Raw genomic sequence first — 144,179 nt, 5'->3', positions numbered from 1 at the left:
TTTTTTTTTTTTCTTTTTTTTATTCAAAGATTGAAATTGAAAGTTACTTTTTTTTCTTTTTTTTCTTTTTTTTTTTTACTGAAAAGTAGAGAAAGTTACTTTTTTAAATCTCAATCTTAAACATTGAATCTTCCTAAAAAAGAATATGAAATTCCAAAAATAAAATAACTTTCATTCTAATATTGGCATGTCTTGGCCAAACACTAAGATACTTAAAGTGATTGAGTTAAATCATGCTTTCTAAAAATATATTTTGCAAGTAGTCTAGTAAATTTCAAAAAATTTTAAAATAAAAAAAATTAATTTTTAGACTTTTTTATATTAAAAGATAGGAAAAAACCATTTAAAACATTTATAAAATAGAAGTAAATAGATGTTGAAAAAAAAAATTAATCGGTCTTTGATTCTTTCCTTAAAAAAAAAAAAAAAAAAAAAAAATCTCTCTATATGTTGTAGTAATGCAATTATTATCACCATAATATATTCATGAATATATTAATATACTTATTTATTCCAATCAATACAAGTTAATCAAAATGGTTGTTTTTTAGTATATTTAATTTGATCATTTATGTTTTGTAATATAATATAATTATAATTTTTAAAAAAATTACAAGCCCATCTAAGACTCATTAAAAAAGTTCATGAATAGCCCATTGACCCAACTCAGCTCTCTGAAAAAAAAAAAAAAAAAAAAGACATTACTCGACGGCGCACGAAACCCAGCCCAGTAGACCCATGGGCCAAGAAAAAAAGATCCGGGCCGGCCCATTTCCGACCCTCAATCAATTATATCTATGTTTTCGAAAACACAGATCATGATTCATGAAAGAATGGTTAGTGCTTACATGGGGCATGAAGAAGGGTGCGGAGAGTGAAGAAACCATGCTCCCTATCTCTTCTTTCAGCCAGTGCTGGGAACTCATGCACACTGAGCCTCCAAGACCCAGATGACATTTCACTTCTCGCTGCCGATTCAACATCTTGTGGCACAAAGTTCTCTCTTCTGCTCTCATGGCTCCCATTCATGCCATTCCCACCCTCTTCCATGATGAGCTCTCTCCCTCTCTCTCTGAGGGATTTTGTTATTGTGTCACAAAAACCTGGGAAAGTTAGTTCAAAACACACACTCAAAGAAGTACAGGACTGAACCCTTCTGTGTAGAGCTTTTGTTAATGACACAAAAAAATGGGAAAGTGTTTCACTTTCATAGATAGCAAGTTTAGTATTTTCTCTGTCCCAATTGAGTCTTCACTCCAAAGATTAAGAATTTGTAAAGAAATGGGCTAGACATGAATCGTAATAAAAGAATAGAATTCCATAAAATATGAAGGAAAGGAATAAGTTAAAGTTATCGATCACATAACAGTTGACGTCTTCGAACTTAAAAAATGATGAGTGTAAAGTAAAAGCAGCTTCCACCGTCATAAATTGTTTCTTTCCTGGGGCTTGCAAAACGTGATAAACATTACTACTATACTTATCATCATTTTTTTTTTTTTTTAAATTTTAAGAAACAAATACATACCACAAGAAAAAAAAAAAAAAAAAAAAAATGAAATTCCAACACAAAGATACACCATAAACTCCACTTAAAAACTATAGATACTTTTATTTTTTTATAGGAAATTGGGAAGACATCATTTCATGTGCTAATTATAGACCCAACCTAAGCACTTGCATCTGAGAATGCATACCAATCTCTATTTTACATCCTTAAAAAACTCATTTTATCTATTTTACTATCTCATTTTACAACTCACCAAATATCACAGTATCTATTTTTACATACAACTTATTAAAATAATATAAATAATTCAATTACCCTAAAAAAAGTGAGAGAGAGAAAAAAAAATTGAATAAATTATATTATTTTGTGTTTACGAACTCATGACCAATGAGTTATAAATATAAGTACCTATTGTTCATGAATGCTAAAAATTTTTAGATATACATATTGGAGCACTTTTTTGGGTTCTCAGTTGCTAAAATAGCAATTTCGAAGATTTTACACTCTCAATGCTAGTGCTCCTGAGAAGCCATCATTGTTAATATGAGATTAACACAAAGACGCAATATAAACTCCAAGTTGAAATATGTCTGAGTCCAGCTCCAGCCGTGCATGCTCACTGCCATCTATATCCTTAAGTTAGTTCGGAGCACATGAGATTAAAGTTCATTACCTTTGAAATGAATTGTCGGCCAGACTCGACCAGATTATTATTTAGCATGCCTTTGGTACAAAGTCATAGTCATTCTTCAACATACATTCAAAATCAATTATATTTACTCCCAAGAGTAGTTTATTTGACACTAGATTGTGTCTATTCGTAGCTTGAGCCTTGATACAAGAAAAAAGCCAATGGTCCCATGCATTTTCTAATATAATTTAACAAACTTTCCCGAAAACCAATGCTATTTGTTCATAAACTCAATAGACCCTGAGCCCAATATATTTCGATAACAAAATGAGAATCCTTTTTTTTTTTTTTTTTTTTTTTTGAGAAGAACAAAATGAGAATCTAAGTGTGCATTTGAGATTAGATTATAAGCCAAAATTTTGCTTCTTCTTTTCTTTTTTCTACAGTTTTGAGGGTCTCACGTGAGTCCCGCAATAAATGAATTTTTTTTTCTCCTTTGTAGGTTATTTTTGCGGGTTCCACCTTATGGTTTTTCCTTAAAATGCCAATTACTTTTTGCTTATTGTGGCTTTGTAGGTATCGCTCTACATTTTTTTTTCTTTAGCCTGCCTTTATCTACGTACTTTTAACAAAAAGCTAAGGGTCCAAATAGATGATCTATGTGCTGCCCAAATTCCGTTTCACAGTTAACATGAATACCTACTGCCAAATCATAAAATGCTTCATGCACTTCAGGCCCAAAAAAAATACCCTTATTTTCTCATTTCTTTGCTCAAAGTACCCTTTTGGTGTGTGCATGTGAGAGTACCATAAGCCATACGTGCTCCATCACTCATTTCCCCAAATACTCATTCTATGTGTAGTTATCTGAATTATGGTTTTACTAAATTTTTGGAATGAATTAACTCAAATAAAGTTATAGCTTTCATAACTTCCTTAAAGAAATTGACAACAATAAAATGAAGGCTTGTTGCATTAGCATGACCAGAATGAAGTTTGTCCTGAACGGTGAATTCATGCTATCCAAATTATTAGCATCTTGCATTAAAGGAAAATGGTTGCATATCAAAGGTCTAGTACAAGATCAACTGTCTAATGAAGCTCCATCTACTAAATAATAAGAGGGATACCTCACGATTAGTGGCATTAAGCCATCAGATGGTAAATTCCATAATCTGGCATTACAATAAAAGTGCATCACATATTAACTAAATTAGCAACTCATTCAAATACCGTTTTGCTCTAGAGAGGCTGAGTTCTGATCATTACTATTGTCATCATCATCATTTTCATCAAACCGCAATGTTATGTTCTGGTCTATGAGAATACTCAAAATCTATATGTACAAAAGCTCGCTCAATTTCTGGGAGTTGCTCGAGTTTCACTTGAAGTGACTCACCGATATTATGAGCTTTGTTCAAATGCATGTCTTGTGGCAAAACTATGTCAACTTCCACTAAATAATTTGTACCGAAAGTGTATGCTCTTACTGTGTCAATGTGCTTGATATTTTCATGGTGGTTCCATATCAGATATGTTAGCTTTGCCAAAAATTCAGGTGGTGCTGTCCTTCCAATTAGTGCCCGGACATTCTCAAGGACTGTCTTCGTCCATATATTCATTGTATATAATGCTATCTGCATCACAGGTTCAACAAATCATTATAAAAAGATAGATTAAGATCCAAGGAGCCAATCACAAATAGTGTCCATTTCACTTTGAAAATGAGAGATATAGAGTGAATACCCATATTTTGTCATGGCTGCAAGTGATTTTGATAATTTTAGGGAAAAAAAAAAAAGGAAATTGATAACTTGTATGGTAGCTGAATTCAATTATCTTTATTATTTTTGGATAAATAAAAACAACAAATGCACCCAATTATCAAAAGTATGGTAGTAAAAAAAAAGGAGCGAAGAAGAGCTGCATATGAACTTACTATAACAGCTCCAGTAGGATCAATCCACCAATAATATCGAATGGCCAGGACGGCTGCTGCCAAACCAATTGAATTAGTAATAACGTCGAAAAAATGATCTTGAGCATAGGCTTTAATAATTTCATTTTTAAATCTTCGACAATAGACCATGAGCATAAACTTCACTATGGTCACACAGACCATTATTCCAATCATCCATTTCTCCTTCTGAGGATCCCTTTCAGGCTGGGTCTGTAATCAGCACAAGAAATGAAATTAATATTAAAGGAATCACTAATACTGTAAACGACTACAGAAAATGAAACTTAGAACAGTCATGTTTAAATGTTACATCCACCAACTCAGAATATTATCTAACAAGGATCTCATACATTTAGGTAGTAGCTCAAAACCTATGTCATCCTTTTCATGAAGTACCAAGAACCAAAGTCACATTGGACCTTAGAGTTCAGACAAGACATAAAGAAGGGAGTTAATTTTCAAACCCTTCTCAAAGCCAACTTTGATTAAAATATGTCTGAGTCTAGCCATGCTCACAGTCATCCACATTCTTAACATAGATCGGAGCATGTGAGATAAAAGTTGCATACCTGTGCAATGAATTGCCGACCAGACTCGAGCAGAATTTGTAATCCAAGAGTTGCCATTACTGAAGCAAAAACAATGATTCCCTGCAATCTCAAGCTAAATTAGTAAAATATTTTTTGCATTAAAGCATAAGTGTTGTAACAAAAAGTTGAAACACAGTCTGACTGAATATGATGTGATTATTAGCAAGCCTTGGGTCTACATCCCTGTAACTCATAATCACTCATCAACCTACACTCAAATTTATGCTCAAAACCAATGCTATTTATTCCCAAGAGTAGATTGTTCAACCACTTTTCCATTTGATCCCTGAAATTTTTATTCCTAAGACTAGATTGTGTATATTCACTGTAGTTCCTAATTAAACAAATTTGCCCAAAACCAATGCTATTTGTTTTTAAACACAGTAATAGACCCCAAGCTCAAAATTTCGGTAACAACATGAGAGCCTAAAGCATGGACCTGAGGAAATATTTAGTCTTGAAATGAATTGTGGCATGACATCATGAAATGTCTATCTATTGCTTTTGCCTCTAGAATTTGTGGAATAAGACATAGCTAAGCCAATAGTACTAATGATGGAATAGCATTTCAGTTTATTTCCATTATTGATTACAGAAAGGTTTGATGAAATCATGACATGGAGAAATAAAAACATAAAATCTTGACTTCTTTGGGGTAAATTTTTTTTAAATAAAGTTTAAGATGCATAATTTTCACTCCACCAACTTCTGAGCAACCAAATGATCTATAGAAGCAACACTAACCAAGTACATGTTGGGAAACTGCCTCAAATTCCAACTGTGACTTGGAAAGTCTATTAGGTTTCCTAGTTGAAGAAGCAAAAATTAATTTGGGTTTCCTTGTTGTAGAAGGAAAGACTATTTCTTGGTGTGGAAGGAAGTCTATTACTTGTTAAAGAGGTAATGTATTCCTAGTTCAAGAGGGAATAGATTTCTTGTTAAAGAGGTAATGTATTTTTAGTTCAAGAAGGAATAGCGAAAGAGTCTTGTAAATAAACAATGCTACAAAGAATTTGATGGCTTTGGCCCAAGGGTCCTCCCTATGGGGAGAGGGAAAATAAAGCGTGAAACCAAGAAAGAGAAAAGGGATTTTCGCTTCGGAGAAATGCAAGAGGAATGAGAGAGTAAGGTACTGCCACCTTCGAGAAGACACAAAGAGAGTATGTGCAAGAGCAAAGAAAGAGGAAGCCACACAAGAAAGAAAAAGAAGAGAGAGTAGCCAAGAGGGAGCCGCTTAGAGAAAAAGAAAACAGCCAAGAGAGAGCTATGCATGGAGAATAAAATAAAAAGAAGAAAGCAAAGTGTTGCCACGTAAAGAAAAACAAAAGAGATTTTTCTTTAGCCGTGAGACATACAAAAAAATTATTGTAATTGATTTGATAATAGTAGAATTATTTAGAGTTTGTCTCGTGGTTTTTTTCCCTTCAAAGAGAGAGTTTTCCATGTAAATTTTGTGTTCTTGTGTGTGATTGCTATTTTGGATTGCTGTTATTGTTGATAATATTATTTGGAGCCTAACAAATGGTATCAGAGCTAAGGTTAGTGTGGAAGCGATGGCCAGAGAAGAAGGTAAGGCTTCAGGAATTGAGAAGTTTGATGGAACAAACTTCGGGTATTGAAAGATGCAGATTGAAGATTATCTATATGGGAAGAAGTTGCATTTGCCTCTTTTGGGGACGAAACCTGAAATTATGAAAGATGAAGACTAGAACCTTCTATTGGGAGTTATTCAATTAACTCTGTCAAAATCAGTTGTGCACAATATTGTGAAAGAAAAGACCAACAGTGGTTGATTTAGTGGATGATTCTTTGTGTGAATTAAGATGGAAGAGAAGGGATTGCTTTGATTAAAGTGGAGCTATTCCAAGAGGAAAAGAGGACTACTTGATTAAGATAGGAGTTATCCCAAGAGGAAAGAAGATAGTTGAGGACAATTGATGGAATTTGAGTTAAGGTGGAGATTGTTGGGAATTTGCCTCAAATTCCAATTGTGACTTAGAAAGTCAATTAAATTTTCTAGTTGAAGAAGCAAAAATTAATTTGGATTTCCTTGTTGTAGAAGGAAAGACTATTTCTTGGTGTAGAAGAAAGTCGATTCCTTGTTAATAAGGTAAAGTATTCCTAGTTCAAGAGGGAATAGCAAAAAAGTCTTATAAACAGACAATGCTACAAAGAATTTGATGGCTTTGGCCCAAGGGTCCTCCCTATGGAGAAAGGGAAAATAGAGCGTGAAACCAAGAGAGAGAAAAGGGATTTTCGCTTGGGAGGAACGTAAGAGGAGGGAGAGAGTAAAATGCTGCCGCCTTCGAGAAGACACAAAGAGAGTATGTGCAAAAGCAAAGAAAGAGGAAGCCGTACAAGAAAGAAAAAGAAGAGAGAGTAGCCAAGAGGGAGCCGCTTAGAGAAAAAGAAGACAACTAAGAGAGAGCTATGCGTGGAGAATAAAATAAAAATGAGAGGGCAAAATGTTGCCGCCTTTGAAAGAGATAAGTAATGAGTGTATAAGAGTAAAAAAAAACAAAACAGATTTTTCTTTAGCCGTGAGACATACACAAGAATTATTGTAATTGATTTGATAATGGTAAAATTATTCGGAGTTTATCCCGTGATTTTTTTCCCTTCAAAGAGAAAGGGTTTTCCACGTAAATGTTGTGTTCTTGTGTGTGATTGCTATTTTGGATTGCTAATATTGTTGATAATATTATTTGGGACCTAACATTACACATGAATGCTCATTATCAGCTTCAACAACCAAAATCCATCAGAATCTGAATTTTCAAAGAATTATTCAATTGGATGACTTACCACTGGCTGCATCCGGTTCTTTCCGATTGGATAACGATACTGGTTTGGATTTCTCATGGCATGGGCCGTGAACCACAATATAAAGCCTGACAAGAGATCTAAAAGTGAATCCAATGTTGAGGCAATAACCGCTAATGATCTGCTCTGAATAGAAACATAGAGTTTTGCTGCAAAGAGCACGACATTAGCCATGTTTGATACATAGATAGCCATCCTCTCATTCTTTGCAAGCTGCTGCAACTCATCCTGAGAATAATAATGTGCAAAAAGATTAACAATGAAAACATATTGGTTTTTCATTTCTAGGAAATAAGAAAGATTTTAGCTGTGATGAGATAGTTTTTTTTTTTTTTTTTTCCTTTTTGGTTTGTGTGTGTTTGGTAGGGGGGGGGGGGGGGGGGTTGTGTGTTGTTGTGTTCACTAGGTGGTATAGATGGAAGATTGAACTTTTCATTAACCATTTCAGATGACCGAAAATGTGTCAGAGAGAAACAGAACATGAACACAAAATAGTAGTCATTTGATATTATCTATGCACCCAAAATCAGAAATTAAAATTATTCTCCCATTTTGTTCCACAAAGTTGTCATTCGAAATCATCAAGTTGAACACAACCAACCTCTGTTAGACTTCCATGCATATAACCATTTTCAGCCATGGTCTCCATCTCCGTATACCCTTCAAGGAGTCTTCCTTGTTTCTTATAATAATCAGCAACCTTGCTTCGTTTCCCTACAGTCAAAAGTACCAAGTTTCACATCATGTTCATTACTAGTCATGAATAAGGAGGTAGCATTCAAAGTCATCAAATATTGATGTTCCATTTTCCAAAATAACCCAACATAAATTATGTTAATGAGTAACAATACATTGAATTATTATGATATTAGTACTCCAAGCATAACACAAAAGGCCATCTGTGAAGTCTATAGTTACTCTCTTTATGTATCATCTCCAAAGAATGTGAAAGGATTTACAGAATTATAGAATGTCCCTTGCTGGTAAATGAAAGTTCCCAAAAAGCATCTAACTAGAACAAAATTCAAGGCCAAAAGATCAATGGTTTATATATTTTTTCTCCATCTATTTATTTTCTTGTGTGGTTGTTGTGGTAACAAAATTGGGATGTCAAAATTCAACAATCAATTCATATGCATCAATAATTTCAGAAAATTTTCCTAGTGAAAGTTTTGGATTTTATGGCAATCATGCTCCACTTCAGCTATTGTGAAAGTCCATAGATTTTTCACCTAAAAGATTTCTTCCCAATATGAAAATTGAATCCTGACCAATCTCTAGAAGGAATGCAAAATTTACCATGGGGTCTATAAACCCAATTGCCCCCTTTTTTTCACTAAACAGAGTTAAGAAACCATTGGATCAGTAACTTGGCCGAGTCAACTCAGTTACCAAGCCAAAAAATCAGATCATCAAACAAAAGGAACATCTTTGAAGTTTGTATTTTGTACAAAAAATTTAGTAACTCGTCTGAGTCAACTCAGTTATCAAGCCAAAAATCAGATTAGGCTGAACCAAGAAACCAGTGACTCGGCTGTGTGAACTCAGATAAGAAGCCCAAAATCAGATTACATATTTTACATTAACAGACAACATCTGGGTCCGGTTTTTTTTTTTTTTTTTTTTTGGTAAATTGTTCATGAATCTTGCTAAGAAAAGAAAGAATATGGAATTTGAAGAAAAATACAAAAAATGTAACTTTCATTCTAGTATTGGCATGTCCTGGTCATTATAAAACTGTTGGTCATTCTAGTATTGGCATGTTCTTTAGGATAATATCATTATATTATACGTACATAAATATATTGATAAAAAAAAGTTTTATCTTCCTTTTTTTTTTCCCAAGTACAATTAAATTCAATTATATGGTTAATCACTCGAAACAACCACACTTTTGAACTCAATTATATGGCTAAAGAATTGCTAATCTGTTCTCTCTCTTATATATATATATATATATATATGTGTGTGTGTGTGTGTGTGTTCATGAAAGAAGACTTACTTGGGACATGAAGAAGGCTGCTGAGAGTGAAGAAACCATGTTCATCACCATCTCTTCTTTCATCCAGTGTAGGAAACTCTGGCACACTGAGCCTCCAAGACCCAGATGACATGTCACTTCTGGTTGCCGATTCAACATCCTGTGGCACAAAATTCTCTCTTCTGCTCTCATGGGTTACCTCCATGTTATTCCCACCCTCTTCCATGATCACCTCCTCTCTCTCTCTCTCTCTCTCTCTCTCTCTCTCTCTCAGACACGAAAGAAAAACAAGACTGCGTGCCCCTCTATGTTTGTTGAGCTCGAGCCTTTTGTTAATGAATCACAAAAACACAAACACACAAAGAAACAGGACAAGACTGCACTGTAGTTACCTTCTATGTTGAGCTTGAACTTTTGTTATTTGATACACAAAAACATGGGGAAGTGTTACATAAATAACAAAGTTTTAGTACTGAGTCTTCACTGCAAAGAATGAGAATTTCTAAAGAAATGGGTTGGATGGATTATAATAAAGGAATAGAATAGTGGCATAAAATAGAAAGCAAAGGAATAAATGAGTTGAAGTTATCGATCACAATTGACATCTTTTTCGAACTTGCAAAGAAATATCCTACCGACTAATAACGATAAGTTAAAGCAACTTACACGTAGTGCGGTATCATAAAGATTGCGTGTATAAAGTGTCGCTTTGGTCGACTTCATATCATGACTCGGATTGGAGGAAATTTAGGCAAGGCATAGCGGGAAAGGTGGGTCAAGCGAAACGTGTATTTTTCAATAAATTTTCTCACACTTATTAAATGAAGGTTTATAATTTTAAGTATGATATCTATATTTTTCAGATAATGTTCGCATTTAAATCGTGAAAGTGATAGTGTGCGTGGATTAATGAATATTTGACAGTTACGGGTAGGGGTGTTTGGAGTATGGTGCGGTGCGATTTTGGGTTATTTTTAACACTGGATTTTGTGGTACGATTTAGCCAAAATTATAACGGCATCTCACTTTATTTTTGTAATCACATGTGTAGAGAATGCAATGCAATTTAGAGTTTAGTCAAAACCATAACCGTACGGCAGTTCATCTCATTTTTGTAGTCACATGTACTGTGCGGTGTATAAAATGTGATTTGAATGGTTTGAAACTAGTATATTTTTCAAATTTTGGGTTTTTCCTGCCCAGCCTAAAACTGATTTTTTTTTTTTTTCCTTTTATTTGGGCTAAGTTTTAAACCATTGAGCTAGTTTTTCTTTATTTTTGGTTGGCTTTCTTTATCAACACTTGCTAGGGTTATTAAACTTTTTTTTTTTTTGGGTAAACTACGGTTATTAAACTATTAATAATATATTTAATATTAAAAAAATAAATATATTAATATATAGAAATGGTGTGGTGCGGTGCAGTGTGGTTTGCGTGGTTTTCTTATTACCAAATCTTAAACTGCACTACACCATGCGGTACAGTGCATTGTTACTTGCGGTGCAATGCGGTTATGCCATTTTGCGGGTAGTTTTGATGCAGTTTTTGTAGTTTGTGTGATTTGGTAAACACCCCTAATTAGAGGTGTCTATTGACCTACCAAACCTAACCCACCCGAGGGATGTCCTACCACACTTGAACTGAAATCAATCCAATTGGTGACTGTAGGTCTCCACATTCAAAATCTGACCATGGTGAGTCAAATGACGGATTTTCTCTTCCAAAATTCAACCCACCCGATTCAACCAATGAACCTAGTCAAATCCAATGGAGATCCACTAAATCCAACAAGATCTTTGCTAGATCTAGTGAGATCTCCACCAGATCTTTACCATTCTAAGTAGTTCTCTACCTTGAAATTCTCAATCCATCTGATTCGTTGTTCCTTATTAGTTGACGGCAAGTTGAGTTTCCCTCCACCTCATCTAATTAGGCCAGGGCGGGTTAAGCACAAACTTGACTTGATTCAACCCGTGGACACCCGTAGTGATCATCATTACTTCTTCTTCTTCTTCTTTTCTTCTTTTTTTTGGTTGTTGTTATTTTGGTTCTAGCTATAGTTAGGCTCCATTTGGTCAAGAGGATGAAAATGGTTGGAAGAATGGAAAAGATTTTAATATTCCATTATATGTGTTTGGTAATAGGATACAAAAGTTTTTTTATTTTTTATTTTTGGAGAAACAAATAAGATAGAAAAGTAAAATGGTGGAAAATAAATATGTTGAAAAATATTATAAGAAGTAATTTTTTAATTATTATATAAGAAAAATATTATTTATCATCAATTAAATTAGTAAAAATGATATCTTACAGAAGTTAATACGACACTATTTTTTTAAATAAACGTTTCTAATAGTTTTAAAAACTGGGCTAGACCGGCCGATCCGACCGGCCTTCAATCCGGTCCAATTATGGCAAAAAACCGAAAATAGCTTAAAAACCTGTAAATAATGCAAACCGACCGATTCAACCTGAGAATCGAACACTGGCGTGGTCGAACCGGTTTTGCTCCTCAAAATAAACTACATCGTTTTTGGCTTTTTGCTCCTCAAAATTAACCCTAAAGACTCACGCCTAACTCCTAAACACTCTTATTTGTCATCTCACTCCTCACTCTCTGAAATCAAGCTCTCTCAAGCTCTCTGCCTCTCTACCTCACTCTCACGGTCTCACCTTTGAAATTTTTTTTTCCCTTCTCATCATTCCTCTCGGTGTCTGAAGCTGTGTTCTGGGTTTTTTTTTTCTTTTTTCCCTTCGCATAATCGGTCTCGCCCTTGCCCTCTTTGCTCTCTGCTTCTCGACGTCTGAAGGTAATATTCTTTTCTTTTGATTACTTCATTTTGATGTTGATTTTCTCGATTCTGTTTCTTTTTCTTTTTTTTCTTTTTTTCATTTCTCTCGGCTTCACCTCAGATTCTCAGCTCATGTTCTCGACTTCATCTCAGGTTCTCCTTCCGTGACTTCACAGATAGAATTCTCAGTTCATGTGAAGTCATTCTTTAATAAGTCACGGGTTTTAATATTCTATAATTTTCATGGGTTTTGCTTGGGTTTTAATAAGTCACAAATAGAATTCTTTAAAAAGACTTGTTTGGTTTGGACTTGTTAACTCTGATATGAGATGGGTTTTGCTTGGTTGTTAATTCTTAATTTGTTTTTGTATTGCTTAAACATATAGTAATCTAGATGACTGGAATATGAGATTATGGATGCAATTCTTTGATTTTGATTTCTGATTTCCTATAAATTTCTTTTCTTTTCTTTTTTGTTGGGGTAAATTTCATTATTATAGTTGATTTTTGAAGTTTTTGACTTTGATATCGGTTGGGTTTTGCTCAATCTAAATCTGGGTTCTATTTGAAAGTTAATTGAGGAATGGAAAATTTTAGTCTGCATAATGGTTTCTTCTGTGCTTAGGTACCTTATTATTTATTGATTTACATACTTTATTTCAATTTGTTCTGCTCTGTTCTAGGCACCGTATTATTTATTTATTTATTTACACCCTGCCTGCATAATTGTGTTTGGATTTTAAAGTTAATCATTAAGTATCATCAATGACTAAAGAACTTATTTATTTGGTTTTGTTGAAAGTTTGTTACGTTAAAGATGATTGTTTTGTAATATTATTATGTTAAATTCTTTAAAGATGTTATATACTTGTATTTTCTTTTTAAGGAAACATATTTATTACTATTAGTTTGTTAGTTTTAGTATATTAAAAAATTATTAATTATTTATATAATTTAAATAAATAATAATTAAGTAACTTGAAACTTGAAAATAAATAACTTGAAAGTAAATAACTTGAAAGTAAGAACAATTATAACGCGATAGAACCAGCCAAGTATATATGAAAATAATTCAAAGTAAATGAAAGCAATTTAGAACCGTCCGTTATGGCAGTAATCCGTCCAAGGTGGCGGTAGCAACAAAAAGAACAATGAACATAAAACTGAAAATACTTGTTATTGAAAGTAGGATAAACACTTACAGTAGTAGTGAATACAAGATCTCAACAATACAAGTTAACAGTTACAAAACTTGAACTAGTCCTAGTTACAAGGTTTGTAGAGTTACAAAGTTTGTAATGAACAAGGATGAACAAGGTAATAGTAGTGTAAGTAGGGTGAATTCTCTCTCTAAGAAGGCTTCCTAAGGGAAGGAGTTCTAAGGGAAGAGAAATCTAAAGTAAACTTAAGTTAAAAAACCCCCAAACTTAAGGGACAATGTCATGAACAGTAACAAGTGAACAGTGTTAGTGAACAGTAATTTGTGAACAATAATCCATGAACGGTAATCTATGAACAGTAAAAGTGAATAGTGTTTTTTCCACTTTTTGACTTAAAAACTTTTGAACTTTTTTGTCTTTTTCTTGGCTCCAACATTGTCAGGAGAAGCATGGCAATAGGAATATCATGCAATCAATGTACGTAGATTCTCTTTTCTTTTTAAAAGACTTCAATATGACCTTTGTTGGCTTTATTGAAACCTTTGTCAGACGCATCACTTCATATCATCTCTTCTCTTCATATATCATCATTTCATGGCTTGTGGCTTTTCAGACGCATTTTGAATATTGTAATAATTTTGGCCGTTGTGCAGGCTAGACAAATAGGGGAGTCAAAATCTTCCGCAGAATCCGGAGTACCAAGAATCAATTCCGGATTTTCCGCAACATATTTGTGAAGGATAATAAAATATTTTGGCTTTTGTGCAAGCCAAACAAATAAAGTAGCATCAATCTTGTAATAGTAGTAACCTCAGGAATAAACTCATCAATCAGTAGAGGGAGCATCAGATGGATAACCATCAAAAGGATCAAAAGGGCCTTGTGGGGAATCACATTCATGCTCATGGTAAATAGCATACTGATTACAGAATCCACAATATAGAATTGGCTCAAACGTTAGAGTTTTCCCTGGGATGAGAAGACTCCTTGGATTACAATGATCAGCAATCCGCAAATGAGCAATGGCATCAGAATATGGTCTGGGACCAAAGACATAAATCCTATCTGTGCTTCCCATGAAATGATAATTTTTCCACAAATTCTGAGCAACATTAATAATTTGGTTATTGAAACAATTTCTCCAACATTCTGCAAAAGCAAAAGGATTATCAAAGGATAATTGAGAATTTCCTTCAAACTATGGCCCTTGGTGGGTGTGACCATTAAGGAGAATGAGATGCTTTGAAGGCTAGACATTCATCCAGTTATCTCTTTCCCATTTTGGCAACGTACTCCGACATCTGATGGACACAAAAGGACTATTAAATTCTTTAATAGCATCCTGAATAATTTGTGGGAGTTGGTTGGCTTGATAATGACTCGTTAATTTTATGGATCTGATAAAGCCATATTCAAACATTTGTGAAAGCTAGTTAGGGTCCCTGTCATCATCATCATCTGAATCATTAGCAACAATTGCACCATCATCATAATTTATCAAGAGGCCAGGAAATGGGTGCTTCTTTTCATATACTCTGAGAGTACTCCCAAAGTGTTCTTCCCAATCAAGCTGAACAAAGACATTATCACCTTCATCTAATTCATCAGGATCAGGTATAGTGGCTGTAACAAGTTTCTTAAAACATTTGAACCATAGGTCGAAAGACCTAAACATAGCCTTACTTCTCAGAATACGGGATTGTATATCTGATGGCAAGTTGGCAAAAGTGCTTCTTATCATAGATTGGGTCTTAAGACTCAATCTAGCATAATCAGTGCCCATTATAGTCACTTTATCCTTTGAATGGATATCCTCTTTGCGAAAGAGTTGACTAATGTAAGAATCAATTGTAATATTTGGATGGTCAACAAGATGGCTTCTAAAAGCCTCATTTTCTGAAATAAAAATATTTCCTGGAACAAGGTTTGAAACAAGGTCATTTTCCAAAGCAAGGATTTTTTTCTGAAATAAGGTTAGCATAGCGGCTTATATAAGCTTCATTCTGAGCAGTAAGATTAACAAGGTGGATTTCGAGAGCTTGGAGGGTTTTTTCAAACAGGGAATGATTGTTTCTAGTAAAAGCAACATAGAGATTATCAAGAATATATTTTGTGGAATTTGGTAATTCACTATAGACTCCATTATGAAATTGTAAGGATCTGGATAAGACTTCCTGTAAAGCAATTATCATGTCACCACTGGAATATGTCATTTTGGCTGGGACATATCCCTGAAGGGATGTTGATCCGCTGGGTTTTACCCCAGAAGATGCGCCTTCATGCATTGCAAAAGGTCCCGTTGGGAGTCTTTTGTTTTGAGAATAGTCCTGTGTAGGAGCTTTTCCCTTGTTTTTCTTTTCCATAATAATCCACTTACTAGTAGTATAAATATGAATATTATTATTATTATCCCACTTATTAGTGGTATTTATCCACGCATCATTGTCCGATTCCTGCAAAGAATTATTGATAATGTTAGAATAATTGATAGTATTTAATATTTTGGTATTATGAAAATTACCTTTAAAATCATCAGTGAAATATTGGCAAGAATTCATCACTAGTTCTTGAATAAGTTCATTCATGGGAGAATTTTTCTTATAAGACAGATTATCAATATTAATTTCAAACTTTGAAGCAAATTTGAATTTTACGTTCTGTCCAAAAGGATCTGTAGTAATTCCATCATGTTCAATAAGAAAAGGATATAAAGCATTTATAAATGACAAACCAAGAATCACTTTATCAGTCATATTTTTCACAAGAACAGAAGGAATCTTGAAACAGACATTATCATGGCAAACATGAGCATTATTCAATTCATATTTGATCTTCATTTGGGAACCATTAGCAGAAACCAATCTTTCAGTGGATTTTTCAAAATATTTTGAAGGAATCAATCCCTCTTGGATATAGTTCATATCCGCACCGGAATCAATCATAGCAATAACAGTGAAATGATAATCAAGAGAAACAACAATTTTAACTTTTGTAAACCATTTTGGAGGAAGTATTTTATTAACAAAAGCAAGTTGAGGATCAGTGAAAGTATCAGGAATACCTTTATCAGAAAGAAGAGCCCATTGACTGGATTCAGCTCCATCACTATGCTCATCTTGTTTATCTTGTTCATTATCAGATTTATTAAGATCTTTATCAATTTCTAACATTATCAATTCTTGTTTGAGATTATTATAATCACTTTTCATGCTTTTTAATTCATGTTGTAATTCATTTATCTCTTGTTTAACAATACTAATTTCATGTTGGAGATCATTAACAGTTAATTCTTTAGTTTTCTTTTTATTGAATCTTTCCAAAGTTTCTTCAAAGCTTATAGTAGATATTGGTTTCTTACCAGTTTCATCTCTTATCAACCTTTTCTTAAACCTATCCAAATATTCTTTTTGCAGTTCAGGGTTCTGAATTTGATTTATTAGTTGAATTATTAATTTTTCATCTTCTTCACTCTTGGTGCGAGCATTAATAGTTTTAATAACATTGCAACAAGAATCTCTACAACCAATTTTAATATTAGGAGAATCAGAAGAATCATCAGCAGATTGATATCAAGAATCAGATGAAGAAGAAAAATCATCTTCCAAAGAATCAGACGAGTTGTTTGATTCAAGGATTCTGAATAATTCTTCTTGCACATTATCATCAATATTTAACATGTTGAACTTGTTTTTTAACTTATCAGGTTTTTCTTTACAGTCTTTACTGAAGTGTCCAGGTTTACCACAATTAAAGCATTTACTTTTACCTGATCTTTGTTTCACATATTTTTTAGAAACATTTTTCTTCTTAACATAGAAATCATTAGGTTTAACAAAGTTATTTCTGTATTTGTATTTTTTATATTTTTTATGGTTTTTATCATGTTTTTTACTTTTTTGCCTAGAATGAGTAGTAGGAGGCAAACCATATTGTTCACAGAAATTTCCCATTTATATTTAGCTTTTCTTTTATTCTTTAATTGGTGTTTTAACAATTTTTTATCATTACACATATTGATACCAAGTTTTTTAATAGTACTGAAAATATCACCATAGGTTAAATTATCATAATCAATAGATTCATTTTTACCCATTAATTCTTGTTTTACCTTATGAGCAAAGATGGGAGGCAGACCGTCAATAAACTTTTCTTTCCAATAAGGTTTACGACAATCTTTCCGAAGCATCACGCTGGAAGTAAAAACATCTTGATACCATCTGTAATCAGACATAGTTGGAGAACTCAAATTATTCAAATAATCAGAAACACGAGATGAAATATTGGATGGAGTACCAACAAAATGTTTGAGAATAGTATAAATCAAGGTATTAACACCATCAGGGATATCACGACCAATACTTTCATCAAAAATAGGCAAACCTTCATCATTCTTTTTAACAGCATGTTTAATAGACTCTCTGGATTCTTCAGTGATATATGAATCCCACCATCCACGAAGAGTACCAGAAAAACCAATAACAAGTAAATTAACAATTTCAGGTTGATCAAGATCATGGTTATTTTGATAAGCAATACCAACCATAGACATATGACTCATTTTATTAATGATTTCTTGTTCAGACAAACCATCAATATTCCATTCATAAATTTTATCAGCAGAAATAGAAAACTGTGTTTGAAAAGATCTCTCTTCAAATTGCATATCAGGAGGAGTGGGTTTTGAATACTAGTTTTTAGTAAAAGACATGGGTTTGGAGTTTCCAACAAATCTTTTAATTTCTGGGAAATCATCATCAAAGATTCTTTTTGCAGAAACAGAAGAAACAGTATCAGAATCTGTATTTTCTTCAGAAACAATTTCTTTTTTAGAAATAATTCGAGCAGCTGAAGTACTTGTAGAAGTACCTTCAGTTTTAACTTTTAAATTAGAAAGCATTTTTTTAACAATTTCAAGAGTCTTGGACTGAGAAGTTTTAAACATAACTTTTTCTCTTTGACTGGGTAAATCAATCAAAGGTTTCTCAGTTTTAACATAAACAGATTTTTCAGAAACAGATTTTTCAACAATTTTTTCTTCAATACAGTCAAGTTGTTGACCAATAATATGCAAAGATTGATTAGTAAAATTGTTTTGTTCAATAAGACTAACAATGGGAGTTTGATCATCAGCAATTTTAAAAGGAGAGGCATTCACTTCCTCTTTTGTCACTTCATCTTTCTTAGTAGTTATCAAAATTGAGTCAAGAGGAGGATGACTAGACCTAATAATGGTTTTATCTATTTTAACAAAATTTGATTTCTTTATCACATTTAAATGTTGTTTTGAAACCTCATCATTTGAAACATAATGGTTTTCAAGAAAATCAAAGAACAAAATATGTGTTTTCCATTGATTCATCTTTTCCAACCATTTTCTCTTAACACGGTCTTTTTCAGACTGAGCAAAATTATTTTGGAAATATTTTCTTTTAGGTTTGTTTTTTGAAAGCATAAACTCATTGTGCAGAGAATCCCAATCAATTTCAAAATCATCGTTTAAAACAATTAAAACTCTTAATTGATTTTTGTAAACAGGAGGATTTTCAATAGAAGGAGAATCAAAATCTGATGGAGTAATAGATATAGAGTCTTCTTCATCATCAACAACAACATTGCCATAAGGAGAGGAAGATTCAGCTTCAGTAGAATAGAAAGGAGTGCTAACTTATGAATTACTACTAGAAACTCCTTTTAGCTTTAAATCAAAGGGTTTTTCTATATTCTTTTTCAAAAAATCAGAGTATTTTTCCAAATTCTTTTTCAAAAAATCATTGATCTCTTGATCTCTTTTTGAAATACTTTCAGATCCAGCAAAGGAATTTCTTCCTTCGTTGATCCTTAATCCAGCAAAGGAATGTCTTCCTTCGTTGATCCTCAAAGGTGGATTGTTTTGAACACTTATTTTAACAGTACCATTAAGATATTGTTGAATATGAGTGAGATCAAGTTCATCAAAAACAGGTTTTGCAGGAGGGCATTCTTGTTCCAACAACCAATCATTAGGAAGTTTAACATCTTGCCATTGAATCATTTTTGGAACTTGAATTTTAGCATCAGGAGTTGAACATTGAACTAACATAGTTTTACCAGAAGATTCTCTAGGAATTTTAGCACATGGGTTGATTTGAGTACCCAATAATCTATAATAAATGCGATAAATCAAAGCGAAAGGCTTACTACCTTCTTCCATGTGATAACCAAATGAAGCAATATTCAATGTCAAAGCTTTAACAATATTAGGATCATCCAAAGCAAGAGTAAGATCAGGATAACAGTTAAAATAAACAGGACCATCATACATAGAAGCAGTAATCATACCAAGAATGCTATCTTTAAAAATCATAAATCTAGCATCTCTTAAACACATGAGAACAAAAGCATTAATACCCTTTCGGGTAAGTGGTTTAATAGCAACTTGAACCATACCAATATGCAAATAACTGAATTTTTTAGCAGCAAGGAAGTCATTAATATTTCTTTTACTGAACAAACAACATTTTTCATGAACTTTTGAAATAGAGAAAATTTGTTCAACAATTCTGGCTTTGTAAGCCGAATGAAAAGCACTTTCAACAAAACTAGTTTTATAAACAGTTTTAGTATCAACTTTAGGAACACTCCAATTACGAAAATCAGGAATCAACTCATTATCATCAATAGTGTGATCTTCTTCATTTACAATATCAGGAGGACAACTAGTCCTGGAGCTGATAGAGGAGTTGGATCTCTACAACCTATCCATACTATCCTAGGTTTAACACTCAGTTATCATGTTTTTCTCACAACTGTTGCATTTCGTAACACATGCCCTAACCAACCTGATACCTCTCATGCCCTACACGCCCTCTCTTGGCTCAAACGAGCCTTACAGTTCGGTTCTATGAATTCACTTTACAACTAGGATGGCGCCAATGACGGTAAGAAGGGAACACAACAACGGAGTATCAAAGTCTCGGGTAGACACGGACAAGACATAAAGACACAACAACACTATCACCGGCCAGAAAAGAGTGGCTCTGATACCATAAAGGGGGAAGGGGACACACAGTTGATGGGAAGAGACGAAAGCACAGTAATATTGTAATGAAAATAATGTAAGTAACTTGAAATAAATAACTTGAAAGTAAGAACAATTATAAGGCAGTAGAACCAGCCAAGTATATATGAAAATAATTCAAAGTAAATGAAAGCAATTTAGAATCGTTCGTTATGGCGGTAATCCGTCCAAGATGGCTGTAACAACAAGTAGAACAATGAACATAAAATTGAAAATACTTGTTATTGAAAGTAGGATAAACACTTACAGTAGTAGTGAATACAAGATCTCAACAGTACAAGTTAACAGTTACAAAGCTTGAACTAGTCCTAGTTACAAGGTTTGTAGAGTTACAAAGTTTGTAGTGAACAAGGTAGTAGTAGTGGAAGTAGGGTGAATTCTCTCTCTAAGAAGGCTTCCTAAGGGAAGGAGTTCTAAGGGAAGAGAAATCTAAACTAAACTTGAGTTCAAAAACCCTTAAGGGACAACCCCCCTTAAATAGGCAAAGTTTCGAGTAAACAGTTCTTGTGAACAGTAAAAGTCAACAGTGAAAAGTAAAAGTTGGTGTGACTAAAAGTCACGTGAAACATGGGGAATCACCTTTTCAGAATAGTAGTGGAATTTCAACAGCAAGTAAACAGTGTAGCATTTGGCCTTTGTACAGGCCAGACAAATAAGCTCAATCTTCTTGAAGGTCTGGAGTGTTATCCTCATCATGTCCGAACAGCTCCTGATCATATGGGAAATAAGGGCTGTGGGCAACAGATTCTTCTAAAGAAGCTTTGGATTCTTCTTGATTAGTAACAGCTTCTTCTGCCCATTTGAGTAAAGCTAGAAGAGCATCAGGATTTTTTCTCAAATTGTCAATAGGGGAGCTCTTGTTCTTTGCTGGAGGCTTAACATTCTTACTGGAAGAAGAAGAGGGAGCATCAGCAGGGGTAGGGGTTTGAACTAGGGAATGATCCTTGGCAATAGGCAAAGCAGCAGCAGATGAAAAACTTCTGAAAATAGTAGCAATAATACGTTGAGTGTGAGGGAATTTGCCCCACCATTTTACATACCAATGCCTAGAGAGAACATTACCTTCTTTCTCATATTGCCATTTTAATATCCAAGGTATTTTATGTTTTTTAACAAAATGAAGCAAAGCAAGGAATTTGGCTCCATAAGCATCACACCTATAACATTTCTTGAAACATTCGAAAGCATCAAGCAATGGCTCAGGAAATATTTCAGCAATAGAACCAAATTGGGTCCACCAACGATTGAACCAAAGAGGCAAATAACCATTGAAAGTTTTGTCAAAGTTAACAAACCAGGAATAAGACATGTTTTCATTCTGGTGCAGCATGAATCTCGACCAAGCAGTAATATAATCATAATATTAATAGGGAATGGGGGAACTTGGCATTGTTCTAGTAGAAGTAAGGGAAGAGCCCCATTTTTCTTCAGAAATAAAATTGACCAAGTAAACACTGTGGTAAATAATTTTGGAGGTATCATCTTTGTCAGATATGGTGTTAATAATGATAGATTTTTCATGGCACAAAAGATCAGAATAATAATTTAAATCCTTTTCTCTGTGCTCAGGAATCCAGTGAAACATTGGAGGGAAATAACTTTTAGCAAGTTTGAGAGGATTAGAAATGGAGACTCTGTTGGGTTTAATATAAAACAGGTGTTGGAAATATTGTTTTTTGATGTATTGAGGGCTATAGGAATTTCTGGGAAAAGTAGTTTTAATAGGCTGGTTAACAGGGGTTATGGCATAAGGGTCATAGGACGAGGCAAGAACAGTAGAGTAATTGGGTCTAGGGATGGTTCCTAGGGTGGTGAAACAATTAGTAATTTCAAGGGGAGAAGCAGGTTCTTTTTTAACAATTTGTTTGGAGGTTTCAGCATGATGATTATCCTTGGGTCTTCTACTTGCCATTATGACACTGCAGAAATTCACGGGTAAGGAAATCAGGGATAGAATTTTGAGATCCTTTAATATATTCAATATCAAAATAAAAAATGCTTAAAATAGCTTGCCATCTAGCAAAAATATGTTTGGAAGCAATATTTTCAACATCTTTTTCAATAACATATTTAGCACTTTTGCAATCAATACGTAACAAAAACTTTTGGTTTAACAAATCACTTTGAAATTTTGAAATACATAGTATTATAGATAAATTTTCTTTTTTAATAGTACTATAATTTAACTGTGCATTATTCCAAATACCGGAATAGAAATGAACAATTTGTTCAGGTGACTCAGGAGAAACTCTTTGTTTTAGAATACCACCATAACCAACGTCAGAGGCATCGGTTTCAACAATTTTAAAAGCACCAACAGTAGGAATACCAAGACAAGGCAATGTCTTAACATGAGATTTGATTTGTTTAACAAGAGAAGTATGAACATCAGACCAATGAGGGGGATTACTTTTTAACCGATCAAACAAAGGTTTGCATTGTTTCCTCATATCCTTGTAAAAATCCGCAACATAGTTTAATGACCCAAGAAATCTTTGGAGCTGTGTTTTGTCAATGATAACATCAGGAAACTTATCAGCAAATTGGATGGCTCTATCTATAGGACGAATCTGTCCTTCAGAGATATCATAGCCAAGAAAATGAACTTTGGTTGGAAACAATTTAACCTTCTTAGCTGAGACAACAAGACCATTTCTTTTAATAGTATCTAGAAACGAATACAAATGTTTCCAGTGTTCGTCAATAGAGCTAGAGTAAACAAGAACATCATCAATATAAACAATGGTAAAATGATTGAAGCAATTAAAAATATCATTCATGATATTTTGAAACTCACTTGGGGCATTTTTAAGTCCAAATGGCATAACATTCCACTCATAGTGCCCAAAAGGAGTGGTAAAAGCAGTTTTGTACCTATCATTCTCCCTAATCTGGATTTGGTAGAACCCAGATTTCATGTCAAACTTGGAGAACACAACGGCTTCACTTAGCCCATGGACCAGGTCATTCTTATTGGGACTAGGATACTGAATCCATTCCAAAACCTTATTCAAGGGTTTGTAGTTAATGACTAATCTTGGGGTTCCTCTTTCAATCTCAGCATTTTTCTGGACATAAAAAGCTGAACAAGACCAGGGGGAATTTCTATTCCTAATCAATTTTTTTTGCAACAAGTCATGGATTTCTTTTTTGCAAAATTCAACAGTTTCAACATTCATTTGGATAGGACGAGCTTTAGTGGGAATATTTTTCTCATCAAAATCTTTAACATATGGCAAATTAACAATATGTTTCTTCTTGTGCCAGAAAGCATTTGGAACATCGAAGCAAACATCATCAATCAACATTTTCTGAAAATTATCAATTTTGGATTGCAACAATTTATCAGAAATTTGTTCAGCAATTTTCTTGTATCTAACCTCTTGCTGGAGGAATTTAAGATGTTTAATTTTAGCATGAATCATGTTTGAAGCAGTATTAGTATCAATATCAAACTTTGAAGCAAATTTGAACTTTACTTTTTGTCCAAAAGGATCAGTAGTAATTCCATCATGTTCAACAAGAAAAGGATACAAAGCATTTATAAAAGACAAACCAAGAATCACTTTATCAGTCATATTTTTAACAAGAACAGAAGGAATCTTGAAACAGACATTAGCATGGCATACATGAGCATTATTCAATTCATACTTAATTTTCATTTGAGAACCATTAGCAGAAACCAATCTTTCCATATATTTTTCAAAGTATTTTGAAGGAATCAGTCCTTCTTGGATACTGTTCATATCCGCACCTGAATCTATCATAGCAATAACAGTGAAATGATAATCAAGAGAAACAACAATTTTAACTTTTCTAAACCATTTTGGAGGAATTATTTTATTAACAAGAGCAAGTTGAGAATTAGTGAAAGCATCAGGAATACCTATATCAGAAAGAAGAGCTTGTTGACTGCATTCATCTCCATCTTTATGCTCATGTCCTTGTTTAAGATTATTTGTATCACTTTTAATATTTTTAAAATCATGTTTTAATTCGCTTATCTCTTGTTTAACAATATTAATTTCATGTTGTAAATCATTAACAGTTAGTTCTTTAGATTTCTTTTTATTAAATTTTTCCAAAGTTTTATCCTCTTTACTCTTGGTGAGAACGTTAATAGTTTTAATAACATTGCAAAAAGAACCTCTACAACCAATTTTAATATTAGGAGAATCAGAAGAATCATCAGCAGATTGATAGCAAGAATCAGATGAAGAAGAAAAATCATCTTCCAAAGAATCAGACAGGTTGTTTGATTCAAAGATTCTAAATAATTCTTCTTGCACATTATCATCAATATTTAACATGTTGAACTTGTTTTTTAACTTACCAGGTTTTTCTTTACAGTCTTTACTGAAGTGTCTAGGTTTACCACAGTTAAAGCATTTACCTTTACCTGATCTTTGTTAACATAATTTTTAGAAACATTTTTCTTCTTAGCATAGAAATCATTAGGTTTAACAAAGTTATTTCTGTATTTGTATTTTTTATATTTTTTATGGCTTTTATCATGTTTTTTACTTTTTTGCCTGGAAGGAGCAATAAGAGGCAAACCATATTGTTCACAGAAATTTCTCATTTCATACTTAGCTTTTTCTTTTATTCTTTAATTGGTGTTTTAACAATTTCTCATCATTACACATATTGATACCAAGTTTTTTAATAGTACTGAAAATATCACCATAGGTTAAATTATCATAATCAATAGATTCATTTTTACCCATTAATTCTTGTTTTACCTTATGAGCAAAGATAGGAGGCAGACCATCAATAAACTTTTCTTTCCAATAAGACTTATGACAATCTTTCCAAAGCATCACTCTGGAAGTAAAAACATCTTGGTACCATCTGTAATCAGACATAGTTGGACAACTCAAATTATTTAAATAATCAGAAACACGAGATGAAATATTGGATGGCGTACCAACAAAATGTTTGAGAATAGTATAGATCAAGGTATTAACACCATCAGGAATACCACGACCAATACTTTCATCAAAAATGAGCAAACCTTCATCATTCTTTTTAACAGCATGTTTAATAGACTCTCTGGATTCTTCAGTGATATATGAATTGCACCATCCACGAAGAGTTCCAGAAAAACCAGTAACAAGTAAATTAACAATTCCAGGTTGATCAAGATCATGGTTATTTTGATAAGCAATACCAACCATAGACATATGACTCATTTTATTAATGATTTCTTGTTCAGAAAAACCATCAATATTCCCTTCATAAAGCTTATCAGCAGAAACAGAAAACTGTGTTTGAAAATATCTCTCTTCAAATTGCATATCAGTAGGAGTGGGTTTTGAATACCAGTCTTTAGTCATCAAAGATTCTTTTTGCAGAGACAAAAGAAACAGTGTCAGAATCTGTATTTTCTTCAGAAACAATTTCTTTTTTGGAAATAGTTCGAGCAACCGGAGTACTCATAGTGGTTCGAGCAGCTAAAGTACTTGTAGAAGTACCTTCAGTTTTAACTTTTAAATCAGAAAGCATTTTTTCAACAATTTCAAGAGTCTGAGACTGAGAAGTTTTAAACATAACTTTTTCTCCTTGACTGGTTAAATCAATCAAAGGTTTCTCAGTTTTAATAGAAACAGATTCTTCAGAAACAGGTTTTTCAACAATTTTTTCTTCAATACGGTCAAGTTGTTGACCAATAATATGAAAAGATTGATTAGTAAAATTGTTTTGTTCAATAAGACTAACAATGGGAGTTTGATCATCAGCAATTTTGAAAGGAGAGGCCTTCACTTCCTCTTTTGTCACTTCATCCTTCTTAGTAAATATCAAAATTGGCTCAAGAGCAGGATGACTAGACCTAATAATGGTTTTATATATCTTAACAAAATTTGATTTTTTTATCACATTTAAATGTTGTTTTGAAACCTCATCCTTTGAAATGTAATGGTTTTCAAGAAAATCAAAAAACAAAATATGTTTTTCCAATTGATTCATCTTTTCCAACCATTTTCTCTTAACACGATCTTTTTCAGACTGAGCAAAATTATTTTGGAAATATTTTCTTTTAAGTCTGTTTTTTGAAAGCATAAATTCATCATACAAAGAAACCAAATCAACTTCAAAGCTTTCATTCAAGATAGTCAAAACTCTTAATTGATTTTGGTAAACAGGGTTTTCAATAGGAGGAAAATCAGAATCAGAAGGACAAAAAGATTTATCAGATTTAGTGTCATCTTCTTCTTCATTAGCAATTCTACTAAATGGAGAGGAAGTTTCAAGTTTAATAGAATAGTAAACAGAGCTAATTTGAGATTTATAACTTGAAATACCTTTTAGCTTTAAATCAGAGGATTTTTCCAAATTCTTTTTCAAAAAATCATTGATCTCTTGATCTCTTTTTGAAATATTTTCAGATCCAGCAAAGGAATGTCTTCCTTCGTTGATCCTCAAAGGTGGATTGTTTTGAAAACTTATTTTGACAGTACCATCAAGATATTGTTGAATATGGGTAAGGTCAAGTTCATCAAAAACAGGTTTAGCAGAAAGGGATTCTTGTTCCAACAACCAATCATTAGGAAGTTTAACATCTTGCCATTGAATCATTTTTGGAACTTGAATTTTAGCATCAGGAATTGAGCATTGAATTAACATGGTTTTACTAGAAGGTTCTCTGGGAATTTTAGCACATGGGTTCATTTGAGTACCCAATAATCTATAATAAATGCAATAAATCAAAGCAAAAGGCTTACTTCCTTCTTCCATGTGATAACCAGATGAAGCAATATTCAATGTTAAAGCTTTAACAATATTAGGATCATCCAAAGCAAGAGTAAGATCAGGATAACAGTTAAAATAAACAGGTTTATCATACATAGAAGCAATAATCATACCAAGAATGCTATCTTTAAAAATCTTAAATCTAGCATCTCTTAAACACATGAAAACAGAAGCATTAATACCCTTTCGGGTAAGTGGTTTAATAGCAACTTGAACCATACCAATATGCAAATAACTGAATTTTTTAGCAACAATGAAGTCATTAATATTCCTTTCAGTGAACAAACAGCATTTTTCATGAACTTTCGAAATATAGAAAATTTGTTCAACAGTTCTGGCTTTGTAAGCAGAATGAAAAGCACTTTCAACAAAACTTGTTTTATAAACAATTTTAGTATCAACTTTAGGAACATTCCAATTACGAAAATCAGGGATCAACTCATTATCATCAATAGTGTGATCTTCTTCATTTACAATATCAGGAGGACAACTAGTCCTGGAGCTGATAGAGGAATTGGATCTCCACAACCTATCCATACTATCCTAGGTTTAACACTCAGTTATCATGTTTTTCTCACAACCGTTGCATTTCGTAACACATACCCTAACCAACCTTATACCTCTCATGCCCTACACGCCCTCTCTTGGCTCAAACGGGCCTTACAGTTCGGTTCTAGGAATTTACTTTACGACTAGGGTGGTGCCAACGACAGTAAGAAGGGAACACAACAATTGAGTATCAAAGTCTCGGGTAGACACGGACAAGACACAAAGACACAACAACACTATCACCGGCCAGAAAAGAGTGGCTCTGATACCATAAAGGGGGAAGGGGACACACAGTTGATAGGAAGAGACGGAAGCACAGTAATATTGTAAATTATATATGACGACACCAATGCAATCATCAGTCGGACCCTAGTCCGACTATAAAACCGGTATTTAGCTCGGGTCCGACTATAAAACTGGTAATTAGCTCCTTTTTCAGTTCTTTCACCGTATTGGATTTTAAAAACATGCGTTTTTTTAAATAAATGTTAATACATCGCATTTCTTATATTTTGTATCCTTCCTTTTATATTTCTTTGGGTTACAATTTTCCATGTAATTCAACAAAAGCATCCTATGGAAACAAATTTCTCAATTTACTGATCCTATGTACTACATAGGAGTCTCTCTTATAAGAAAATTATTGAGCTCCGTTCAGTACTAATACTAATTAGTGCACACTAGTATGTAGTCCCGTGCGGTATATATTATTAATCATGAGTTTATTCATGTTTAAAAGGCTCAGTTAAGTCTAAATTCATATTATTAATTAGAAAATTTCATTAACAAAACTTAGTAGTATATATATTTTACACAGAAAGATGAACCTTGGTGACAATGTTTATCTAAAAGATCCATTCACGCTTTTGAATCTTCAATCTCTATTGGTGATTGAAATTTCTGCAACTTAAAAAATTTTAAATTAAAAAAAAAAAAAAAAAACCCTCAGAGTTGTACTTATTTTGTAGTTTTACGATGGGTCATTTTGTAACATGATGGGCATTTGTGTGAAGAAAAAATCTCTGAAGTTCTATGGCTGATAAAAGAAATTCTCTCCAATCTCTTTTTATAGAGAGAGGGGTTTATGCGTGTTTTTATACATCCTTCATAGTTGTATTATCATGAAGCAGGTCCAATGGATTTAGATTGGTACTACTGATTCCCAAAGCTTGAGTGTTTAATGTGTTATTAAATTTCATCTCATTGGCTTCTGCACATGACAGCAAAATTAAAAATAATTAGATTGTACACGTGTATAGTAAAATTGGACTCTAATTTCAGATTCTAATTGAACTATTGGAATGATAATATATGATAGTAACAACAATAGGAAAATTCAAATAAAATTTCGAATTAAATTGTAACAATCTGAATAAAAAATTCCAGTAGAAAGACAGGGTGGAGTGATCCACTCCAAGAAGGCGACCAAACTTGCGTAAATATAGAATAATAAATCTCTTTCCGGAAAATTTTCATTGTTCATAACCTTTACCTTCACTGAACATTTTAAAAACATAGTGATTCACATCTGCCATCCAGACATCTATAGGCAGGTCCTCTCTAATTCGCGTGAGATTCCATTGATCACTAAGTTCCTTTGCAGCCCGCAATCATCCATCTGTCCACAGCAGTGCTTTCTTCATTGTTATAGGTGCCAAACCTGAACAAAAAGCCAAATATAAGGATAGTGAATTTTAGGCATAATGTGCATCTAATCACATATTAGCAATTTATAACAAATGTAAAGATGCAAACTTTGTAAGTGAATAGTAAACAAAACTCAGTGTCAAAACCAAGAAGAAAGCACTTTAATTCGAAACTCAGTGCAAATGTAAATATGCAAACATTGTAAGCAATTTATAACAAAGATGCAAACTCTGGCTTTGCTATCTTTTTGGAAATTATGCAATGCACCCAAACCAAGTTCTTATCACCGATATTAATCTCTTTCGTTTTCACGTTTGACTACAAAATCAAGAAAAAACTTAATTAGCACAATAACTCACTTAACCCGATGCATAGAAGTGGTTTTAATGAGAATGAGCCCACATACATTTAGCAACATAATGCAAAATTCAACTTTAATTTCAGATTCTAGACACATGGCACAAAATTAGAGTTCTAATTTAGAATTCAATTTCACTCTCTCTCTGCTTCACCTATTATTTTATATATGGATTCAACTTTAATTTCAGATTCTAGACTCATGGCACAAAATTAGAGTTCTAATTTGGAATTCAATTTCATACTCTCTCTGCTTCACCTATTATTTTATATATGGATTACCCATCAAAAAAAAAAAAAAAAATTAGTACACATTAAAATAAAATAAAATACTAATTAGTATTAAAAAAAAATACTAATTCCAAGAGTCAAAATAATTGCTGGCCCCACCCAGCTGCTTTCTTTCTTTTCTTTTTTTTCTTTTCTTTTTAACACAGATAAGTAGTTGGCAAATGACAATAAAGTGGAAGGATATTTAAGTAATTTGACCTAGAAAGACCATTTTTCATCCTCTACTCTTTTTTTTTCTTTTTCTTTTTTAGGTGGGACCAACTCATCCATTTTCTTCCCAATTTTTCCTTGTGAACCAAACAGAGGAAAACCTACGTGTTCTCTCCGTATTTTTTTAAGTTTTTCATCCATCTACTTTTCAACCCCAATAATGTAAGCTATTTAATTAGGATTGGTTAATTTATTGAGACAAAAGAAAGTTAGGACTCAGATTATCTACCATCTTTATCTCCAAAACGTGGATAGAAAAGGACCCCAATAGTCCAATACCCACAAGAGAATACTTTTAGTTTTTTTTTTTTTTTTTTCTATTGATTTTATTTAAAAAACAAAATTTAGCTATAAAATTAGTTGTAGTTTTTGGCTACAACCTTAATTAATATCTTTTTCTTTGAGGTGAATTTTGACAAACTCACCATTAGATTACTTCTTCTTATTTCCTTCATGTTTACAAAATTTTTAGAAAATTGAAGATCAATAATAATGTAATCAATAAATTTTTTAAATTGCAAGTTTTTGTAATTTAAAATTATGCATATAATATAAGTTTATAGATCATATAATAAATAATATCTGATTGACACAAAATTTGACATTTGCATTAAGAACGTAAAAAATATGCAATTCAATAGTTAAATTTTTAACATATATAGTAATGTTTATTTTATTGAGTAAGATTGTAACTTTAGACTACAACCAATTTTATCGCAAAATTTTGTTCTTATTTTATTTTTTAAAAAGTTTACAAAATGATATGATATTGGCACGAGAGAATAAATCTAGCATCAATTTTATTAGAAAAAGTCTATAAGTTGATATTATCAATTGTTGGGATGTGCAGGAACCAACTGCAACCGATATAGTCAGTCTCAACTGACCGACGATAGAATATATACTCAAGACGTGGTTGATGTCAATCGTTAGTGGAAAAGCCAAATTATACTGCGTTTTATATAGAGTGACTAAGGGTCCGTTTGGATACAGCTGAAAACTGAAAACTGAAACTGAAAACTGAAAGAGTGCGTTTGGGAAGCGCGTTTTGCGCTTCCCAAACGCACGTTTGCGTTTCAAGATTTTTTTTTTTTTTTTTTTCAGCGAATGAATAGTAAAAGTACTGTTTATGTACTGTGCGGGAGACAAATTTTACTGTGCATATACTGTTTGTACACTGTTCATGGGACCCACAATTACTTTATTCAGAAAAAAAATATTAAAAATGGGTCCCGCGGTACTATTTACACATTTAAAAATTATTTTACTACAGTGTTTTTTAGTTTTCAGTTTCAGTTTTCAGTTTTCAGCTGTATCCAAACGGACCCTAAGTCAATCTATGCCCAAATTGGCCAAACCCAAAAGAATAGTCGAGCTGAGCTGATATCACCGACCATGGCTCGAGAATGCATTGCAGTGCAGCTTGGGAAGCAGAGAATCGAAAAATGGACCATGTTGGCTCCGCAGGAACAACCGAACAACATACTGCACACCTCTAATTGTTGGGATGAATGCCACGTCAATAATAACATATATACAATTTTTTTTAAGTTATTTTTTATTTTGTATTTAAAAGTCAATTCAATAGGGCATTTGTTAATAAACTTTTTAAAGGAAATTTTGATAACAATTTTATGAGAAATAAAAAAAATTGTCAAAAAACTAGTTACTTCTATATTTTCTTATAAAAATTTTCTAAAAATATTTTTTAAATCAATAGGTATTCGTTAACTTTTCCAGTATAAAGGTTATGTACGAAAATTTTATGTATTTTATCTAAAATAAAATAAAAAAATTAGTTAACATGTATTTTATGTCAAATAAAAACTAGTTTGTTGTGACAATATGTATATGAGAATACTAAAATTTAAAATTTTGATTTTGGAAGAAATGTAGTTTGTTGTGACAAAATGTATTCTATTGTTGCCTAATATGATTTTGTGGTTTACCACTCATCTTGTAACAATAAGATAGATTGATTAATTTAGATGGATAAGACTTCAAATGTTGTTGTACGAATAATTGTTCTTTATCATTAGAACAAGACAACAATTAGTCCCCTACTCTACAAGTTATTTTACCAGTTGAACTTGAGCTAACTCAAACCCAGAAGATTGTTTGGATTCAAATTCTATTAAATGTGCATTAACAAAAAAAAATATATATATATATCTACCCAGAGCATGCAAAGTTGTACAAGGACGATTTTCCTTTCTTGAAAAATAATTAAACCAACTACTCATCAAAGGTAATAAATATTGTTGAAATAATACTCCTAAGCACCAAACTTTCTGTACCATGATGTCTAGTGGTACATGTTGCTGCCAACAGGGATGTTGGGCGTAACACTAACACCCTATAATTTTATTATTAATTTATTTCATATGCATGTATTAAAGAGGAGGCCCACGGTTAAATGAATTTATTTGATTTGGGTCTAATATATTTAAGTAAGATAATTATTATGGTATAAGAGGCCCAAGAGAGATGGCATAAGTAAATAGATGGGCATTGATAAGCTTAAAAACTCTAGCCTTTTATTCTTAAACTTTATGTATATATAAATAAGCGTATGTTTGGATAGTGGCAAGCATCCCACGTTTTGCGCATCTAGCATTATTTAGTGGGTAAACTTTAAAATTAAGTCTCACGATACTATTCACATATTTAAAAATTATTTTGCTGTAGTGTTTTCAGTTTTCAGTTTTCAACAATAAGCGATATCCAAACAGACACTAAGAGATTTCCCCTCTTTTAGTGGCACCACACAATTTTCTTGATTATCTTCTCTGCAGCTGTGCGTGTGAGAATTAGGCTAGCCCTCCCCTCCTCATTACTTGGGTTCTTTTATTTGTGTGACACCCATCAAGTTTCTATATGGTTTAAGGGTTAGTGATATCTCCCACATCTAGGAAAGAGAATGTTTATGTATATTTAGAGCTTGTTTGGACACTCACAAAACTGAGTGATATCATCCTATTTTCATAACTCATGATCCAAAACTGGTGGGACCCACGGAAAAGCAGTTGTTTGGATTCCATGACTCATATTCCATGACTCAATTTTCATGATTCTGTGACTCAAAAAACTGAGTGATAGTAAGGGAAAATGAAAACTCAATTCTGCTATTTTCAAAACTCAAAACCGGTCACTCAGGGAAAGTTTCTAAATTAGCTGAGATTGTGGGCCCCTTCGCCAATGCATTGTCACATCCATCTCAGGCTGGTTATGACCGTTGGAGCTTCCCCTGTTCCACTTCATTTTTCCCCAAATTTTTTGCTGAATTTTTTCCCCCTTCTCACTTCTCTCTCTCAGCCTCTTCTCATTTTCACTTCCCTCTCCATCCCCAGCGAACTAGCTCCATTGCACCACAATCCGTGTTCGAAGAACAAAAGAAGAACACTGCATGATTGAACACTGAACCAGGCTTGAATCTTCACTGGCGAATCTACCTCTCTGTCACCATGTCCATACCTCTCTCTCCCTCTCCATTTTCCATTTCTATGGTCTGGTTTGGGTTTTTTGTTGGATGTGAAAGGGCGTTTTTTATTTAAAGTACTGATGTTGGTTGTGGCTTGTGAGACAGCATTCCTCTGTAATCTTTTGAAATATTAAGTTCTATTGGGTGCATTGATATATTAAAGTACTGATGTTGGTTTGGGTCTTTATGAATTTCTTAAGTTCTATCTTCGTTTTGAACCCGAAGAGTTAAATCCTTCTTTGAAACATTTTATGCTAGTGATCAATCCATTGCCGACTGATTTTGCTTTCAAATCCAGCCACTTCAAGTTGAATAGAGCTGGGTCGGACAGTTTTCTACAGGTCACAGTTTATTGCAGAAGCAAGTTTGTGTGTTGATAAATGAAAATGAATATTGTAAGGGATGGGTTTGAGCGCTCCTTCTATTGGACGAAAGGTCTTAAGCCCAACTGGCCCAATACAATGAATTTTTAAAGAATGGGCTTAAGTGTTAGTTTGAACCACAATCGCTAAGCACGGTTAAATGCAGACAGACCAATAAGGAAATGGGTTCAGGCATGAAATGTTGTCCCCAGGTATTTCGTCCGAGGAACTTGGTATTCTTCTTCTTCTGCTTTCAGTACTAGGTTACCGTGGCTTCCAAGACCATGCAGACTGCTGCAGGTTTCTCCTTTTTCTCTCTTCTTGCTCTTTTTCCGTGATCCCCCCTCCTTGGAGGGTCTTTCACATTATATACTTCTTTCCAGTCTATCTTGACCCTCCATCTGTTGATTGTACAGGTCATACTCGAGTGCTCATCCTATCAGCCACCTTCTCAAACCCTCTATGAGTTGCGGCAACAAAGACCACACTGTTCAAGAGTTCTTTCCTCATTAATATGGCCAGGATGTTAGTTGGGCACATTAAATGTGGAGGTGACAGTTTTTCCTTGAACTGCTCCTACACCATACCCCCGTGTGCGTCCTACTGTACTCGCCCTTTCTTCGGGGAGCGCTCTGGGAGGCTACCTTTGATGGCGTGCCGTTCTTTCCTTCTGGATTCTGGAATGCCGAGGATAAAATCGTCCTTGGCAACATCTCTAAGCCATTTGGACTTTCATCATATGTCCTCGGACATTTTTCTCTCCTCGGCGCGGGCCCTGGGCCTAGTATAAAGTGGGTCGGGGTCGCTAAGTTCTCTGGCCCCATAATAGCCCCTCAAAATCCTGCTCTCTAAATCCTCAGACGGAGAGGAGGGTTTTGGTAACATCAGGCCTCTGTCATGGCTTGTCAAGTCCTGTCCTCTATTAATGCTAGAGTCTCTTCGTATGCCCGAGACACGTTCCTGGCACTTTGGTATATGAAGCATGTCTTCATTAAATGCTGGCGGCTCTATGCTCCCCACGTTCAATGGTGTGATGGTGATTTGATGATGGAGATTTCCTCACCTTTATGGGCGGGAAAACCAGCACAGTTATTTTTAATAGGGAGTATAAATACCCATTTGAACGGACCTGTCTCTTTACCTTTGCACTTAAGAGTTCTTGCGCATATATCCTAAGCTCAGTCAAACTTCCAGCCAAACTCAAGTCTCTTTCCAACATAAAAAGCCTGTCCGACGAGCTTTTCCTCATTTCTGTAATTTTTCTTCTCTCTTCAACTTGTGTTTTCCCTCTTCTAAGTTTATCTTTCTCTTGCTCCTCTCCTTCTTTCGTCATCCCCTAAGTCTCGGCGGTTTCTAGAGATGGGTAAATTTAAAAAGTTGGTTGAGACCGTAGAGGCGATAGAAAAATTCATCGCCGATTATAGGATACCCCCCAATGTGGGTCTGAGGTACTGTGAGGAAGGGGAATGGCACTTTAGGAGAAAAAGGGGCGAGGTGGTGATCCCCATACTCGCCTTTATAGAAGGGAGCGTGAGAATCCCAATGGGGCCAGTGATGAGAGATTATCTTAGGCATTTCCGATTAGCCCCCACCCAGTATGTTGCTAATGTGTTTAGGATCCTGGGTTGTGTGGATGCCTTAAACGAGAAAATGGGGCTAAGGTTAACCCACCACGACGTAAACTTGTGCTACAACCTCTAACTCCTGAAAGGCAAGTCCTACTATTTGAAGATGAGGGATGACAAGGTTCGGCTTATTCAGTGTCTCCCCGAGTCTAGCAAAGGGTTAAACAAGGACTTCCTCATCGTGTCTGGGGAATGACACGATGGCCTTCCCTGCCCACGGTGGAGGGGGAGCCAGGTCGGGTATCTAGAGTGGGAGAGGGATAACCCTTTCTTTTTTTCTTTTTTTTTTGCCATCATGATTTGCACGGTTTGGTTACTGATATAAATATGCCTTCTTTTTGCAGATCCACACGCCTTTCGACGGCACTTCCATCTGACCCACAAGGAAGATTTGGAGACTATTCTCAAGGCGGCGGTTTTTGTAAACAAGGCGGACAACCAAGTCAGGGCCGCTCACAAGATCTTGGGGTACAATCCTATCAAGAGGTCATTCGCCAACCCGAAGTACGTGATTAGAGCTAACGATCCCTGACTTCAGAGAATCACTGTAGTTGAGCACGGGTTTCTGATTCCCGAGGAGTCTCTTGTTCCAGAGGGCATCCCATTGGCCGACTCTTCTTCATCCCACTAAGCAGCGGAAGCCGAGAGTGATTCTGGTTTGCCCGAAGAAGGATTCGGTGTGTTTGACCGGGCTAGTCCGTCTGCAGATCCCGCTGGTGACTTGGGTGACCCAAACCTTTCCGAGGTGGATCTCTTGTTAGCGGGGACATCCTCTCGGGCAGAGATGAGTCTTAAAAGGAAGCCCCAGACAAGCCTGTTCGACCTAATTAAGGGCCAGCCAGGGAAGGAGGCACCAGGAAAGTCACAATCCAAACCTCCCCCTCCTCCGCCACAGCCTCAACCTGTTCAAACCAGGTCTTCCTCTGCCCATTCGCGGACACCATCTCCTCGGTCCAAACTTCCTGCTTCCCCCCAATCGACTTTACCTCCTCGGCTTGAGCCCATCAACTCAAAGAGGGAGAGGAGTTCTAAGGGTAAAGAGCCAATGGATGAGGGAAAGTCTCGCACGCCTCAAGAGGAGGGCAAAGCCCCACAAGCTCAGAAACAGCTAAAAATTGGGCCTCAAGGTCAAGGCAAGTGTAGAGAGGGAAAATTCCCAACCTATCACAAGCTGACACGTCACATTCCCAAGTCCACAAAATACAGCCAATTACAAAGCACCACGTATTGCTGCTAGGTTTTGCTATCACTATTCAGAAACCAACAGAAATTCGCCAGGTGTCATGTAAAAAAAACAATCACACATCAGTGCGTGTAAGCGATGACACAAGCAATCCAACTCGTGTAAGCGATGGCACAAACAGTCCAGCACGTGTAAGCGATGACATAAGCGGACCAATCAGGCTATGACATGTGTCACCAATCAAACTCCACCACGTGTCGCTCACCCACCCCCAAACTCCTATAAATAGAAGCCTTCCTAAGAAATTTAAGAGGACCAAGATTCAGAAGTGAAAAATCTCTGCAAGAATCAAGCCTCAAAGCCTTCACAAACTTCAACCCCAAAATCGGAGAATATTCAAAGTAGATCATCCAAACAATCTGCCTAGATCCTAAGGTTTGTGGGAATCAAGCTCAAAGTGTCCGAAAACATCAACAAATCATAAATTAGTGAAGCTCTACGGATCCAAGCTTCTAAAAGCCCCGAACAACTTCCACCACAAACCTTAGAAGACGAAGAACACACGAAGAACGTGAAAAACAAAGGATTTCTAACAAGCTCATAGCCAGAGATTCATTGTAATTCCGTTTTAGCAATCTTCGATCCATCCCTCAACCAAATGGAAGGATATTTTGTGTTCAAGTCAAAATCACATTACCAGAAATCCAATCAATAAGTCTTGCAAGGAGATCGAATCAGAGGATCACTCTTTTGTAATTTCAAAGAATTGTACCACACAATCATCAATACAAATTCGCATTTGTGAAACTATTTTACTTGTTTGATTTATTTCAAACTAGAAATTTAGTCATTTACAGCAAGGAGGTCGATGCTCAATCTACACCCGAGGCTTGGCTTCCTGCCCCAATGCTCCACGGGGAGCCATTGATGGAAAATGCCTCCCTGAGGGACTTTCGAGGCGGCGAAGGCACTTATGTGGCCGACGCGTTGGAGAGGACCCTGCTCCTCCTCATTGACATGAAAGAGTTAAAGAATACGAGGAGGCAGGAGGTCTTCCTCAGCATGAAGAAGTACTTGGCCATGGTAAGGCTTCTGGTATTTATGACTTCGTCGATTTTTGCCCCTCAATTTCCCATTCATAGTGTGTTTGTTCCAATTGGCAGGCCGTCCAAGCCACTTATAGGCTGGAGGATGAGGCTAAGGAGTAGAGCAAGACCTTAGAGACTGAACGTAATAAGCGCCTGGACACTGTTCAGACCCTTAAGGACTCCGAGGCCAACCTCAATAAGGCCAAGGAAGATCTGAAGGAGATGACCAGGCTCAGGGACATCGCTGAAGCGGGCCTGCCTGGTGCCCAAAAACAAGCCGAGACCCAGACAAAGCGCTTACTTGAAACTGAAGATCAGCTGGGAATTGTTAAGGAGCAGATTGATGATCTTAAGAAGAGGCTAGTTGAGGCGGAGAGGGTCAAAAACGTCGCGGAATGGGCTAAGGATAAAGCTCTAAGGGCTAAAACGGAGGCTAAATTTTCCAAGACGGAGGTTGAGACCTACAAGGACAAAGTTGAGGAGAAGGCCTATGACGCGGGGGTGGCTGATACCCAGGCCATCCTTAAGGCTCAAATCCCTGGGGTATGCCGGCTTTACTGCTCCCAGTTCTGGAATGAAGCCCTCAAACAAGCTAGGGTGGAGGCTTCATCTGATCTGTGGAAGATGGAGAAGGTGTACTATCCTCCGACCATCCATGAGACTAACTCCGAGATGGTGAGTTCTTCGGAGGAAGCTGAGGTTGCCCAGCCTGAGGCTGCCCTGACCGTGTCCCCCGCTAACGAGCCATTCGGAGGGGGGGGAGCTTCTTAAGGTGACAAAAATAAGTGGGAGTTCTAACCCTGAAGCGCCCTAGGAGGTTGCCGGATCTATAGTCAATGCTCAGGACTCTCACGCCGAGGAGCCACCTTTCTTGGTTCAGCTCCTTCAGTCCATTTCCCAGGATGACGTCACTCAGGGCTCCAAGGCCAATCCTGCTCAGCTTCCCAAGGAGGGGGACGTCTCCCAGGATCCTGAGGTCAATCCTGTTCAGCCTCCCAAGGAAGGGACCAGAATAAAGTTGAAGAAGTAGGGGTCCCGGCCGACTTTTTTTTTTTTTTTTTTTTTTAGTTTAGTTTTTAGTTGGTTTGCTTCTGTTTTAAGAACCTTGGAATTTATTTGTAACCGAATTTTTCAACTATATGTATGAAATTCCATTCTTCCTTTCTCTTTTGAATCATGCGTTTATTACTGTTACCGATATTACTATTACTGCAAATCTCGTGATTTGTGAATCAATCATCCTAATAGGTGTGAATGGTTGTGCGCATAATATATTTGAAGTTAAATCCCTGAATACTAACTTTCCGACATCAAAGGGACGCTTGGTTTGCGTTTACCCATATTTCGAGGGGGCTAAGTGTATAATCCAAGGTGTCGAGCGTGCGCTTAGGTCGTATCCACAGGTTTTACAAATCTCGAAGTAGCTAGTTTCCCCACAGGTTTGAGTCCGAGGACCATGCAAGACCTTGATTCTATCTAGCACTTAGGTTTTCTTGGAGTGACTAGTTTCCCCATAGGTTTGAGTCCGAGGACCATGCAAGACCTTAGTTCTGTCTAGCACTTAGATTTTCTTGAAGTGACTAGTTTCTCCATAGGTTTGAGTCCGAGGACCATGCAAGACCTTGGTTCTGTCTAGCACTTAGATTTTCTTGGAGTGACTAGTTTCCCCATAGGTTTGAGTCCGAAGACCATGCAAGACCTTGGTTCTGTCTAGCACTTAGATGATTGCCAGAATGCGAGACATGTAATCAAGATGGACTTAAGATCTGAACTAGACAAATGCTTTTATTAATAGTAATACCTTCTTAGGTTATTTACATTCCACGGACGGGGTACAGCTTTTTCATCTAAGTCTTCTAGGTACTATGCTCCTATCCCCGCAACTAAAGTAATCCGGTATGGTCCTTCCTAGTTGGGTCCAAGCTTTCTCGATGATATGTTTTTGGCAGCACCCACAACTTTCCTGAGCACTAAGTCCCCTGGTCCTAGCGATCTAAGTTTCATGTTGGCATCATATCCCTGTTTGAGCTTCTAATGGTAATAGGCCAATTGGACCATTGCCTTTTCTCTTCGTTCATCGATCAGGTCTAGGTTCTTCCCCAGTAGTTCGTCGTTACTATCCGAGGTGAACAAACTTGTCCTCAGCGTTGGGAAGTTTGCCTCTAGAGGGATAACGGCCTCGGCCCCATAGGTCATGGCAAAAGGCATTTCCCCTGTCGACCGCTGCGGCGTAGTCCGATAGGTCCATAGGACGTGTGGCAGCTCTTCCACCCATCTTCCCTTGGCATCATCTAGTCTCTTCTTAAGTCCGTTGACTATGACCTTGTTAACAGCCTCGGCTTGCCCATTTCCCTAAGGATAGGCTGGGGTTGAGTACCTATTAGTGATCCCCAACTTGCAGCAGTATCTTCTGAAGGCCTTGCTATTAAACTGGAGTCCATTATCCGAGATGAGGGTGCGAGGGACCCCGAATTGTGTAAGAATGTTTCTCCAGATGAATTTCTTAGCATCCACATCCCTGATGTTGGCTAGAGGCTTAGTTTCGACCCATTTGGTGAAGTAATTTGTGCCGACCAGTAGTTATCTCTTATTTCCTACTACCTTTGGGAAAGGTCCTATAATGTCTAGGCCCCACTGGGCAAATGGCCACGGACTGAACAGAGGGTTGAGGGCCCCACCTGGCTGATGAATATTCGGGACGAACCTTTGGCATTGGTCGCACTTTTTAACATACTCCAGGGCTTCCTTTTGCATCCCCGGCCACTAGTATCCTTGGGTAATAGCTCAATACGACAGAGATCTTCCTCCTATGTGACTCCCGCAGATACCTTCCTGTAGTTCTTCAAGCAGCAGTTCTGATGCCTCCGGGTGGACACACAGTAAATATGGCCCGGAATATGAGCGTTTGTACAATTTGTGGTCCTCGAATAACCAGAACCGAGGAGCTTTTCTTCGTATTTTCTCCGCCTCCAACTTTTCCTCGAGTAAGATGTTGTCTTTGAGGAACCTCATGATAGGGTCCATCCAGCTAGGGCCCACTTTGACTTCATTAAGATGAACCATGCCTTTGACTACTTCATTTGCTCTGTCCAGGTGCTCGACGAGAATAATTCAAGGTAAATCCCCTGCCGAGGAGGTGGCAAACGTGGCCAGCGAATCCGCATGAGTGTTTTTGCTTCTGGGGACATGCGACAAGTTGAAAAAGTCGAAGCCCGACTGTAAGCGTTTAACCCGGCTTAAGTGCTCTTGCATCCTTGCATCTCTGGCCTCTAATTCTCCCTTTACCTGGCCCACTAACAGTCTCGAGTTCGAGAACATCTCCACTGCCTTTCCCCCCATTTTCTGTACCATGGCAATTCCTTGTAGCAGGGCCTCATACTCAGCTTCGTTGTTCGTGGCTGAGAACCCAAGCCTCAGGGACTTCTCTATGATGGCTTCCTCGGGAGATATTAGGACTAGCCCCACTCCAAATCCCCTTTGATTCACTGCACCATCAACGTACACCTTCCAACATGGGGGTCCTGGTGTAGAGATCACTCTAACCGATTTTCCATCCATGTTCTACTCCTCTGCCAATATTTCTATTGGGGGTTCAGCAAATTCGGCTACTAAGTCAACTAGGACCTGGCCCTTGATAGAGGTCTGAGACATGTATTTGATGTCAAAAGCTCTTAGAATTGTGCTCCATATGGCAATCCTTCCAGTGTAGTCAGCGGTTCGTAGTACAGACTTCAAGGGTAGTTGGGTTAGAACAACCACTATGTGAGCGTGGAAATAATGGGGAAGCTTTCGCGTAGCGTGGACCACAGCCAATATGGCTTTCTCCAAGGGTAGGTATCTGACCTCGGCTTCATGCAACGACTTACTCACGTAATAGACCGGTTTTTGGATGTCGTTGTCGTCTCGTACAAGCACCAAGCTCACAACATGGGGGCTATAGCAATGTATGCGTACAGAACTTCATCGGCCTTTGGACTGGACATGATAGATGGCCAGGATAGGTAATCCTTGAGTTGTTGGAAGGCCACCACATAATCTCCAGACCACTAAAACTCGTTCCACTTGTTGATCAAGAGATAGAATGGCCTACATCTATCCGCCAACCTGGAAATGAATCGATTGAGGGCTGCGATCATCCCAGTAAGCTTTTGGACCTCCTTTGCATTTTGTGGCGGTTTCAGGTCGTTTATGGCCTTGATCTAGTCGGGGTTAACCTCGATTCCCCTATGTGTAACCATGTAGCCTAAAAACTTGCCTGACCGCACACCAAATGAGCACTTGGAAGCATTTAGGAGTAGCTTATCTTTCCTCAAGACGCCAAAGGTGCTGCCGAGGTCCCCTAAATGCTCGGACACCACTCTACTCTACACCACCATGTCATTGACGTAGATTTCGATGTTCTTGCCCAGCTGAGGTTCGAACATTCTTGTCATCATCCTCTAGTAAGTGGATCCCGCATTCTTCAAACCAAATGGCATTACCTTGTAGTGGTAATTCCCGATTGGTGTCACGAAGGCCGTTTTCTCCTGATCCCTCAGCACTAGTGGTATTTGGTGGTAGTCTTGAAAGGCGTCTAGAAAGCTCATCCGAGGATGGCCCGCTGTTGCATCCACCAGCTGGTCTATCCGAGGTATTGGGAACGGGTCCTTAGGGCACGCCTTATTTAGGTCTGTGAAGTCCACGCAAACCCGTCATTTCCCACTTTTCTTCTTGACCACCACCGTGTTGGCTAGCCATTTGGGGTAAAAGACTTCTTTAATAGCCCCAGCACCTTAAGCTTCGCCACTTCGTCTCTAATCGCATCAGCATGCTCTTTTGACGGGTGACGGGGTGGTTGCTTCTTGGGAATGATGGCCGGGTTGACATTAAGGTGATGGCAGATGAAGGCTGGGTCGATTCCGAGGGCATCGTAGGCATCCCGTGAAAATATGTCAATATTCCTTTTAAGGAACTCAATCAGCTCCTCCTTCTCCTGAAGAGGCAGCTGAGCCCCTACTTAGAAGAATTTCTCTGGGTCGTCGTCAATAACCACCTCTTCCATGTCTTCGCATTTCACCTCCCGGGCAGTTGTGTCAGGTGGCAAAACCGAGGTCTTTAGTTGCTATAAATTCTCTTCAGTGGAGGTCGAGGACTCCGTGTCGAGCCGATGTGAGATGGCCGCTACCACGCATTGCCTCGCTGTGGGTTGGCAACCACAGATTTCAAGGACTTGGTCTCCTGACGGGAATTTCACCTTCTGGTGTAACGAGGAAGCAACAGCCCCTAAGGTATGGATCCAGGGCCTACCAACAATGGCTGTATAGGAAGAGTAAGTGTCCACCACGATGAAGTTCACCTCCACTATTTCCAAGCCGGTCTGGATGGGTAGCCAAATCATTCCCATTGGGATGACAAGCTTCCCGTCGAAGCTCATCAAAGGGGAGTTGTAGGGCATCAAGTCCTCTAGTTTTAACCCCAGCCCCTTGTATAGGTCAGGGTACATAACCTCAGTCGCGCTGCCGCCATCCACCATCACTCTTTTCACATTGTAGTCCCTGATTCGGAGGGTGATTAGTAGTGCATCGTCGTGGGGCTAGATGGTCTCGATCTTGTCTTCCTCTAAAAAACTCAAAACAGGACGAAAGCTCATTCTGGCCCTCTTCGGCCCTGGTTGGGACTACTTGGTAGGCAGTTGAGCCACCGATAACACTCATGCAAGGCGTGTGCCTGTTCTCCCTGGCGCGGCCACGATTACGTTGATCGTTCCTACGGGTGGCCTCAGGGCAGCATCCCTCCTGGCCTCTTGATGGCCTTGATGACCACTGGAATAATGCAAAAGGTGCTTCAGCTTTCCTTTCCGGACTAGCTGGTTCAGATGGTTCCAAAGGTTCTTGCAGTTCTCCATAGTATGGCCATGGTCTTGGTGGTATTGGCAATAAAGGTTATGATCGCGCTTCGAGGGTTCTCCCGCCATTTTATTCGGCCACCTAAAGTATGGCTCGTTCTTGATTTTCTCCAAAACTCGATGTATTGGTTCTCGGAATACGGCGTTGACAGTCTGTGCATTGGTTGTTTCGGGTTGCCCTACAAAGTCCCTCCTTGGGAGGTTGCTGCTATACCGGTCCGACCTGAAATCCCTCCTCTCCTGAGGGATAACCTTCTCTTTTCCTCTTCCCTGCAACTGGTCTTCCTCCACACGTTTGTACTTGTCAATCCGATCCATCAGTTGACACATACTGGTGGCGGGTTTACCAATCAGAGACTTCCGCAGGCCGTGATCTACTGGGAGACTATTTTTGAAAGTGATGATGGTGACGTCGTCAAAGATGTCTTCCATTTCATTGTACGTCTCCCAATATCTGTCCGAGTAGGCCTTTAAGGTTTCTCCATCATGCATGGATTATGACAACAAAGCACTCAAAGGCCAAAGGGCTCTGCAATTCGTAACAAAGCAGGAGCCAAAAGCTTGGGTCAGCTGCCTATAGGAGTCTATGGAGTTCGTCTTCAGACCATTAAACCACCTCATCGCTACTGGTCCCAAGCTGGACGGGAAAACCTTGCACATCAGCACCTCGTTCCTCAAATGGACAGCCATCCTTTGGTTGAACTAGCTCACATGCTCCACCAGGTCTGTTCTACCATTGTAAACGGCAAAGGTTGGTTGCTGGAACCATAGAGGAAGTATGGCCCCTTCTATGTGATGCGTGAAAGGCGACTTGGAGAGTTGATCTAGTGCCCTGCTCATGGCATCGTTTCCCAAGCCCCTAGGAGATGGGCTTCTAAGCCTACGCCTCTGGTAGTGCTCTTCTTCGTGAAAGAAGGTCTCACTTGGGGGAGTCCTCGATCTTCATCTATAGTCGTCGTCACTTTCATCGTCGGAAGGCGCATCAAGTCTGGAACGAGATTGCCTCTACTGTGCATGGTGCAGCTTTCTTTTTAAATCGTCTATCTCTTGCTGCATGGACCGCCTATCATCCTGTTTCTGAGACATATGGCTCCTAACTTCTTCCTGTTGTGGGGCCCAGTTGTTATTTCGTCTCTGAAGTGCATGGCTACCCACGCGAGAGTGGCTCCTGCTAGTTTGGGTGGTGTTTACGCTTCCCTCTCGAAACCTTCCATTCTCTTCGTTTCGGTCGCGCTCGAGGTTAGGGAAGTTACCCTGTTGTTGGGATTTGGCTAGTTCGAGCTGATGGGGGCCTATTTGATGAGGGTCTGATCCTACCATGCCGAATCGTTGTCCTTACTAACACACAAGTTCTTCCCACAAACGGCGCCAATTGTAAGGGATGGGTTTGAGCGCTCCTTCTATTGGACGAAAGATCTTAAGCCCAACTGGCCCAATACAATAAATTTTTAGAGAATGGGCTTAAGAACTAGATGTTAGTCTAAACCACAATCGCTAAGCACGGTTAAATGCAGACAAACCAATAAGGAAATGGGTTCAGGCATGAAATGTTGTCCCCGGGTATTTCATCCGAGGAACTTGGTATTCTTCTTCTTCTGCTTTCAGTACTAGGTTACCGTGGTTTCCAAGACCATGCAGACTGCTGCAGTTTTCTCCTTTTTCTCTCTTCCTGCTCTTTTTCCGCGATCCCCCCTTCTTGGAGGGTCTCTCACATTATATACTTCTTTCCAGTCGATCTTGACCCTCCATCTGTTGATTGTGCAGGTCATTACTCGAGTGCTCGTCCCATCAGCCACCTTCTCAAACCCTCTGTGAGTTGCGACAACCAAGACCACACTATTCAGGGGTCCTTTCCTCATTAATGCGGCTAGGACGTTAGTTAGGCGCATTAAATGTGGAGGTGACAGCTTTTCCTTGAACTGCTCCTACACCATACCCCTGTATGCGTCCTACTGTACTCGTCCTTTCTTCGGGGAGCGCTTTGGGAGGCTGCCTTTGATGGCGTGCCGTTCTTTCCTTCTGAATTCTGGAATGCCGAGGATGGAATCGTCCTCGGGAACATCTCTAGGCCATTTGGACTTTCATCATATGTCCTTGGACATTTTTCTCTCCTCGGCACGGGCCCTGGGCCCAGTACAAAGTGGGCCGGGGTCGCTAAGTTCTCTAGCCCCACAAATATGAATATGAATATGAATGTGATGACAAAGATCAATGACATTTTTTCAGCAAATAGGCCAGTTCCATAGCATGTTTATTCAGAAAAGTTATTGTAGTACTTATCAAAAACAAAAGGGAAAAAACAGAAAAAGAAAAAGAAATTTAATCTATTACTTGGTGATAAAAATTAGAGAATAAGAACTCAAAACAAATGCAAATGGAACTGCAAGTACATAGTTCAGAAAACTACAGAACAAAATAGTAAACAAAATAGCAAAAGCTTTATTTATATTTATTTATGATCCCAACATCAACTGGCTCCATTGAGGTAATGGGTATAAACAAAAGGATCAAAGCCCAAGAGAGAGGGGGTAGGGGGGTTAAAGAAAAAAGGGGGACAAATGGCCCAAGTTTAAGAGAAACAGTAGAGAATACAATTATAATTTTGGGTTCTTTATGCAGTTAAAGGGGGTAGGATCATTCCCTTTTGGGTTCTTTAGTCTCTATGCCCATAGATCATAGGTTGGTAGGCGTGAACTCAGGCAATTTAATTTTGTCACCATGCTAATGGGAAAAATGTTCTTTATGGTTACTATATAACTAGTCGTTAACCCGTGCGATGCACGGGATAATTAAACAAAATGTATACACATTCACTTTTATTGGTACAATCATTTGAAAACAATTCTAACTAATACCCAAATGTAAGAGACACATTGATTTACTATTTAAAATAGCCTTCTGAAGAATTTACACATATTGTGCAACTGAGCCTTAATTTCTCATCAATGGTTATAAATATAAACTGCAAATATATAAATAAAGACCATGACTTGAGAAGGACGCATTAAACTTCAAATTAGAGTAGTAATATTACTTTCTCAATCTTTGCTTAGTTGTAATAATAATATAGAGGAAATTCAAAACATGGAAAGAAAATAAAAATTACAACAATTAATTCCATTATCTTTCGTGCTATACTTTGTAATTGTACAGAATTAAGTCAACTCAATTTAAGTAGTTGTAATAAAATTGGCTTCTCCTATTCTCTACTCTATAGAGATATGAACATGTTGGATTTCTCAAATAATTACCAGTATTGCAATAAAATGATTTATTATTGAGAATAAGAAACAATTAAGCTCATCCCTTAAAGATTTACCTCTTTTACTTGGTAATTTCCATTCAAACTTTAAAATAGATTATTTGCCTTACCTAGATGTTTTCCTTGTGGTGAGAACAAATAAAATGAGACAGGTGTTGCATGACCTTCAAAGCAAAAAAGTTTTCTTCTAGTCAAAAACAAAACTCGTCAAGAGGAGTAAGAGAGAAAGAAATTACTCAATGAAAAACCATGGTGAATGGAGAAAAGATTTTTGAACTTCCAAAGATCCACACAAATTTTAGCCATAGGTGCAAAATGCCAAGTTAAGAAATATAAATATTGATCTACAGGTGTAATTTTTAAATAGAAAATAGCAATTTCATGAACAAAAACCCTAGCAACCAAATAGAAAAACTATAACCTTGATTTGATTTCTCATTTATCAATGATGGTGACTGGAGAATAAGTTGATTTAGTCCATAAGAGTGGCCCTGAGTAATTGCCGATGGCAAGTGCCAAAGATAGTAAGTAAATCAAATCAAAGAAGGGGAGAGTATAAATTATTTTACGAAATCAAAGATCTCTTTACATCCCATAAAATTTAAAAAAAAAAAGAAGAAAATCTCTCTATAGCTTAAGAAACACAACATAATAAAATTAAAGAGAGAAAATTTCAAAGGACAAAATATTTTATAGATAATTTAAAAGAATTTTGGTTTAATTCCTGAACTCCGCAACTCCATAAAATTCATACTAATAATAATATTTTATGATTACACAGACTATTTTTTTAGAGTGTTTGATCTCAACATTGGCGTGCATTTAATCTGTCACTAAAAGCAAAGGGAAGTAGATCATGTGCATACATCTTTATGAGAAATTTTTGGCAGTCAGGCATAACAAACGTGTAACCATTTTGTCCTATTCCTACCATCTAAGAACATATCCTCTCTTATAAGTTGATGATGCCAAGTTTAACGTATCCTCTCCTTTTTTTTTTTTTTCTTTTTTTTTTCCCCAAAGAAATAAAAGGAATTTAAAAACATGTTCAATTTGTTAAAATGCAAGTGCTTCAAGCCATAGAACATTTAATGAAAATTGCAACTCCATGAATTGAATTTGCAAATGGTATTAACTATTGGCTATTAATGCGATTATTAAGCCGTATCACATTGAACATGTTTCTCTATCAAAATATATAAACAAACTAACCTTACAAAAGCTGAACTTTATAAGCTAAAATCTATACCATGCGTTGTAGATCTTGAATGCTATACCATGCGTTTAGGGCTTCCTACATCTGGAAAGAGAGAGTTTGCAGAAACCAAAGAAAATCTCTCTATAGTTTAAGAAACACAATATACTAAAATTAAAGAGAGAAAATTTTCGGAGGACAAAATATTATAGATAATTTAAAAGAATTTTGGTTTAATTCCTAAACACTGCAACTCCATTAAATTCATACTAATAATAATATTTTATGATAGTGCAGTTAGAATTTTGGTTTAATTCTTGAACACTGAATTGGAAATTGATTATATGAGTATTCAATGGTGAACAAAAATTAAGTTAAAATTTGATCATTGTAACAACTTCTTCACATAGTATTCTACAGGTAGCAACGAATTTAATTTGATTGTGTTACTATATAATCCGAACTTATTAATATATCAGGACTTTGAATTAACTCAATAAAACTATCAAAGCCTTTCCACTACAAGAACATGTGAAGATTCTGTTAATTTGAGCAAACTTAAACCCCTCCATCCACTTAAATTTTAGGAACAAATTATACACTTAAAAGGGTTAGTAATTTATAACACTTACCCCCCACTATTAGTATATGACACCAAGTGCGGTCGTCGTAACCCTTTGAAAGAACCTTTCCCAATTGGACCCTATCAAAAAAAAAAAAAAAAAAAAAAACACCCAATTAACAAAATTGATCCAAAAGGGTCTAAAAAGCACACAAAATCAATTCAAAAAACAAAAATATGAGACAAAGTAATTACTTTCTGCTGCCAATGAAATCGTCTTCTGTATTGCTGTTCCAAACTGCAACACTTATCTCTCTAAGGCCTTCAATTAACGAAAACACAAACTTCTCTTGGAATACCGAAGTATTATGACCATCTATACACACACACACACAAAACAAAATCAACATAACTCACTATAACTCTATAAAAGCCTCAAAAATATAAAGAGAAATTAGAGGGGTTGAATTTGATATTTACGTTTGGAGAGAGAGAGTTTGCAGAAACTGTGGCTTTATATTTCTTAACTTGAGAGAGGGGTAAGGTTGCTAGAGTTTTGAGGAGTTATAATGTTTTTATTTTTTAAATATTATGATTTCTTAACTTGAGAAAGGGGTAAGGTTGCTAGGGTTTTGAGGAGTTATAATGTTTTTATTATTTATTTTTTAAATATTGTGCTGACGTGAAAAATTGTGGTGCTAGCAGAGGCTTCGGTTTTATATATATATATATATATATATATATATATATATAATATACTTATCTAAGTCAGTTCACAACCAATTTATCATCTACGCACATATCATTGTTCAAATATTTTGTCCAGACTTTATCATTTATGTTTTGCGGCATCAAGGGAATAATAGACTATGTGATGGCTAGACGCCTAGACCTATAATGACAAAATATTGTTTCATTTTTTATATTCATTTCTATGATCATAGAGGAGCCCCTTTACCATTCTGTATAAATAGGCTATTCTATTTGTACCAATATGGTATAGGGGTGTACTCAATCCTTCTTTGTCCATTAGTTCCCAATCCCTCTCTTCGTTGCGGGGTAGAGTTCCCTAGAGTTGCAGTACATTCATGCCGATTAATAGATAGTGAAAATCTATGGAACAAGCTGATCAAAGGTGAAAGTGAATTGGATAATTAAGTAAGTAAAGGGAAAATTTTGGAAATATTTGTGTAGTACAAAATTATACTGTTAAGCATGAAAATAGATTTTTAAATGGGAAATTTGTGTAAATTGATGGACCTATATTTTGTACGAAAATTTTTTGTATTTCATCTAAAATCGAAACAATTTTAGTTACCATGTATTTTATGTCAAATTAAAACTAGTTTGTTGTGACAATATGTATATGAGAATACTAAAATTTTAAATTTTGATTTTGGGAGGAATATAGTTTGTTGTGCCAATATGTATTCTATTGTTGCCTAACAAGATTAATTTTGTGATTTGTCAGCCTTATATGATAATTATAGCAAATGGTGTGGAAAATGGTATGATCCTAGAATTTGTGAGATAAATATGATAGTTTTCCATCTTGTAACAATAAGATAGATTTAAGATAGATTGATTAATTTAGATGAATAAGACTTAAAATGTTGTTCTACAAATAATTATTCTTTATCATTAGGACAAAACAACAATTAATCCCCCTAATCTACAAGAAATTTTATCAGTTGGACTTGGGCTGACTCAAACTCTCGAGATTGCTTGGATTCAAAATCTATTAGATGTATACTAAAAAACAAAAATCTACCATAACCATGCAAAGTTGTACACAGACAATTTTTCTTTCTTGAAAAATAATAAAACCAATTTCTCAACTAAAAAATAATAATAAAACCAACTACTTATCAAAGGTAATAATAATTGTTGAAAATAATACTCCTAAGCACCAAACTTTCTTGAACCATGATGTCTGGTGGTATATGTTGCTGCCACCAAAGTCAAAGGATTTTTTTTTTTTTTTTGGTTAACAAAGTCAAAAGTTGTGTTAGAATCATTTTCTCCCTTCCTTGTGCGTGTCTTTGTTTCTGTTAGTGTATAGCTTAGACTAGTTTAGCCCATTGGGCTTAGCCCAATATACTGTACTTGTAATTTACTCATTTTACTTGTACTGCACACATACCTAGCCTATATAAGGCTCTCTATTGTACATTATTATATATACATCAATACACAGACTATTCAGTCTTTCTCTTTCACTTTACATTGTTAACATGGTATCAGAGCAATTCCTCTGACTTTCTGGTTCCTGGGGACATCTCCGGCGTTCTTTCGCTGCCTTCACCTTCATCCAGTAGTCACTGCAGAAGCGAGTCACCGCCGTCACACCCACAGTCCCTGCAACTCTCGGATATCATCATTCTGCTCATCCAACTGCCAAAGCAAAGGCATAGAGTGACAGAACAGCCAATCCCGAGCAAAACCAACCAAGAACAGCCAGAAACTACATCACACGTGCCTCCATGCGCCGGCTGAAGTTTCGGCCTCACGAGCACGCGCTCCACGCGCCTCCACGTGCCGTCACGCCCCGTCAGTGTCTCTCACGCGCCTCACGCGCCAGCCATACGAGCCACACGTGCTCCCACGCGCCACACGCGCCTCACGCGCCAGCCATACGAGCCACACGTGCTCCCACGCGCCACACGCGCCTGCTCCGCTTCACGTGCTGCCACGTCAGCCCTAGGGTGATGTCACACTGCCACGTCAGCCTTTGACTTCTTGACCGTTGACTTTGACTGTTGACTTTGACCAAAGTCAAAAAATTTCAACAGAACCTGTCTTGCTCAGTTTTTCGCATAGATTCCGATTTTGAACTCTGTTTCTGCATTTGAGGTCTCTAAATCTCATTTTTTGGTCATTTTCTTCATTATGGCTCAACAAAATGAACGAGATATCATACGTCCTATAACTATTATGTTGGATAGTCCTACTAGTTATCATGCGTGGTCTTAGAATATGACTGTCTTTCTCAAGGGTCGTAAACTGTGGAGATATGTGACTGGTTCAATTTCTAAGCCAGTACCAAACCCTAAGTCCAAAGCCACAGCTGCTGAAGTGTCTTCCAAGACTGCTGTTACAACAGATGATTATGAAGAACGTCTAGAGGAATGGGAGAGTATTCAGAGTAAGATCTTGTCTTGGTTTATCAATACCTCTATTCCCTCCATTCATAATCTTCTTCCTCGTCTTGAAACTGCTGAGGCTGCTTGGAAATTTTTGGCCGATCGCTATAATTGTACTAATGATTCAAGCTTGGAGTTCCACATTGAATCAAAACTCTATCAAATGCGCCAAGAGACAAATCAGTCTATTTCTGATTTTTATTCTCAAACTTCTACTATGTGGGAACAACTCTCTGCTGCAGATCCTCCACTAGTGTGTTCTAAGGACATTGAGCTCTTTGTCAAATATCGGGATCGCCGTAAATTTATGCAGTTCATGATGGGTTTACATAAGGATTTTGAGCCTACTAGGGCTTCTCTACTTAGCCGGTCTCCTACTCCTTCTCTTGATGTTGCAGTCAAGGAGCTCATTTCTGAGGAGAATCATCAGCCTACTTATCACATGTCATCATCTGATCATGTATTGGCTACACCCTCTCCACAGCCTCCCATTGCTGCATTCACTTCTCCTCCACGAATAAACTCTAGGCATCCCAATTCTCAGTCTTCCAAAGGTACTCGCTGCAAGTTTTGCTGTACCAAAGGCCATGGCATCTCTGTTTGTCACAAACCACAGAAATTTATGCAAGAGCATAATAAAGCTTCTCTTCCTCGGGCAACTACTGTATGTCCTTCAGATCCATCGGTTCCCACAGGTCCATCTTTGGCTTCCTCACTTTCTACGGCTGATATTGAGGCAGTTGTTCAACAAGTTTTATCTCGCACTTCCACTGCCCTTTCTGTCACCTCAGGTAAACAACTTGGTTTTTTGATATTGCATGTTGTAACCATATGACTCCTGATGAATCCCAATTTTCTAATAAGGCACCTTAGAATATCCAATCACCATTTACACTGCTGATGGAACTCCTATGCCTGTTAGTCATAAAGGAACAATCTCTTCTCCTTGTTTATCCCTTAGTGATACTTTTTATATTCCAAAGTTATCTCTCAATTTGCTTTTTGTTGGTCAACTTTGTGAATTAAGAGTAGATCTTTTGTTTACTAATCATGGTGTGGATGTGCAGGATCCCCAGACGGATCAAGTTCTTGGGATAGGCCGTAAAGTTGGTCGCATGTTTGAGGTTCATGACTTGAAGATTCCTTCACAAGTTGTTTCTACAACTGCTACCACTGCCACCTCCTCACCTGATCTATGACATACTTGTCTTGGTCATCCATCCTTATCTTGTCTTCAGTTGTTAGCTTCTCAAGGTCATTTAGGTTCAATTCAGTTTCAAAATTTTGATTGTACTTCCTGTCATTTTGGCAAACAAACAAAATTGCCATTTAATAAAAGTGACTCCTTTTCTTCTGCCCCTTTTGATCTTATACATTCTGATATTTGAGGTCCTGCACCTGTTCCCACTGAAGGAGGATCTAAATATTTTGTCATATTTGTGGATGATTTTTCTCGATATACTTGGATTTATCTGCTTCACCATAGGTCTAAACTTGTGTCTATTTACCAAACATTTCATAAAATGATTGAAACACAGTTCAATCGCACTGTCAAAGTCTTTCGATCAGATAATGCCCAAGAATATAATGATAAATCTTTCTTATCCTTTTTAGACAGTCATGGTACTCTTCCTCAGCAGTCTTGTCCTTACACCTCTAAACAAAATGGTCGTGCAGAACAAAAACATCGTCACATTCTTGATGTTGTCCGCACCCTTCTCATTTCTGCCTCTCTTCCTGAGCGCTTTTGGGGTGAGGCCGCACTCACTGCTGTGTACACCATTAATCGTATTCCTTCACCAACTACACACAACAAATCACCATTTGAGCTTCTCTATGGTCAAACTCCTGACTACTCCTCTCTTCCGGTTTTTGGTTGTGCTTGCTTTGTCTCTCTTCCTCTTCATGAACGAACAAAGCTCCAGTCTCTTACTCGTCTCTGTTGTTTCCTTGGTTATGGTGTGTCCCAAAAGGGGTTTTGCTACTAGGATCCCATTTCTCGTCGCCTTCGTGTCTCCCGTCATGTTAAGTTTTAGGAACATCGTCCTTTCAAGAGTCTTCAGCAGTTTCCTGCATCTTCTTCCTCAGAGTCTCCCATTTTTACTAATATTTTCCTCCCTCTCTATCCTAAACTTGTGGAGGATTCTTCAACATCGGCTACCTCTCCAGACGACTCATCTCCAGTTCTATCTCCGGCATATGACCCGCCTGTCTTGGATCCTGTGGCACCACCCCTTCCTGAATCTCCTGTTGGTCCTGAACTTCGTCGTTCCACTCGGGTAAGCATTCCTCCCCCTTATCTCACTAATTATCCCTGCTCTTTTGCTCTTGCCACCCTCTATGAACCTCACACCTATCGTGAGGCCCATACTGACCCTCTTTGGCTGCAAGCTATGAACGAAGAACTAAATGCCCTTCATAAGAATCACACTTGAGATATGGTTGATTTGCCTCCTGGTCAGTCTATAGTAGGTTGTAGGTGGGTTTACAAGATCAAGACTAAGGCTGATGGATCTGTTGAACGATACAAGGCTCACCTAGTTGCCAAGGGCTTTACTCAGGAGTATAGTATTGACTATGAGAAAACATTTGCTCCTGTTGCTCGCCTTACATATGTCAAATGTCTCATTGTTGTGGCTGCTGTTCGCCGTTGGCCTCTTTATCAAATAGATGTGAAGAATGCTTTCCTCAATGGAGACCTTCATGAAAAAGTGTACATGCAACCACCCCCTGGCTATCCACACTCAGGCAGTCAAGTTTGCCGCCTTCACCGTGCTCTTTATGGCCTCAAGCAGGCTCCTCGAGCTTGGTTTGAAAAGTTTAGCTCAGTTGTTGCTCAGCAGGGTTTCACTTCGAGTCCTCATGACACTGCTCTGTTTGTCTGAAGATCCTTTGCCGGTATCACTCTTATTCTTCTTTATGTTGATGATATGATTATTATTGGAGATGATTCTGCAGGTATACGCTCTCTTCAACACTTCCTTAGTTAGCATTTTGAGATGAAAGATCTGGGCACTCTCAACTATTCTCTTGGGCTTGAGGTTACCTCATCCTCTGATGGATACTATCTTTCCCAGGCTAAAAACGCTTCTGATCTTCTCTCCAAAGCCGGTATCACTGACAACAAGACTGTTTCCACTCCTTTAGAATACAATGCAAAGCTCACACCTTTGGATGGTGAACCTATATCCGATGCTACTCGCTATCATCAGTTAGTTGGCAGTTTGATCTATCTCACTGTTATTCGTCCGAATATTTCACATGCCGTGGGTATGGTTAGTAAGTTCATGGATGCACCTTGTTCTGTCCACTATGCTGCTGTTCTTCGGATTCTCTGATATGTCAAAGGCACACTTTATCATGGTCTGCATTAATCCTCTCAATCTTCTCTCGAGCTTCATGCTTATTCAGATGTTGACTGGGCAAGTGATCCGACTGATTGATGCTCTATCACAGGTTTCTGTTTCCTATTAGGTACTTCTCTTGTTTCATGGCGCAGCAAGAAGCAGGATGTGGTTTCCCATTCCAGTACTGAGGCTGAGTATCGTGCCCTTGCCGACACCACTTGCAAGCTTGTTTGGCTTCGCTGGCTCTTGGCTGACATGGATGCTCCACAGCCCACTGCCACTCCTTTTTATTGTGACAATCGTAGTGCTATCTAAATTACTCATAATGACGTCTTCCACGAACGCACCAAGCATATTGAGATCGACTGCCACATCACTCGCCAGCATCTCAAGAAAGGAAATCTCAAGTTGTTCTCCATCTCCTCTGCTAACCAGCCTGCTGATATCTTTACCAAGACTCACCTGCCTGGTCGTCTTCGAGATCTTATATCCAAACTCCAGTTAGCTTCCTCCTTGCACCTCGAGTTTGAAGGGGATGTTAGTGTATAGCTTAGACTAGTTTAGCCCATTGGACTTAGCCCAATATACTGTACTTGTAATTTACTCCTTTTACTTGTATTGCACACATACCTAGCCTATATAAGGCTCTCTATTGTACATTTTTATATATACATCAATACACAGACTATTCAGTCTTTCTCTTTCACTTTACATTGTTAACAGTTTCTAATAAAAAAAATAAGAAGGTCAAACGTTGGATGGCATGATACGAGTGCACAACTATCATTTAATTATCTTAGATTTATTCCTTCAAAAAAAAAAATATTCCTTGGACTTAAAAAGGCCAATTTTTGTATGTTTTGAATCATATAAATTTATAGGAGCAGATATATAAAAGTTAAAACTATAGAAAAAATCTAAGATAAAATTAATTTTACGAACTCCAACAAAAGGTATTTGTATATCTGTGCTGGAACAAAATCGTCAACCAAACCGAATATAGTAGGTCATGGATTCTTGACTTTGAAACCGAATATATTATGCTTCTTTGTATGACCATTGGAACTTTAAGGTGACGATAAGATCTGCACCATTTGTAAAGGAATTAGGAATTTTTGGCTTGGTGGTGACTACTGGTGAGGACTTTGCTTGGTATCTCGGTTATTTTTGGCCCCACCTGATAACGAATGGTGGCCATTTGGACCTTGTCGACAATGGTGATGGAGATATTTCAACTTTCTGGACGTATATATCTTGGTAAAGATATTTAGACCATTTTCAAGATTGTTATTAAGCCCTCTGTACAACTTCTTCAATATGTCAGAAGTTGTTACTTTAGTCTTGCATATGTTTTAAAGTATCTTCTTCAATCCTATAAAAAAAATAAAAAGTTTCTTTCTTCAAATTTTTTTTTTTTTTTTTAAGTTATAAAGTAAGGCCCTTTAAATAAATAAAAAAATAAAAAAAATAAAATCGGTCTTCCGTGTGGATTCATCAATCCTATATCAGGTGACTATAAGGATAATATCATGTATACAACTGGACCTTAATAAGATTATCATTATGAGTACAACACATTCGTTGAAGCGTTACTATTCGAACTTCTCAACTCATGCAAGTATCATAAGAAGTGGTACAAGAATTCCTACCACTCAAGCCACACCCTGAAATGGTGAGCTGGTCATGCCTTGGGTATGCTCCCCAGAAGTCATGCATTTCACATTTTCACTCCTCATAGCTATCACTTTCTATGTGGGTATGGGACATCTCACATGAACCATTAGAAGATCATAGCTTAACCAATTTTTTTTTCTTTAAACTATCTTTAAAATCTATAACCACAACTTTTTGGACCTCTAATTTGGTAGGTTATAAGTGATGGAGAAAAATAAGTGGATTCATGTAAAATTAACAAATAACCGGTCACAATCTATCATATAAGATAAGTGTAAAAATATGTGTGGTAAAAAGTGTGGATCTAGAATTACTCTAAACCTTCACATTCCCTTTTATAATAGAAGGCTAAAATTGTGCCACTTCATCACTCCACCAATGTTCCTATCACCTTGAGTAGTGTTAGTTACTACAAGTTTTACTACATTAAACTTACAAACTGATATGTCACCCATCGTAAAGAGACAATTCAAATTCAAATATTCATTTTTTTTAAATGGTTGAAACTCACTAATTACATTCATTGCTACATCAATTTGTAAATTTTATTTAGTACTACTTGTAGTATTTTTAGCATTTTTCTTTCACCTTAATTAATCCCGTTAAACTTCCATTTTTCTTTCACTTTAATTAATCCAGTTAAATTGCTACATCAATTTGATGTGTCTCCACTTCCATAGTATGTTCTCTATCCCTCTTTCTCTCTCCATTTTTATCTTCTCCATCATCATTTTCAAACTTTCTCACTTCCTTATTCTCATCTTAACATTCTCAGTTCTCACTTTATCTCTTATCAGTCCCTTTTTGCTTTTTTATTTTGTTAGTAGAAGAAAATTGTAAAATTTCATGTATTTGCCCTTTTTTTTGTGATGCTAATATATTCAAGACTTCAAGTTCTCTTTTATTATATTTTGTACAATTTAGGTTTCTTAATAACTGACCTAGAAAAAATTCAGTTTGATTTTTTTTTTTCTTTAAAAAGAATTTTTTTATGATTATGCAAGAAGGTGAAGATTTAAAGAACTAGAATTCCCAAAAAAAAAAAAAAAAAACTCTAGAAGATCTCTAGATATTAAAACACATCGAGCAAATAATAGGATTTAACAAACGAATTGTAGCAATAGGTGCACACACAAAGGCACTTACTGCTTCTTTCTTGCCTCTACTTTTGATGGCACAAACCATAATTTCGTCTCACATTTGAAGTGGAGAGAAAACCTAGCCTTAATATATATAAGTAAACCAATGTAAGAAAGACCCTTCAATCTAACCTCATATCAAAGTAGGATATAGACCCAATTAACAAAGGTGAACCGAGGCTTGCTCTTGAATACACAAAAAGACATTTCTGACAAAACAAAGCTTAAAGAGCCAACATCTTGAACCTTACTAATATGGCCATAGAATAATTTAGCAGCAGTTACATTGCAGCCTAAACGGCTGTTGCAATACTGACTAATTGGAAGAAGATTTAACACACCTGAGAATAGAAAGTCGTACACACTCATTTCGAGTCATGTGGCAGAACAACAATTTTAGCAGCCACAAAATGGAGAATCAATAGTGTGGCAGTACTAAAGAAGTTCCCAAGTAAAATTGAAGGTCAATGCTTCCATAGCTCCCATATAATTAAATCGACAAAAACAATAAAATGAGGGCTTGCAGCTCAAGTTTATCTTATAAAATATCCAACTTTTATCACCTTACATAAAAAGGAAAATGGTTGGGTATTAAGGATTAGCAGAAGATCAACGGTCTAATGATACTAGACCGTAAGATGTTAAAATTCTATTCAGTCTGTTTGGCAAAATACATAAAATTGAGCCACATATTAACTGAATCAGCACCTCTTTTGAAAGCCCTTGTGCATTGGAAAGGCCGAGGTCTGACCATACTACTGCCATCATTGTCATCAAGCCATGGTCTTGTGTTCAGGCCTGTGAGTATACTCAAAATCTATATGCACAAAAGCTCTCTCAACTTCAGGGAGTTGCTCCAGCTTCTCTTGCAATGTCTCGCCAATATTATGTGCTTTGTTCAGAACCATGTCATGTGGCAAAACTACATCAACCTCCACAAAATAATGAGTACCAATAGTGTATGCTCGTACTGTATCAATGTGCTTGATATCTTCATGGTGGTTCCATATCAGATATGTTAGCTTTGCCAAATATTCAGGTGGTGCTGTCCTTCCAATTAGTGCATATACATTCTCAAAGACAGTCTTTGTCCATGTATTCATTGTATATAATGCTATCTGCAAAACAGGTTCAAGAAATTATCATAATTAGATATAGTAATGTTCAACTCCAAGAAGCCTACAAAAATTCCATCCAAATGCCACTTGTACCTGTTTTGAAAACAGCACTTTTTCAAAAAATTTCTTTTTAAAAGCTCTCCTTTTTGTAGGTATATCTTTTTCAAACACCCCATTTTCAAAATGCAGAAAAAGGAGATTTACCAAAAAGGAATTCTACCATGTCAAGGCAAAGAGTGGCATTTTACCCCCCCCCCCCCCTTTTTTTTTTAAATGAGAGACATAATAGACAAAAAAAAATCAATATTTTGTTATGAAAAACATGGTTGCTCGTAATTATGATAATTTTATGAAAAGAAAAGAAAATTAAAAACTTGAAGAGTAGCTGAACCCAATTATATAACATACAGTAAAAAAGGGGAAAGGGAAAAGGGAAAAAAAATCAGTTGCATATGAACTCACTATAACAGCTCCAGTAGGATCAATCCACCAATAATATCGAATGGCCAGGACAGCTGCTGCCAAACCGACTGAATTAGTAATAACATCAAAGAAATGATCTTGTGCGTAGGCTCTAACAATTTTATTTTCAAATCTTCGACAATAGACCATGAGCACAAACTTCACTATAGTTACGGAGCACATTATTCCAATCATCCATCTCTCCTTCACAGGATCCTTTTCAGGCTCAGACTGTAATCAGCATATGAAATGAAGAATATATTAATCACTGATATTGTAAAAGATTACAAAACTAGAACTGTAGAACAACCATGCACAAGTGTTGCAGCCACCAACTAAGACTGTGATCTAACTAGGATCTCATACATTTGGATAGTACCTCAAAACCTATGTCATCCGAAAGCACTAATAATTAAGGAAGCCTTGGAGCTCTGAGTTCTGACTAGACATCAAGAAGGGTGCTAATCTACAAACCCTTCTCAAATCCAACTTTGGTTAACATGTGTACGAGCCCAACTGTGCTCACCACCATATATGCCCTTAAGTTGAAGAAAATAGTATTAAAGTTGCATACCTTATTAACGAATTGTCGACCAGACTCAAGCAGTATTTGTAATCCAAGAGTTGCCATTACTGATGCAAAAACAATGATTCCCTGCATGCTCAATATAAATTAGTAAAATATTTGTTGTGTTATAGCGTTAAGTGTTGTAACAAAAAATTCAAACACAGTCTGGGCATATCTGATGTGATTATTAGCATGCCTTGGGTCCACATCCCCATAAGTCATAGTCACCCATGAACCTACATTCAAAAACTATGCGCAAAATCAATGCCATTTATTCCCCTTAGAGTAGATTGTTTGACTGCTTTTCCATTTTATCCCAAAAAAAAAAAAAAAAGCTTCTATTCTAGAGTATCTTTTCATTTTGCCTGATATGCAGAAGCAAAAAGCCTAGGGTCACTTGCATTTTCTCATTAAAAACAAAGTAGCAAACTCTGTCAAAAACCACTTCTTTTTTTGGCAAACACACTAAGCTCAATATTTCAATAACATAATGAGATTCTAAAGCATGACCTAATGAAATCTCTGGACGTCTATTACATTAATTTCAAGCTTCTAGTAATAGAATAAAACTAGCCTAAATGCCTAACACCATTAGGGGTTTCTTCTCCCTCCAGCATTTGTGGAATAAGATATAGCTGAGGCAACACCAGTAATGATGGGAAAAGCATTGCAGTCTATTTCCCTCATTCATCAGAAGAAATATTGGCGAAATGGAAAAAAGAAAAGTATATAACCTTGAATTATTTGGGGCTAACTTGTTAATCAGTTTAAGATGCGAAATTTCTCTACAACAAATTCTGAGCAACCAAATGAGGCAAAGGGTGCAACACTAACCCAATTACAGATGACTTCTCATTACCAGCTTTAACAACTTAAATCTATCAGAATATTCATTTTAATAGAATATGAAATACAAAAACATTAAAGCAGCTAAAACAGTAGCCTTTTCTGTTGTACTCAGTTGAAGTTATCATAATGGCCTGACAGAAAAGAGAAGATTATTTTTTTATTGTGGCAGTAAAACTTATTAAACTGATTGCAGGAAGGGAGAGTATAAAGTTTAAATATGCATTATGGTATTTCCAAATGCACCCTCACAATTGTTGGATTAGATGACTTACCACTGGCTGCATCCGTTTCTTTCCAATTGGATAATGATACTGGTTTGGGTTTCGCATGGCATGAGCTGTAAACCACAATATGAAACCCGACAAGAGATCTAAGAGTGAATCCAAGGTTGAGGCAATAACCGACAATGATCTGCTCTCAATAGAAGCAAAGATCTTCGCTGCAAAGAGCACAACATTAGATATGTTTGATATATGGATGGCCATCCTTTCACTCTTTGCAAGCAGCTTCATCTCATCCTGAGAAAGTGTAAGTAGATCAACAAAGAAAATCAATTTCTGTTTCCCAGGACACTAGACAGATTTAGTTGAGAAGATCTTTTTTTTTTGGGGGGGGGGGGGGTGGGGTGGTGTTGTGGAGGTGAGTGGGGGAAGGAGCTTGAAACTTTTATTACACAAGGTGATAATATGTGTCATAGAGAAGGAAAACATGAACACAAATTGTAGTCATTGATTTCCGCAATCAAACTGAGAAATTTCCTTCCTGTTTTGTTCCACAAGTTACCATTTAACACCACTAAAATGGACATGCATTTGAAAAATAATTTAAAAAAGGGGAAAAAAAACAAAAACAAAAGAAAAAAGTTGGGCATGGCCTCCATCTTGGATGAAACTTGTGAATATGTCCTCTAAACTTGATGATGTTTGACTTTAGAAACAAGCATTAAAAGAATGTTTATCAATAAAATCTTTTTGATAAAAATATTCCCTCTCCCCTTTTCATTTCAATAAAAGCTTGTTGCAAATACCCAAAAAAAAAAAAAAAAACATTAAAGAGCTCTCAAATCCCATAAAATATCACAAGAAATAGATGAAAGTTTTTTGCAGAACAACCAACCTCTGTTAGACTTCCAGGAGCAAAACCTATTTCACTCATAGCCTCCATCTCAGTATACTCTTCAAGGAGCCTTTCTTGTTTCTTGTAATAGTCAGCAACCTTGCTTTGTTTTCCTGCAGTCAAGAGTACAACGTTCACATTACATTCATCACTAATATGAACAACGGGGAAAATTAAAGCATCCAAATTCATCAAATTTTTATGTTTCATTTTTCAAAAGAACTAAACATCACATATGTTAAATATTAAGAAAACGTTTTTTTTTTTTATAAGTGTTTTGTTAAAGATTAAGAAAACATTGATTGATTATGATTATAACCTAGGAAGCACAGACACTTCATTTAGGATGTCGTATCAGTGTCATACCGGCTGTGCTATGTAATAATTTTTCAGAAATTGCTAGTGTCGCTATGTCATACTAGTGTCTGTACCCATGCTTCCTAGATTATAATCCTAAGCATAACAACTGAAAACAAAAGGCAATATGTGAAGTGCCTTATCATAACTCCAATAGGAAGTTCAAAGCTGTCAGGTTATCCATAATTACTCCTGCTCAAAATCATCTCTAAAGAATGTGAAAGAGGTTATTCCCAAAATTGTTCCAACTCCACCGTTCAGAAATTTTAAGTGCAGGAAGTAAGGAATGTCCTTGCTGTGAAATTGAAGATCCAAAGATCCCAATATATATCTAACAAGAATAAAATATCTTCAAATTGCAAACACAAAAATTTCAATGGTTTTATGTTTTTTCCAATTTATTTATTCAAGTGTAGTTGTTATCATAACTAAGTCAGGATAGTCCAACATTGAGTAAACATTTCAAATATCAATTTATTAGATTCAATAGTTTCAGGATCATATTTGCACGAAATTCCCTAGTTAAGTTTTGGATTTGATGCTCCATATCAGCTATTTTGAAGGACAACATCACAAAGTTACTTTATCAAAGACTAGTATATTTTCAGCAAATATGGGACATCATGACAACCACAGACTATTTTCTGCTTTTAGAACAGCTGGAGAACATAAATGAAAAATTCCATATAAATGCTTGTTTGCGACATATGGATGCCTAAGCAAGATTCGATGCCTTCAGCATAAGGACCATTAAATTTCTTTGCTACAAACAGCTTACATTTGACGATCTAAAATCATGATGGGAGGTATAAATTACACCAATTTTTACTCAAAACTGGAAAAACCAGCCCATTAATGAAAACTGATTAAAGGACTAAGAAACACCAATTTTGAACCAATTCAAGTCATCCACAGATGACTGAGGGATTCTAATCATTTTTTAAAATGAAAAAAATAAAATAAAATCATACAGCAATCAACAAGGTCAACCTCCCTATAAGAGTCATCACTAACTATAGCAATAGGACGGTGCTTTGTTTTTTTTTAATTGGTAATTTACTCATGCACTGGATGGTCCTGAACCCAAAACCTCACTCTCCACCTAAGCTTATAAAGGGAGAAGGTGTCAGTTAAGCTAGAGCTCATTGGCAGCCAGTGGTTTTTTTAAAAAAACTTTCTGAATATTCTTTCACTGAACAAAACCAAATCAAGTAGAATTGCACATGTTCTATCTAGCGTGTTCTGCTTGTCTTTTCTAGGTTAGGTTAGGACAGTAGATTACAACTAATGAAGAGACAACTTCTCACTTTAGTACATGAGTTGTTGCCTTTAACATTTCAAATTTTTAGGAACAGATAGAGTAACGTTGGCATGACAATGTAGATAAGAAAGAGTTTCTTTTGTTGAATGGGCCTTTGTCTTTTCAAAGAGTTTCTTTTGTTGAATGGGCCTTTGTCTTTTATGTGTTCAACCTTTTGTAATGTTATGTTAGCAGTTTAGATAAGGAAGTTAAGAAAGCATATCTTTTTTTTGATAAGTAGAAGTTAAGAAAGCATATCTCTTTGGCATTCTATATAAAACTTCACCACCGAATGCAAAGGTCAAAGTGTGGAAGAGAAAGAGCGGTGAGTTTTCTTAAATGAGAGCAAAGTGTGTGTGATTATTCCAAGTACCAATAAAAAAATTCTCTCTTTCCCCAGAACTCCTTTGTTTGCTTGTGCTGAAACCAATTGCAATATATTTGTGAAGATATTCTCAACCTGAGTGTGAAATTTATTATTGTGACAAAACATCTTCAGTGCAAAACTCAACACAACCAACCATACTTAGGCATAATTTATATAACAAACTAAAACAATCACCATTTATTTTTTCTTTTTATTGGTAAGTTACACATGCACTCAATGGGTCTTGAACCCATGGCCATACCTTCCACCTAGAACTTATAAGGTGAGGGGGTTTTACTTGAGCTAAAACCGTTGCCAAATTCTGATAGAATAGGACAAAAAACTTATTCTAAGGTTTAATTTTTTTTCCCCCTAAATTGAATGAATAAAAATGCCTTTCTATTTTCCTTCCAATAATATTGAGTTAAATATTAATATACTTTTTTTGCTTCTTCTTTTTTACAACTATTTTATGCAGTTTGCCAATTCATAAACCAGAGTCATACTTCTTAAGAATTCCTAAGTGATTCCAAATTTTTTTCAAGATGTTGTAACAACCTTAATTAACCATCTTACATCTTTTAAAACCTTTTGCCAATAATTTATAAATGAATAACATATATCAATCAATAACTGAACAAACAAAACACATGGCTTAAAAGTGTATTAGGCTTTAATGACATCTAATAGGGACCATTACCTGATTATAGACCCGGGGAATTTTTCTTAATGTGTAAAGAGAGCATTAGTTTCCCGTCAATACTTTCTGCTCGACTAATTATTCTAAATTCCTAAGCTATTGGGAAAGAGTGAATGCATCACATATGTGATACCTACACGCATCATGAATCTTATAAATACATAGTGCATGAATTACTATCTTTATAAAGCTACAGATAGAAGAATGCGTCACATGCATAGATGAAGCCCTTTTTATAGAATGCTTTGATATAACAAACAAATATATTATGTAGTACCTGTGTGCATGTATCTTGTTTTTTATTAGCAATCCTCGTCATAGTATTCCATTTCACAAATGGGTTCCATGTCATAATTAATTTTTCCAAAGGTATTCAATACTATACATGCATATATTGTGTTTGAAGAAAATTGTGCCACACAATGAGCCCAAAACTCAAGCTACAGAAACTTCCACATAATTAAAAAAAAAAAAAATACAAACACATTCATTTGGTACAGAGATTACCATATCCTCACCTAAGTCCATACACTGGGCACCTAAAAGATCCCTCTCCCAAAATGAATGACACTCAGAATGTGAAGCCTGACCACTCCCTTGAAGGATTAAAGAGTGTGCCATTTGGCCCCTAGGCCAGTGGCAGAAAAACACAACCATGAAAAAGAAATGTCCAAGTAATACGGATCGGTGACTTGGCTGAGCCAACTCAGTTCTAAGCCAAAGGTAAAATTAATAGTGAATAGTTCCTTCAGTTCTTCTAGGTCCACTGAAATTCCTACAACAATTTGCAACAACTTGGTGACATATGCAACTATGATAGTGAATTATCACATTCACATGGACCCACTACTTTTTCTCCATTACTCTATGTCAAAGACTCTCTATAGTTCATTAGCTCTATATTCTCTATAGTCTGCCTTTTTTTTTAGTAGCAATTTTCAAAGTACAACTTTTTTAACCAACACTATTTCAAAAAAGTTGAAAAATGGGTACTAGCTGGTGCCGTATATTAAGTTCACCAATTAAATTGATTCTATATTCTAACTTCCCTAATTAAATTCAAACATGTGGTTGTATACAAGTACTATATAGCACAAAGTGTTAACTTTCAATAGACAATCAATTTGGTTCATTGTTCAATGCATTGAAGAAAATGTATCCCCAAATACAATTAACCATGCGGTTCATTGTTATAATGCATCTAGGTAATTGCATCTAAGTTGGGCCCTAAAGCCAAAAATTAGATAAGATTCATCAAAGAAATCCATAACTCGGCTGAGTCAACTCAGTTTAAAAACCCAAATACCAGCTTTCATTGGACAAAGAACATCTCTTTTTTCTTATATATATATATATATATATATATATATATATAAAGGGTCTTTAATCTTTCCCAGAAAGAAGCCAAAAAAGAGAATAAAGAGCACAACTTTCATTCTATATTGACATGGGCCACATGGTCTGGCTAATGGCTATTATAAAACTCTCTTGGTGCCAGACTTTCTGAACAAATAAAATCTTTGAGAAAAAATAAATTCTGGGTCTTGAATCTTTACCACTAAGAATCAAAATAAAAAGTATAAAAAACACAGCTTTCCCTTCATTCTATATTGATATGCCACGACCGTTAAAACTCGCAAACAAAACAAGAAAAGCAAATACCTTATTGCACATAACATCAATAATACCATACATACATAAAGATTTGTGAAGATGGTTTACTTGGGGTTCGAAGAAGGCGGCGCAGATTAAAGGAGCTATGATCACCATCCTTTCTTGGAGGCAGTGCAGGAAAGTCTAGCACATTGAGCCTCCATGTAGTAGACGACATGTCGTCTCTCTCCACCTCCTGTGGCAATAGAGGCTCCGTTTTGCTCTTAATGTTCGCCTCAGCTATGGCTTTCGTTCCATCTTCCATGACCACGACTCTCTCTCTCTCCCTCTGTCTCTTTCACAAACACAGAGAAAAAACAACAACAAGGCTGTTGGGGTTGTTGTTCTATGCTTTTATGTAGAGCTTTCGGTTTCGGTTTAGGTTTCAATGAGGATCACGAAAACATAAAAGTTTCCCAAGTTTTATTTATAGCAAGTCTCCTGGATTGCTGCACAAGCGTACAACTGTGTTGAGAATACATGGTCGGTTTATATTTTATAATTTATTTTTGGTAAATATATTTATTAGTATTTAGAAATATTTATTGCTTTTAGATATATCTACTTGAATACTTAGATTAAATTTAAGTAAAATTTCTATTTTGTATAAAAATAAAAAATTAAAATTAAAATATATTTTGACTTAATTTGTCTAGGACTCTATATTTTCAAAGAAAAAAAAAATTATTGTGATGTTCACAATATTTTCATAACAAATCATAAGTGGTTAATTATTATTGGTTCTAATTTAAGCTTACTACTAAAATTATTTTTTTGTTCCATCAATAACAACCTATCACTTAAAATTTATTGTAAAAATATTGTGGATATAATATTTCTCTTAATGTAAGAGATTTTTTTTTTTTTTAATTTTTAATTACTAGTTGATTTATTAGTATCAAGATTTTTTTTCTTCTCAAAAATAATATTTATTTTTTACTAAAATAAATTATGTCTACATCTTTTTTATTTATTTACTAATTGGGTTATTTAGTATCAAAGAGATATATATATATATATATATTTCTTTTCTTTTCTTTTTTTTTTCTAATAAAAAGATATTTATTTTTATTAAACTAGTCGCTAACCCGTGCAATGCACGGAAAAATTTTGCATAAATGTAAAATGTATCATGTATAAGATTCAAAGCTGAAATTATTAAAGCATAATAAAAATATTTAATCACACAACAGAGAAATATAAAAGAAAGATGTGGCTATCGTCAAAAGACTAATCCATCGCTATATAGTTGACAAATTCAGTTATAGCAAAAAATAAACCCAAAAATTCAAATGTTAAAATGTTCAAAAAGCCAAAAAAAAAAAAAAAAAATTAAAGAATCTGAATATTCTGAGCATAAAAATTATTGAAACAAAACAAAACACATATATGTCTATGTGATTACACAACAAATAAATATAGAGAAAGATGAGTTACCTTCAAAAGAATAATTTGTGGATATAGTTGTTGAAATCTGTTAGACAATTTTAGATCTTGCAAAAAAAAAAAAAAGTGAGAAATCAAAGGATCAAATGTTAAAATTTCCAAAAGTCCAAAAATAATAATAATAAATTAGATGATTTAGAGCCTAGAAATTATTGAAATAAAACAAAAGAATATATAACTTCACAACAGAGAAATATAACAAAAAGATTGGTTACCCCCGGTGAAAATAGCTATAGCAATAGTGGAGCCAATGTATTGTGGCAGCGAGAGAACAATATCGAAAATGTGTTTGTTTTCTTGGTTGTTTAGAATCTTTTGCTTCATGTAGGATTTGAAGTCTAAAAAAAAAGAACATTGTTATAATAGAAATTTTTTTCTCCTAAAGCCAAAACTTATCAACAATAATCAATGAAACCTGGCTATAATGCAATATCAGCTACATGACTTCTTTTTTTTTTTTTTTTTCAAATCTTTAATTCACAAATGCCAAGAAGAGGAACAAACATAAGTTAAATCATCAAACTAAAGCTAGCCCAAAGCATGCATACATACAGTCACATATACTTATCATCAACTGCAATGTGAGAATCTACAATTCTAAATTAGATTAAACCCTAAAAAGAACTTTTTTTTTTCAAATACAGTAAAAAAATATTTGCCAAGCAGGAAAAAATTCTAACCAAAAAACAAAAATCGACAATCCAAACCCAAGAAATTGGAAAATTTTAATTGTAAATTAGCATACCTTTAACTTTGATTCAATTTATTTTTGGCAGAAGGCCCAATCTCTAGAACAAAAATCGAGAAGATTAAATCTAAACAAAACTGAATGGAAGAATAAAAATTAAGAATAGAACCTTCAATGTTGCAAGGAAGGATTAACACAAATACGGGAGGGAGAAGGAATTGTAGCCATTACAACTTTAACTCAATATCAAAAGTAAATCAACAAACCAAATTTAAACACCTTAGTACTCTTCCATCCACGCCTCGAAGCATAAAAAATGCAGCCATGGAGTGTAGGATTGTGTCCACAAACCCTAAAGTGTAGGATTTTTGAGGGCTTTCTTGAAACGATAGTCTAGAAGATTTAGAATCAGCCTTCATCATTAGTTGTAGAACTTCGAAAAAACACTATTGTCTGCGTACAACAAAATTATGTGTTAAAGAACAGAATTTCAAACCTCTTGTGATACTATGAAAAATCTTCCATGTCAAACAATATTAGATATTTGTTAGAAAAACAGAAAAGAAAATAGAGATATTACGTGGTAGCTCTCAGTCTATCACAAAACCTAAAATTTTCTCTAGAACAAAGTACGACTCATAAGTTAAAACCTTCAATATACTTTCTAGATTAGTAGTGTTTTAGTAGGATAGGTAAGAGAGTTGCAAAGAGGTTTAAACGTGTGATTAGTAGTGTTTTAGTAGGTTAAGTAATTTTTTTTTACTGATTTTTTGTTTTTTATTTTTTTATTTAAATAATGCTGATGTGGAAAATTGTGGAGTGGTAAGAGGCTTCGGTTATATATATATATATATATATATATATATATATAGATAAGTTATGTGATATGTCCACATTTATAATCTATAATTTATGCTAACCTCATCACACATGTGTCTAGAGACTTTTTATTAATATTATAATTATTTTATTTCACAATTTTTCATTCATCCAAATTTAAGATTTTTTTTAATAGAATTTTAACTTATAATGTTCATTTCTGATGATTGTTTTCTTTATTTTCAAACTAAGACATCAATCGGTTTTTAGTATAAGCAAAGATTGAACCCTTTATTCATCCAAATTTGAGATTTAATTTACATTCGTGAAACACATAAAATCTCATCATATTAATATATATATATATATATATATATTTGTTTATTTATTTAAAACCAAAAACTAAGAGAAAATCAAAATTAGATTTCAAATTGAATTTCAATTGTGGGCTAATGTCATGACATGTGTCCCAAAAATTTTCTTAATTTTTTTTTTTTTTGAGAAATTTTTTCTTAATTTTGGTGCAACACATTAATTACATAGCTTCAATCTCAATTTAATATTTACTACTCAAATATTCTTGAAATAAGAGCCCCCTACATCTCATTCATTGTTCATATGAACGAAAGTCAATGATCTCCATTAACAAAAAAGCACATGCTCCCAAGAAAAGGTGAGTAAATTTTTTCCTTTCTTTTTGAGAAAATTTTGTTCTTGAATTATATATATATATATATATATATGATTAATGTTGCATTTTTATTTTTTGTTTGATAAGTGTTTATGGATCAATTTGATTGATATTGTCAGTAATTTTGTTCGAAAAATGGGGTTTATGGTGCATTATATGTTTTTTTTTTTTTTAATAGAAAAACCAATCTATATCTATCTTTATATATATCTTCTTTCTTTTCTTTTCTTTTTTATAAATCTATTATATATAAAATATATATATAAATATATATATATATTTATATCTAAAAACTGAAACATTACATTTATTGTTACTATACTTCTGTTAATCTACATCAGTGACCACATCATCCACCTATTTTTCAACATCTATATCTATATCTATATCTATATCTATATATATCTAAAAGTTGAAATGTAATATTTATTGTTGTTATGCTTCTATTGAGTCACATTAACGACCATATCATTCACCTATTTTCCAACAACTTTTTTTTTTTTTTTTTTTTGGATGGGAAGACTGCAACTTTCATTAAGAAAATCAAATAAAGTGTATATAATGGAGAAGAGCTTGCTCTAGGAAGCAAGGGGTCTCTTCCATCCAAGTCAAATAATCTGCAACGCCTAAAGCATGCTTTGCTAACAAGTGTGCAGGTCTATTACCTTGCCTTTTCACATAGGAAAAATCAATTCTATCTAAAGGCCCACAAGACATCAAAATACCCCGTATCACAGGTGCTATCATAGATGGTGGTGTAGAGGAACCACAAAGTGCGTTGTAAACGACCAAAGAATCCCCCTTCAAGAATGAAGTCATGGACACCCACATCTCGTGCATGGACACCCACATCTCGTGCAAACTCCAACCCCACTTCAAACGCCTTAGCCTCCACTTCTAGAGCACCCAAAGGAGAGTTCAACTTCCTACATAGAGAAGCAATAACTTGCCCATTTGAATCTCTGATCATCACTCCCACACTAGCACATTTTTGGGCCGAGAATACCGCGCTGTTGACGTTAACTTTATATCTCGCAATTGGAGGAGGAGACCACCCAACAACTATATCTATATCTATATATATATATATATATATATATCTAAAAATTGAAGTATAACATTTATTATTGTTACGCTTCTGTTGAGCCACATCAGCTACCACATCATCCACTTATTTTCCAACATTCTCTCTCTCTCTCTCTCTCTCTCTCTCTCTCTCTCTCTCTCTCTCTCTTGTAACTATTTTTTTTTCTTATTAATGATCCATCTTACAATTACATTTCCCCCTCACTTTTACCTTTTTATCTTCCCACTACTCTATACATTAACATTATAATTCTTCTATCTCTTCATTTTCGTTTTATTTTGACTTTTCTTCTCCCCATTTTTATTTACTATAAAAATTTGTTACACTCTATTTCATTCAATCCACATTTTTCCCACACAAAAATGTGACTCTCTCTCTCTCTCTCTCTCTCTCTCTGCACGTGCGTTGGGACAAGAAATCCAAAAAGAAAGAATAAAAAAAGAAGAAAGAAATAATTAAAATGAATATTTAAATAAAGTGATAAAAGAATAGAAGACGTGATGTACGGTGTATTGTAAAATAATATATTAAAATAGATAAAATAACGTTTTGATGTGTCAAAATAGCAATTTTTTATTTTTTAGAATACTAGGATGCTAGTGGTCTAAAGCACCCATATATCAATTTTATCACAAATGTTTTTCTTTTTAAAGGAGAACTTTATTCAATTAATAAACATCAATTACAAAGTTTGTAAAACCCACAAAGGCCACGGCAGAAAGAGACACACCTATAGAAAAAGAGGCCAATATCTTGAAATTAATACATGCGACTCCAAATAGATATTCGGACAAACACTTGATAGACTTCTCATAAATATCGCCAAAGTTGATATGGTGGGCTGAATCTTTAGTTTCCCTGCTTAAGCACAACATCAAGAGCACGTCATATACGATACTATATAGACAAATTAGGCCGTGGCTTAAGGTGACTAAACCAGTAGGCAAACGCCGCAAACCCCAAATGGAAGAAGGTTCCTCTATTAATTAAGAAAATATATTATATTCATTTTTCCTACACAATGGCATTTTAATTAAGGCCCCTTCACCTAGAAAAAAAAAAAATTTAAGGTCCCATCTATCAGCCAATAGAATGCAGTTTCTTAATTTTTAAAATATCAAGAGAACCCAAAATGCAAAAGATGAAGAGACAAACTTAAAATACAAATCCAAGGTTCCTATCAAAATTAAAAATCTGAATTAATAGTTCTACAAACAAATTTATTGATAAAATCAAACGTTCAAGACTTGAAAAATTTGCCAAGAGATCAAGCTTAAGAGACAGTGTTTATCTCACGGGCTAGTTACAATTTACCCATAGTTTTGGCTGAAATTTAAGTTGTCTACCCATAATTTGAAATTTGGCACTTTACCCACCTAAGATTATCTCAGTTAGGGTTCCGTTACCCACCTCTGTCTGTTAAAAATTTGGCTAAATATGTATTTTTGCTCACTTTTATGTCTCTCTCCTCGCAAAACATTTAAAAAAAAAAACAAGTTAAAAAAGAGAGGGTTTTGTAAAAATTATGAACAAACATTTCCACCACCATAGAAGCTTATGTCAAGAATCATCTCTAGGAAAATGAATTCCTTCATCCATTTCTAAGCAACCAATGAAGCTATAGCATCTAAAGCTTAAATCAAACCAAAAAATACCCCCACCCCACCCCCCCCCCACAAAAAAAAAATAATAATAATAATAATAATCAAACTTCAAATTTGTTATAACTCCATAACTGATCTAAGAAGAAAGGCTGGGTTTGTTCTTAGAGAGATAGTATTCAACATAGTCCATGATAAATTATAATAGGTAACAACATTATCATCATCATCATGAATTAAAAAGCCATAACAAACCCCTTTAAGCTTTAATGCTGGAGTGACGTAAGGAGATGATTCGATCTTCTAAGATTAATAGTGCATGTTTGCGGCGTTTGGTTTGATGATTATAGCTTGATTCTTCTTCGTCTTCTTCTTCAGAATTATTGGGATTTGAATATTCATAGTTGTTGTCTCTTGAAGTTGGGCTTCTTCCTTCCCTATAGATAGTAGAATCATAACCCTCTTCCATTATCTTCTCAACTGTCAGTAGTGAATAGTGTGATACTCGTACCTTCTATTCTTCTTTAAAATATACAAGCAAGGGGTTCGTTCTATTAATTAGTGAATAGTCTGGGTATTTTTTGGTTTGATTTAAGCTTTAAATGTTATGGCTTCGTTGATTGCTTAGAAATGGATGAAGGAATTCGTTTTTGCTAAAGATGATTCTTGGCATAAGCTTCTATGGTGGTGGTAATGTTTGTTCATAATTTTTACAAAACCCTCACTTTTGATCTTGTTTTCTCTTGTTCTGTTATGTTTTTTTATGTTTTGAGAGGAGAGAGAGACATAAAAAAGAGCAAAAATACATATTTAACCTCAATTTTAACAAATGTGGGTAACAGAACCCTAACTGAGATAACCTCAGATGGGTAAAGTGCCAAATTATAAACCACGGGTAAGCAACTTAAATTTCAGCCAAATCACAGGTAGGTAAGTTGTAATTTTAACCCTTATCTCAAATAAAAAAAAAGGAGAAATTATAAAATAATAATAATAATAACAAAAGGAAAAAAAAATTCACTCTCTCCATCTTTTCTCAAGAAATCAATCCCCAAATTTTTTGTTTCTACTCATTGATCACCTTGTTACTTTAAATCTTGATTTTTTTTTTTTTTTAAATGCTTTCTTTGTACTTAATTAATGGACTGCTCTATCTCCTTTGTTCCAATTTTCATGTTGGCTTCTATCTACTCCCCTTTCCTTTTGTTCTTCAACTTTTTTTTGTTATAATCTTGCACTCTTCATTTATTGTTGGTTTTCTAGTCTATTTTGTAAAAAATTAAATTCTATAAAGATATGGTGTAATACTCAAGTTTTACACCCTCTAATCTTAATATGTCTTATCATCATATCACATATTAAAAAGTAAGCACGTATAACCACAATTAATCAATTCTAATATTCATTTGAAAATTCAACCCAAGTGGGAGTTTATTGAAATATTATTAAATGTGGTATGATGTATAGAGTTTTAAATAAATAGTTGATATGCAATCTTTAATTGAATGATGTACTTTATGTGCAAACTTGACTAGTTTGGAAGTGAAGGAGGGGCTCTGGAGTCTCAAGCCTTTCAAAGCCCCTGAGCCTGATGGGATTCACGCTAGATTTTTCTAGGCTTACTGGCAGCAAGTTGGTAACTCGGTGATAAATGAAGTGTTCAAGGTGTTTCATAGCTCAACCATGCCCCCTCACCTAAATGAGACCTTTATTACCCTCATCCCAAAGCATCTGGGGGCTGATTGCCTGGCTTCCTTTAGATTTATAAGCCTATGTAACACAATTTACAAAGTGGTCACTAAGATTATAGTCAAGAGACTCCGACCTTTGTTGCATCTCATATCACCCCTTCAAACTGCCTTTGTTCCAAGAAGAATGGGGTTGGATAACATGATCATTGCCCAAGAGCTTATTCACACAATGACACTCAAAAAAGGAAAGACGTGGTTTATGGCCATCAAAATAGATTTGGAGAAAGCCTATGATAGGCTTGAATGGCATTTTATTATGGATGTTCTTGAGCTTTACAAGCTGCCTCCTTCTCTAATCAAGCTCATTATGAGCTGTGTGTCTAGCTCTTCGATCTCAGTTCTCCTAAATGGAGGGAAACTTGAGCCTTTTCATCCGTCTAGGGGTATTAGACAAGGGGACCCACTCTCCCCATATTTATTCATCATGTGCATGGAAGTGTTTGGTTTCCTTATTTCACGAAGATGTGAGGAAAATCTGTGGGATCCGGTCCAGGCTTCCAGAGGTGGGCAAGCTTTTTCCCATCTTTTCTTTGCCGACGACTTTGTCCTTTTTGCAAAAGCTGATTTGAAGAATTGTATCAGTGTGAGAGAGACTCTAGATACCTTTTATGAGTTGTCGGGGCAAAAAGTCAGCCTGCATAAGTCTAAGGTGTATTTTTCCCCAAATACTTGTCCTGAAACTAGAGAGGAGTTATGTGAGGTGCTGGGCATTCATTCGACACCGAATCTTGGTAAGTATTTGGGCTTCCCGATCAAGCATCCGGGATCTACATCTCAAGATTTAATTTCATGGTGGAAAGGGTGCAAAATAAGCTACAAGGTTGGAAAGCTAACTTATTATCGATGGCGGGAAGGGTAGTCATTGCCCAATCAGTTCTCTCGGCTATTCCTACCTATGTTATGCAGGGGTGCATGCTGCCTACCCGAGTTCTTAACAATCTTGATAAGGTTAATAGGAATTTTGTGTGGGGATCGACGGAAGAGCATAAAAAACTGCATATGATTGGCTGGAAGAAAGTCACCAAACCAAAGTGTCGTGGAGGCTTGGGCATTCAGGAAGCTAGGGGAAGAAATTTAACCTTAGCTACAAAATTATGTTGGCGGATGGAGAACTCCAAGAGTGGGGGATGGGCTGATGTGTTGAGGAAAAAGTACATGGTTGGGCATACTAGAAAGGCCAAGGCTCATACTAGACCGTGGAATGCAGTGAAGATAGGAAGAAGCATTTGTGAAAAGGGCTCTAAGTGGACAGTGGGCTGCAATAGCCAGTTGAGTTTCTGGAATGATAAGTGGCTGAACATTGGCACAATTAGGTCCCTTATTGAGGGTCCTTTAAATCAAGGGGAGAGTGAGGTGTCCATTTCGGATGTTGTTATGAATAATGGCTGGGATTTAGCAAATATCTCTTTTGTCTTCCCTAGGAACATCTTAATGGCAGTTAGAGCTACCCCTCTTAGGAGATATGCTATGAGGGAGGACCATAGGAGCTAGATATCTAGCTTAAATGGGGACTTTGACCCAAGAAATGCTTATTTATTGGCAATAGATGAGAACCTAGAGGAACCGGATTTTCAAGGCAAATGGATTTGGAAACTCCAGATTTTGCCAAAAATTAAAATTTTCCTTTGGAAGTGCTTACATATGAGCTTACCTGTTAAAGCCATCTTGTCCCATCGTGGTTTTGGCGATTTGGGTGGCTATGATAGTTGTTCAGATGTGGAGAAAAGCATTTCCCATGTTCTGAGGGACTGCCCGACAGCTAAAAGCTTTTGGGAGCATTCTTGCTGCCCTGTTAGTCTCAAACAATCATTCATGGACGACCTTAAGTCATGGATCAAAAAGAATGCTTTAGATTCCTCTAAGGCACCTAATAAGGATTTTAATTGGAGAGATTTTTTTCTACTTGGTTTGTGGAATCTGTGGCTCCAGCGGAATAGATTGGCCTTCAAGCAGCAACCAAATAACCCAAATTTGGTTCAAGTGGTAGAAATGCAAGCTCGTGAGTTTTTGTACTGTGTGCTGGAGCCTACTATGGGGAAGGATAGGCAAGTGCGACAGGTGAAATGGCTGAAGCCAGCAGAGGGTTGGCTTAAACTTAATACTGATGGTGCAGTAGACACTTCTAGTGGAAAGGTAGGGTGTGGTGGTTTGCTTAGAGATAGCGCCGGTCAGTTGATAGTGGGTTTTGCAAAAACCATTAGTGCTAGCTCAAGTATAGCCGCGAAGTTGTGGCCTTGAGGGAAGGATTGAGGTTGTGTGTTGAGAGGGACTGCCATGCTATGGAAATAGAGCTTGATGCAACCGCAGCAATCTCCTTAGTTTCTAGCAATGTCAATACTAATGGAGACTTGTCTGGTCTTGTTGATGATTGTAGGGTGTTGTTGTTGCACCTGCCTCAAGCTAAATTGTCTCATTGCTTCAGGGAAGCAAATTTTTGTGCCGATGCCTTAGCTAAATGGGGATCGGCTTCTAATGTGCTGTCTTTTGTTTTTGATTCCCCTCCCCCTGCTGTATTATGATAAGATGGGCATTTACCGTCCCAGACTCTGTAATGTTGCTGTTGTTGGCAGTGTTTCTTAGTTAATGTTAATTCCTTTGTTCACCGAAAAAAAAATATGAGTTTTACTCTCATGACTCATTTATAACAGCCGAATGAGAAACTATCTTTAGAGTCTCCAAGACTAGTTTCATGGCTGAATGAGAAACTCTCTTAAGCTGAACGGTAGAAAACAATAGCCTTAAAAGTGTTTTGTAGTCATACAATTCTTTTACAACTGAACGGTAATATATCATACATATTTAATTCTTCAAAACAACAAATTAGAGAAAAAAAAAAAAAAAAGAAGATTACAACGTAGGATGAGATAGCACAAGAGGAGGCTTACAAATCAATTGCAAGGCTTCCATTATTTTACATATAACATTATAGATATTGCATCACATATAAACTAAATCAGCAACTCATTTGAAGGTCCTAGTGCTCTAGAGAGGCTGAGCTCTGTTCATTTCTACTATCATCATTGTCATCAAACCTTTCTCTTGTGTTCAGGTTTATGAGTACACTCGAAATCTGTATGTACAAAAGCTCGCTCAACTTCTGGGAGTTGCTCAAGTTTTATTTGCAGTGACTCACCAATATTATGAGCTTTGTTCAGAAGCATTTCTTTTGGCAAAACTATGTCAACCTCCACAAAATAATGAGAACAAAAAGTGTATGCTCTTACTGTGTCAATGTGCTTGATACCTTTATGGTGGTTCCATATGAGATAGGTTAGCTTTGCCAAGAATTCAGGTGGTGCCGTCCTCCCAATTAGTGACCAGACATTCCCAATGACTGTCTTTGTCCATGTATTCATTGTATATAATGCTATCTGCATCACAGGTTCAAAAACATCAATATAGAAAGCTAGATTAAGAATTAACTCCAAGGAGCCAACGAATATTTTATCCTCACGCTACAAATAGTGGGCATTTCACTTAAAATATGAGACATTACAGTGAAAACCATTAGTTTTTTCATGCAAAACATAGCAGCTGGTAGAGGTATGCAGCCAACTCACCAACTTGCAAAAACTGACCTAATCCAATTCAACCCATCGGGTTGAGTCAGTTTTTAAGGGTTTATAGGTTGGGTTAAGTTGTGAATTTTTTTTTTTTTTTTTTTAATTTACAGTGGGTCAAGTTAGGTTTAGGTCATAAAATTTACAAATCCTTCTAACCCGACCCGATCCACTTATATTTAATATATATTTAAATTAAAATATATATATTTAAAAATATATTATTCAATTTTGTTATTTACTTTTTTTTGCCCATTTTCCTAAATAAAACTCAAACCTTAAGTTTTACTTATGATGTTTGTATTGGTTAGTGTTATACTCAAAGATTATTTAGTTATAAATTTGCTTTTATTTGTAATAGTGTTGTTCTAATTCTTAATCTAATAATAATAAAAGTAATTAAAAAAAAAAAAGTATAACACATGGATCCTACCAGATTCACGTGGATTGGGTTGGATTCCTGTGATGAGTTGGGTTAGGTTGGATTGGATTTTTTTAACCTACTAGTCATAATGAATTGAGTTGAAAAAACCTACAACCTGGCCCAACCTATGCACACCGCTATCTACTAGTAATTGTGATAGTTTTAGGAAGTTGACAATAAAGCTTTTTTTTTTTTTTTAGAGTAAAACCTTAATTGAATAAATTTGAAATTTACAAAACTGAAATGAATGAAAATAAAATCAAACGACTGAAATAAATTATGGTAAAACTTAGAGAATGTGTTTTGTATACTATTAAAGTACAAATAAACCCAATTATCAGAAGTGCATTAAAGCTGAAAGATAGGGAAAAAAATAGTCACTTATGAACTCACTATAATAGCTCCAATAGGATCAATCCACCAATAATATCGAATGGCCAGAACAGCTGCTACCAAACCAACTGAATTTGTAATAACGTCGAAAAAATGATCTTGAGCATAGGCTCTAACAATTTCATTTTTAAAATTTCGACAAAAGACCATGAGCAAAAACTTCACTATGGTTACAGAGACCATTATCCCAATCATCCATTTCTCCTTCCCTGAATCAGTTTTATGATGGGTCTGAAATAACACATGAAATGAAAATTAATTACTACAAAAATTAGAAATTTAGAATAGTCATGTTCAAATGTTTCTAAATATAATGTTTAGCGATGAAAATTTCATCACCTATCATTTTTTATATTAAACAAATTTAAATATGTTAGTGACAAAAATTTTCATTACCAAGATGACCGCCAATATTATGTGACAAATGATGTTTCGTTACCATATGTCTTATACAACGAAATAAGAACATATCGTGACGAAAAGTTTCGTCACCATAGTCCATTTTTGTTGCATTCACCAACTTAGAATGTGATCTAAGTAGGATCTTATACATTTCGGTAGTACCTCAAAACTTATGTCATCCTTAAGGTACCAATAATCAAGGTCACATAAGGGAGCTAATTTTCAAACCCTTCTCAAACCCCTGTTCACAGCCATCTATATCCTTAACATATATAGGTCAGAGCACAAAGTTGCATACCTTTGAAATGAATTCTCGACCAGACTCAAGCAGAACTTGTAATCCAAGAGTTGCCATTATTGCTGCAAAAACCATGATTCCCTGCAAGCTCAAGCTAAATTTGCAAATTATTTGTTAGTTTAAAACATTGTCATTTTTATAGATGTGATTATTTGCATGCCTTGGGTCCACATCCCCAAAAGTCAGTCATTTTTTAACCTACTTTCAAAACATATAATCTTGGCATCTTTGGGGTTAACTCTAATTTCATTAGTTGAAGATGCATAATTTTCACTCCACCAACTTCTGAGTAAACCATATGAGCCATAGATGCAACGGTATCTAAGGCTGTGTTTGTTTCATGTAAAATATTTTCTGAAAAATACTTATTTTCCGGAAATGCTATTTTCAGGAAAGGAAAATATTTTTAAGTGTTTGGTTGCATTTCAGAAAATGTTGTGAAAAATATTTTCTGGTGTTTGGTTATGTTGTTGAAAATACCATAGAAAACACAATAGAAAACACATTTTCTACTTATTGCTCACATTTTCTCAGCTGCCAAATAAATATATAATTTCATTCCTCAATCCAGAAACACAAATAAAACCCAGAAAAAAAAAATCATAATCCGGTCAAATTGAGAGAAGAAGGAAGAGAGAGAGGCGACTGGGTTCGACGAGAGGCGAGATCGCGCAGCAGAGGCGAAGGTGAGATCGCGCGGCGCGGTGCTGCGATCGCGATCGGAGCGAAGGCGAGATCGTGATCGGGGACGACAAATTTGGGTCGAGGATGATCGGTTTTGGGGTGCGACGAGAACGATTGGTTTTGGGTGGATTGGTGCTGGGGTGCGATGATCTCACCGATGGTGCGATCGACGCGATGAGGGTCTGAGATGGTGTGATCGAATGGGTTTTCTGGGTTTGACAAATGGATTTGGGCATTGCTCGACGAACGAGCTCGGTCTTGGGTTTTCTGGGTTCCTCGGAGTCGGTTTTTGGGTTCGTCGGAGTAAGTTTCTGGGTTCAGTCTCTTCTTCCTCTCTCTCTCTCTCTCTCTCTCTCTCTCTCTCTCTCTCTCTCTCTCTCTCTCTCTCTCTCTCTCTCTCTCTCTCTCTCTCTCTCTCTCTCTCTCTCTCTCTCTCTCTCTCTCTCTCTCTCTCTCTCTGCGCGTAGGCGCAATCTCCCTCTCACTCAGCTCTTTCTCTGTTTTCCGGAAAATGATATTTGAAGGTAAAATAAAAACGGAAATCAATTTACACCCCAACACAGGTCAACTGAAAAGCATTTCCGGAAGATGCATTTTCCATGCGCAACCAAACACCCATAAATACGGAAAAACATTTCCTGGAGTGATTTTCACCTAAAACAAACACAGCCTAAGTACACATGAAAACTCATTATTTATCAGTCTCAAGTTTCAACAACTTAAATGATTGGATTGGATGACTCACCACTGGCTGCATCCGGTTCTTTCCAATTGCATAACGATCCTGGTTTTTTTTTTCTCATGGCATTGGCTGTAAACCACAATATAAACCCTGACAAGAGATCTAAGAGTGAATCCAAGGTTGAGGCAATAACAGCCAACGATCTGCTCTCAATGGAAACATATAGTTTTGCCACAAAGAGGACGACGTTAGCCATGTTTGATACATAGATCGCCATCCTCTCACCCTTTGCAAGCTGCTGCATCTCATTCTGAGAATAACAATGAAAAAATATTGGTTTCTGATTTTTAGCTGCTGTATCTCATCCTAAGGAGGGGGTGAATTTTTCATTAACCATTTCATTTGGTCAAAATTTTGTCATAGTCATAAAGAAGCAAAACATGAACACAAATAGTCATTCAATATTGTTATTTATGCAACGAAACTCAGAAATTAGCTTCATTATCAAGGTGAACACGACCAACCTCTGTTAGACTTCCAGGCATACAACCTGTTTCAGTGACGGTCTCCATCTCAACAAACCCTTCAAGGAGCCTCTCTTGTTTCTCGTAATAATCAGCAACCTTGTTTCTTTTCCCTGCAGTCAAGAGTACGAGTATCACATTATGTTCAATGTTCATCACTAGTAAATGGATAAGGAGGTGAATGAACGCATCCTAAAGTTCTCAAATATTGATGTTTCTTTTTCCAAAAGAACCAAACATCAAGTTTGGTAAAGAATACTAAGAAAACATAAAATGATTTTGATATTACAACTCCATGCATAACACCTTAACGCAACAAGCCATATGTGGAGTGCCTTGATAAAACTATACATGCAGAGACACACGCACACATATAAAACAGTGATTGTTGCACGTCAGTGCGTACGTACACACAGTTTTTCAGCAACTGAAATCGTGAGATGATGGTACATGATTTCAGTTGTTGCACACCTGTATGTCCGTACACTGGCGTAGAACAAGTATTTTCCATATATATAGAGAGAGAGAGAGAGAGTCATGAAGAAGGCTTTGGAGTGTGAAGAAACCACCCTCACGAACTCTACTTTCAGCTATTGCAGGGAACTCCCGCACACTGAGCCTCCAAGCAGACGGAGACGACATGTCAGTCCTTGGTGCTGATGCAACATCTTGTGGCAAGAAATTCACCCTTGCGCTCTCATATCTCCAAGACTCAGATGACATGTCAGTCCTTGGTGGTGATTCAACATCTTGTGGCGCAACATTCACCCTTAAGCTCTCATGCCTCAAAGACTCAGTCCTTGGTGGCGATTCAACATCTTGTGGAACAACTTTCACCCTTCCACTCTTGAGCCTCCAAGACGCAGATGACATGTCAGGCCTTGGTGCTGATTCAACATCTTGTGGCATAACTCTCACCCTTCCGCTCTCATGGGTCACTTCCATGATGACCTTCTCTTTCCCTCTCTCTAATAACAAGACTCTACCCTTCTATGTTGAGGTTGAGCTTTTGTTATTTGATAGACAAAAACATGTGAACGTCTTCCATATATATAGAGCGAGTCTAGTATTGCTTGGCCTTCACTCCAAAGACCAAGACTCTCTATGTTGAGGTTGAGCTTTGTTATTTTTTAAACAAATATTCTAGGACTACAACGAATCTTATATTTATTTTCATAACAAACCATTGCATGATTGACTGTGAGTGGTGGATTTATGCAATAGTGGAGACAATATTTCAATTCAAATGACAAGATTATATTAAAAGAAAACATTAAAAGTAAAATTAATCTAAAAATTATTAATTAATAAGTATAATAAAATAAATGAAAAATTATAGGCCAAAGTGATACAATCTAATAAATGTGATAGATTTTTTGTTATTATTATATGGACCGGTTATTTTTTCCATTGAGCTGCCATGAGTAGGGTGAAAGTCCATGGGAATGAAATTTTAGAGCAGAACCCATTAGTTAGTGAGTAATACTACAATTACAAATTATTTTACAAAATTGTTGATATGTCATATTCTTATTATTTGTACTCATCTAAGCCCACAACTAGTAACCTTTTTTAACATATCAATGATAACTCACTACATCAGCAATTTATAAAAAATCTTATGAAAAAAATTGTAGCTTTAACATTTTCCTTAGCTAACTTTTTTTTTTTTTTTAATAAGAAAAAGATGATAAGTACTGAATTTTTTTTCTTAATATATGAGATGTTCTAAATCAGCTAAAAGACCTTCTTCATAAATATGATATTACCAAGAGTCAATTTTTGCAAAGTTCAGGAGAGGCAATTGCCCCTTCTCACTCCCTAGCTCTGTTGTTGGATTCATGTGAAGACAAGCAACTAATTACAGTCTGTAACATTGGATAATTGTGAAAATAAGTGTAAAATTAGTTGTGGTCCTAAAAGAACTCTCGTTTTCATTTCATTTATTTATTTATAAATAGGATAGTATTTCAAATCTATGGTGTCCACTTTACGATTATTGCTCTTTATTATCAGGTCAAAACACCAATTAGTTTTTAGTGTAGACTAGGGATCCATATTTCTTATTTGATGAGAAAAAATTTTATCAGTTGAACTAACTGGAACTCACAAAGCCTATGTTATTTGATACAAAAAATACTTTTTGCTTTTTGTCTCATATTTTTTTAATAGATAATCTTTATATATATATATATATATATATATATAGAAATAAGCTAGTTTTTAAATTATTATTTTTTTGTCACACAATAATATAAAAATTACAAAAAATTATATCTTTTTGTTAAATACTATATAAATAAATGACCAAAAATTATGGGTGCCTAAAAATAAGGCTTGATGTGGATCATAAAAAAAGATTTTTTTTTTTTTTTTTTTTCATAATTCAATAGTTATAACAAAAAATAAAAATGAATTTGAACTCTAAATATCTCAGAAATGCTGGAACAGTTGAATTACAAGACTCTTAGCCATAGTATGCACAATAATACAACAAGCATTGTAATGCATGGTATTGTCTAGTCTTCAATCCAAAAATGGAGACTTTCTACATTTTTTTTCATAAACTAGAGACTTTCTCCACACACACATATATCCTTTTTGTCTCAATTTTTTCTATAAATAATCTAACCCTCTTTTTCCAAATAAACTAACTTTTATTTTTTTATACACTTAATATAAAGGTTATAAAAATTATATTTTTTAATAAGAAAAAAGACTTGTTACACACACTTGTGTGGATGCAATAATGATTCTAAGTCACTATTTTAAATTTGAAAACATGACTTAAAGTCATGATTTCAATACATTTACATACTTGTGAATGCACTCAAGTGTGTAATAGACATTAATTTTTGGATACTCTAAACGAATTAGTTTAGGAAATTTTTTTAGAAACTTTTTATGGGAAAATAAAATGTAACTAATTTTTATAACTTTTTATATTTCCTATAAAACTAATATTAAAACTTTTTAAAAATAGTTTATTAACAAATATGCTATGACCACCTTGTTAACCCGACCCAAATTTAATAAATACCATGCAAATAAACTTTCGAAAACTGCCGTACTGACACCCAAAAAATGACTAGATGGATCATAATAAAAAATTAAAGTAGAAGAAAATAGAAAGGAAGGAACATCACAGTTGACATCTTCCACCTATAATAATTCATGCAAACTAAGAGCAACTTCCACGTAGCATTATAAAGATTACGTGCAGAAAGTGCCTGTTCGTTCGAGTTCATATCTGACTCGGATATTCATATTACTCCTGTGTTTCCTATGGGCGAGCAAAACCAGTTTTATTATAAAAAGTTTACAAATTGAGTTAGTAACTATCATTGTTGGGTTGTGTAGGATTAAACACTTTACTTTATAATAATTAATTTATTATATATATATATATATATATATATATATTATACATGCAAACCTGGTTGAATGGTATACTAATTTAAATATTTTATTCTGCATAAAGTATCGACTATTAAATCCACTCTATGGGCTCGACTTGGTGGTTTTTCTTAAAAAAACAATCGACGTATACCAAATCGATCGTCACATATTAATTTAAATATGTTATATATGTTTATAATAAAAATAAGGTAAAATGTATCATAACTCCCTAAGATATGCCTAGTATGCGCCTTTGGTTCATAAAATTTCAAAAGTGAGAATTATTAATTTCTGAAATTTATAAAATAAGTGTAATTAGTTTCTCTGTTAACTTCCATCGCTTCTCTTGCCTGTATGTGTGTTTGGGATCTAAGTTTCAGCTCGTGTTTTGCTGAATTTGTTTACACAGGTCTCGAACAAAAGAAAATTGGATCCCATGTGTGTTTGCAAAAAGCAACTTTTAAGATTTGCTTTAGCTTTATTTTTGCAACTACAAAAATATTATTAGTAGGTCCCACACAACTAGAAATTGGGTCTCATGTGAGCCGTGACGGCTCCAAAAATTTTGTTTAGGGAGTCATTAAGAAATTTAAATTATAAAAATTTTAATAAAAGAGAACTTGGATATATTAAGTTATCGACTAAAAATAAATGAATTTTTACAATTTTCTTCTATAAGTTTTCAAATTTTGAATTGTTACATGATAATTCATTATGAGTATTTATTGCCAACGTGAGTAACTATGGCCATTTTATTTTGTTAAGTTTGTCTAAATTTTTATTTTTATGCAGTTATTATTATATATTTGTTATTGTTTTTATAAAAATATTTTAAACTAAATGACTAAACTCAACTTATTGGCTTTATATTAATTATTGATGCACACAACCACACTCATTCGTACATAAAATAATTCACTACATGTTTACTTAACCAATCAAATGCTTGAAAAATCACTAACTTTGCAATTTTTTTCTTGAATTTTTCTAACTTTATGATAAAAAGTTATCATAACATGATAACTATACACACTCATGTCACAAACACTCTCTATTTCCTAATTATTAAATTATATAAAGTTATATTATATTTATATTGTACACACACAAACATTTACACACGTCATTATTCATACAAATAACATTATAACAAAAAGTATTGCACACAATCAATATTAGACAAACTCATACACATATAATATAAATTTATAATAAAAAGTGACACCCACAATTCACAAACACCTACTCTTAAAGTCGGAAACACTTGTAATAAGGATGTATAATATTTAAGCCAGGGTGTGCAAAAATATTTTTAAGAAAAAATTAATGTATTAAACTAACAAAAAAAATGATTAAATATATATATATATATATATATATATATATATATATCTTTTTTTTCTTTTTTTGAAGTCAGGGGGTTCATTTGAACCCTTGAACAAAGTGCCCTGCATATAGGTCTGCAAAAAGCAACTTATAAGATTTATGTTTAGACCGAAGAAGATAAGAGAGCTTAAGAGAGAAATGGATGAGGGTGAACTGCCTATGGTGGCGACAACCAACTAAAGGCGGAGCAAGGAGGCTCAAGTTAGAGAGAGAATCAGAAAGTGAGAGAGAGCTTGACATTAGAAAGAGAAGGAAGGTGGTGTTAAGAATTTTTTTTGTTCGTTTAGGTTCCCGGAAAATGTTGCAAAACGAGAAAAAAAAAATTGAATTATTGTATTTTTTTTTTCAGTTTTAGTTGTTATTTTAATTATTCAAAATATGTTTTTATTTTAATTATTTTAGGTTTTTATCTGACCTAGAATATTAATACATGTGTCACAATTTAATTGGATCGAATAGCACACGTCATAAGCTTATGTGGCACTTAACGGACACATCAGCATAAAACTAATAGAAGTGCTGACAATCAAAATGGTATGAAACTTCAGGGTGTAAAATCCAAATTTTGAAACTTTTGGATGTAAAATCAAAAAATTCTCAAGTGACAAGGTGTGTTTTGCATTTTAACTTATTAATAATGTTTGTGAGTTACACATTCAATATATTTCTATTTCACTTTTAGTTTTTTTCTAGTGTATTTTCAACAACAACAAAAATAAACTTATTTTGTTTTGCTTTTAACTTTTATTTGTAGTACTTTTAACAAATAATTAAAAAAAGTTGTTCTCAATAACAGGGGGGAAAATTTCACTTTACCACCTTAAACTATATCCCAGATTACATTTTGCACCTTTAACTTTTCGAATGCACAATTTGCACCATAAACTATAACCTTTGTTACACTTTATACTTCAAAATTAAGTTTGCTGTTAACTTGGATGGAAATCCAAAGTTTAAGGTGCAAAATATAATCGAAAGTATAGTTTAGGGTGGTATAGGATAATTTCTCCTTTGTTTTTAAGAGATTAAGAAGACGGGCAATTGAGTATTTTTACATGATGTCATATTTTTCCATCTATGTTAACAGCAAACTTAACATCAGGGTGCAAAGTGTAACAAGAGTTATAATTTACGGTACAAAACATATATTCAAAAAGTTTAGGCGAAAAACTCATTTTCGTCCCTACATTTTCATGCGATTCTCACTTTGGTCCCTAACTTTTAGTTTTACCGCTTTTAGTCCCTATCCTAAAAAACGCATCTCGTTTTTTTCTCTGCTGTTACATCAGAGACGAAAAATGCACACATGTCAAACTTAGTGCACTGTTGACACACAAAAAGCTAACGTGGCCATTAAAATAATAAAAAAAAAATGTTATTTGGCATTAAAAAATACCACGTCAGCATTTAAATTAAAAAAAATTAATTTATTAATTTTAACTAAATAAAAAAAATTAAAAACAGAATTAAAAACTAAAAATCATATGAATTGAGATTTGAGTGTGTCTTGAACAAGAACAACAAGAACACAAACCCAGATCCAAGAACACAAACCCAGAAATTTAAAAAAAAAAAAACCATTTAACACCGAATTCTCCAACAAATCACTAATCCACATGATTTTCACAAAGTCCATAATTGAGTAACTAATCAGCCATACAAAACCGAATTCTCCAGCAAATCAAACCCATAAACCCAGTAAACAATCCAATCTCCAATAAACCCATAAACCTATATTTTCTTAGGAAACAAACACAAAATAAACCCAAAAAATTGAGCTCAAATACAAATTCATAAATCGCCCCCATTTTCTCAAACCCAACAAAATCATCAAAGACCCGTAACCATAACAAGCCACACCCAAAATCTGGGTTTGTTTTCACTCACTCTCTCTCTAGCAGTTGTGAGTGAGAGAAGTTTTGGTGGGATTTTTTTTTTTTTTTTTTTTTTTTTTGTTCTAGGTTAGAACGGAGGAGGGATGGTGATGGCGGAGAATGATCAGGAAGCGAGTGGTACCAAGTCAAAGTCGAAGTCTACATGGAAGACTCCGACGGCGGTGGCAATGAATGGCGACGATGCTCCTCCTCCTTCTCCTGTAATTATTGGTGCCTCGCCTGATTCTTGGCCAGCTCTTTCCGATGCGGCCACAGTGGCAGCGACAGGAGGAGCAACCTCAAAGCCTTGAGGTAGAGGTTGGAGAGCGAGCCAATGGCGTCGCAATAGGCGGTCGAAGAGTTTCAAGAGAGAAGTTGGGATTTTTTGCTTCACCTCTACCATTGCTAGGTGGGTTGATATGGAGGGAGATCTTGTGTTTTGCTTTGTGGCTTTTGGATTGGATTTGGGTTCTTGGCTTCTTGCTGTTGCTTTTGCTATTGTAATGATGACATTTTTTAGAGGAGAGAGAGAGAGGTGTTGTTGGTGTTGTTACATTTGAGATCTAGGTGTTGCTTTTTTGAGTGAGTTTGAGTGAAGGAAAGAAAGTGTGTATGTGGGTGTTTTTTTCTTTCTTTGTTCTTAGATCTGGAATTCTGTTGTTCTTGTTCAAGACACACTTAGATCTCAGGGTTTGGTTATTATTTTTTTTTAATTTCTGGGTTTGTGTTCTTGGATCTGAGTTTGTGTTCTTGTTGTTCTTGTTTGAGATACACTTAGATCTCAATTCATATGATTTTTAGTTTTTAATTCTGTTTTTAATTTTTTTTATTTAGTTAAAATTAATAAATTAATTTTTTTTAATTTAAATGCTAATGTGGCATTTTTTTTAATGCCAAATAACATTTTTTATTATTATTTTAATGGCCACGTTAGCTTTTAGTGTGCCACCAGTGCACTCCGTTTGCCACGTGTGCATTTTTCGTCTCTGATGTAACGGTAAGGACAAAAACGAGAGGTGTTTTTCAGGATAGAGACTAAAAGCGGTGAAAATAAAAATTAGGGACCAAAGTGGGAATCATATAAAAATGTAGGGACGAAAATAGGTTTTTTGCCAAAAGTTTATGGTACAAAGTGTAATCAAGGGTATAATTTAAGGTGGTAAAATATATTTTTTCCCCCAATAATAGACACTCCAACCAGTGTTACAATCTTACTCAAACCTTCACAAAAATAAAATAAAAAGTAAAATAAAATAAAAAAGGCATTAAAAAAAAATTACCAAGAAAAGAACTTTAACTATAAGCTCTCTTTGGGCCTGTTTGGTTAGTTATCTCTAACCAACATTTTCACATTTTAAACGATTTTACATACTTTTCAACACATTTTTTCATCCACACGTATATCAAAAACACTCAAACAACATTATTCAAACTAACTTACCAAACAGGCCCGTCTCTGTCACAGATTGTCTTTGAAAAAAAATTTAGATTTGTATAGAAAATGACAAATTTGATGCATGTGTAGGAAATTTAGTTTCTACATGCTGGTTTAGACTCCAATGTGAGGGAATGACCTTTGCAAAGATGGAGAACATATTCGTAACCTTTTTTTCATAGTGTTTGCACTTTGCAGAACATTTTTTTTTTTTTAATAATCTTTAAAGATAACCCATTTTTCAACCTACATCCAACCTCACTTAGAGCGCAAAAGGGTGACTTCACAACCTAAGGGTAGCATCTTAATTCTGACCATTTGATCCTCAGTCAATCCACTAAAACAAGTCTTGATGTCATAACAATCAAAACAAGTGGTCACAAACCTCAATCAAACCATCAAATTGAAAGATATCGAAGAATCAAGTTTCAACGGTAAAGATGCACTCATATTGTCAAGCCTAATCATATATGATTATGAATAATTGGTTTTGATTGGTCTCATTTAGGATCAATTCAAATAAATGACATGTCATGGTCCTATTGGTTCAAGGCTAACACTAAAGGTAAGCCACACACACATAATTAGTCCTACCATTATTCATATATGAACCCTTAATTTTAGTCAAAATTGATCATTAAAATTAGTGTAAATTGCAACTTACTTACCTGTGATTTAGCCGAAATTTAAGTTGCTTACTCGTAGTTTGAAATTTGGCACTTTACCAAGAGTCCAAATCTTCTGTCTCATCTTTCTTGCTCCACTCCATGCTCCACTAATAAATATTTGCCATATGTACACCTATTTAAGTCAAATTTAATTTTCAGGTTTTTATTATTTAGTTTCCTAAAATAAATCAAAAAACTCAAACCCTCCCCACAGCCACCATTACTATTCCTCCTCCTCCACCACCACCACCACCAACAAGCTTCGTTGGCACCACCAAGAGGAGATCTGACATCATCAACGGCCTACCACCCCCGCCAACCACCCACCCACCACCACCGGTTGTCAGTTACCAAAAATGAATTTAAAAAAAAAAAAAAAAAATCAACACATCCCCCATCAATCACCACCGATCCACCACTCTTATTCAGCGCCTCTAGGAAGAGATGGCGACGCCATCAAAGCCGCCATGTCTGGGTACTAGCCATGGATTTGAAGAAGAATGGCGGTCATGGATACCCACCAACAAGATGTCATAAAACTAATATTAGACATGTTTTTTGAAGACAAGGAGTGGTGGTGGATAGCCATTGATGTCACCAGTGATCTTCTCAAAGTAGCGCCGGCGAAGTTGGTGGTGGTGGTGGTGGCTGGTGGGGATTATTTGAGTTTTTGTTTTTTACTTTTTGGGTTTTTTATTTATATTAGGAAACTGAAACAATGAAAGGCTAAAAATTATATTTGACTTAAATAGGTATACATATGGCAAATATTTATTGGTGGAGCATGGGGAGCAGGAAAAATGAGACACAAGATTTGGACTCCTCAATTAGGCTTCCATAACCCACCTCTATTTAAAATTGAGTTAAATGTGTATTTTTGCTCTCTTTTATGTCTCTCTCCTCCAAAAACAAGAAAAAAACATAGAAAAACATGAGAAAATAAATCAAAAAGGAAGGGTTTTGTAAAAATTAAGAACAAAACATTACTACTACCATAGAGGCTTCTGTTAAGAATCATCAGATCTAGCAAAAACAAATTCTTTCATCCATTTCTAAGCAACCAACGAAGCCATAGCATCTAAAGCTTAAATCAAACCCAAAAAATTCGGACTTCAAATTTGTTGCAACTCCATGGCTGATCTAAGAAGAAGGCTGGGGTTTGTGTTGAGTTTGGTTTCTGGGGTTCGTTAATGGTGGATTAGGATTAGGAGTTTTGACTGAAGGAAGGCTTCAACGTAGATGTTTTGGTTTCGATTAAGTTGTTAAATTAGTTTGGGGTTTGTTAATGGTGGGTTTGGGTTTGGGGCCATGAATTTGTTAAGATTAGGTGTGATATTCTGGTTTGGTTTTGCGATGGAGGAGGGCTTAGTGGAGGATTTATTTTTCTTATGTTAGAATCATACGACTAGTGGGAGTAATTTTCTTTGACCTCTTAATTTTCATTAAATTTTTCTCTTCCTTCTGTTGTTCAGTTTGGTCCTACAGCTAATTCCTTTTCAGTTTCACATTTACATCCTTGGATGATTTTAATTTGTGGGCATCACTAGCTATCGTTTTTCCCTTGAGTGATCTTCCACTATTAGGATTCTTGGCATCCTGCTCTATTGAATCCTTTACTGATCTATAATCACCTCTAGATTTTCTTTTTCTTAGACTTCTTTTTGCCCATATGTTCATCTGGTGTGTTGTGACATCAAAACTTTGAATATGTCATCATTTGTTTAGTGATGTCTCTCCGTCTTAATTATTTTATAAAACAATTAAATTGCAAAAGAAAAGTAACCATAACCATACCCTTGGATCAGTTGCTAATCCAAACTCTGTATGTGAGAAAACTCAAACGTAAAGAACTATGTTCCTCCTAACTCTTTGTATGGGTATTTGTTGGAATCTGTCAATTTGATGCAATTAGTGTAAATGTAAGATTGAAATGCTAAAATGTTGAATAAAATTTTTTACCAACAACTTTTTTTATCTTATTTTCTCTTGTTTTTCTATGTTTTCTCTTGTTTTTAGAGGAGAGAGACATAGAAGGAAGCAAAAATACATATTTAACCCCATTTTTAATAAAGGTGGGTTATAAAACCATAACTGAGCTAACCTCAGTGGGTAAAGTGTTAAATTTCAAACCACAGGTAGACAACTTAAATTTTAGTCAAACCACTGGTGAGTAAGTTATAATTAGCCCTTAAAATTAATTAATTTGATAACAATTGAGGTTTTATCATGTCTGGTTAGGATTAATTAGGTGCAATATCGGAAAAAAAAATCGAAACATCAATTACAAATTGAAGCTAAAAAGGAAGCTAATGGTTGTCACTACTCACTAGGTCCAAATATCAACCGGCACTTGGACTAATCATCAATTTGCGAATTGGAACTTAAAGAAAATTGACCCCAATTTCTTTCCTTTCCAGTTTTTCCTAGCTAATTACTCCAATGAACCCCAACTTTAATGCCCTCAACCCTCTAGAACCTTCCCCCTACCACTATAAACAGAGGAGAATTCCTCATTTCAAAGCACTGATCCACTCCCTTAAACCTCTAAAGAGAGTAAGAGTACTTGTCATACCTTGGCCTACCTGCAATTCGAGGTATTGAGAAAGTGTCTAATCTCTACTTCCCCTCTAGACCTTTGGAGTAATTCCCCTAAGATCTTAGAAGATGTAAAGAAATAGCATTATGAATATGGTCTTCCTAAGTCTTGGAGTGCAATTTTGTTTCAATGTTCTATTTGTAGGATTTGATAAGGAATCCCTCATTCTTAGTGGCAAATCCAGGATTTTTTTTTAGAGTGGTTATTAAAAAATTTAAATTATACAAAATTTAATAAAAAGATAACTTGAATAAATTTGCATTACCAAAAAAAAAAAAAAAAAAAACACATGAATACAAATACATGAAGTTTTACAATTTATTTCTACTAATAAAATGAAAAGGCAAAAAGGGGACTAATGAGAGATAAAGGGAGAGCCAAGGATGCTAAAATGAGAGTAAAAAATTATATGATAATTACCTTCTATTTTAACCCTTTTTTTAGAGACAAAAAAACACATACACAAAGGAGAGGAAATTAATGAGATTCTAATACAAATTCACACTACAAACTCCACCCAAAAATCATAGCAACTTTTAAGGGAGGTTGTAACAAGTAATATAATACATAACACACTCTCTTAAGCAACGTGGGACAATTAACTTTGTTTTTGTTGTTGTTGTTATTTTTTTAAGAAACAAACACAAGGGAAAGAAAATGAGATTCTAACACAAGTTTTCTACGACTCCACTTAAAAGCCGTGATATATTTTTCTTTATTTGTTTTTGTTTGACATTTTCTGTTTGTTGTTATGGCTATTTTTGCTGTTATTATTTAAATTTTTTAACTTTTTTTGTTTAAGAGGTAAGGATTATCTTTGTAGGGTCAATATTATTTTTGTTGAAACCAAATTTTTGAGATTCTCGAGTTAGGGTGTTTAATATTACTTTTAGGGTAGTCAAGATAGCTTAGTTTTAAAAAAATCATGTATGTATGTATATCTATATATATATATATATATATATATATATATATATATTTTTTTTTTTTTTCTTTTTCTTTTTCTTTTTCTTTTTTTGCGCGTCAGGGTGTTCAGTTGAACACCCTAAACTCAATGTGCAGTTGCCCCTACTCCTTGTTCTTATTTTTATTATTTCTAGATTTTTATGTAGTTTAGTTTATTTATGTTTTAGCCTTAGAAAATCATGTTGGTTGCTTGAATATGTTTTGAATGTTCTTCACTTGTTTGTATGATGTTCTTCACATGCTCGTGCATACAACCCAGCCAGATCCTAGGATGTTATGGATTCCAACCTAAGACATGTTTGTTATTTTATTTTTTCACTATGCACAAACAATCACATGTAACTATTTCAATTCCAATCAAGATCACATGCAATTGATAGTGATGTTGTTTGCATGGATGAATATGCAATTGATAGTGATGCCATGTTGTTTTTATGGATGATGTACCCACCACAATCTCTAATTTAAATTTTTGTATGTTAATAATTTAGTAAAATTATTGTGACATTTTATTGTCTCCCTGGTATTACTCATAAAAATAATCTTGGTCCCCAAATATAAGCCTTAACCCCTTAAAAAAAATAAAAAACCCAAATAAGAACAATAAAAATTAGTCCAAATAACTCAAACAACAAATGAATAAATATTAAAAAAATCTATTCTATAAAAAAAAAAATGAAAACTCTTAATTATTCAAATTTTTAACTCATTCAACCCATTACATAAAAATAATCCTTAATTTCATTTTTTTTCCCCTAAAAATTGGTACCAAGGGAGATACTGTTGCCGTGAGTTCTCCTTAATGACACCAGTAGTTCTACCCTCCTCGGCTTTGTAGTCACAGTAGATATCATCTCTCTCTCTCTCTCTCTCTCTCTCTCTCATACTTTCATCTCAATGTTCTTATTTCGCACTTTATCTCTCATTAGTCCCTTTTTTCTTTTTCTTTTTGTTAGTAGAAAAAAATGGTAAAACTTAAATTATTTGCATTTTTTTTGTCTATATATTCAAGTTTTTTGATTGGTGTCTCATGATTACAAGTCCAAATTAGTTGGGTTCTTATACGCACCAGAGCAACAATGAGGTTCAATTTACCTTGTTTGCAGTCCAAACAACAAAATATGAAAGTTTCTTCAATGAACTCTTGGGGTTGCCCTCGTCATCTCCTTAACCCACCTCTTTCACAATATCTTGCACGCAATAGGCAACACCGTGCATGATTAGGTGTTTTGTTCAAGTGCCCACATTTTAGGTTTTTTTTTTTTTTTTTTTTTTCCTAAAGGTCATGCTAATGGATGCCCTTAGAATAATGATTAATAATTTATTTTAGAAAAATTTTAACATTACTTTTATGAGAAATGGAAAAAAATTGTTAAAATATTAATTGTTTTTTTTTTTTCTCATAAAAATTTTTTTTAAGTGAATTGTTAACTATTACCCTAAGGGCATCCGTTAGTATTTTCTTTTTTCTAATACTAACGTAGCCCAACTACAGAGTATGGTAACAAGGAGAGGGAATTCCAAGATTTGTTTGCCGATTCAATTATTGTGACATAAATTATGTCATCATGGATTATAAAGAAAAAAACCAATCGCATGTCAGCCCGTCATGCAGTGGCCATATCATATGCCAGATCATCTAACTTCCAACCATTGTTATTTCCCCCCTGATAGGCCACTTTCTCATTTTGTTTTTTGCACATATTCTATTGTTAGGATCTATCCCAAAATCACTTAATTGACCTATTTGGGTCTTGTATACACGAAACTTGTCAACCCACTTCTACGTGCTCATCACAATGTCCTTCAACGGTCTCTTCAGGCCATCAGAGTAGCCATTCTCTAGCCCTTGTTGCCGTGCTTAGGCCAAAGCGGCCTTCCTCGGCCATTGATGAAACCATTCTTAGGCCAATGCAGCCATCTTCCGGCAGTATTCTAACATTGACAATTTGCATGTGTCTTCCTCCGTTGTGCCCAATCCATTCACTTTCAAGGTCATTTTCTAGGCATCATTCAAAGACATTTTCAAGGGATCTCCTCAAGATTATTCCAAACTCAAGGCTCTATTGAGTTACCACCTTAAGTTTAAGGGGGAAAGTTGAGAAGAATGAAAATATGTCAAGCCCCCGCCAACTGAGGAAGACCAAACTCATCGCATGTATTCCAACTCCATCGGCAAACAATCAGGAGAATCAAATATACAAGGAAAGTAATGACTATTTACTTAAAAGCAAATTGCATAATGTTAGAGATGTTGTCTGTAATATTTGTGTATATAAAAAAACTCATGTATCAAAAGAATACACAAATCTAATGTCAAATATGTAGTCATCTAGAGCTTTACACGATGGACATAGGTCATTAGATCAAACCACATAATTCTCATTGTGTTCTTGTTTCTTTTCTCTTTCTCCTTTCTTTTGCTTCTGCTTAATTTTAACTACAATATTTTTTCATTTTATTTTAATTTTAACATAATATCAGAGCCACCTTTAGTATATATAGTTGCTTCGATCATTTGTTAAAAAAAGTAATGTGTTTTATTTCCAATAATGTTCCTGATAATAAGTCTTTAAATGATGATCATTGTTTAATTTTCTCTTTAGTTAATCAAACCAGACTTAGTTTTCCTTGCACTTCAATTTTATCCATCCAAGCTTTTGAATTATTGCATACTGACAAGGGTACCTCTATTTGTGGGGCTCATTATTTTGTAATCATTGTTGATGATTACTAATGATGTATGGGTTTGTCTAATAAAATATATAAATCAGATACTCGTTCACTTTTACAATCATTTGTACAACTTATTGAAACTCAATTCTCTACCACTAAGAAAATCATTTGAACTGATGATAGACTTGAATTTGACATTCCCTCCTATTATTCGACCATAGGCATAGTCTATCAAATCAAACCTGTTGTGTCTCCACTCCTTAGTAGAATCAATAAATATATATATATATATATATATATATATATGCAGAGACCTCATGTGGGAGTGTATGAGCTCCAGTCATGTGGCACTCTAATATTAAATTTAGCATTTTTAACATCTTCTTATTAAGTTGTTTTTACTATTACCCAATAAATCATGTTAACTTCTTTTTACTATTATCTAAAAGATGGGTTGTTATTAAAAATTAAACCAAACCTTATAAAAAGCCCAAAACCACTTATTCCTTACATATTATGACCTAAACAAGATCTTTTCCCATGTGTAGATGAAAGTCCAGACCCTAACCCACTTGAAAATTATCTTTCTCCTCCCTCATGCATAGATGAAACTTGAAAGCCAAGACCCTGACTCACTTAGAAACTCTCTTCCTCCGTACAAGCTTCCCTTCAACTACACACACTCTTCAACTTCTTTACAAACAACGGTTTGTAGTTCGGATTCACTAATCTTATCTGACCAAACCAACTTTTCTAATCATTTTTCAAGTCTTAATTCAACCATTATGTGTAAACAAATGGAGATGTATGGTCAAGAAAGATATACAATTACTCCAAAAAATAATAATAATAAGGAAATGTACAATTTAACCACAACAATCTCACCACTCTCTCTCTCTCTCTCTCTCTCTCTCTCTCTCTCTCTCATATTTTGAGTGCTATATTAGGATTCCCCAAATTGAAAATAGTATTCAATCTTACCAATGAGTTACACATTGGAAGGATTGTCCACTAAGATAATGAGTGTTTCTCTTGCTGTGTCACAGGAGTAATTCTTAAGTAATCCCAAAGAACGGTGAATAGTGCTATCTTATCTCACATTTATGGTAAGGTCCACTCATTAAATTTATAGTGAGGTCCATCATGAATGTAAAAGGAGGGAGTTCCATTTTACTATACTCCGAGAGCACCTAAAACTTTTTCGTGTTAAAGAAAAAGTCAAATGCTATGTGATATGGCATAGTCACTAATAGTCATATTGCATTCAATTATATTCGTATTAAATTTTAAGTTGTCTATGATGCTATGATAATAGGTTTGAAAACCAATTTGTTAACGACTTTTAATATGCTCCTACAACCGATTTAGAAATTTAAAAGTTGGATCAAATTGTTTGTGTGCCTTCAAATTGCAGGTTTTTTTTTTTTTTTTTTTAACACAAATGCATGAAAGTGGTAGACTGGTAGGTCCATCATAAGCATAAAAATGTTCATAAGTTCAAATATTGACAAACAATTGAGATACTACGGTAATAGATTCTAATAGCATTTATCTTTTTTGAAAATCTAAATAATTTATAGGATTCTAGTCACAAATATTTGGCATAAAATCAATGTTGCAAAAATAATTTTGGTATCTCACAGTAGAAACTAGAGAGGACTACAGAAACTTTTAGTTAGATGCACACCAAAATGTTTTTGTTTTAAGTCTTCCTGTAGTATTTATTGTTTCATTTTGAGACCAATATAATTTAATTATACTTTTTATGGAAAACTTGAGATTAACATACTTTTAGGCAAAGTTTTCTTGTGCAACACACGGGTTTCCGACTAGTTGTGCTTAATTATATGGACAAAGTTTCTTCTCAAGTATATTTGGAGAGAAACTCTTCACACTCCTTTTATATCTTTTTATTAGATGTGAATTTTAACAAATCTACTGTTAGATTGCATTTTCTTATTATATCCTTCATGCTTGCAAAATTTAAGAAGAAGCAAAAGAAAATGAAAAGTTTTGAGTCTTCCTTTGGGATCTTTTAAGGGAATTAGTGGGATATAACAAACATTTCGCCAGCTTACAATGGCTTGAGGTCCCTAGCTTAGAGAAATTAGTAGGCCAATCTGTTAAGGGACAATGAGAGATGGGATGCTCCGGTAATTTTTTTGGGTGATTGCACAGTACACAATTTAAATCAAATGACAGTTTCTTGCCTCGTAAAAATGAGATGGGTAGCTTTTTTATTTTTCATAAATACAATAGGGTTTGAACTTGTGGCATCTCAATTTGCTCCATGATAATTATTCTCTTTTTTTTTTTAATTTATGGGATGATAATTATTCTTTATTATATAACAAAAACACTAACTAATATTCAACAACAAAGGATTTTAGCAACTAAACTAACTGGAACCCACTAGATTGATTGAATTCAAAATTCTTTAGATTTGTATTATACTTTGTTGTACCCAAAAAAAAAAAAAAAAAAAACCTTAATAATAATATAATGCCTTTCGACAACTTACACATACTGTGGATGATTTTTCTTTCTAAACTTCTAAAAATAACTGCTACCTTTATCAAAGGTAATAAATATTGTTTAAATAATACTCCAGTGGAGGTTGTTGATGTCCCAAGTGACAACAAAGTCAAACATTGGATGACAATGCTGTGCTTAACAAACTTTTTTTATTTTTTTATTTTTTTAGAGAAAAAACAGCCTTTAATTATGTACTGGCAAATTTCTTTTATATATATCGTTTTTGTTTTTGATTCTGCTTCTTTTTAACTGATGTGTGCAAATAATCCTCATAAATTTAGGTTTTTATATCCTAATAAATATAGGTTTTTATTAACGGGCATACACTTGTTAAAGAGAAATCTAATAAATAAAAGATTTTGTTAACGCATATTTTAAGGGCATTTATTTAAAAAATATTTTTAGAAACTTTTTATTAAAAAAAAAAAGTAATTTTTTTTTTTGAAAATTTTTTTATATTTTTCATAAAAGTGATATTAAAACCTTCTTAAAATAGTTTATTGACAAACGTTTTAAGGACACCTGTTAATTAAACCCATAAACAAATACCCATTTAATTCAAAGTGACTTGACTCTCTAAAAAAACTCACTCAACCTTTTTTTTTTTTGAGAAATAATTACAACATGCTGCTAACTCCACAATTCGAACATTTTCCCTCCTAAACCCCCAAGCACTTTGTACATGAGGAGGTGCCAATTTAACTACAAAACCTTTGGCAAAAAACTCACTCAACTGCAATAAAGAAACTCAATCTTTACCAATGCAATTCTTAACAGACCCATAATATATAAAGAGAAACCTAAGATAACATTCATTTTACAAAGCAAAATGTGTTTGTATATCTTTGCTGAAATGTTAAATATGTTGCACACAACTTTTTTTACACAGTTTTACACTCTTAAATGTAATTGAAATCGTGATTTTTGAAACAATTTTGGTTACTCCAAACCCCAATACATTAGGTCAATGGTTTTTGACTTTGAATATTTACAATCTTCTTGTTTCGACCATTTAAACCGAAGCATCTTATTTTCTCCTCTCTGTAGGAGTGCTTCCTCTCGTACTGAATGAGGTCTCCCTCCCTAGGCTAGACCTTAGGGTATTATTTTATTTTCTTTTCTTATCCATTGGGCCCTGTTGGATGTCCGTTAGTAACAATGGCAGACGAAGTAGTTTCGGAGTTGGAAAAAATGAGGTTGAATGCTGAAGAAGAAGAGACCATTACGATATCTGATGAAGGAAGATGTGTGGAGATTGAGAGTTGTAAGCTAAGCCTAATTGGCAGGTTTCTCACATGCAAGCCTTTCAACAAGCGGGCGGAAAAAAATACTTTAAAGAAAGCTTGGGGACTGGAAAATGAGGTGCAGATAGTGGAGGTTGGAGCAAATCTGTTCCAATTCAAGTTTAATACGGAATTTGACTTGGAAAGGATTTTCAACGGTGGACCATGATCTTTTGACAACCAACTGCTATTGCTTACAAAGTGGCGGAAGGGAATGAAAGCTGATAACGTTAGACTCAACCATGCCTCCTTATGGATCCAGATATGGGGGGCTCCTTTCGACTTAATCTCCAGACAGGTGGCCACGGAGGTAGGCAGCAAATTGGGAGAGGTGGTAGAGGTAGAACAACGGCGAAAGCACGAGGAGAGCAATCATTTTATGAGGGTTAAGGTGGCACTACCGGTCTCAAAACCACTACGTCGAGGTGGTTTCATCGCAGGATCCGAAGGGGAACGGTCATGGGTAACGTTCAGGTATGAGAGACTCCCCATGCTGTGCCATTTTTGTGGGATACTGGGGCATGACTTGCACCACTGTGCTAGCCATTTCTCGGCAACCAAGAATGGACGGGTGGTGGAGTACCAATACGGAGATTGGTTAAAAGCCACAGGTGGAAGTCAGCGGTCTACGCCAAAACGAAACACGGAGCAAGTTCATGAGCCTTCACCGGAAGGAGGAGGCAGAGGAGATAATGAGAATAGTCCCAGGCCATCTGATCAAGTCAAAGATACGGCGGCAACGGGATGTACCTTGGGAAACCCTAGAGTAAATGATCACGGAAATCCCGGAGAAGTTACGGATTGGTAGTTACAAAATCCCGCGATTAATGCAATTATAAGGCCGGATAAGGAAGGAAGCGATGATTATGGAATTAAAGAGAGTAACATAAAATCCAGTGCAAACACTGAAGGTACTTTAGAGTCATCCCATGCTAATCACGTGGACACCCGCATGCAAAATGGGCCTACTAATTAAAAGCCCAAGCCCTCTTGGGTTAGGCTACGTCGGATGGATTGTGGACCGAAGGAAGTAGAGAAGGCTGGAACTTATATTCCATTGGGGAAACGAGTGGCTACGCAGATGATGGACAACGACAGTAATAGCGATAGAGAGGAACATATGGGGAAGAGGGGGAAGACAGAAGTTCATGATGAAAATATTGAGGAGATATCGGCGAGGGTGGACAGTCACCCTTGCCGGGAGCAATGAAAATATTAAGCTGGAACTGCCAAGGGCTTGGGAACCCTTGGACAGTTCAAAGCCTTCGCAGCCTCGTGAGGGATCAAGCTCCCATGGTTTGTTTCTTGATGGAAACTAGACTAAACAAGGAAGGTTTTGAGGAAAAGTGTGGTGACTTACCGTTTGCTAATAAAATAGTTGTGAAGTATCCCAACTTAGGAGGCGGGATAGCATTACTGTGGAAGGAATGTGTTAAGTTGGATGTCATCAACTACACAGCCAACCATATACTAGCCAAGGTGGTAGATAAAGATGGCTTTTGGTGGTATCTAACTGGATTTTACGGATGGCCTGAGAACAGTCAGAAAGCTAAGTCATGGGAGCTTTTACGACATCTTCGCACGTTGGTGGACGGACCGTGGGTGTGCATTGGAGATTATAATGCTGCTCTAAACTCAACAGAGAAACTAAGTAAGAGACCGGTTCAAAGCAACCAAATGGAAGCATTTCGTGAGACGTTGGAGCATTGTCACCTTGAAGACTTGGGCTTTAGGGGATACAAATATACATGGAATAACAAACGGCCTGGAGATGCAAACACAAGAGTGAGATTAGACAGGGCCACAACCACTGCAGAGTGGAGGGAGAAATTTCCGCTAAGCACAGTAAACCATTTATCGTCTCACGCCTCAGACCACTTACCCATCATGCTGCATGTTCAAAGCTCTAGAAGGTTACGGTACAAGGGCCAGAGGGGGTTCAAGTTCGAGGAAACATGGTTATTGGCAGAAGAGTGTAACGAGGTGGTTAATGCCGCTTGGAGGAAGGGTGGGGCAGAAGCAACGGGGTTAGAAGAAGCTAGACAGAAGATAGTGGACTGTGCAGCGGAATTACAAGCATGGGGAGTTGCAAGGTCCCATACCGACTCGGAGGAAATTAAAGTGCTTCAGAAACGGGTTGAAGTGTTGAACTCGGCGGAACTCACAGAGGAGAGCAAAGCAGATTTCTTGGCAACTAGCAAGAAGCTGGATGAGTTACTCCTCAAACAAGAGATTTACTGGGCTCAAAGATCGCGGGTATCGTGGCTGAAGCATGGAGATAAAAACATGAAATTCTTTCATTCAAAGGCTTCCCAACGGAGAAGAAGAAACTGGATTCAGGGAATTAAAAACTCAAACGAAGAGTGGGTGGAGGAGGGGGAGGATATTGCAAGGGTGGCTTTGGATTACTTTGACAACTTATTTCAAGCAGAAGCATGTGACAAGGTTGATGAGTGCCTAAGGGCTGGAACTCCAAAGGTGACTCCAAATATGCAGCAATTTTTGTTAACTAGCTTTAGTGCGGAAGAGATTAAGACAGCATTGTTTCAGATGGGATCTGCAAAAGCACCTGGACCCGACGGTATGAACGCTTTATTTTACCAAAAATTTTGGCATATTGTGGGTGATACGGTTGTTAATGCTGTGTTGGATTATTTAAATGGTGGTCTTAGGGTGCCTGAAATAAACTATACTCATATTGTTTTAATACCCAAAATAAAATCTCCCCAAAAAATTTCTGATTTTCGACCTATCAGGTTGTGTAATGTTATTTACAAAGTCATCTCTAAAGTGTTAGCTAACAAATTGAAGCAAATCCTTCCCCATGTTATATCCCCAACATAAAGTGCTTTTGTACCAGGTCGCCTAATCATTGATAATGTTTTAGTAGCATATGAGACACTACATACTATGCATGGGAGGAAAAAGGGGAAGAAGGGTTCACTTGCTCTAAAACTAGATATCAATAAGGCGTATGACCGGGTAGAATGGGATTTTCTACGTGGAATCATGGAGAAATTGGGATTTCCAGAGACATGGGTGGATAGAGTGATGGGTTGTGTGACTACTGCTTCCTTTTCTGTTCTCATTAATGGTACTCCTTATGGAACTATTACTCCATCTAAGGGTCTCCGGTAGGGAGATCCCCTCTCACCTTATCTGTTTCTGTTATGTACAGAGAGTTTTACTTCTTTATTACAGGAAGCAGATATGGAGAGTCGAATCAAGGGTGTCTCTATATGCAGAAGGGCGCCACGTATTTCTAACTTACTCTTTGCAAATGATTCTTTATTATTCTGCCAAGCCAATAAGAAAGAAGTGAAGGAGATAAAAGAAATTTTGCAGGTGTATGCTAGTGCTTCGGGACAATCCATTAACTTGGAAAAGTCTTCGGTGTATTTTAGTAGCAATACACCCGTGGAACAAAAAAATTGGATAAAAGACGTGATGGGCGTTAAGGAAGTGGAGCGATTTGAAACTTACTTGGGCTTGCCTACATTGGTGGGTACTGTAAAATGTGCTCCCCCCTAGATCGAGGGTTTTACATGGAGTCGCCACTTATTTAATTTAAAAAGGAAAAACAAGAAAACCTTTAATGAAAAATACTTCTGTTGTATTAATGTGTATGACAATTTACATCGAATTTTGTAACACAAATTTACAATGCTTTTTGTCCTAGGTACAATCTAAGAAAAGTAAATTACATTGCTTTATTTCCTAGTTACATTCTAAAAAAGGTAAAATTGTATATACAAGAACATTGTCTAGAACCCTTGATCTTGGTTCGGAGGCTAATTTACGAGATGGGAAGGAATTAAGCACCCATCTCGCCCGATAAAACCGGTCTCCTAGGTTAAGGTGGTCAATGTCATGTCATGTCAAACAAATACAAAGAATATGTCATATAAACATGTGATTTGCAGGAAGTGTAAATAAATATATGTTAGGGGAATTTGACATAAAGAGAAAAAATAAATAAATAAATAAAATTTGTTAGATACCAAAAAATGAAGGTAATGGCATGTTCATCCAAGAGATCAATATAAATAAAGAATTCCTAGCCTAGACATGTTCATCTAAGCATGTGAGGGAAAACAAAATTGTCATGTTATTTGTCATCAACATAATTGCAAAGAGAAGCAAATAAAAATAAAACCTTTAAGCATATTTGATCATCCAAGCAATTATGAAGAGAAGTAAAAGAAAAACCCTAGACATGTTTATCTAGACAAAATCAAAATACTTTGACATGTTTGTTCAAGCATTTAAAAATGTAAAACAACTACCTAGACATGTTCATCTAGGTATTAAAGAGAAATTTGTGTTTTAGCCTAGAAGTGCTCATCTAAGCATTCAAAAGAAAATTGTGTATAGGCCTAGAAATGTTCATCTAAGCATGTAAGAGAAAACCAATAAGACATAGGCATGTTCATCCAAGCATAGCAAAAAAGAAGTGAATAATGATTTGTAAGCATTTATTCTAGCATGTATAAAGAATAAAAAAAAGTTAACTACTTACCAGCATAAATTAAAAGGGGAAATGATCACCTAAAGGGCTAGGGAGAAAGTAAGGAAGTACTCAACTACAACCAAAGTAAGAACAATGGTTGCTCAATAGCTTTTTTTTCTGCTTTCTCACTAGTTCTCTAGAGGGAATTCGAGGTCCAGAAAATGGAAGAAGTCTTCCCTATTTATATAGGGGAAGGGATGGCTTAGCTTTAAAACTAAGTTATTAGCTTTCTTCTGAAGCTAAGGGAGGAGATAATCTGTTTAAATGAGCTGGGGACGGATTTGGTGTTGATCTCCATTCAAATTTTGAAATGATGCTGCACCTGCTTCGTATTTTGGCTCTAATTTTCCATTCAAAATTCCAATTGATTCAAGATGGGTGTTTTTTGAAAGGAAATTCAATTATCTACAACTTTTTCAGAAATAGAGAAAGCCAAATTTCAACGTTATCCATGCCAAAAATGTGTTTCAAATTGCTGCTGAAAATAGTAACGTATTTTGAGCATTTTTGAATTTTTTCATAGGCTGTATCTGTTTCTTTACCCAATTTATTTTTCAAAAATATTTCTTCTGAAGCAAAGGGAAAGGATAAGTCTATTAGATAGGCTTGAACAGATTTGACGTTGAACTCATTTGGAATTTTGAGAGAAAATTGAAGATAATGCTGAATTTATGTTGTCTTCTGCACCTGTTTCGTATTTTGGCCATAACTTGCTGCTCAAAATTCCAATTGATTCGGGATTGATGTTTTTTGAAAGGAAATTTAATTCTCTACAACTTTTATAGAAATAGAGAAATCCAAATTTCAACGTTTTTCTGACCAAAAATGTGATTCAAGTTACAGCTGAAGATAATGACGTTTTTTGAGAATTTTTTCTTTTCTTTTTTTTTTTTGAATTTTTCATGGATCATATCTCTGGAATTTTTTCAAAAGAGCAGATAAGATGCCATAAAAAAAAACATTTTTTATTATTTTCTTAAAAAAAATGAAAAAAAAAATCCAATCAAAAATCACACTTGATTAATTTTAAATTAATTCTTGTGAGAATCAATCAAAATTAAGTGTTTAGAATAGGACGCAATCAGGCCCATCATGTAGGCAAGCCATGATCATTGAAAATTGTTTGTATGATAACTTTTGATCAGGTGGTCCGATCAACACCCATGACATACCATTATGATCGTTAGAACATCAAGATTTGTTTTGTATCACAAATCTGAAGATCCACCGGTTAGTTAAATGCAAGTTGTAAAATGGGGTGTCTACAGGTAGAGCAAAATACCACACATTCTCATATCTCAAAGATCGGTTGTGGAAAAAGCTACAAGGATGGAAGGGTAAGATGCTATCTAAAGCGGGGAAGGAAGTGTTAATAAAAGCAATGGCTCAGTCTATTCCCACTTATTCCATGGGGGTATTCTAACTACCAAAAAAATTATGTGCAGAACTTGATGCAATGTGTGCTAGGTTTTGGTGGGGGCAGGTGGGGAATGAGAGGAAAATTCATTGGAGGAGTTGGAGCAAGCTCACTGAACCAAAGAGAATGGCAGGAATGGGATTTCAAGACCTACACTCATTCAACCTTGCAATGCTAGCAAAGCAAGGGTGGAGGCTTATACAAGAACAGGAATCACTACTGTACCAACATTTTAAAGCTAGATATTTCCCGAGAAGCCAATTCATGGATGCCTCGGACTCACCAAATAGCTCTTATGTGTGGAAGAGTATCATGGCAGCCAAACCGATCCTAGACAGGGGATGCTATTGGAGGGTCGGTGATGGGGCTGACATTAAGGTGCTTTCTGATAAGTGGATTCCAAACTACCCAACAAATGGAGTGATTCACCCACCAAGCGAGGTAGGAAGAGATTGGTACGTCTCTGATCTTATTGACCCGGACTTGAAATGGTGGAGAAGGGATTTTATTGGTACAAATTTCCACAAGGAGGATGCGGATGCCATTCTACGAATATCGTTGAGTCATAGCCACACATCAGATGCCATAGTTTGGTCACAAAACAAAAGAGGAGTTTACTCTGTAAAATCAGGATATTATGTAGCAAGACAAAATCTCAAAAATGAAAACTGGGCGGAGTGTTCCTCGAGTCCAAAAGGAAGGCAAGTATGGTCAAAACTATGGAAACTAAGGGTGCCAAATAAGATTAAGGTATTTGGGTGGAGAGCCTGCCACAATATACTCCCCACCCGTGATAATTTGGTAAGGAGGAAAATATTAGAGGATGACGGGTGTATGCTCTGTTCAAGGATGGCCGAAACAGGGGTCCATGCGCTGTGGGAATGTGCAGTGGCGAAAGATGTTTGGTCGAGCAACATGATTAGACTTCAAAAGTGTGGTCAAGATCAGCAGGATGTACTCCAACTATTCCAAGAATTGATGGAGAGATTATCTACAGCTAAGTTTGAAGCTTTTTTGGTTCAATCTTGGCTTATCTGGAACCAAAGGAACACGGTGATGCATGGAGGTAAGTTGAAAGACCCAAGCTGGCTGAATAAGAGGGCGAAGGACTACCTGGAGGATTTCCACCAAGCACAGGGGCAGTTGCAGATTCCTGTAACATCTTCAAGTGGTCATGACACATGGTTTCCGCCGCCTGAACCAATCTACAAGTTGAACTTTGATGCAGCAATTTTTTCGAAGTTGGGGTGCTCAGGAGTTGGGGCGGTGATACGGAATGTGCACGACGAAGTTATGGCAGCAATGTCAGCACGAGGTCCTCCCGTTATTGACAATTCAGAGGCTGAAATTTTAGCATGCAGAAAGGCGCTCGAATTTGCTGTGGATGCTGGGTTCACGGACTTGGTCATCGAAGGGGATAATGAAAATGTCATGAGATCAGTCTCGGCTTCAGGAGCAGACTTGTCACGGCTTGGTCACATCATTCAAGACATCAAATGGCTTGCACATGGACTTCGTTGGGTATCCTTCAGTAGTATTAAGCGAGGGGCCAACTCTGTGGCACACTCCATAGCTAGATATGCAAAAACTGTGGATGAAGAATTGTACTGGGTGGAGGATATCCCCCCCCCCCTGCGATAGAGGCTCTGTATTATTATTCTCTGCATTTACATGAATGAAAGTTCAATCCGTTTTCAAAAAAAAAAAAACCAAAGCATCTTGAAAATGGACTGTAGCTCACGAGTAGATTTGCCCGATTTGTAAAGCAATTCCTAACTATTTTTTTAGATTATCATACCTCATCAGCATCACAGGCATGATGCGTCTATAATCATTTTTTCCATTAATCCTAAGACAGTTCCCAATTTCCCATTATAAAAGTGAATTGAATTAAAATATTTTAATGGATCTAGTTATCGTGTACTCTTAAAGTATTTGTTAATAAATAATGTAAGGACTCAATTTGTAACGACCCCAAGTTGGTGTGTTGGGTTCGAACGTTAAATGCCCAAATAATAAATTTGTAGAGAGTGGGCTGAAAAGCTAGGCCTTGGTTACCGGACGGTGGTTAGTCATGGTTTTCATGGTGGACGCACGGAGGTGAACTAAGTTTATCCATGGACCTTGTCCATTGAGCTTCATGTTCTTATCCTTCCTTTCACTTTCTGGGTGCCCCCCCCCCCTTTGGCGTATGAATCCTTACATTATATAGCCCTTCTCGGTTGATCCTGACCTTCCATCTGTCGACCAGGCAGATAACTACTCGAGTGCCTGTCCCATCAGCCGCCTCCCCCTATTTTCTGTTAGTTGCAATAACCGAAGCCACATTGTTCAGGGGTCTTTTCCCATCAATGTGGCCAGGATGTTTGTTGGTGCATTCAATGCGGAGGTGACGTCTTTTCCTTGAACCACTTCCACACTATACCCCCGTGCGAGTCCCATTCTACTCGCCTTTTCCTCTGGGAGCGCTTTGGAAACTGCCTTTAATGACGTGTCGTTCTTCCCTTTTAGGCCTCGGGATGCCGAGAACAGGGTCATCCTCGGCTACACCTCTAGGCCATTTGGATGTTCGCTGCTTGTCCTCGGCAACTATTCTCCTCGGCGCGGGCCTTAGGCCCTAATAGAAAGTGGGCTGGGACCACAAATTCTCTGGCCCCACAATAGCCCCTCAAAACCCTGTTGTCCGGATCCTCGGACGGAGAGAAGGGTTTTGATGACATCAGGCCTCTTTCAAAACTTGTCAATCCTTGTCATCTATCAGTTCCAGAGACTTTTCGTCTGCCCGAGACACGTTCTTGGAGCCTTGGAAGGTGAAACGTGTCCTCATTAAATGCGGGTGGCTTTGTGCTTCCCACGTTCAACGGCGCGATGGTGATCTAACGGTGGAGATTTCCTTACCTTTATGGGCGGGAAAATTCGTGCAGTTACTTTCGATGGGAGGTATAAATAATTTTTGGAACTGATTTGTCTCTTTACTTTTACACTTAAGAGTTCTAGCACACATATCCTGGGTTCAATCAAATTTTCATCCAAATTCAAGTCTATCTCCAGCACAAAAATCCTGTCCGAGGAACCTTTCCTCTTTTCTGTAAGTTCTCTGCCTTCGATAACTTCTTTTTCTCTTGTTCCTCTCCTTCTCCCGTCACCCTCTGAGTTTGTTTAGTGGTTCCTAGAAATGGTTAAATTGAAAAAGTTGGTTGAGACCGAAGAGGCGATGGAAAAGTTCATCACCGACTATAGGATTCCCCCCAACGTAAATTTGAGGCACTGCAAGGAGGGGGAATGGCATCTTAAGAGAAGGACGGGCGAGGTGGTAATTCCCCTTCTCGCCTTCGTAGAGGGGGGTATAAGAATCCCCATAGGGCCGATAATGAGGAGTTACCTTAGGCATTTCCGATTAGCTCCCACCCAGTGCGCTGCCAATATGTTTAGGATTCTGGGTTGTGTGAATGCCTTAAACGAAAAAATGGGGTTAAGACTAACCCATCATGACGTAAATTGGTGTTACAATCTCCAAAATTTGAAGGGCAAATCCTACTACATGAAGACGAGAGACAATAGGGTTCGGCTAATCCAGTGCCTCCCCAAGTCCAACAAAGGATTGAATAAGGACTTTCTTATTGTATCTGGGGAGTGGCACGATGGCCTTCCTTGCCCAATAGTGGAGAGAGAACCAGGTGAGGTGTAGAGAGTAGGAGGGCGCCAATATTTTACATCGTCTTAATTTTGTGTAGTTCGGTTACTAACTACGAACATGCCTCTTTGTTTTTTACAGATCCGCACGCCTTTCATCGACACTTTCATTTGGTCAACCGAGTGGATTTGGAAACTGTTCTCTAGGCGGCGGTTTTTGTAAATGACGAGGATGGTCAAGTCAGAGCCATTCATAAAATCTTAGGGTATGATCCCATCCAGAAGTCATTTGCCGACCCAAAGCACGTGATCAGAGCTAACGATCCTCGGCTTCAGAAAATCACTGTAGTCGAGTCCGGGTTTTTGATCACTGAAAGATCTCCTATCCCAAAGGGCATCCCGTCGGTGGGCTCTTCCTTGTCTCACCAAGCAGTAGAGGACAAAGGTGATTTGGGTCTGTCCGAGGAGGAATTCGGGGTATTTAACCAAGCTGACCCATCCGAGGACCCTTCCAGTGATCTGGGTGACCCAAACTTGTCCGAAGCAAAACTGTTGTCAGTGGGAACATCTTCTCGGGCAAAGATGGGTCTTAAAAGAAAGCCCCCGACCAGCTTATTCGACCTCATCGAGGGTCAGCCGGGGAAGGCTGCGCAGGGAAAGCTGCAATCTAGTGTTCCAACTCCCCCACCCCAGCCCCAGCCTGTCTAGACCAGGTCCTCTTCTTCCAAGTCGCAGCAACAATCTCCTCGCCCCAAACTTCCTGCTCCTCCCCAATTAGCACTGCCTCCTCGGCCCGAGCCCATCGGCCCAAAGAGAAAGAGGAGTCCCAAGGGTAAAGAGCCAATGGATGGGGGGAAATCTCAATCCCCTCGAGAGGAGGACGAAGCCCTACCAGCTCAAAAACAGTTAAAGATCGGGCATCAAAGCCAGGGGAAAAGGATCGATGCCCAATCCGCACCGAGCACTTGGCTTCCTACCTCAATGCTCCACGGGGAGCCATTGATGGAAGATGCATCTCTGAGGAACCTTGGGGATGGCGAAGGCGCTTATGTGGCCGATGCGTTAAAGAGGGCCCTACTGCTTCCTACTGATATGGAGGAGTTGAAAAATATGAGGATGCAGGAGGTTTTCCTCAGCGCGAAAAGGTACCTGGGTATGATAAGGCTCTTGAAACCACCAAAGACTCTGTTGATTCTTGCTCCCAGATTTTCATTCATAATGTGTTTGTCTCAATTGGCAGGCTATCCAGGCCACCTACAGGATGGAGGAAGAAGTTAAGGGGCAGAGTAAGACCGTAGAGCTTGAGCGCAATAAACGTATAGATGCTGCGTGAACCCTCAAAAAGTCCGAGGCTAACCTCGCGAAGGCTAGGGAGGATTTAAAGGAGGCAACTAGAGTCAGGGATAGTGCCGAGGCAGGTTTGACTGGTGCCCAAAAACAGGCCGAGGAACAGACTAGGCACCTACTTGCTGTCGAGGAGCAATTGGAGATTGCCAAGGAACAGATCAGTGATTTAAAGAAGAAACTGATCGAGGCAGACAATGCTAAGGGCGTGGCGGAATTTTTCAGGGATAAAGCCGTGAGGGCCAAGACAGAGGCTGAGTTTGCCAGGACTGAGGCCGAAACTACTAAGGACAAGGCCGAGGAGGAGGGTTACGAGGCGAGGGTGGCTGAAACCCAAGCCCACCTTAAAGCTCAAATCCCTAGTGTATGCAGGCTATACTGCTCCCAGGTTTGGAACGAGGCCCTCAAACGAGCTGGGATGGAGGCTTCGTCCGATTTGTAGAAGGCGGAGAGCATATTTTATCCTCTAGCCATTCGTGAGACCGCCTCCGCTAGCTCTGAGGCTGTGAGTTTTCCAAAGGAGGCCGAGGCTACTCAGTCAGAAGCTGCTCAACCCATTGTCATTCCTGACGAGTTGACTAAGGGAGGAGAGACTCATAAGGCGACAGAAACACCTGGAGGTTTGGATCCTGAGATGTCTTAGGAGGTTGCCCAGTCTACAGTCAGTGCTTAGATCTCCGGTGCCGAGGAGCCGGCTCTCTTTGTTCAGCCTCTTCAGGCTATTCGCCTTATTGATGTGTCCAAGGGCACCGAGGCTAATCCTGCTCAGCCTTCCCAAGAAGGAGATGTCTCTCTGGGCTCCAAGGCTAATCTTGTTCAGCCTGCCCAGGAAGTGGCCAAAATGCAATTGAAGAAGTAGAAACCCTGGCCAACTTTTGTATTTGTTTCTAGTTTAACTATTAATTAGTATCTCTTTTGTTTTGAGGACTTTAGAGTTTACTTGTAATTAAACTCATTGACAACATGTATGAAATTCTTTTCTTCCCTTTTTCCTTTAAATCACATTTTCATTGCCCTTACCGATATTCACTACTGTTGCGAATCTCATGATTTTTGAACTAGTTATCTTAACGTGTATGAATGGTTGTGCATATGATATATTTGGGATCACATCCCAGAATTTTAACTTACCCGTGCCCATGGGGCGTTGAACTTGTATCTAAACATGCTTCTGGGGAACTAAAGGCATCATCCGAGGTGCCGCATGTGTTGTTAGGCTTGGTACTTAGATTTTCTTTAGGTAGTTGGTTTCCCCATAGGTTTGAGTCCGAAAACCATGCAAGACCTTGGTTCTGTCCAAAACTTAGATCTTTTTTAAGTAGTTGGTTTCCCCATAGGTTTGAGTCCGAGGACCATGCAAGACCTTGGTTCTGTCCAAAACTTAGATTTTCTTTAAGTAGTTGGTTTCTCCATAGGTTTGAGTCCAAGGACCATGCAATACCTTGGTTCTGTCCAAAACTTAGATTTTCTTTAAGTAGTTGGTTTCCCCATAGGTTTGAGTCCGAGGACCATGCAATACCTTGTTTCTGTCCAAAACTTAGATTTTCTTTAAGTAGTTGGTTTCCCCATAGGTTTGAGTCCGAGGACCATACAATACATTTGTTCTGTCCAAAACTTAGATCTTCTTTAAGTAGTTGGTTTCCCCATAGGTTTGAGTCCGAGGACAATGCAATACCTTGGTTCTGTCCAAAACTTAGATCTTCTTTAAGTAGTTAGTTTCTCCATAGGTTTGAGTCCGAAGACCATACAATACCTTGGTTCTGTCCAAAACTTAGATTTTCTTTAAGTAGTTGGTTTCCTCATAGGTTTGAGTCCGAGGACCATACAATACCTTAGTTCTATCCAAAACTTAGATCTTCTTTAAGTAGTTTCGAGAATTAGCCCCTCGACCAAGGTGTGGGGAGTTAACATGATGTTGGAAGCCCCTAGAACTGCCCGTGCCACTGACGCTTCGAAGCGTAGCCCCTAGTGGAACTTTATACTAGGGCAACAACAGCGAGCTGCTGGAAATGATGGAGGGGCTTTCGCAGACCCCTGTTAGACAGGGACTTGATCCTACCACCGCCTGTGCCAACGCACAAGCCTTCCCACAGACGGCGTCAATTGTAAGGACTCAATTTGTAACGACCCCAAGTTGGTGTGTTGGGTTTGAATGTTAAAGGCCCAAACAATAAATTTGTAGAGAGTAGGCTGAAAGGCTAGGCCTTGGTCACCGGACAGTGGTTAGTCATGGTTTTCATGGTGGACGCACGGAGGTGAACTAAGTTTATCCATGGACCTTGTCCATTGAGCTTCATGTTCTTATCCTTCCTTTCACTTTCTGGGTGCCCCCCCCCTGGCACATGAATCCTTATATTATATAGCCCTTCTCGGTTGATTCTGACCTTCCATCTATCAACCAGGCAGGTAACTACTCGAGTGCCTGTCCCATCAGCCGCCTCCCCCCATTTTCTGTTAGTTGCAATAACCGAGATCACACTGTTCAGGGGTCTTTTCCCATCAATGTGGCCAAGATGTTTGTTGGCGCATTCAATGCGGAGGTGACGTCTTTTCCTTGAACCACTTCCACACTGTACCCCGTGCGAGTCCCAGTCTACTCGCCTTTTCCTCTGGGAGCGCTTTGGAGGCTGCCTTTGATGACGTGTCGTTCTTCCCTTTTAGGCCTCGGGATACCGAGAACAGGGTCATCCTCGGCTGCACCTCTAGGCCATTTGGATGTTCGCTGCTTGTCCTCGGCAACTATTCTCCTCGACGCGGGCCTTGGGCCCTAATGGAAAGTGGGCCGGGACTACAAATTCTCTGGCCCCATAAATAATTTTAAGAAAATGTTAATATTACTTTCATAAAAATATAAAAAATTAATTATTTTTTCTTTTCCCATAAAAATTTCTTAAATATTTTCTAAACCTATACCCTTTAAATATCTTAACTTTTCCCTACTTTAATTTTAAGATTCCCAATTACACGATTACAGCAAAAAGTTGAAAGTGGTATGCGGCCCAATTTAATGGCTCGAGCCATGACATATATTTATGTCTGAGCGTGGACTCCTGGGAGGCTTTAGTCTTATCTGGAACAGTGTTACATTGTCTTTCGAGGAAAGAAAGATTGTTTTTTCAGTGTGTAGACAACAAACCAATTAATTATCAAATTAGTATGTATACTATGTAGACACCAAACCAGATAATTAGCAAATTAAGTGGGTTCTTTGGTTATTTAGAGCTTGTTTGGATGTAGTGAGTTTTGAGTGATATCACTCAGTTTTCTGTTTTCATCATCCAAATCATATGGGTCTCACAAAAGAGCACCTGTTTGGATGAGTTTTGGATTATTGTTTCCATCACTCAATTCTCTGATTTTTTATTGATGAGTTATAGAAATTGAAAACACATTTTAGGTGTTTTCAGTTTCCATAATTCTATTTTCAATGACATTTTCGTAATTAAACATATATTGAGGGACCCACTAGTAAAGTCAACCATAACTTTTGACTCTTTTTTTTATCCTCACTGGGTTCGGTGAGGTTTTTTTTTTTTTTTTTTTTTCTCAGTAAGTTCGGTGAGTTTGGGTATTGGGAATTGAAGGGAAAAAAATAAATAAATAAAAGCTGCATCAAGTGATAGGTATGGGGCTCACAAATAGTTGAAAAATATTGAGTGATGACAAGTGAGTGATGGTGCCAAACGGGTGGGGTGTAAGGAGTTGGAGTATTTTAAGGGATGAGTGACGAGTGGCGAGTGATGAGTGATGAGTGATGAGTGATAAAAATTAAGTGATGAGTGACCATTTTTTTTAACCAAACAAGCCCTTAGTTTGTGGGTTTTAGTTTGCGAGGACCATGTTGCAAGGGGAGGAGGATGGTGCAAGTTTAGGGCTCGAACATTCTCTCTCTCTCTCTCTTCAATATAGGAATTTTATTCCATCTGGTTTTGATTTGGGGAAGGCTTGTTAGAAACAGGTTTGGTTACAGTCCTCCACTATTGAAACTAGTCATGTGTGTTTTTTATGTGTAAATACTAATTTGTGATATTTTTTTAATATTAAAAATATTGTTGCCAAGAGACGAGAGTTTTGTAGTTCAACTAGTTAACAATATTTTCAATAAAGACATCTCAAATTCAAATCTTTCATCTTACAACTATTGAATTATCAAAAAGAAAAAATGTTAGCATGTTCCTATTATATCCGCTTCATGAAAATTGTTTTTTATTATGGAACAAAGATACCAATTCATGATATGTTAGATTTCATAATTCATTAGATATGTATTAAAATGCAAATACTCTTAGATGAAAAGAAAGATGGTCACCAAAAAACAAAAACAAAACCAAAAAAAAAAAAAAGTACCCATCAAAGGTAATAAATATTGTACGGCACCAACCTTTCTCGAACTATGATGGCCGGTGGGAGTTGTTTTTCCAAACAAATGACATCAAGTGCTCAACACCCTTTAATTATTTACGCATATACTCAGCAAATTTGTGACAAAAATCATAATAAAATGTATAAAAGAATATATTTAGAGAAACGTAAGATAATGTTTTTGAAAAAAAAAAATTAATTTGATAATAGTAAGGAGAGGGAATTGAAATATGAATATCTTCTTTAAAAATACCAAGAGATACTAGTTAAGTTATATAAAGTTCTTATCAAAATGTTGTCTATGACACTTTTTTCCCAATTAAGTACTGTCAAAATACTCATTACAAAAAATAAATAGGTGAATCCCAAACGCATGGACAAAGTCCATCAATATTTTATTGGATATCAAAGATTCGAGTTGTGGTTTGGAGGGCATAAAAGAGTATTTTGACAACTAGTGCATTGATAATAGGCTTGGAATGCTTGCAAACCCGTGAGAGGTATAGCACACGTTTAAGTTACACGGAGAATCACATTGACTTATAGAATAAAATTATTTTTCTAACCTATCTAGTTATGTGATTATCAAAAAAATCAAGTTATGTAAAATCCTACAAATGGGTTTGTACAAGTTGCTCGAACCCATAAGCCCATGAAAAACAGATTGTGTCGACTACTTTGATCAGCCAACCTCTGGCGGTGCCTCCAAGTAGCAACGACGCTGGCTTGAACAGAGTCATCGCCATCAAATCTATTGCCTCAGTCATCTTCCTATTTAAATGAAGTTGCTTTTATGAATCTACTTTGTGCTTGCTTTGTATGAAAGTAATGGGATTTGAATGATTTTTTGTTTCTAGTTATTAATGGAGCAGAGTAATGGAATTTGAATGATTTGTTTCTAGTTATTATTTATTAATGGAGGAGAGACAGAAGAGGTTTAGTGGCTAAAATAAGAGGTGATATAACATGCATCTGATTCATGATTGATTTTCTTCTCTAGAGAGAAAGAGAGAAGGGGGTGGAGAACTAAAGTCTATACTATATTAATGTTTAAGTTAAATTAGTTAGGTGAGATGCACGTGACCAAGACACTTATATCAGTTTAGGCGTTTAGTTTGATTTTGGCTAAATTAAAATTACACCCGTTAAATTTTTCTAAGATTTAATTTAGTCCTTTAACTTTTCTTTCATTTAATTCAGTCTTCTAACTTTTAACTTTGTTCAATTTTGTCCCCCCATTAGTCTCGATTAAAATTGCATCATTAACTTTCAACTCTATTTAATACAAAACTACATCATTTTGAGGAGTCTTTAACAACTCAATTTTGATGCAGACTAACATGAGAACTGAATTGAACAAGATTGAAAATTATAAGACTAAATTAAATGAAAGTATATTTATATTATTCAATTTTAGGTAAAGTTAGAGGGTACAATTTGAAATTTAGCCTTTGATTTTTTATTACTCAAGCAAAGGGCTTTGTTTGCTCTTTTTTGCCACATCATCAAATCCATTGACATCCAAGGTTGTGATTTCCGTTTTTTCACGTTTTTCCTATGTCATCTTTTAAGATTATGTTAGTAGATTGATGATTTGACATAATCTTTACCCTTTTATTATAAGAAGTTAAGGATTTAAAGAACACTATATAGTAGAGTTTTCTAGCTAAGAACTCTAGAAGATCTTGATGCAAATACTAAACACAACCGAGCAAAAATAGGGTTTAAGCATGCTGCAAAGAAATTTGCTTTGACACTGCAACACAACAGAAAGACAAAAATAAAATGGGGGAAAATCATTCATTCAAAAAAATTTAAAAAAAAAAAATCCAAAGCTTTTGAAATGTTGACACTGAAACTACCGAACTCAGTGTGTCTGAGTGAATGATTGTGAAGTGTAATAAAAACCCAATTGAATTGAGGCTAATAAAAGCAGTGCCACTAAGAACAATTCAAAAAAGGACCCCAAAAAAATTTGGGTGCGAGTGAACACACAAGCATTTACGTGCTGCTTTCTTGAATCCTTACAAGACTTCTTTTCATAGGACAAACCATGGTTTCATCTTACGTTTGAGGTGTAGAGAAGACCTAGCCTGAATATATTAAGGAACCGAGTTAAGAAAAACACTTCACTCTACCTCATATCAGATTAGGATATACACCCAATTAATCAAGGTGCACAGAGGCTTGCTGTTGAATATATAATAAATATTTCCCACACACACACACACACACACACACACACACACACACACACAAAAAAGGCTTAAAAGAGCCAAGTAGCCAACATCTTGAACACAATGAGTCTATGATAGCCACAGAAGAATTTAGCTGACAATAAGAAGTTTTGAACACCCATTTCAAGTCATGTGGCACTACAACAGTTTGGGCTTTTAGCAGATACAAAATGGACAATCAATGGTTGTAAATACTAAAGAATTCCTCGACAAGTAAAATTAGAGGTTAATGCTTCAATAACTTCCACGATTAAATTTGACAAGAACAATAAAATGAATGCTTGCAGCATAAGATTGTATCATGAAATGTCCAAATTTTTATCATCTTACATTAAAAAAAAAAGTGCTTGCATCTCAAGGATTAGCGATGTTTAAATCCTATTCAGTCTGTTTGGGAGAACAATAAAACTGCATCACATACTAAGTGAATCAGAAACTCGTTTGAAAGCCCTTGTGATTTTGGAAAGGCTGAGATCTGACAATTACTACCATTGTCATCAAACTGTGGTCTTGTGCTCAGGCTTGTGAGTATACTCAAAGTCTATATGCACAAAAGCTCTCTCAATTTCAGGGAGTTGCTCCAGCTTCTCTTGCAGTGTCTCACCAATATTATGTGCTTTGTTCAGAAGCATGTCTTGTGGCAAAACTATGTCAACCTCCACAAAATAATGACAACCAAAAGTGTATGCTCTTACTGTGTCAATGTGCTTGATATCTTCATGGTGGTTCCATATCAGATATGTTAACTTTGCCAAAAATTCAGGTGGTGCTGTCCTTCCAATTAGTGCAAATACATTCTCAAAGACCGTCTTTGTCCATGTATTCATTGTATATAAAGCTATCTGCATCACAGGTTAAAAGATATCATCATGATAAGATAGAGTAAGATTCAACTCCAAGAACCCAAAAATTCCGTCTTGAGGCCACTTGGTGCCCATTTGGTATCCCAATTTGAAGTGGAATTTAATATGTACAGGTTTTTTAAACGTCAATTTTTTCCAGATACAGCTCTTTCTAAAAGCTGAAACAAGAAGCTGTACCAAACAGGAATTCTACCATGTCAAGGCATGGAGTGGCATTTTACTTTATTATTTTTTTTTTTTTTGGTTTAATTGAGTCATAAGAGTGGAAAAACCAATATTTTGTTATATTTAAAATTGGTTGCTGGTAATTGAGGAACTAAAAACTTATAGAGTAGCTGAACCCTATTATATACAGTACAGTAAAAAGGGGAAAAAAGGGGAAAAAAGGGAAGGGGGGGAGGGGGGGTATCAGTTGCATATGAACTTACTATAATAGCTCCAGTAGGGTCAATCCACCATTTATATCGAATGGCCAGGACAGCTGCTGCCAAACCAATTGAATTAGTAATAACATCGAAGAAATGATCTTGTGCATAGGCTCTAACAATTTCATTTTTAAATCTTCGACAATAGACCATGAGCGCAAACTTCACTACAGTTACGAAGCACATTATTCCAATCATCCATTTCTCCTTCTGAGGATCCTTTTCAGGCTCAGTCTGTAATCAGCACATGAAATGATGATTATATTAATCACTGATAATTGTAAAAGAATACCAAAACTAGAACTTTAGAATAACCATGCACAAGTGTTGCATTCACCAACTAAGACTGTGATCTAACTAGGATCTCATGCATTTGGGTAGTACCTCAAAACCTATGTCATCCTAAAGCACTAATAACTAAGGAAACCTTGGAGATCTGAGCTCTGACAAAACATCAAGAAGGGTGCTAATCTACAAACCCTTCTCAAATCCAACTTTGGTTAACATGTGTACAAGTCCAACTGTGCTCACCGACTCACCGCCATATATACCCTTAAATTAAGTCAAAGCAAATATGATTAAAGTTGCATACCTTATTAACGAATTGTCGACCAGACTCGAGCAGTATTTGTAATCCTAGAGTTGCCATTACTGATGCAAAAACAATGATTCCCTGCAAGCTCAATATAAATTAGTAAAATATTTGTTGTGTTATAGTATAAATGTTGTAACAAAAAGTTCAAGCAGAGTCTTGGCATATGTGATGTGATTATTAGCGTGTCTTGGGTCCGCATCCCTATAAGTCATAGTCACCCTTGAACCTAACCTACATTCAAAAACTATTCCCAAAAACCAATGCTATTTAATTTTATTCCCAAAAGAAGATTGTTTGACTGCTTTTCCATTTTATAAAAAAAAAAGTTATTATTATTCTAGAGTTTCTTTTCATTGCTTGATATGCAGAAGGAAAAAGCCAATGGTCCCTTCATTTTCTCATTTAACAAACTCTGTAAAATAAACCACTATTTTTTCCTTTGGCAAACTCAATATGACATGCTCAATATTTTGATAACATAATGAGTGTCTAAAGCATGACCTGATGAAATCTTTAGATGTGTAGTAAATTAATTTTAAACTTCTTGGAATGGAATAAATCTGTAGCCTAAACACCTAACACCATTACATTTCTCTTTATTGCTTTTCTGCTTTTCCTTCAAGCATTTGTGGATTATGATCTAGTTGAGGCACCAGCAGTAATGGTGGAAATAGCACTGCAGTATATTTCCCTCATTTATCACAACAATGCCAACGATTGGCAAAATGGAAAAAAGAAAAGCACATTCCTTGACTTCTTTGGGGCTAACTTGTTAATTAGTTTAAGATGCACAATTTCTCTCCACCAACTTCTGAGCAACCAAATGAGGCAAAGGTGCAACACTAACCAAGTACAATTGAATTCTCATTATCAGCCTTAACAACTTAAATCTATCAGAATCTGCATTTTAAAATTATCTGAAATACAAAAGATTAAGGAAACTAAAACAGTAGTCTTTTCTGCTTTACTCAGTTGGAGTTACGGTAATGGCCTGACAGAAAAGAGAAGACTATTTTTTATTATGGCAGTAAAACTTATTAAAGTAATTGCAGGAAGGTTGAGTCTAAAATTCAAATATACATTAAGTTATTTCCAAATGCACCCTCACAATTGTTGGATTAAATGACTTACCACTGGCTGCATCCTTTTTTTTCCAATTGGATAATGATACTGGTTTGGGTTTCGCATGGCATGAGAAGTGAACCACAATATAAACCCCGACAAGAGATCTAAGAGTGAATCCAAGGTAGAGGCAATAACTGCCAATGATCTGCTCTCAATAGAAGCAAAAACCTTGGCCGCAAAGAGCACAACGTTAGCTAAATTTGATATCCGGATAGCCAATCTCTCACTCTTTGCAAGCTGCTTCATCTCATCCTGAGAAAGTGTAAATGGATCAACAAAAGAAATCAGTTTCTGTTTTTCCAGGAAATGAGACAGATTTAGTTGAAAGGATATAGTTTTTTTTATTTTTTGGGCCAGGGGGGGTGGGGGCAGAGCTTGAAACCTCTGTTTGTACTCAGGAATTGGGCATGGCCTCCAGCATTTTAAGAATGTTTATGAATAAAAAATCTTATTCATAAAGAACTTCCAGTGTACTCAGGCTTCGCCCTTTTTCTTTTCAATAAAATCTTCTTACTATACAACCAAAAAAATCATTAAAGCAACCTTGCGGAACAACCAACCTCAGTTAGATTTCCAGGAGCAAAACCTGATGCAGTCATAGCCTCCATCTCAGTAAACCCTTCAAGGAGCCTTTCTTGTTTCTTGTAGTAATCAGCAACCTTGCATCGTTTCCCTGCAGTCAAGAGTACAAGTTTTACATTACATTCATCACTAATACTTGACAACAAGATGAATTAAAGCATCCAAATTCATCAAATTTTTATTTTTCATTTTCCAAAAGAACTAAACATCACACTCTTTTTTTTAAGTAAACATCACACATGTTAAGATTAAGAAAACATTTTTTTGTATGTTAAAGATTAAGAAAACATTGATTGATTATGATTATAACTATAAGCATAACGACTGAAAACAAAGGCAATATGTGAAGTGCCTTGCCAAAGCTCCAATAGGAAGTTCAAAGCTGTCAGGTTATCTATAGTTACTCTCTTTCGGTATCATCTCTTAAGAATGTGAAAGGGGTTATTCAGAAATTTAAAGCAAAAGAAATATGGAACGCCCTTGCTGTTAAATGGAAGAACCAACTACACAAGAAATTCAATCATTTAAGATATTTTTTCAATTTATTTATCCAAGTACGGTTTTTTTTTTTAATAACATATGGAACCTTTCTAAAGAAGAGCTTTTTGAACTTGCCTTTAGTCAAAAAAAAACCTACGGGCAATTGACCCCACTTGCCAAAACCAATTATTGGCTAATCCAGGGGCATTCACCCCTAAAGGGCTAAGCAATTGTAATCATAATAAAGTCGGAATAGCGGGTCAACATTCAAAAATCAATTCATTTGCATAATTTCATCTTATTTGTACAAGATTCCCTGGTAAAGGTTTTGGATTTGATGGCAATCATGCATGTCAGCTATTTTGAAGGCCAAAATCAGAAAGTTGCTTTACCAAACTAAGCTAACTAGTATATTTTCAGCAGATATGGGAAACCACACCAACCACATACTATTTCCTGATTTTAGAACAGCTGAAGAGTATAGCTAACAGATTCCATCTAAATGCTTCTTTGCACATATGAATGCCAAAGCAATATTCAATGCATCAGCAGGACCATTAAATTTCTTTGCAGCAAACTGCTGTCATACTTGAAGATCTAAAAAACACAATGGAAGGAATAAGTTGTAGCAATTTTTAACCAAAACTGATAAAACCACCCGGTTAATTAGAACTGATATGTGGAATAAGATGCGCCAATTTTTAACCAGTTCAAGTCATCAACAGAAGCTTGAGGGTTCTAATAATTTTTTAAAATGACAACAAAACAGCAATAAACAAGATCAAACTCCCTATAAGAATCATCACTGACTCGAGCAATAGACTGGTGCTTTGTTCTTAAAAACATTTTGTATGTGTTACCCCAAACAAAGCCAAATCAAGTAGAATTGCATGTGTTATATCTGGCGTGTTTTGCTTGTCTTTGCTAGCTTAGAGCACTCAAATCAGTAGGCGTATGGTAGACAAATGTGTAAAATTTACTCAGTTTTGCCTAAAAATAACTCACATCAGTTAGTATATAATTGTGTAAATTTACAAGTTTGGTATAATAACTGTATAAATTTACACCAAAACTATTCATTTTGCATTTAGTTTTTTATTCTTTCTTTACGTATCCCAAGGATGAAGAAAGAAAATGGATGGTGGTTGTGTGTGAAGAAAGACAAAAAAAAAATTTTAAATAAAGAAAAAATGATATTTTAATGATATGTAATGTAAAATAGATAATCTAATATGTGATGTTTTAAAAAGTGAGTATGTAAAATATAAAAAGTAAATTTTTATGCTAAAATAGACAAGAATTTTTGTACGAGCTTAATGCTCTTAGGTTAGAATGGTAGATTACAAATTGGGAGGAGACAACTTCTCACTTTTCTGACAATTCAATATGTGAGGAATACATTAGCTAAATGAGAATGACATTATAGATAAGAAAGAGTTGCCTTTGTTGACTTTATCTTTTCTATGAGTTCAACCTTTTGTAATGTGATGTTACAAGTCTAGTAGAGGAAGTTAAGCATTTTTGTGTTCCATGCAAACAAAAGTACAGATGTGGAAGTGAAAGAGTGTTGAGGTGTCTGAAGTGTGTAGCAAAGTCAGTTTTCTTTCCCCTAGGCCTCGCTTGAGAGTGGTGAAATCAATTGAAATGTATTTGTTAAGAATACCCTCTTCCATAAAATTTATTATTGTGTGACAAAACATCTGCAGTGCAAAATCTCAACACTACCAACCAGGTTTAGGCATAGTTTATACCCACCTAAAAGTAAAACAATCACCAAACTTTGATTAAAATAGGACACAAGAAGCAATCACCAAATTCAACATGCCTCTTTTTCTAGCAGTCAGGAACTTCCACTTTTTACACCCACCACCACCAAAAAAAAAAAAAACACCTAAAAACTGAACATTCACAATTTGAATCAAGTTTTAATAATTTTTTTTTCCTTTTTTTACAACTATTTCTGCAGTTTTCCAATTCATAAACCAGAGGCATATAACTTAACAATTCTTTGATGATTTTTAACTATTTAACTTTCTTACTACTATTGAAACTTTTTCAACCAATTATTTACAATTAAAGAACCCATTTCAATCAATAACTAAATTAACAAACACTAGGCTTAAAAAAAATGTATTAGACTTCCTTAACATCTAAAAGGGACCACTAGTACCTAACTAAAGAGGCAAGGAACCTTTCTTATTGTGTAAGAGAGCATTAGTTTTCTGCTGGACCAATTGTTCCACATGCCTAAGCTTAAGTGAACGCATCACATATTTGATACCAAAACAAACAGCTAATTTATGTGGTACTTGCGTGCCCGTGACTTGTTTCTTATCTACAGTCCTTGTCATAAGAATTCCATTCCATAAATGGGCGCCACGTAATGTTTAATCTTCCCAAATGTAGTCAGTAATGACCACATACACATCTATTGTGTTTTTATGTAAATTGTGCCACACAAATGAACCTACCACGTGATCGATCACCTAAAGAAACATGGAAGATGGTCCAAAATTCAAGCAAAAGCGACCTCCACGTTATCAAAAAACACACTTTCTTTTTTTGGTGTACAGATCTCCATATCCTTTACCTAAAAGTCCATTTACTAGGCGCCTAATATGAATTTGACACTTAAGATGTGAAGCTGACAACTGCCATAAATGGTTTGCAGAGTGAGCCAAGCCCACAAGGCAAGTGGCAGAAAAATCAAAACCATGAAAAAGAACAAAAAATCTAGTGCCATAACCTTATGTACCACAATCCGATGTAGAGAGAAAAATATTGGGTTACGTGAAAGTGATAAACAGTAAATCTCAGTCGGCATAAAATAATTGTGAAAAAGTTGTTACAATTGATGCCGCCTCAGACCAAAAAGAAAAGGTTAAGTCACATAAGCCAAAGGAAAAAGCTTAGGTATACTTTATTTTCTGTATACCTTTTTTAAAAAGAACAAAACTTTTCAAAACACTACAGTAAATTGTTCACTGCATCTAAGAAATTTTATTTAATTTCGTTGTTTAATTTATATAAGAGTTTTATATAAAGTGTTCCCCTAAAGCCAAAAATCATTTAACATATAAAAATTAAATCAGAACTCGGCTGAGTCGACTCAGTTAACAACCCCAAAAAATCAGCTTTCATTAAACAAAGAACATCTCTGTTTCTCAATAGAGATTGAACAACATCTATGAAAAGAAGAAGAAGAAGAAGTAAAAACACAACTTTTTTTGACTTTTTTCTGTGCAAGATTCAAATTCCAGGTTTTTTTTTTTTTTTACTTGTCAAAAAAATAAAAATAAAATAAAATAAAAACCTGGGTTTTGAATCTTGCACAGAAAAAAGCCAAAAAAATAAACTAAAAATAGCAACTTTAATTTTATATTGACGTTGCCTGGCCATCATAAAACTCTTGGTGCTTAACTTTGCTCCCTTTTTCATTGAACTTTATGCATATACAAGCTAAAACAAAAAAGCAAATACCTTTTTGAGCATAATATCAAATATATAATAAACACGTATATAAGTATATACATAAGCTGCTTGACTGAGAAAATTCTGAAAGCAAAAATAATATCTTTGAACAAAATTGCATCTGGGTCTTGAATCTTGGTAAGAAAAGAAAAAAAAAAAAACCAAAAGCAAAACTTTCATTCTATATTAACATATGGCCTGGCCATTATAAAACTCACCAAAAACAACAAAAAACAAAAAAGCAAAAACCCTTTTGAAAATAGTATCAAAAATATTATACATATATACATAAGGATTTGTGAAGAGGGCTGACCTGTGGTACGACGAAAGCGGCGCAGAATGAAGGAGCCACGTTCATCTCTTCTTGGAGGCAGTACAGGAAACTCTTGCAGGTTTAGCCTCCATGACCCGTCTGCTGGCAAAAGAGGCTCCCTTCTGCTCTCAATGTTTTCCTCCACCGTGCCTCTCTTTCCATCGTCCATCACTCTCTCTCTCTCACTCTCACTCTCACTCTCTCTCTCTCTCTCTCTCTCTCTCTCTCTCTCTCTCAAAAAAATAAAATAAAAACACTGTCCTTCGTTGAGCTTTTGGTTTTTTTATTTTTTTATTTTTTTGGCTTGAATGAGAATCACAAAACATGTGAATGGCTTTAAAGTGGCACAATCTATACTACAACTCATATATAGCAACTCGTATATAGCGGGTTGTGAGCAGAAAAGAGGTGACCATAAAAATCTACCGTCATCCACGTGAGCGAATTGTATTACAAGATATTCAACTTTAGGTGGCAGAAGCAATATTCTTTTGATAGTATGTTTGCCAAGTGACAGGCATAAAGAGAAAGTATTTATTAATTTACTACTTTCTATTTTGGACGTTTGTAAATAAATTACATGTTTTGACTTCTTCTTTAAACTGTTGTGGTCTATTTTAAGAATGTATATATTTTCATTAAACATTTAGATTCTTTACACTTTTCAAAGTATCAAGATTCTCGATTCTAAAAATAAATAAATAAATACTACCTGATTCTTGATTTTTTAAATGACATGTATCTTGAGCACACATATGGACTTGTAAAAACTATTGCAAAAAAAATTACAATAATACTACAATACAATTCTAAAAGTAGAATTACACTGCAACTCAATTTTTTTAAAACAAAATTAATATTTTATTCATTTATTTTATCAATTCTTCTCTCTTTTACTGGGTTTTTGGGTCGTGGATTTTTGTTTTTATTTGAGTTTTGAGATATATTATTTTATTGTGTATAAATATTATTTTAATGTGTTGTATTGTAAAATAAAAGTTGAGATGCTGAGAGTATTGTAAAATTGTATGATATAATTGATAAAGTAACTTTTTGGAATAGTAAAATAAGATGGGATAGAATTTTATGATATGAATGCTCTAAGCATTAACAACAAGTATGTCAAATGCTAAATATTTAGCATTTGAGATATTGAAAAAATATTAAATTTTCAAGTGATATATATATATATATATATTGTACATGTAGTAGGTCAAAAATATATTTTGTTTTTTGCTAAAATAAATTATGAGTAATGTCATTATAAACATGTTCACACTTTAAAATTAGGTTATAATATAGTTTTTTTTGCAATGGGTTATAATATAGTTAATTATATTTCCTTACACACTTCACAATGGTATTTAGCATTAAAAAAAGTTTAGTTTCAAATCAGTTTGGAGCTATCTTCCTCCAATCCATGTGACGATTGAAAATATCATTCTATGTAGTTTTAGTTATATGAAGAAATTATCAACAACAAAAAAAAAGTAATCTACATGGCACATTGTGTAGAATAAAAAATTTAAAAAAATAAATCTCAAAGTTGAAATGGTCTCTCAAATATCATTTTTTTTTTCAGTATTTTGAAAATTGTTCCTAAAAGTGGAAGCCAAACACATATAATGTAAAAATTATTCTTTGAAAACTAGTTTCACATTCAAATTTTTGAAAATTATTTTTGTGGGGCCCAAATGATTTATGGGCCAGGCCCATCTACCCGGGGAGAATCCGAAGGCCCAAGCCGAGGAGGGCTATGGCCCAAGCTCGACAAAATAGCCTTTGGATACCGCCGAGGACAGCTCAGTCCTCGGCAGACCCAAAGTCCCCCCTGAAAGAAGGGTAAAAACGGTATAGGACTGAAACTAGGAAGAAAGATCTAAAATATCCAGGGAAAGCTGCCCTTACTGCCATTCAACGCTCTGAACCTGACAGAGCCGCATTCTTTGGCTTTTACAACCACCCCCAACGACTTTGAATATGGGCTGATGGGACAAGTATCAATCTTGGAAAGGTTGATCCTCTACGTGGACGAAGGACAATGAACACAAAAAAAGATAAAAGGAAAAACAAGTAACCTAAAGAGGGGGTTGGGAAAAATGGCCAAAAACCAGAGCCTCCCAGCCCACCTCCAGGAGAAAGACTCCAGGGGTGAAGGAAAACTTAAACTTGTACGAACACCGCGAAAAACCCACCGCCTGTCAACCAGGGCCTAGCCTTCCAAACCCACGTTCTACAAATGATATTGTTAGGGGCCTTTTTACGTGCGAACCCGACACTGTTACGGTCCGCCACAAATCGCGTCCTTACAATTGGCGCCGTCTGTGGGAAAGGCTTGCGTGTTGGTATAGGATGTGGGTCGATAGAGTTTCTTCGTTATTTCTAACCGTTGGTTATAGAGTTCTAGTACAAAGTTCTGCTAGGGGCTACGTTTCTTGACTAGGAGCTTGGCTGAGGAGCTAACTTTCTTAAAGCCAAGGTCCCCCGTAAAGAGCAAACTAGGCACTTGATAGCGTTAATCGTATGGATAAACTCTAGGGGCTTGGTTGAGGAGCTAACTCCCATAAAGCCAAGATCCCACACAAAGAGAAAACTAGGTTTTGGATAGAACCAAGGCATTGCATGGTCCACGGACTCAAGCCTATGGGGAAACCAACTACCTGGATGAGGAAAACTAGGTTTTGGACAGAACCAAGGCATTGCATGGTCCACGGACTCAAGCCTATGGGGAAACCAACTACCTGGATGAGGAAAACTAGGTTTTGGACAGAACCAAGGCATTGCATGTCCTCGGACTCAAGCCTATGGGGAAACCAACTACCTGGATGAGGAAAACTAGGTTTTGGACAGAACCAAGGCATTGCATGGTCCACGGACTCAAGCCTATGGGGAAACCAACTACTTGGATGAGGAAAACTAGGTTTTGGACAGAACCAGGGCATTGCATGGTCCACGGACTCAAGCCTATGGGGAAACCAACTACCTGGATGAGGAAAACTAGGTTTTGGACAGAACCAAGGCATTGCATGGTCCTCGGACTCAAGCCTATGGGGAAACCAACTACCTGGATGAGGAACCAACTATCTAAAAAAAAAACTATGGCACATAAATCTTGAAATCCATCCGAAGAGAACTCCGCGTTAATAGATAGGTTAATACCTTGATTGCGCGGATTCCTCAATCTACCCTCTGATCCCTAGTATCAAAGGGGTTGATGCGATACGGCGCAACATATTACCCAAAAGCACAACCAAAGCCCCTCGCTACTCAGCTACCCTCTCGGACGAATGACTTAGAGTTTATCGTTCTCGGACATCGCTCTAGCATGCATCGCGCAGCACTCAGCGGTTATCCCGGTTAGTTCCAAGAGTTTAATTTATTGATGATTAACCTTGTTATGCTCGATAATATTTGTAAGTTTAAACTAGTAGGAATCTGTGTTAAGGCATTTTTCTGCCTAGAATATCATTAAGGGCAAGCTTATATTTAATATTCATGCATAAAGTAGTGGTTACGGAGAAGAAAGATATGTATAGAGAAATAGACACATATTTTATTAAGACAAAGAAACAGTACAGTGTACAATGAAAAGCTGAAACAAAGCCTACATTGAACCTAACTACGTAAGTAACGAAAAATACAAGAGAGTGAAGATAAAGCCGAGGAGGTAGCACAGAGGAGAAGTTGGCTACTGCCTCGAGACCTTATTCCTCCTCAATGCTTTTGCACGCCCATAACTCAGGCAGCAAAAGAGCCCAACCTGGGGCCTGCACCGGTACAGAAAAGGTGCAGGGAACCTGACCTCAGGCTAACACCATCTACAGAAAAGGTGCGGGGAGCCGGAAGTTGGGGAGCCCCCGCAAAAATTTGCTTGCTACAAGGCAGACGGCACTGATGGCGGAAATTCCTTTTTCTGACATACCAAAAATCTGGCATGACCAGAACCTGCTTCGGATTTTGGCTAAAAGAAGGAGGAATACCATCTTCCTCCTGCCAAGACGAAGGACTGGCTTGAATCTGTGTCATCCTTGTCCATACCATATCACCTTGAGGATTCGGTGCCTCTGAAGCGGGCGGAGACCTTTCATCCCCATCCGCACCTCAAACATCTTGCTTTGAAGCAGTGGCACTAGAAAGAGAGATCGCGGATATGGAAGAAATATGGTTCTGAAGGGAACAGGAGAGTTCATGTGCAAGTGAAGTGACCCCCTATCCCATTTATACCCAGAAGTAAACCGGTGGCATTTAATTCACGCAGCGTCCCAAGGAACGCTACAGACAAAACGTCTTTGGCTCGATTTCCAACGTCGTCTGCAGCCCTGAGGTTAAAGGAGTCTCGAGAAGGCGCACCTCGAACACTGGGACGCCAAAAAGTACCGCGTGATCAAAGACTATGGAAATACCTCTTAATTTGTGGGTCCAGTAAATTCGCGGCCCAGGCCCGTTCAGCATATGGGCCCAAGGACAGAACCAAGGCCTTGTATGGTCCTCGGACTCAAGCCTATGGGGAAACCAAGTACAAAAATGAAAAAATCACAAGTTTTGGACAGAACCAAGGCCTTGCATGGTCCTCGGACTCAAGCCTATGGGGAAACCAAGTACAAAAACGAAAAAATCACAAGTTTTGGACAGAACCAAGGCCTTGCATGGTCCTCGGACTCAAGCCTATGGGGAAACCAAGTACAAAAACGAAAAAATCACAAGTTTTGGACAGAACCAAGGCCTTGCATGGTCCTCGGACTCAAGCCTATGGGGAAACCAAGTACGAAAAAGAAAAAATCACAAGTTTTGGACAGAACCAAGGCCTTGTATGGTCCTCGGACCCAGGCCAATGGGGAAACCAAATACTTGGACAAGGAAAGATTTGAATTTTGTAAGATGGGTTACTTGATAAAAATGTCAGGTCACTTCATCCACGGCTTAAACACCATAAAAAGGTTAAGACCAATAAAGTTGTGAGGAAGGTGGTGAAACGCCCCAGCATTTAGTCGTATAAGAAGGCTGTTCATTTGGTGGGTGAGATATCTTCAAATGGTTATTCCTCACACGGCATCAAACCTTCGTTTTACTCCTCGGCTAGCATGGGGTAAGTATTACTTTTCACTGGTCGGCCTTATTGTGCCAAGCGTTTCTATTAAAGTTATGGCGACATCTTTTTATTATCAAGTATTTTGGTCTTAGTCGTCATTGATTTAGATGCTATATTATTGTGCCGAGCAGCGTTTGTAAATTTAAAAAAAGAAAAGAAAAGAAAAGGCATAGAGACAAAACATGCGAGATAAAATAACAACAATTTTTATTAATACGAAAAATTATTACAACGTACAAAGAGGGGCTCAAACGAGCCTATACAAAATGAGAACTGCCTAAGCAACAATTACACCCGTAGTACAGATAAGTAAACTGTCAGGCGTCTTTTAAACTCGTCTTCAAAGTCTCTCCAATCTCTGCCTCAATACTGCTCATATTACGATAAGAACCTTCTTTGAAAAAAAAATGAAGGAGAAGGAAATAGTAAGGAAGAAATCAATGAAGAAGATGGAGGAGATGAATGAAGAAGATGGAGGACATGAGTAAAGAAGGAGGAGAAGAAGAGAGAAGAGATGAAAAGAAAGAAAAAGGAGCAAAAGAGGGAGAAGTGAAAGCACCAGGATGGAACTGGTGCTGGGAAGACTAAGAAAGGGAGACGGAGGATAGCACCAGTGAAGGAAGAGAGGAAGAAGTAGAGACACTTAGTCCCTGCCTCGATCCTGACTCCCAACACACTGGAGCCATACTAGGTATGCTCATAGGAGAGCGGTTGGTACTGATGATGGGTGTTCTCGACTCAGTCACGCCGAAAGTTTGACGTGACAAGTCCCTGCTTCGGATTTTGACTGAAAGAAGGGTGAGGTTGATTTTGAGTCTTCGCCATCCCTGTCCCGATCGAGCCATAATGAGCTTTATTGGAACATGGCGTTTATGGGAGGGGTTTGGCTCCTGCATCACTCGTTGTTATGATATAGTGTATCACGATTTAGTTTGTGAACCGGTGGGTAAAATGAACCCTAGGGGAGGCCAAGTATTTCAAATCTCAGAAGGATGAGAAGGAATTCTTTACAAAAACAATAACCTCCTCCCTTCCTTCTTATACAGAGGGTCGAGCGGGAGACATTTAATAGGTTCAGATCTCCAAAGGAATCTGCCAACACAAACATGCCGGTTCCGTTTTTCCACCCCATCAAAACAAACCGCCGAATTAAAGTAGTCTCGTAAATAGTGGTCATTAAAAGCACGTTTTGGGGAAACCCAAACGATAAGAGCGCATCAAGCGCGAAATCAAAAACTGTCTCACAGACCGGCGCATTTCTCGGACAGATGAAGAGCCGCCAGCATTATTAATAGGCCAAATTGATTGGGCCGTGGGAAGAGGTTCGGCATCACCGAAACCCCCCTTTCCAACCAAGAGGTTGGACAGCCGGGTTTTGAGGGGCTATTGTGACCCAAATGATTTATGGGTCATGTCCATCTACCCGGGGAGAATCCGAAGGCCCAAGCCGAGGAGGGCTATGGCTCAAGCTCGACAAAATAGCCTTTGGATACCGCCGAGGACAGCTCAGTCCTCGGCAGACCCAAAGTCCCCCCTGAAAGAAGGGTAAAAACGGTATAGGACTGAAACTAGGAAGAAAGATCTAAAATATCCAGGGAAAGCTGCCCTTACTGCCATTCAACGCTCTGAACCTGACAGAGCCGCATTCTTTGGCTTTTACAACCACCCCCAACGACTTTGAATATGGGCTGATGGGACAAGTATCAATCTTGGAAAGGTTGATCCTATACGTGGACGAAGGACAATGAACACAAAAAAAGATAAAAGGAAAAACAAGTAACCTAAAGAGGGGGTTGGGAAAAATGGCCAAAAACTAGAGCCTCCCAGCCCACCTCCAGGAGAAAGACTCCAGGGGTGAAGGAAAACTTAAACTTGTACGAACACCGCGAAAAACCCACCGCCTGTCGACCAGGGCCTACCCTTCCAAACCCATGCTCTACAAATGATATTGTTAGGGGCCTTTTTACGTGCGAACCCGACACTGTTACGGTCCGCCACGAATCGCGTCCTTACAATTTTCATATTGTTTTGGAAAAAAAAATTCCTCCTACTAAATAGGCCTTAAATGTTTTCATATTTAAATATAATTACAACCTAGATGAAATAAGGATAAGGTGTAAAAAGTATTCAAATTAATATATATATATATATATATATATATATAAAATAAAAAATAAACTTTTAAATATAACTCTATATCTTAACTATGAAACTATACTTATTTGACACATTCTCACAAATATTAATTTGAACAAAACAAAATCATTACACAATGGGAATATAATTTTTTTTTTAAATGATCAGATATTATTTTCGTCCCTAAAGTTTGCATGAATTTCGTTTACCGTCTCTAAACTTTAAAAAGTTTGTTTTTCATTCTTAAACTATTGAAAATATTTCACTTTCTATCATTAAACATGTACATGAAGAAATTATTCACTCTAGTGGTGCAAAGGCTAGTTTAACTTATGTGATTATATATAGGGCCCCCTACACACACACATGTCCCCCTACACACACACACATGTGTGTGTGGGGGGCCCTGCCCAAGTTGGATGAGAATGGGCTGAAATGGAAGCCCAATACAACTAATTTTGTAGAGGTGGTTAGTCGAGGTCAAACATTTTTGCCCTGACAACTGCGGTTCAATAATTAGAGAAAGGAGGTTGGCAAAGACAACAATTTAAGTTAAGAGTTATGACAAAGAAAAGAGAAATTCTTATTTAAGTTTTTCCTCAGGCTAGCCGAGGAGCAATAGTTCTTAGGATGTACACTTTTTGGTTTTACAATTCTTAATTTTCCTCTATATTTCTCGATTTCTTAATTTGGAGTTTTTCCGATCCCCCTTCCGGGAGGATATTCTCTCCCATATATAGCTACTTGAATTGCATCTCAACCTTCCACTTTGATGGTCGTTGATCTCTCCTTAGATACTTGTCTCATTGCTGCCTTGCTAATAGTGGTGGAGTAGGCTGCAAGCTGTGGGAGCATTGTTCAGGGGTTATTCTGCCATTAATGCAGTAGGCTGAGTTAGTATAGTGCATGAAATGTGGAGGTGATGGATGCTTTATCTAGAAACCTCCTTCTTCCCTTACTTGCACATCACTACTTCCTTCCTCAGCCTTCAACCTTATGACCTTGGTGGCTTGTCTTCAGTATCCCAAGGAGTATCTACTTCTCAAGCTCTTCGAGCGAGCCGCCCTCCTTGGTTTCTCTAACTGGGTTATCCTGACTAGACTAGGCCTGATTTGATGAATAGTTGGGCCCAATTTCTCCCATGGTGGATTCCACTCGATGATCTTCTTTCTTCAGGCTTCCTCATCCCACAATATAATGGTACTTTTTATAGCCATGATACAATCTTACTTTAAAAAAATAAAATAAAACAAGAAATAAATATCCCAACTCCATAATTTTGTATGTTTTGTCACATTGTAGACTTGTGCAGTTGTGCATAACTGCATACCATTTATTTGTTTGCTTTTTTTTTTTTTTTTTTTTTTTTTTTTTCCAATCGAATGGAACTTCTCTCCTTTTAACCCCATGTGTATGTGAAGGTTTTATTGTATATCGTGACTGCAACTTGCAATTGACAATACAGAAATTAAAAATTATTTTCCATGGGTCGGTAGCACCATTGAAGCATATTCTATTCAATGGCGGAGCCACATTGGGACCCAAGGGGGCCTTGGCCCCCCCCCCCCCAAAATATTTGAAAAAATTAGTATATATATAGTAGAGTTATTTTAATAAAGAAATGTTATATTCACAATATTTTTACAATAAAGTTTAAGTGATAAGTTATTATTGGCTGTTACATATGCGCAAAAAAGTTATTTAGTTGTGGATTAAAATTAGAACTAATAATAACTTACCATTTAGGATTTATTGTGAAATTGTTGTGAAAATATTGTAGAGGTAGCACTTAAATAATTTTCCTCCACTACATAACCATGTGTGTGGTTAAAATACTTCCTGCAAAAGCAGTTGTGTAGCTGCGTAGGCTACTCTCACTTTCTCATATTTTTATTTGTTCTTAAAATATTAAATAATCAATGTATCATAACATCATAAATGTATAAGATTAAAATATATTATTTTTATCATTTTATTTATATATAAAATAATCTAACATGTATTTGGTTGTAGTTATAGCTATTTTTTTTATATTGAAATTTGAATGATTGTTTGTCTTTTATTTAAAAATCTTTAAATTATTAGTATTTTTTAAAATTTTAGTCATTATATTTAATGGGTGATAATTTAATTTGAAAAATCTAGGTTTATGGACAAGTTTAGGAGTTGGTAATTCAAAAATAATATACTTTTGGGTTTTGATTATTAAATTGTATGTACATTACTATTAGTATGAATATAATTAATATATACACAGAAATAATTAATTGTCTAATTTTATATTTGGCCCCTCAAAATATAAATTTCTGGCTCCGCCACTAATTCTATTAATCTTATGATCTTTGTCTATTTTTTGGCACGTTGTGATGAGCTACATTCACAAAAATAAATGAAAGTTACAAGGGGATATGAAGCTTTTTCTGAGTAGGAATATAAAATAAAGATCAAAACATTTGATATAGATACGCATTTCAGATTTTTATTGATGATTATTACCGGGAATCTTTTCAGCCAAAAGAAAACACTTTTTCTTGCAAGTAATGATTCGGGTCATTATTCAAATGTAAAGTAATGATTTTTTTTTTTTTTTTTTCAAAGATTGAAATGAATGAAGTAATGATGTGGATTAAGAAATACGATACAGTATGTGATATTGTGATCTTAAAATAGGCAAAGGCAAGAAAATCAAAATGCAATATGGCTCGTTTAATTTTGGCTTGGTGGCAAAGAATGCCTCAAGATTTTTATTACCTAACAAAATGAACTCCTTGAACCAATCATGCTTCTTCTTTTTTTTTTAGAGAATCAATCATTCTTTGTTAGGTAACGGGTCTAAGACTCTAATGACCCATGCAGTTTGAGGGGTCGGAATCTCGTTTAATCTTGGCTTGGTGGCAAAGAATGCCTCAAGATTTTTATTACCTAACAAAATGAACTCCTTGAACTAATCATGCCTTTTTTTTTTTTGGAGAATCAATCATCCTTTGTTAGGTAACGAGTCTAATGACCCATGCAGTTTGAGGGGTCGGAATTTCAGCCCCCAACTTCATCAACCACCCCATATTTATGGAGAGAAAGTGGTGTTTGGCCCAAAGCCATTGGCACCTTGGTATCTGTTTTGTAAATAGTTTTAATTTTTTACTTTTTCCTTGTTGAAAACATTTTTTAAACACAACTATTTTTTTAAAAGGAGTTAATTTTTTTTTTATGCGTTTGAGATGGGATGATAGGCCGCATTTAGCCCTTTTATTTTTTCCTATTATTTGTAGGTAAACAGTAAAGGAGAGTATAAAAAGAAAATGTAATCTAATAGTGAATTTGTAAAAATTTACTTCCAATAAAAAATTATTGAATAAGATTATAATTTTAGACTACAATTAATTTTGTAGCTAAACTTTATCCATATAAAATTACTGCTTATTGAAGAGTGTGATGTATATTGCTTAGATTTACACTCTTTCAATATTCATGCCTTTTTATTTCTTGAGATAATTGCCTATGTCATTCACAAGTCATCTTAGGGTAAATTTCTATAATATAGATTTTCATATGTTATGTATTCAAATGTCATCCTAAAATAGACTCATTTATGTCATACATTCACATGTCATCCTATGATAGATTCACATGCACGTGCATCCACATATCACTTTAGGGTAGATTTGTATGTCATGCATTTACATGCTTATGCATTTGCACTTGTTCAATTTATACCTGCCAACATATACAATAACTCTTTTTCAAAACCCAAATGTCAAATTCTTTATTATTTAAATGGTGAAATTTAGGCTTAATTTCAAAACAATGTATTATCCTTTGGGATAGGCATCATAGGATGTCTAACATTTTCATCATGTGTAACTGAGCTTCTAAATCCATTTCTTAAGATTCAAAACATTTTTTTTCCTATTTTATCTTAGGGGCCTTTAGCTTTTATTAGTTAATTTATAAAATAAAGTTGTGAGAGCCAGTTAGCCAGAAGGTACTGTTAAAACTGTACGAATTGGGCCTATGGCCCAATCCGAGGATATTTACTAGTCCGAGAATGATCAAATAAGGTTATTATGGGAATGGTAGAAGAAGAAGAAATAAGGATTGTATATGATAGTCCAAAATATGTCCGAGGAGAAAAGTCATCTCAAAAATAGAGATCCGAGGTTAATAGAAATATCCTATCATCCTAAACATCCTTCAAGGTTGCATCACGGTTAAAAGTCAGACATTGGATAAGGAAGGAGTAGAAGGAGCCAACAAATATTTACAAAAACTGCTACCTCCACATTAAATGCATCCCAGCTAACTCTCTAACAGCATTAATGTGGAGGTGATACCTGAACAGTGGTGAAACAGCCTTACAACTACTAGTTGAAGGTTCTGGGAGGTGTTGGATGGGATAAGGAGTTCCTAGAACCTATCCTACACGTGTATGATAGGGATGTTACCAAAATTATAGTATATAGCATAGAAAGGTGGCCTAAAGGAAGGGGATTGGAAAAACCAATAAATCTTTGTAATAATCCTTTGAACTCTTGTAACCTTGTTCATCAACTTGACATTATAACATAGCTCCTAGGACTGTGCCGAGGACAGATTTTCTTACCTTACTTGTGTTTAATGTTCTTAAATCAACAACCGTTATTGTCTTACTTACTGAATAGAACTAGTTCTTTCACCCACGCTCTACAAATTCATTATTTGGGCTCGTTGGGCTAAAACTCAATCCTATATTGGGTCCAATCCAAATTCAGTCCTTACAAAAGTCAATTAGACTTAGGTGATCAATCATTCCTTATAATTCTCATGGTTGGTGGAGACTCCTAAAAATGATCATAGGTAATGAAGTTCACTCATACGCACACCTCACCTATGTAATGTATACACATCACACATCTTTACATTACATCATACGCTATCGCCAAGTGAAAACTCCAAAAAGGTTGGGGGAATGTCAACACTGGGAAAAATACATGTACAACAAAACCCACCACAACTTAAAACAAGGTTATATAAAAATGTTGTGAGATTTGGTTGTTTTTTATTTGTATTTTTATTTTCTAAATATAAAAGATTAGAAGTTGTGAGATTTTGTTATGTATCAATAGACTTTTTTATGTGAGATTTTTAATTACTCCGCTCTATGATGATTACATTTTATCATTAGACCAAAATACTAATTGATTTTTGGTGTAGATGAGATTTATAACTTTTAATCACTACAATTAGGGGTGTCTTGACCCGACCGGAGCCTAAAAAATCGACCAAATTGCCCGATGTCGACCCAATTCTAGCCCGAATCGAAGCTCTAGTTAGTCAGCTGCAGGTTTTCGATTCCAAGAACTAATGTCGACGGGTCGAGTGGCGGGTTTGCTTCTCCAAAACCCGAGCAACCCAAACTTGATCGCTACTATACAAGAACTCTGGTCAAACCCGACAAAATCAAGCCAGATTCGACAAGTTCTCAACTAAATCTAGTGGGATTTAGCCAGATCCAGCCAAACTACATAAATTTTTAGCTAAAATTTGTAAATTTGGGCAAAATTTTTGCAGTTTCCAGCGACAAATGCAGTTTCCAATGACCAACTGAACTGAAACCGACCACACTCAAACCTGAAACTGACTCGACCAATTGACAATGGTGGTTGGTTTCGGGTCCTTCCACCCTCCACCCGACGCCAGAAGGTCGAGTCCGGGTTGGGTCCAAAACTGAACTGACCTAACCCATGGACAGGCCTAACTACAATCCACTCTATTACTATTTCAGTGAATAGTAAGTAGTAACTTCTAACACACATAACATAGAAAATTATTTTATAATTAGTGTCTAGTGTTGGTATTTATAACATAGCTTCACTGGTTTAAGTTTCGATTTGGATAAGTTTAAGTTATCGGAAAACAATGACTGACTATATAATTGAGATAGGTTTAAACAATTGTGGGTCATTAAATAATGGGTAATGCTAATGGATGCCCTTAGAACAATGGTTAACAACCCATTTTAAGAAAATTTTGACACAACTTTTATGGAAAATGGAAAAAGCTATCAAAACATTAATTGTTTTTTTTTTCTTTTCCCATAAAACTTTATTTAAATGGATTATTAACCATTGCACTAAGGGCATCCATTAGCATTTTCCTTAAATAATTTGCTAAACGCTTAAAAAAAGCAAAAGCCTTATCCCTCATTAATAAATAAAATATTTTATAATGATACGATACTCATTATTCATTAGTCTTGATAGATATTTTTGAAGTAAAAAAAAAAAAAAATAGATATTTTTGAAGTTAAAAAACAGAAAGTTCATTTTAAAGACTAAACATATGCATAAAAAAGTACTCTCTCCGTCCCACTTTTTTTGTCCTCTATTCCATTTTGAGATGTCCAAAAATATTGTCCTGTTTCTAAAAATAAAAGTCATTAATTTACTAATGTTCCTATTATACCCCTATTAATTTACTAATTCAATTTTTTGATAAATTTTTTTAAGGGTAGTTTTGAAAACTTATACATTTTTAAAAGGTAAACAAAACAATAAATGATGTTCCCTTAAAAAGTTTGATTTTTTAAACAGGACAAAAAAAGTGAGACGGAGGGAGTAATAAGGATGGATTTGAAGTTTGACCCTAACATATCTTCTTTTTTAGAATTGAACAATACCTAATGGTTAATAAACTATAATAGAAAAATGTTGACACTACTTTTACAAAAAATATAAAAACCTGTCAACAAAATTAATTAAGATAAACTACATATTTGGGCCCTATCCTTTACAGTATATTTTAATTTGGTCCATAACTTTTCAATTATGTCAATTTGGTTATTAACCTATCAGTGTCGTGTCAATTTAGTTCATGTTGTTATATCTTGGATGAAAATTGATGACATATTAAATAGCCAAAATAAAATTTTAGTGTATTGTCACATTAATGAAACCATATTTTGGCCATTAGACACGTCATTAATTTTCATCCAAAAAATAACGGTAAGGATTAAATTGACACAGTATTGAAAGATTATGAATCAAATTGAAATATGGTGTATAGAATAGGGATCAAATACGTAATTTACCCAATTAATTATTTTATTATTTTTCCATCAAATATTTCTAAAAATAGTTTCTAAACCGATATCCTTAAGACATTTGTTAACATTTTCTATATTTGAAGATACTACAAATTTTATTTTGTAGAACTTACATCATCAATCATAAAAAATAATTTAAATACTAATTTATCAGGTGGTTGAAGCTTACTAGCTAATTGCATTTATTGTCACTTTAATTTATAAGGTTGATGTAGTAAATTTATTATGCATTTAATATTTTTCATACTACTTTTTTTTTTTTTTACTGTTAAATTATAAGACTTTTGATAAGATAAGACCAAATTATTAATTAACCTGGTCACAATTGAATATGTTCCGTTACATCTTTTTTTTTTTTTTTTTTGAGAAAATGATTTTTTATATTTGATTTTACTTTTTAGCACTTGATTTTCATTTTTTATACTAGATTTTAGCACTTGATGGACCAAAATGAAAATAAAACAAGAGATAGAAGGGGAAAAACAAAACAAATTTTGAAAGCCACATCAATTCCTTTATTTTGCAAAATTTGCCGCCTCAACCTCCTACGTACTCATCCACCCCAACCAACAAAGTTCTTCGGTCAATTTTCTTGTTCTAAATCTAAAATTTAGTCAACATCCAGAAGAAGCCTAGCAGTCCAAAACTTTAAATACTAGCCACCACAAATAATAATTAAAATCGATGATTTTTTTTTTTCTTCTTTCACTCTCAAAACCGAAAAAATTTAAAGGTGCTATAAGTTATAAGAGCATTCTCATCAGCTCTTTCATAAAAAATGTCGTTTTGACATATTAAAAACCTACTTTATTATTTTAGCACACCATTTTACAATTCACCATTTATCACATCTTCTATTCTTCAATTCTATACATTAAAATAATATATCCAACACATTAAATAATATATTAACCCAAAACAGCCATAAACTAACCACCAACAGCAACAGCAACGGCAACGGCAAATCACCACCAACGGCAAATCAACCTCCACAAACTACAATCACAATCAGTGGATCTCCAACAAATTCCAAATCCAAAAACCTCAAAAAAAGAGAAAAGAAAAAAAAAAAAAACTCAAAATCTTCAACAAACACTGCTGGCCCACTACAGCCACAAACACTGCCGCCCATTATAGCCACAAACATCATCGGCCCAAAACTCAACCAACCACTGCCGCCTATACAGCCACAAACATCACCGGCCCAAAACTCAACCAACCACCGCCACAACTACGACACCACCACCGACCCAAAATCCCAACCCAACCGATCAATCAATGACCCAAAACCCACACATCGAAACTTATCCCAAATCTCACACCCACAACCCGATTAAGAGATCTGAAGGTCAACGGCGAGGGCTGTGGAGGTTAGCGGCGAGGGTTGTGAAGGTGGCAAGAGATCTTGAGCAAAGATGAGAGAGATCTTGAGCAGGGAGGACTGAGAGGGAAGGGAAGAGATAGAGAGTGACGGAGAGAGAAGAAATGAGAGAGAAGAGAAAAGAATAAAGTGATGAGAGAGGAGAGAGAAAAGAGAATAAAAAAATATTAAACCAATATAGCATTTTTGTCTGTACGCTCTTATATTTGAGAGTGTACTATAGCATGTCTCAAAATTTTGAGACTTTCAGCACACTTCATGATGCTCTGTTTTTGGTGTTTGGTGTGTCAAATGCCAAATATTTGGCATTTGGCACACCTGATGAGAATGCTCTAAGATAGTACAACTTACAAATTCATGTTGTAATAAAAGCGATGGTTGAACTTCAACCATTTAATAAATAAATGTTGGGTTCGGTTTACGAGTGTTCTAAGAGTATTTGTTAAATTAATAAACCACGAGAAATCTTAAAAAATGCTCTAAAGGCATTAGTTTAGGAGCAATTTTTAGAAATATTTTATAAGAAAATGATAAAACAATTAATTTTGTTGACAGCTTTTTAGATTTTTTATAAAAATGATCTCAAAACTTCCCTAATGTAGTTTATTAAAAATTACTCTAAGGTCACTCGTTAACATGGCTTATAAACCATTTTGGGAAATTTTAATATCTTTTTTATGGAAAATATTAAAAGTAAATGCTAAAGAAATTACAAATTTTACCACATAAGGCTTACAAATTGATGTGACAATGAATGTAATTGATGCGTTTCAACCACCTCATAAATGAATATTTGAATTGCCTCTTTATGATTAGTGACACACCAATTTGTAAGCTTACGCTCTGTTTGTTTTGGTGATAATGTTTTTTTAAAAATTAGTCATTTTTCAAAAAGTATTTTCTATAAAACTATCTCATTTTCTTATATTTGGTAATAACCTTAAATGAGTTGAAAAAACAATCTTTTAATTTCCCTTATTTAGCTTGCTGTGAGATAGAGTTTTTTTCCAAAAAAATTTGGTGAAAAACAATTTCTAAAAGGATTTGGCTTACCTCTAGTAATTTTTTTAACTAAAATCTTCTTTTATTTTAATGAGAAATTGTCACATTACCCACTAACTAAATAAAAGGTAGAGATTAAAACTCACTACCACTTGCAATTGTGTATTTAAAACAAAATGAGACATCTAGTTAAAAAAGTACTAGAGGTAAGCCAAACCCTTTCTAAAAATAAGCCATATTTTTTTGTTGACTAAAGATAATTTTCCTTTAATTCATTTTTTCTAATGCTACCAAACACGGGAAAACACAGAAAATTATCTTTATACAAGATTTTCCATCGAAACAACCAAAGCATTAATGCAGTAAAACTTGTAGAACCTATAGCATTATTCAATATAAAAGGTTGTAAAAAAAAAAATTCAATTGTTTTTTTTCCTTTCCCATAAAAAATATTAAAATTATTTCCTAAATAAGTACCCTTAGAGCATCCATTATCAAAATTCATAAATGTTTGAACTTTTTTTTTTAGTGTAAACTACGTATTTAGTTCCTATCCTCTATACCATATTTTAATTTGTTCTATAACCTTTCAATTGTGTTTATTTAGTCTCTAGCCTTTCAATGCCGTGTCAATTTAGTTTCTTTCTTTATCTCTTTGATGGAAATTACTGATGTGGTTAACTGTCAAAATAAAAAATTAGTTTTTGTTGATTTGATAAGAAATTGATTTTATATTTTGGTTGTTAGCCATGTCAGTAATTTTCATCCAATAAATAATGATAGAGACTAAATTGACATGACATTGAAATGTTAAGAACTAAATTGATGCAGTTGAAATATTAGGAACCAAATTAAAATATGAGATAAATGACAAGTACAAAATTAGTAGTCTACCTTCTTTTTTTTTTTTTTTTTTTGTAATTAATGAATGAATAGCCCGTACTTATCAAATTGTAATTAATGACACATTCATTTATAAGCTTTATGTAAACAAATTAATAATAAACACTCCTAACGTAACTCATTAAAATTTTTGCTGGGGCGGCTAAACAGAGCCAACCCTATAACTCATTAAAATTTAAAAGGTTGCTTTCAAATCCATCATTTTAAATTTTAAAATAGGCCAGATCCGTCAAAGTTTGGTATAAAAAAGTGCCTTTCCATGTGTCAAATTTGGCCTTCGCATCCCCAAAGCATTCATGAGTCACGAGAGAGTTGACATAAAGAAAATTATCCTCAACCGAAACGTACAAATTCATAGAGAAACTTCCTTCCATCCCCACAAACCCATAGACAAAAGATTTTCTTTGGCCAAAAAAGATAAAGACAATAGAAAACTTTACTTTTACATGTTAATATCTCAGCGGACAGTAATCGATACTATTTTGGAAATTACTGCGAAACTTCGTAGCAAATGTAAACTACACAGCTCCACTCTCACATGCCAGGCATGAAAGAAGTTGCTAATGGCAGGTAGACAGAGACTGATGTTTTCCATTTTTAGCATTTCATTCACGGATTT

At 35.8% G+C, this 144,179-nt stretch overlaps 5 protein-coding genes and 2 pseudogenes across 6 annotated transcripts; 1 reads left to right on the top strand and 6 right to left on the bottom strand.

Annotated features, from left to right (window-relative positions):
* LOC115987816 overlaps positions 1–1,061 on the bottom strand; it is a 5,130-nt pseudogene extending 4,069 nt beyond the window's left edge.
* A 2,093-nt stretch (positions 1,062–3,154) lies between these two features.
* LOC115987634 (metal tolerance protein 9-like) lies at positions 3,155–10,073 on the bottom strand. Its single transcript, XM_031111222.1, has 6 exons — positions 9,517–10,073; positions 8,116–8,228; positions 7,497–7,742; positions 4,671–4,751; positions 4,081–4,311; positions 3,155–3,778 (listed from the first exon to the last, which is right to left on the bottom strand). The coding sequence occupies exons 1-6, from the start codon at positions 9,719–9,721 to the stop codon at positions 3,434–3,436; spliced, it is 1,221 nt and encodes a 406-aa protein (XP_030967082.1). The 5' UTR covers positions 9,722–10,073; the 3' UTR covers positions 3,155–3,433.
* A 31,085-nt stretch (positions 10,074–41,158) lies between these two features.
* On the bottom strand, positions 41,159–41,605 carry LOC115986146 (14.7 kDa ribonuclease H-like protein). The gene has a single exon (XM_031109002.1). It carries the CDS (start codon positions 41,603–41,605, stop codon positions 41,159–41,161), a length of 447 nt encoding a protein of 148 aa, XP_030964862.1.
* Positions 41,606–58,531: 16,926 nt separating this feature from the next.
* On the bottom strand, positions 58,532–67,119 carry LOC115987212 (metal tolerance protein 9-like). The gene is made up of 6 exons (XM_031110716.1): positions 66,813–67,119; positions 62,367–62,479; positions 61,523–61,768; positions 60,408–60,488; positions 59,834–60,064; positions 58,532–59,371 (listed from the first exon to the last, which is right to left on the bottom strand). Exons 1-6 carry the CDS (start codon positions 67,006–67,008, stop codon positions 59,027–59,029), a joined length of 1,212 nt encoding a protein of 403 aa, XP_030966576.1. The 5' UTR covers positions 67,009–67,119; the 3' UTR covers positions 58,532–59,026.
* Positions 67,120–77,852: 10,733 nt separating this feature from the next.
* Positions 77,853–82,438, bottom strand: LOC115987908 (annotated as a pseudogene).
* A 19,379-nt stretch (positions 82,439–101,817) lies between these two features.
* On the top strand, positions 101,818–110,879 carry LOC115986145. The gene is made up of 5 exons (XM_031109001.1): positions 101,818–103,192; positions 103,472–103,705; positions 103,790–104,112; positions 106,605–108,149; positions 110,379–110,879. The coding sequence occupies exons 1-5, from the start codon at positions 101,818–101,820 to the stop codon at positions 110,877–110,879; spliced, it is 3,978 nt and encodes a 1,325-aa protein (XP_030964861.1).
* Positions 110,880–118,322: 7,443 nt separating this feature from the next.
* On the bottom strand, positions 118,323–126,203 carry LOC115986760 (metal tolerance protein 10-like). 2 transcript variants are annotated; one of them, XM_031110031.1, is made up of 6 exons: positions 125,969–126,203; positions 121,683–121,795; positions 121,129–121,374; positions 119,995–120,075; positions 119,406–119,636; positions 118,323–118,956 (listed from the first exon to the last, which is right to left on the bottom strand). In XM_031110031.1, the coding sequence occupies exons 1-6, from the start codon at positions 126,135–126,137 to the stop codon at positions 118,612–118,614; spliced, it is 1,185 nt and encodes a 394-aa protein (XP_030965891.1). In that variant the 5' UTR covers positions 126,138–126,203; the 3' UTR covers positions 118,323–118,611. The 2 variants fall into 2 exon arrangements, with proteins under 2 accessions (XP_030965891.1, XP_030965892.1); XM_031110032.1 differs by lacking the exon at positions 125,969–126,203 and adding an exon at positions 124,355–124,451 and having other exon boundaries at positions 118,612–118,956.
* Between the last annotated feature and the right edge of the window lie 17,976 nt (positions 126,204–144,179).

This window comes from Quercus lobata, chromosome 4, assembly GCF_001633185.2.
Source record: "Quercus lobata isolate SW786 chromosome 4, ValleyOak3.0 Primary Assembly, whole genome shotgun sequence".
Taxonomy (NCBI): Eukaryota; Viridiplantae; Streptophyta; class Magnoliopsida; order Fagales; family Fagaceae; genus Quercus; species Quercus lobata.
The sequence above is the reverse complement of the archived record's forward strand: the minus strand, read 5'-3'. Positions and strand labels throughout refer to the sequence as shown.

Excerpts from the sequence above, each read along its gene's own strand:
- LOC115987634 (XM_031111222.1), bottom strand. The coding sequence starts at position 9,721 with ATGGAAGAGGGTGGGAATAACATGGAGGTAACCCATGAGAGCAGAAGA. Across the intron at positions 8,229-9,516 it reads CAGCCTTCTTCATGTCCCAA|GGAAACGAAGCAAGGTTGCT; the intron begins GTAAGTCTTCTT and ends TTTTGACTGTAG. Across the intron at positions 4,312-4,670 it reads GTCGGCAATTCATTGCACAG|ACCCAGCCTGAAAGGGATCC; the intron begins GTATGCAACTTT and ends TGCTGATTACAG.
- LOC115986146 (XM_031109002.1), bottom strand. The coding sequence starts at position 41,605 with ATGGATGGAAAATCGGTTAGAGTGATCTCTACACCAGGACCCCCATGT.
- LOC115987212 (XM_031110716.1), bottom strand. The coding sequence starts at position 67,008 with ATGGAAGATGGAACGAAAGCCATAGCTGAGGCGAACATTAAGAGCAAA. Across the intron at positions 60,489-61,522 it reads AGAAACGGATGCAGCCAGTG|GGAATCATTGTTTTTGCATC; the intron begins GTAAGTCATCTA and ends TTGAGCATGCAG. Across the intron at positions 60,065-60,407 it reads GTCGACAATTCGTTAATAAG|TCTGAGCCTGAAAAGGATCC; the intron begins GTATGCAACTTT and ends TGCTGATTACAG.
- LOC115986145 (XM_031109001.1), top strand. The coding sequence starts at position 101,818 with ATGAAAATATTAAGCTGGAACTGCCAAGGGCTTGGGAACCCTTGGACA. Across the intron at positions 103,706-103,789 it reads CTTTTCTGTTCTCATTAATG|AGAGTTTTACTTCTTTATTA; the intron begins GTACTCCTTATG and ends TGTTATGTACAG. Across the intron at positions 108,150-110,378 it reads TGGATGAAGAATTGTACTGG|GCGGCGGTTTTTGTAAATGA; the intron begins GTGGAGGATATC and ends ACTGTTCTCTAG.
- LOC115986760 (XM_031110031.1), bottom strand. The coding sequence starts at position 126,137 with ATGGACGATGGAAAGAGAGGCACGGTGGAGGAAAACATTGAGAGCAGA. Across the intron at positions 120,076-121,128 it reads AAAAAAGGATGCAGCCAGTG|GGAATCATTGTTTTTGCATC; the intron begins GTAAGTCATTTA and ends TTGAGCTTGCAG. Across the intron at positions 118,957-119,405 it reads ACCCTACTGGAGCTATTATA|ATAGCTTTATATACAATGAA; the intron begins GTAAGTTCATAT and ends CCTGTGATGCAG.